Below are 144,179 nucleotides of genomic sequence, written 5' to 3'. Positions count from 1 at the left end.
TCCTGCATTGTGTTCAAATGTGCTCCATGCACCCCATTGTGGCATTGACTATCAGGACATGAGAACATCATAGTGTGTGTTGCTGGCATGCATTACAAGCATGTGAAATGAGTCTCTGCCCATCCCTTCATCCTGACACATGTACCGAGTCAGTAGCAAGAATTGTGCTGTGTGTATAGTGACATACTCCTACATGTTCCCTTGCATGTCCAACTAATGTGTGGGTGGTGCATGTCGGGACATTGGGGTATTAGCATCCAACATGCAACAGACATATGGGTGCAAGTCATGGAAGGATATGTGTGCCAGGGTTGATGTTGAGAATGACAATTGGCTTATTCTAAACAGTGTTGGCACTTTGAGCAGTGTTCAGCTGATGATGCCAGGGCTTGCCCTGTGATGTGATGTACTCACTGTGGAGTGTGCAGTCAGTGCAGGTGACTGATGTTGTTCTCTCTCTTCCTATTCCTATCCAGATACATCCACGGCCACAGGAGGGGACAGCTCCACAGACCAGGAGGAGCCACAGAGCCTGACAAGGACACAAGGAGAGGAGTCGGGGGACCCAGTGGCATGGAGGGCGAGTGGAGCCACACTGAGGAGTCGTCAGCACCATCCACCCCAGCTTTGGGCCACAGCAGCTCTGAGGATGACTCCCTTGTGGAGGCGGATGTCAGCAGCCACCAAACCCCTGCTAGTGAGGCTTTCCCCGCCACCGCTCCCACCACCACCACCATCACCAGCCTCCCATTGGCTCCCAACCCAGAGGTCAGCGAAGGCTCCCGTGTTTGGGAGCATGTCTCCTTTGTGCCAGGCACCGCACCCCATGCACCTGTATCCCCTGCTGCCCTGAGTGAGGAGTCTGTGGACTTACTTAGACAGATCCATGTAGGGCAGACATCGATGCTGAGTGTCCTCCATGCACACACCAGTCTGGTGACGCAACTGGTGTCGTTCATGGAGGGCATTTCATCAGGCATGTCTGCCCTACAGAGGACCAATCAGTCCGTGGCCTCCTACCTGACGGCAGCAGTGTCCCTCCTCCAACAGTCCCGCACCCCTCCTACCCCTGCACCACCCACGATTCCTAGCAGCCTACCTGTCCCAAGCACACACACACCTGCACATTCTCACAAAGCCAAAGACACGGGCAGCACACAAACACCCAAACCAAGGGCTAGACATACACACAAGCAAGCGCATGGGACTGATACCACACTCACAGGGGCTGGTTTGCAGACAAACACACATTCATCCACAACCACTCCACAGTCCTCTGAAACCTCTCCCTCCCAGCCCCCTTCCCTTGCCTCACCTGCAACCCCATCTCCACAGAAGCTCTTCCTCTGTGACCTTGGCCTCTTCCCCACCGACCCAGCAGATCCAGATTACATGGGGAAGAGGAAGTCCCCACACACAGAGGGGAGTGCCCCTCACACCCGGACACCCTCCCCCAGGCACAGTCAGACTGAGGCCCCCACCCGCAAGTCCCCCCGGAGCCGGAAGAGCAAGACCCCACCGCTGCCACGCAGCTCCAATGCAAAGTCTCTGTCCTCCACCCCCCAGGCCACCACTCCAGTGGTTCCCACGCCACACCCTGCCCCGGGTTCCCCCACCCACAGATACACCATCCCCAAAATGCTGAGGCCCTCCCCCCCACCACTTGCTCCTCCACACCCGGTCAGACTGTTAGTGCCACTGATGTGGGGACCGTGTCCCCCCCACCCTCTGTCCTGCCGACCTCACCTGCACCCCATTCTGCTCACATGGATTCAGGCACTGCAGTGGAGTCCACTACCACCCCGTCTGACTTGGGCACTGCAGTGGGGACCCAATCCACTCCATCTGACCTGCTCACTGAAGTTGTACCGGCACCCACCCCATCTGACTTGTGCCCCACAGTTGTGTGACTGCACCCACTACTTCAGTCAGCTCCACTGCAGTTGCCAGTGACTCTCCTGCATCCACCACCCATTCACTGCCTCCTTCTGCTGCACCCTGATCCTGTCCCTGCGGTGCCTGGCCTGCCCCCATGTATGCCCCTCTGAGGAGATGTCCCCTGTCCTTCCCAGTGCAGGCAAGGAACGTGTGACAGTTGTCACTCAAGTTCACTCCTTGTCATTTGATAATGAACTGGCCATTGGCCTTTTGTTTGAACGGACGTTTATATTTTCATGTGCTGAATAAAGCATTTTTCTTTATCCTTGTGAACTTGATTTAGCTGTACATTATGTTGATGATGTTTAGCATGCCCTTGCACCTGTAATGCTGGATTTCCAATGTTGAATACTGAGGTGTTGATGTGAGGTACTCCATGTGGTCCATGAGATATGTATCCTATTCTGGTCGGTATCCATGTCATCCTTTGCAGCTAACTGGGTGTGTCATGATCAACAATTTGTGGATATCTCTGTGAACATTTAATTTGCATGGTCACATCTGTGGCTTGCACCCATGCACATATGATGTGCTTTCCATTGTCCAATTTGTCTATTTCCCTGACTTTGGGCGCATCTCCACTGGACCTACAGGTGTGGGCATCATTGGTATAGGAGCAACTGGGTCCTCTGTGCAACTTGCTGTACATATGTGTTGAGTATGTGCAGATGACTTAGGGGAGACTCACGTACCCAGGCTGTTGTGACCGGAGCCTTCATTGTGTGGTAACTGATGGCTGACTGACCAAGTGTTCTGTTGACATGAGTGAGACTTGCTGTGACTATGTTTGGCACACCTGGGCTTCCACAGGAGTTGGGTCCCCTCAGGCTATGTCACGGATGTGTTGTTCCGTGACATAGCCTGGGCCCATGGTGTGAGTTGTGTGAGCATGTGTGTGTATCCGCATCCCTTTTCATACACAGTGTTCCCTTGATATGTTCCTGTTGTTTATGCTTGCTGAGTGGTACTGTGTTCATCCCACAACTTTGCCATGGGCTACCAGATGTGTGGGTGCATGACACACTACTGTTAATTGGTGTTTCATCATTGGGATTTTTCAGTTCTGAGTTGTGGTGATGTTGTTAGACGCAGATGGAACACAGTCAGGGGTCCCCAAGGCACTTGTTAGTTCGCAATATCTTATAGTTGTCCCTAGGTGTTACCTTTCAGTGATTGAGACATGTGTATGTGTGTGTGACTGCTCCCACTTGTCCGGTTCAGGGCTGCAATGTTTGCAGGTGTCAGCATGTGTGCCTTGGGGTTCTCCTTGCCCTCTGCATTGTCCTGGGACTGTGGGTGGTATTCTGAAGGTTACGTGAGCTTTGACATCATGGCCAGGTACCGCATACTGTGCAGTATGTCTGGCATTCACCAGCGTTGTGAACTGTCCTTGAGTGATGAGTCTGTGCACCTTAGTTCCTCCCAACATTCCTGTGTTTGTCATGGGTGCATGTGCAATGTCACCTGTCCATGTGGGCTTCACAGATGTACATTGTTGCAGTTCAGGGTGTGTGGTGTTGAGGGTGGACTGATGTAAATGTTTGCATGGATGGGCCCCTAGCTCCTGTTTGTGCATGGATGACGGGCAATGCTGAGTGATTTGTGTTTGTGTAGATGTGATGTACTTTTGTGGCACAGGACACATGTCTGGTTTTCACAGTTTGCAAGACATCTACCTTTGTCATCACAGTGGAGGTGTCATGCATGCTTGTGTCACCCCGATGTCTGGTCCCTGTGCGTAGTGCTGTTGTGTGTCAGTCTCTTGCTGTGTTGGTTTTTTGTTCATTCCAGCTTGTGTCACATGTGTCTGTTGTGCTCCCTCTCATCTCACAATGCCTGATTGCCCACTAAGGGTGTCCCAATGATGGTTTACTTTTGTATGGCACTGTGTCCACATCTGTGTCACTGTGGTTCAACCCCCCTCATGTGTTGTGTAGTTGCCTGGGGATACTGTGACACACACACACACACATGTTGTGTCAGATGTGAACTATGAGGTTGCCTGTTTGTGTTTGTGCATCTGCATCAGTGCATTGGTATTGCTGTTGTGGGCCATTGTCTGGATGCTGTTTTTGAGATTTTCCCTGCTGTCCCTGTGAGTCATATCACATCATTCTGCGCATTCATCCTGGTTGTTAGGTGCCATTGCTGGCATGGAATGTGAGTTTGTGACCTGACACCTACAGTCTACACAGGTTGTTTTAATTAGTGTGTCTATTTTCGAGATGTGTGTATGCTTTGTGATGGTCACTTTGCTCTTGTGTCATTGTACACTGTATGCATTGTCAGCCCCCATGTGTGGTGCTTGTCTGCACATGGCCGAGAGTATGTTTAGGTTTTCACAGCACTGTTAGACTCACCACATCTCTGTGGGTATGGGACACAACCACTAGTTTGCCCCGAAAGTGTTTCATGTGTTGGGACCAGGAATCATACATGCTGTTTGGCATTTGCAGCTTTGACCATGATGACACTTACCTTTTGGTCACTGTGATGAGGGGGGGTTTAGACCCCATCACCACAATGCTCGACATTTGCTGCAGTTTGGAACCCCACACTTAACTTTTGTTCTGCACAGTGAGGGGGTGTTATTTTTACATTGACACAGTGCTATAGTGATGCTTGGATTGTGTAGGCCACTCTCAGTTTTTGGTCACACATGTGCTGTTAGTTACATTGTATGTTCGAAGTCATAATCACTGTTGTGGGCATTTGTCACAGACTACACACTGTTGTCATGATGTTAGGGGGGATGTATTTTGCTGACACACCTAATGTTGGAGTATGATGGATGTGTGTGCATCACTCATCCTATAGGTGGGGGTGGCAGGGGTGATAGGCAACAGGTCCCCTGTGAGTGAGGGTGGCAGAGGTGATGGGCCACATAAGCCCTATGAGTGGGGGGTGGCAGGGGTGATGGGCAACAGGTCCCCTATGAGTGGGGGTGGCAGGGGTGATGGGCAACATAAGCCCTATGAGTGGGGGTGGCAGTAGTGATGGGCAACAGGTCCCCTATGGGTGGGGGTGGCAGTAGTGATGGGCAACAGGTCCCCTATGAGTGGGGGTGGCAGGGGTGATGGGCAACAGGTCCCCTGTGAGTGGGTGTGGCAGGGGTGATGGGCAACATAAACCCTATGAGTGGGGGGTGGCAGGGGTGATGGGCAACAGGTCCCCTATGAGTGGGGGTGGCAGGGGTGATGGGCAACAGGTCCCCTATGAGTGGGAGTGGCAGGGGTGATGGGCAACATAAGCCCTATGAGTGGGGGTGGCAGTAGTGCTGGGCAACATAAGCCCAGGTGGTGGTGGCAGGGGTGATGGGCAACAGGTCCCCTGTTAGAAATGGGATTTCTGGTTGGCTAGGGCTTGCGCCAAAGCCAGGCAGAAACGACCACTCTAGTCAGGGCAAGGAAGTTACACGCCAAAGATAAGCCCTGCTCACCCCCTTGGTAGCTTGGCACGAGCAGTCAGGCTTATCCCGGAGGCAATGTGTAAAGCGTTTGCGCGCGCACCCAGCAACAACACCAAAGGCCCACCACAAAAGAAACTCCACACAAGGTTATATATAAAAATAGCCTTTGTATTATACCAAAACACATTAGATAATATTCACACAATTTACACTGGGCCAACTGGCACGGGCAGAATTTACAGGGGGATTATCTACATGGGACAGGGCCTCATGGACCACTGTCAGGAATAAGCACTTTTAGAACTAACACTTGGTAGGAATACACATTAGAACATAGCACATACAATCACTGTAGCACCAATTGGAAAATGTAGCGCACAACCAGTAACCACTGGTAACAGGTAAGTACCACCTACGCAACCCTAACCACCTTAGGAGAATATTACGCAGGGAACCATGGACTTACTAGTTGTAACCTATACTAGGAAAAACCCTCTCCTACGCATAGGCACAGTTAGCAATAAACATAGCACAAAGGAAAGGCACATTGTGCAAAAGTACATATATAAAAATCACCAGGTACCATAGGGGAGGGCACAACACAGGGAAACTGTCCCCAGGCCAACTTGGCCTCTCAGGGGCTCAAACGCCCTTTCTCCAGCAGAGTCAGGGCAAGACTGCGCAGGCTGCGCAAGCCAAAGCGTAAAGGCCACAACCTAAACGTTGCAGCTGCCCACTAAGTGCTGGGCAGCAGGGAAAATGCTGGGGCACCACTGTGCCTTCTCAAAACAATATACAGCACTGGAGCCACCTAGGCTCTAAAAGAAGAATGCCCCCAAAATGGCGTGGGAGCCTTCTAGGCTCTTGAACACAAATATGTCCCAGTCATGTTGGAGCGCACTAGCGCTCTAAACCAAACAATGCGGGGGACGTTGGAGCCCTCTAGGCTCTTAAAGCAATGTGCCCTGTTAGAGCCTCTCTGGCTCTTTAACACTCTGCCCCCGTCGTTGGAGCGTACTCGCGCTCTTAACAAACACTGCCCCTTCGTTGGAGTCCCACTCGGGGGACTCGTTAATAATACTTATGGCCCCTTCGTTGGAGTCCCACTCGGGGGACTCTTTAGAAAGAATGCCCTCCTCGTTGGAGTCCCGCTCGGGGGACTCGTTGACAACCAATCCGCCCCCGTAACGTTGGAGCCTTCTCGGGGCTCTTTAACAAATATGCCCCGTTGGAGCGCACTCGCGCTCTACAACCAACAAGGCGGCTCCGTTCACCCTGCAGGTAAGAGCCCCCACTCACCGGACTGACGCGGGGCCTCCTCGTTGCGGCGGACGCCTCCTCCGGTGGGTGCGCGGGGCTCTCTTCGTTGCCTGGCTTCACCCGGTCCCTCGTAGCGGGACCGGGACTTCGTCCTGGATCCGGCGGGGCTGCCGGGCTGCTTCCTGCTACTCTCTTCGTTGCAGGAGCGCGGGGTAGGCTCCCGTCCGCTTCCTGTGCTGGGCCACGCCCCTGTCCCTTCCGCGGCTGCCTGATTTCCGGTTACGGACCGGGACCTAGCGGTGATTTACCTTCTCGGGAAGGCAGTGATGCGGGGTAGGCTCCCGCCTTTGGTACGATAAAGTTAGTAACGGGGTAGGCTCTCGCTTAAAAGCACATAAACGCGGGTTGGGCACCCGCTCATAGTTATCACAAACCGACAAGCGGCGGGGTAGGCTCCCGTAGTTTAAATCCAGAAATAAGCGGGGTGGGCACCCGCCGACGAGCGCCACAATGCGGGGTGGGCACCCGCTTTACCACACGGCAGAGAGCGGGGGAATCCCTACGTCGGGGTTCCCTTGCTAATTATTGCAGCTCAGCGCTGCTGGCCACAACCAAGGCGCTCCTCAGCAAGTAAAGGTGCAGCGCTTCCCAGGCGCTTGCAGGCAAGGTCCAGGAAAAGTCTTCAGATTCAGGGGGGCAAAGACTGGGCCCAGGGGCCAGCTCGCAGGGCCCTCCAGCAGGGAGGCAGTCCCCAGTGGCGGTCTCTCCTGGCGCCCAGCAGCAGCAGGCCCCCCTCAAGTTAGGATCAGAAAGAGAACATTTTGTAAGGGGTCACAGCCCCTTTTTATACACATGTTACCTTTGTCTCAAGGTGCAGGGGAGGGGCGAACCAGATGCAACTGGTTCTTGAGCACTTTGTTTTGCTCAGCCCCTTTCCCTATTCACAGAACAGGCCAGGGTCATCAGTCGCACCACAGGGGGCGGAGCCAGCATTGTGTGGGGAAAGCCTAGCCCTATTCAGGTCCTAGGTGTACTCCTCCCACCCATCTGGCTGCTGATCTCCCCATTCACCACTGAGTGACTCCTCCTGAGACTGGGGATTCCCTAGCCCATCACATGACCTCAGCCAGCCAATCACGCGACAGGCAGTCACTGCACATTTATGCCAGCGTCTAGAAGTGGCACTTCGACACTAGCTACAGTAACGCCGCACACATCATCGCGCAGCATTTAATCACACGAGTCTGCACATACCAAACTCGCACCTGCACTCCCCACGCATCAGGAACTACCAGGGACACATACATTCCCCCATGCATTCCTATGGGAGGGCAGGCCAACCTCACTACACGCACGCACTTTATCCTGGGACACAGCAATAAAGTGCGCAGAAGTCAAAAAATACTAACACCAGGTCATAATTAACAGCAAAACGTTTCAGGGGTGAACCTGCCAGAAGGGCCAAGTCCAACACAACCCCTTTCCAGCCAAAACGCAGGGTAGACCAATCACCACCGTGATGGTCTTCCCTGCTTGGGGCGATAAAACACGGACGCAGGCCGGCAACGGCAGGGACACTCTCCGGTTTTACGCCACTCTGAACCCACGTGGTTCCCTCTGAAAAAACTCGGCGGACCAACTGGGCTACCCCACTGGTACTCCTAAGCTGTCCGCAGCCAGAACCAGGCCCTAGGCCATCCAGGTGCCACTGGTCCTTGCCTACCCACAGAGTGGGGGGTAGTAACCCCTGGAACATAGCAACCATTCTCCACTCTACCCTTCATCAGGGCAGTTCTAAACTGCCACTGATCCTCCAGCCTAGGGTCTGTACCCTGAAGCTGATCAAAAGTCACGGGCGAGGCTCTCCTCCCCCTACCTCTTCTTCTAGGGTTCCGTCCTCTCTTCCTCTGAGAGGCACCCTCATAACTCAACTTTCCCACCAGCTCAGGACCTCTCCCTGAGAACTGGTCTCCCAACCTAGGGTTTAACCCCTCAGGTTGCACCGGGGCCAGAGGCGAGGACTCCCTCCTTCTGCATCCCCTTCCAGAGTCTGGCACCCTCCCAACTGGAGTGGTGCCCCTAACAGCTACATCGGTCAGGACACTGCTTACAGTCGACCTTCCCTCCAGGTCAGGCTAATCCTGAACCTGGCTTCCCAACCAGGGGTCTAAACCCTTTGGCTGAGTACTTGCCTGGCACTCCAGGACTTCTGGGGACTTACACACCATCCCCCCGAGAGTAACATATGCCTCATATGTTGCGTGACAGTCTGCCTGGGGCAGATCTCCCGTCCCCTGTCCCCCTGATAGTGTGCGAAGATCCCCAAGGACAGACGCGTGGTCACCATGGTCACCTCTAGGAGACTCAGCCCTCCCGGCTGGTCCCTGACCCACTGGCTCCTCCACCGGGGAACACAGCCCCATGCCACTCCTCTCGCTGGACTTCTGTACCCTCCCTACTGGAGCGGCACTGCCAGACATCAGAACCACTGGATCTCTACTTACAGATGCTCCAGGTTCTCCATACGCTAGGTGATCTTCCTCAAATGGACTAACAGGACAGCCTAGGCCCCCAACCTGGTGATCCCTGAAGAAACCATCCAGGTTCTGAGACTGGGTTTCGGGCCTCTGGGGACTCGAAGTCACCCACTCACTCCTACTCCACTGAGACAGGACGTGAGCCCCTACACCCCTCTCACTACTCTGGGACCTAGCTGGGCTACTCTGAGTCTCTTCCCCAATACTGGACGGGAAGATACTTGAGCCACTACTGTTGGAAGTACTGTCCCATACCTCATCAGAACCTTGGGCCCTTTCCCATCGGTCTGCTTCCTCTGCCAGGGTCCAAGGACAAAAGGAGTTATACCTCAACAGGTGTTGGTGCAACCCGGGATAACAACTACTGAGCAGCTGCTCTTTCATAACCAGATCAAACAGGGTGGGATAACCATGTTCCGGGTTAACCAACACCCAATTGGTCAGTGCAGCATCACACTCATCCGCAAACTCATCCCAAGACTGGTGAGACAGTTTCCTACTGTCCCTGAACTTCAACCTATACTCCTCCTCTTGGGAACCAGGTACCATACTCTGGGAACTGGGGATGGGACATCCTGCACTGGACTCCATATCGCTGCCACCACTGAACTCTACCCTCACTGGTGAATCCAGAAAACCACAACTGCGCTCAGGGGACAACTTACCCTCCAGAGCTAATTTCTCCCTGGCGAAGGCCCTCTCAGCCTCCGCCATCTGTTTCTGAGCTAAGACCCTCTCGGTCTCAAACTTTTTCTCCTCCACACCCAGCTGCGCCATCTCCTTGGCATGCTCTAACCTGAGCTTCTCCATGGCCAGCTGATGCTCCCTTTCTTCCCTCCTATCTACCCACTCCTCTGGGGACAGGGAAAGGGATGGGGTGCTGCTCCTGACACTGGACCCAGCAAGGGACTCCCTATCTATGGGGTCTTCACTATCTACTGGCGTCCCTGTCAGGTCACTTTCTTCCTCCTCTTCAGATTCCTCAGGGCTTCCCTCAGACCCACCACCCTCTTGGCGTGTGACCCGGGCCCTATCTTCCTCACTGCGCTCACGTTCCCATTCATCCTTTTGCCATAGGATCAGGTTGTCCCTCAGTTTGGACTGGGTGTCTGACTCACCCACCTCTATGTCTCTCTCTTCACAGAACCTGACCAACTCCAACATACTGTATCTAAACAGACCACAGAAATTAAAAGCTGGCTCCATTTTGGCAGACGTTCTGGTGAAAAGATTACACAGGGAACCTAGGGGTCTGAGCTTAACACAGGAGTACACAATTCACAAAGGATTCAGCAAGCTCTCTATCCCAGAGAACTCACACTCACTTGTCTAGTGCCACACACCATTCATCCACGCACAACCCTCCCCTCGGACTGGTAAGGCAGTTTCTACCACCCCTGATTCCTCAACCTGACCACAAGTGACACAGGTACCAACTCTGGGCGCAGGGCGGGGAACAAATGTACTGGACACTATTATGCTGCCACCACTGGATCCCACCCTCTGGTGAATCCAGAAAACACAATGCACTTAAGAACAAACTTAGCACAATAATCCCTATACCATGTGATTATCTAAATGCAGAGTTTTGTGGTGCAGCCAGCTACTGCTGCGGTACAGAGCAAACGCAAGTCCAAATCCCACCGCTGCCACCAATGTTAGAAATGGGATTTCTGGTTGGCTAGGGCTTGCGCCAAAGCCAGGCAGAAACCACCACTCTAGTCAGGGCAAGGAAGTTACACGCCAAAGATAACCCCTGCTCACCCCCTTGGTAGCTTGGCACGAGCAGTCAGGCTTATCCCGGAGGCAATGTGTAAAGCGTTTGCGCGCGCACCCAGCAACAACACCCAAGGCCCACCACAAAAGAAACTCTACACAAGGTTATATATAAAAATAGCCTTTGTATTATACCAAAACACATTAGATAATATTCACACAATTTACACTGGGCCAACTGGCACGGGCAGAATTTACAGGGGGATTATCTACATGGGACAGGGCCTCATGGACCACTGTCAGGAATAAGCACATTTAGAACTAACACTTGGTAGGAATACACTTTAGAACATAGCACATACAATCACTGTAGCACCAATTGGAAAATCTAGCGCACAACCAGTAACCACTGGTAACAGGTAAGTACCCCCTACGCAACCCTAACCACCTTAGGAGAATATTACGCAGGGAACCATGGACTTACTAGTTGTAACCTATACTAGGAAAACCCTCTCCTACGCATAGGCACAGTTAGCAATAAACATAGCACAAAGGAAAGGCACATTGTGCAAAAGTACATATATAAAAATCACCAGGTACCCTAGGGGAGGGCACAACACAGGGAAACTGTCCCCAGGCCAACTTGGCCTCTCAGGGGCTCAAACGCCCTTTGTCCAGCAGAGTCAGGGCAAGACTGCGCAGGCTACGCAAGCCAAAGCGTAAAGGCCACAACCTAAACATTGGAGCTGCCCACTAAGTGCTGGGCAGCTGGGAAATACTGGGGCGCCACTGTGCCTTCTCAAAACAATATACAGCACTGGAGCCACCTAGGCTCTAAAAGAAGAATGCCCCCAAAACGGCATGGGAGCCTTCTAGGCTCTTGAACACAAATATGTCCCAGTCATGTTGGAGCGCACTAGCGCTCTAAACCAAACAATGTGGGGGACGTTGGAGCCCTCTAGGCTCTTAAAGCAATGTGCCCTGTTGGAGCCTCTCTGGCTCTTTAACACTCTGCCCCCGTCATTGGAGCGTACTCATGCTCTTAACAAACACTGCCCCTTCGTTGGAGTCCCACTCGGGGGACTCGTTAATAATACTTATGGCCCCTTCGTTGGAGTCCCACTCGGGGGACTCTTTAGAAAGAATGCCCGCCTCGTTGGAGTCCCGCTCGGGGGACTCGTTGACAACCAATCTGCCCCCGTAATGTTGGAGCCTTCTCGGGGCTCTTTAACAAATATGCCCCGTTGGAGCGCACTCGCGCTCTACAACCAACAAGGCGGCTCCGTTCACCCTGCAGGTAAGAGCCCCCACTCACCGGACTGACGCGGGGCCTCCTCGCTGCGGGGGACGCCTCCTCCGGTGGGTGTGCGGGGCTCTCTTCGTTGCCTGGCTTCACCCGGTCCCTCGTAGTGGGACCGGGACTTCGTCCTGGATCCGGCGGGGCTGCCGGGCTGCTTCCTGCTACTCTCTTCATTGCAGGAGCGTGGGGTAGGCCAAGTCCAACATCCCCTATGAGTGGGGGTCGCAGGGGTGATGGGCAACATAAGCCCTATGAGTGGGGGTGGCAGGGGTGATGGGCAACAGGTCCCCTATGAGTGGGGGTGGCAGGGGTGATGGGCAACAGGTCCCCTATGAGTGTGGGTGGCAGGGATGATGGGCACCAAGTCCCCTATGAGTGGGGGTGGCAGGGGTGATGGGCAACTGGTCCCCTATGAGGGGGGGTGGCAGGGGTGATGGGCAACAGGTCCCCTATGAGTGGAGGTGGCAGGGGTGCTGGGCAACATAAGCCCTATGTGTGGGGTGGCAGGGGTGATGGGCAACAGGTCCCCTATGAGTGTGGGTGGCATTAGTGATGGTCAACATGAGCCCTAGGGGTGGGGGTGGTAGTGGTGCTGGCCATACAACCCCTATGGTGGCCTGTTGTTAGTGGCCAGGATGTGGATCCCCTGTGTGTGTGTGCCATTTTGCGGGTACGTGTCTTTTGTTTGTGTGGTAGGTGTCTGACTTACCGTCTGCGCCGTCCACGTCTGTTCCTGATCCGGTCATAGATGTAGAGTACTGGTATGACCGCGGGATGGGATTCATGATGTGTTCGTCTCGTACACACTGCTTGTTGCTCCATCTCGTACCAGTTGCAAGCTGGTCCGTCTCGTAGCCGTGGATTGAGTTGTGGCGCGAATTGTAGCTGATATGCTTCTTTTCCGGATGCTTGACGTGCCATACGTGGCAACCCGTCCGGCGCGTAGGAAGTACGCATCGTACTTGTCAGGGTGGAAACTGCTATGGATACTGCTTCCGGGCAACTCGGTTCGGCGTTCTGAGGTACGGCTCGGACGGAGAATGAAGCTTGAATTACAGCCTACATGTCAGTCGAGTTTTTGGCAGTTATGCGCATCGTACCTCATCTACAGGACGGACCGGCTACGGGTACGTGTTGGTCGCACAGTAGGGCTACGAACAGCTCTCCGAGAGCTGTCCGACCCGGATCGGAATCGACCCCTAAATATTTTAACTCGATATTTTTGTGTCCCTTATTTTTGTACTTACCTTTAAAGGTATGGGAGTCAATAGTTTTGCAGTCAATTTTTTTTCTCGATATTTAGAACATCGATGTTTGTGACAGCGATATTCTATCAGTGAACCACCTGACACCATCCCTCTGTGAAGGAGAACTTGTCCCAGAACCAGGTTGATGGGTTGAGAAAGAAGGGACTGTTAATTTCCCTAGACACACCCTTGGATGGTTCACCAGCCACCTCCAAGGGCAAAAATGTTCTGTCGTATTGAATTGTGCTTAGAATAGTGCACTGTGGAATAGTTTACCGTAATGCATCTAAGGTGTGCCACAAAACAGAGAGGTGTTGGCCTTGGGAACTTTGCCCCAATTGGTTACAAAGTATCCAGGAGTGACCCCCACCTACTGGTTAGTGAATCCGACAAAAGTGGCACCTTACCCCCAGCTCAGAGGAACACATCTGGACCTGTGTATGAACAGAAGAGGACTGGATCTGCTAAAAATTGGATGGCAAGGGCCAGTTGGCTGACCTGCTGTGTGTGTGCAGGAATGCAACAAATTGCAAAATACTTTTTTCCTGGAGTGATCAGCCGACCAGTAGCAACTGGACCCGGTTGGTGGCCTTTGCTGGAGTGATTCCTGGCCCTTAAATGCTGTCCCTATAGTCCTGGGAACCTTAGCAGAGACCAAGAGAAACTACTCTGGAAAATATGAAACTGGACATAAATTAATGTTGGACTACCAAGACCTGTGGAGCATCAGTTGTTTCTTGTGGCAAAGGGCTCCAATTCCAAGAGGACTTTGTCAGATATAACTTCAAGCTTGCCCGCATTGGAGGACTTCGAACTCCATACTAATTATGAGTTTGGCAGTCCAATGGACCGCCAAACCCACGATGGTGGTGCGGCTACTGCAACAGCGGCAGTCCGGCTGCTGTATTCCAATTTGGGCAGTCGGATCGCCATTGGACCGCCGCAATGGCTGGGGATCCGCAATCCCTTGGCGGAGGCACGGCGGTCTGGGAAAGCCATATGTTGGCCGACATGAAAAGTGTGGTGGACAGGAAACTAAGGGGGCCCCTGTGCATAGGGGTGTATGCAGGGGGGCCCATGTTTTTCCCCCTGTCTGTATGGCCCATGTTTCTGCATAGCATGGACTGCACCAGTCCATGCCATGCAGGAACTTGCTTTGGCAGTCCCACGGCGATGCTGTACTAAGACTCACATATCTGCCTTAGCATAACACGCCATGGGACCGCCAAAGCACTGCCCACCAGACCAGGAGAAAACTCCTAATCTGGCCGGTGGTTGAATTTGGAGGTGTGGGAGTGGGACACTGGTATTGTGGCCCGCTCCCACAATGCCAAACTCGTAATCATGCCCTAAGTCTGAAGGCCGAAATCATGATGATGTCAAGGTGCAAAAAACATCCGACCAGTGAGAGACCTTTGGTGGACATGAAAGTATGAATTTTGCCACTCAGAGCTCTACCTACCTAAACCAATGGCTTCAGCAGGACCCCGTCAAACTGCTTTCCAACTTACAAAGGACTTCATGGGATGCAGCCTGTGACCCTGCCCTGCTAGAGAATTTGAACTTCATAAAAAAGGACTAAGTCGGAAGGTAAAACCGTGAACTGTGACTTATGGTTGGTGCTTTAATTTTTCTTTTTGCTTTTTGCCCTAAAACTTGAAAAACAAATATTTCCAGTTCCCTTGACTAGATTTTAATTATTTTCTGATTAAAATGTTCTCTCTCTCTAGAAATTTGTTGTTGGATTTTTATTGTGTTTTCCCATTTTAATTGCTTTGGGATCGTGAAATACTTTACACACTTTTCCTCAAGTTAAACTGGTCTGCTCTGTGTCACAGCTGCCAAGAGTTGTGTGCATTTTTTGTTTACTGAACTTGTATGTTGACCTGACAATATTTTGAACTTATTAGTTGGGAACAACTCAAATCTCCTCAACAAATAACCCATTTTCTTGCACTCTTTTTGTTGTCTTACTCTGAGCAGATATTGGCTGTTTGTGACTTTTCAAAATGTCCCTGTCCATAGTAGGCTAAAATCGATATTGTTCATTCATTGTGGCTTCTTCAGAAAAAAGGTTAGTCCCAAACACCAATCTCACTAGATCAGTCACTTAGATTTATAAAGGGTTCCATCACCTTCTGGGATCATCCCAAACAGGACACCCAGAGAACTGGAGGGTCTGGAATGGACGCAGTGTTGAATAGCCCACAGTGATATCAGACAATTTCCACCTAGCTCACAAGAGAATAATGTACAGGTCAGATCGTCCTACTGTTATCGGAGCTGGTGTGTGATCTAAGGTTGTATAGCATTTCAAACATCACATTTATGCTTGATCGTTTATGCAGTTTATGGGATTTCCCAACTTTGTCCAACTTTGTTAGCAGGAAGAGTTTTCCCAAAAGAAAAGCTTTTGCAAGAAAATTCTCTCGGAAACATCCTGATTAGTGGTTTTGCTAAGGTTTAGGCTTTCTATATTGAATATGTTGTACAGTTGATAGAAATTACAAAGCGAAAAAAACTTCATGAAGCTGCAGATGAAAAACCTTTATACCTTCACATAGGCGTAGTACAACCCAATAGCAAAAGTACTATATAGGGGCCATTTCCATTCTCGGTCGGAAGGGCACCGAATCGGGTTCGGTTCGGCCGTAGCGGATCCGATTCCGATGCTTTGATCTGTACACAGGTCCGGACGACGAAGTACGATGCGAAGATGATTGAATTCTCCGACCGACTCGTTCCCGGCTCCGACCCGTACCCACTGTAGGGGGCGCACTTGTTCGCGACGTACCCATTCAGTCAATGGGAGCGCATGTACTTGTCGTACAACTGGCTCCCATTGACTTCTATGGGAGTCCGACCGAACCGAGTCCAACAGCATACATGCGCATCGTACTCGCTCGGTCGGACTGTAGGGGTCCGGCTCGGTCGGAAAACACTACGAAACCGACTCGTTTCTGACCCGGATCAGAATCGACCCCACAATGGCAAAATTCCATTTTCAGATATGACCTTTTCAGCCCAAAAAACATAAACACAATCAAATTCGAGTCATTAGTCAACCAGATCCAAGGTAATGTTACATTTAAAATGATGCGTTTGCAGCAAGACTGTCAGCTAGTAAAAAACTTCTATTTGACACTTATCTTTATGAGGCTGCCTGCAGCAGCCCCTCCCGGAACTCGCACACTTGCTGGGGAGTTACTGAGGTAAGGTTAGCAATGTCGACGTAATTGGGCCAGAGGGAGTGATGCACGCAAACCAAATGATTGATCTGAGCTAATTTTCACAGAGGTGCTATTTAATGCTACAATAATTGTACTCTCCGTATGACAAATTGATATTTTTACGTGGATGCATGGACAACATAAAATACATTGTTTTTGTTACTAACTTAATTGTAAGCAGTTTACTGTTTTGCTCATGTATTTGTCCAGCAGTCTGCAAAACTATTTTGATGCGCATGGGAGAAGGGAAGTTACCTATGATTTCACACACCAGGGAGTAGATATGTAGTCTAGATGTAGACCTTCTGAAATATTCCTATATTTCTTGTAATGCAGATTTTAATTTGTAATATTTGTACTCAATGTGCTATTGTGCTTTCTTTGCCATTTGCGACCCTCTACGCTACTTTGAAACAGCAAAAATCAGCGAGGTATTTGTAAATGAAACACAAACATACAGGGAGAGTTTCTGGACTTTTTCACTATTCGTAGATTACCCAAAGCACTCCAATGTGTAAAATGTGTGTAAGCAGAATTTACATGAGGTTAAAGACATCCATACATCTGGCACACATGCGCATATGAAATCTTTCCTTTTTTAGGTCTCGCCTGGCGTAGTCTGCGCACATGCGCAGTCTCGCTGGCAAGATTTAATGAGATGTGGGTATTTTCTGTAAGGGGCATTAAGCCCGCCCCTCTTTTCCATTGGCTGGCGTCACCGTTTATGCTAAACGGTAGCCAGCCATTGGAAAAGAGGTGTAGGTGACGTATTTGCTTGGCTTTCTGAGCCGTCCCATTTGGACGGCCTGGCCTGCTTTGCGTTCATCGCAAAAGGTTTCTTATCTTTATGGGGCTAAACACATGGCCCCATAAAGACAAGAAACCTTTTAGCAGGCGAGGCCGCCCAAGTGGAACGGCAGAAAAAGCCCAGCGAAAACGTCATGGCCAGCGCTGGCTTGAAATACTGACGGGGGACTGAGCGAGACGAGTCTCCTATGGGAAAAATTGGATATCATTAAAGTTTTTCACACACTTTGAGTACCGTGAAATTGAGGAACTACATACGGTTAAAGCAGCATAACACAAATTATGGAGCGGCCTCCTCTCGTTAAGGAGTGCCTCAGTTTCCGCATTAAACAATGTTTGAGAACAATTGTGTGCACACACCGGACACGATCATTGTTGTTCGCTTGGTGATGAAACATGTTACAAAACCCGCTTATCCTCAAGTTACAATCACAGGCACGTTTTTGACTGGATGATGTTTCAAGTTGTCATTTGTGTAAATCAGCCGCAGTTTTGTGCTAGCACTGAAAACTATAAGTGGTAGTGAGGGGAAAAAGTTGGCTGTGCACATGGTTTGTGTGTGTGTATGTGTGTGTGTGTGTTTGTATATGTATTTGTGTGTGTATATATGTGTGAGTGTGTGTATATGTGTGTGTTAATGCATGTTTTATCTGAGGCATGCTATGTGTGTCTTTACACCAGTGGGTGTCTTGCAGTTACAACACTGCGACCCCTTGTTCTGTACCGAGCTAAGCGCATGAATCAAACGCGAATCACAAAAGGAAGACACAGAAACTCGGTGGGGCGGGGGGGGGGGAGGAGGTGGGGAGCTTTTCGCTTTACTTAATAGCATATTTAAACCTTTCCCTGTAATGGAAGGTAGATTGTTTAATATCAGCTGTCACACAGCTTTAGTGCTGCTTTAAAACAAACAAACCTCACATCGAACCGTCACTTCTAATTAAATCAGTCCCAGGGGGGCTCGAGGCTGGGGGAGCGGGTGCGGGGCGGGTTGTTCTTTCCATGTCTCTAGAAAGGAAACCACCTGTTCTGTCGCTATAATCAATACATGTTTTCAAACCCCGAGATGCTAGGAAGACTCGCTCACTACTTACTGCTGTGATCTATTTTATATTGTCACACCCTGCTGTGTGTATATATGGTGCCAACGCCTGCGGAGAGCTGCTCGTAAATATGGCTTCTGGAATGAAGAGACTCGCCTTTCTTTAGGGGCTCTGGTGCCTGGGGTGGATGGCTAAGAGACGGAGACCCTCCCCCTTTTAAAATTAAAATAAAATAGCAGAAAGTGACCTTTGACACACCTCCTTGCTCCCCCAAGCACACGCCACCTGACACCTTAAGACCACCGGTGCTTATACAGGCCTCTAAATACCTGGAAATAGACTTGAAACATGTTAAACATGTGTAATGTGCATTGTATGGCCTTTTCAAAGCCACGAACCACTGCGTCACTTCCCAACCACCTGCGTCATTGCCCGCTGCATTGTCTGATTTGTTAAAAAGTGGAAATTGGGATCTGAGGGTTGATGCCTGGATCGGCAGGTGTCAGTAGATATATGAAATGAACCTTTGAAGCAAGGATTGGTTACTTAATAAGTGCTTTCTAGAAATACTGACGTGATTTGCCCCAATCTACAAATAGGCATTGACAAAGCCAATAATTTTGATGTTTGTATTCACACTGACCATATCAATAAAAGAATTACCACACCAGTTAAAAACAAGCATTTGCAATGCAATAGTTCTCGCCTTTGCATAAGTTTGAGCTATTGGCATTGTAAATAAAATGCCTTTTATTTATGTGTTTTGAAAACCTGCAAGCGGTGCATAAACACGCACTTTGTACTTATAGTCGTTGCTTACGAGAAGCAAGGCTGGCAGTAACTGCGCCTCTTTTACTGCCAGCCTTGCTTCTCGTAAGCAAAGACTTAAAGTGCAAAGTGTGTGTTTACGCACCGCTTACAGGTTTTCAAAACACATAAATGAAAGGCACTGTCATTTACAATGCCAATAGCTCAAACTTATGCAAAGGCGAGACCTATTGCATTGCTAATGCTTGTTTTCCAGTTTTCCAGAGGGACGATATTTGTTTTTGGAGACAGGGGAACTGTCTCCTCCCCTCCCATTAAACACAAATGGGTACCCTCGGGCGAACAACGCCCATTGGACTCAAAGGGCTTCAGCCCCCTCACCCCCCTTGTGTGTGTCAGCCCTGCTGAGACAACTTCCCGGGCACACACACAGCCGCACCTGAGTACTTCACAGGTCTTTAAAAGACCATTTACTTGCTAACAAGGCTTTTTTGAGTTTTCACCTCTTCTTAGAGCCCCTACATCTCCACTCTGCATATTGCTGGAAGAATCAGCCCCCCCGTAATTTTTAGTAGCCCCCCCCCCCCCGAAATTTGGCTCTAGCTGTGCCTCTGGGTTCCATCGTCAATCCCTCAGTCAAAACACACACGACCTTGGTTTAATTCAAGTGTATTTTAAACGTGCGTGCAAAAAATGCTATGTTATTCGGGCCATGACGTTGCCAAATTTGATGAGGTCTTTTTGGTAAGACAAAAACAATTTTGATATAATTTCTTGTCCCCCCGTACAATGTCCATCATGGCTGGAAGCAGACCGAGATCTGGTTATGTGCACTTGCATAAACATAGACTACTGATGCAGGTAGACACCTGAACGGCATTGATGCAATGGATTCCCTTAAAAGAGCACATCGCAAATGTGGAGAATTGAGGTAATATAAAAAGTGAGATTTGAATAACTCTGAAATGAATCTTACAGATAAGTTAACAAATTGGTTGTAATTAGGAAAATTAATTATGATGGTGGGCCAAATGCCAATTCATACTTTTAGAGAGTTTGAGGCTATCATAAAATAGATAGTGTTACAAGAGACATGCATAATGTATTTATATAAATTATGAGAGCCGTAGCTAAACTAACTGTGGGAAACCGTATTGCTAAACTAGGGAAGGGTGGGGAAGGTCTGGAGTAGGCGAGAGGTCATAGTCTTGGTGTGAAGTCTTACTGATTTTCTTTCTTCTACTTTTATCTTTTTGGATATTTCGTCTTTGTTTTGGCATATTTGTTGTTCGTTTCTCTCAAACCCCTATTCTTAATTTATTTATTTTAATGTATTCCTATTATCGTTTTGATGCTGTTGGTTTTCTTCCTTTACATTTTTCTTCGTCCATTTACTTCTTTTTCTTTTCTTTTATTTTATGCCCACTCACCTTTTTATTCCTGTTTTCCCTTATTTTGGTCTGTATTATTTCTTTAGATTATATCTTTACTTGTTTTCTTCTTACGTTCCTGCCTCTTTAATTTTGGTACCGTTTTCTGTTTAGTTATGTGTAGCTTCTTATAGATTCCAGTATCTGTCCCATTTTAAAAAACTCATTCGTGCCATTTTTCATTTTCTCCATATAGGTGTTTTGTGATCCCCCTTGTCTAATTGTACTGTCCTGTTTCTTTTGTTTGTCTCCTGGTAGTTTCCTTCTGCACCAAATCCTCACGGAAGTAGGTTGGTAGCTTTAAAAAGTAGTGGGACACTACTCCGATAGACCCACAGTGGCTTCTCCAAAATTAAGGCATCTATAGGAGGACCCCCTGAAAAGCGGTCACATTTGCTGTGCATTCAATCAAAGACAGAAGTCATTTGTCAGACTTTCCTCAGACAAATTTCTGCTTACTCTTTTATCATAGAGATTGGTGTTTTCTTTTGTTTCTCTGAACGCAAAGTGAGAGGATGTTCTAAAGTGAGCTATGTTACAATCTTGCAGGGAGTGTCAAAGGAAAGTAAAGGGAGTAACTTTTTTTTTTAAGCACAACAAAATTGAAACACTTGTAAATGACTTGTACAAATATTTTAAAATCTATCAGCAGTTAGGAAAGCACAAATGAAGAACTTTTTTTATAAAACTGATATGTAATGGAAATAGATTTTAATAGGACCAAACAATTTTAGACACTGCTGAACCTAGGACCACCACAGTTAAAACTGTACAAGTGACTGCAGCAGAATGGGCGATCTAGCTAGACATGCCAGGTGGTTATACCAAGTGTGAGCTGGGAATGCCAGTGCATGAAAGAAATCAGCACACAGGTTCAAAAACAACACACACTCACCAGGCAATACATGTTAGAAACCAGACCTCTGCAATGCCTCATTCAATTGATTGAATCTGGGGAAACTAGCCCCCTGCAGTACATGACGGTAAAAACGTGCAATGCTTTCACTAGTTCAACGATAGCAGAGGACATTGCTCTGGTGCCTCCATTTCTCACTGGTACACTTCAACAAAAGACCTATTTAGATTTAAAATAATAAAGCCAAAACCTTGTTGCACACTGTGCCTGCTTGAATTGCCATGTGGAACTCACCAGTAGTGACATCAGCAGACCGATTGGACTCCAAGGAGCAACAATGATTCAATGCTCAGGACTGACTGCTTCGATGCACCCCTGCACAGTGCTCGAGTGTGGAGTTGCAGACCATATATTCAGTCCTCCAGAGCTCACCAGCAGCCCGTTGCCAGATGTAAACAGCAGTGCCGCATTTGAGCCTACAGTTGCAGGTGTGGCCCACTGGCACTCATTTTTGGTGACCAGCCCTTGGAACAACACAAAAAGGGTAAAGAAAGAGGAAGAAAAAGGCAGGAAAACAGTGACAGAGGGAGGAAGCAGGGATGAAAAAGAACCTGTGAGAGAAAGGGCCAAAAGTATCTGGGGTGGATTAAGGGGGCATGAGGTGGAATCATGACTATAAGCCTGATATTACTTAGAAGCCGATGGGCGGTACTATCGGTATCACAAATACCTGGAATACATAGGGCCTGATTTAAAGTTCGGCGAATGGGTTACTCTGTCACAACGGTGACAGATTTCCCTTCCGCCGAAATATAGATCCCAAAATATCCTTCGGGATTTATATATCGCGTAATATCCTATGGGATTTATAAATGCCGTAATATCCTTCAGGATTTATATATCGCGTAATAACCTATGGGATTTATAAATCCCGTAATATCCTTTGGGATTTATAAATCCTGTAATATCCTATGGGATTCATATTTCGGTGGATGGCATATCCATCACCATTGTTACGGAGTAACCCGTCCCCCAAAATCTAAATCAGGCCTTATGTTTTCTTGATATTTGTCATGCTGACATTCAATAGTACCGCCCACGGGCTTCTAAGTAAAATATTGGACTCCAGCACTTATGGCCCTGTAAGAAAGTGGCTCTGTATATACTGTTCCCAAATAGGTACAGTGTACACAGAGTCCACAGTCCCCAGAGGTTTGGCAGAGGCTAAAGTTAGATATAACCTTACTCTCTAAAGTGGTAGCTTGGTCGAGCAGTAAGGCAGTATCAGAGGACAGTGTAAAACATTTGTTGTACACACTCAGTCAGCAAATGGTCTCACACACTCAAGAACTGAACTCTATGCCAATGGTTTTGTATAAAAATATATAGTTGTTTTATTTTAGAACCAACAATAGGTATCAAAATATACTTTCTCAGAATGAGATGCTTTAGATAAATACTTTCAATAGGCAATAGACTTTTGAATGCAATAGATACAGTTGTTGCAATAGGCAACACAATTTCAAACACAATTATACATTGAGCTCAATGGGAATTTCTAGTTAAATGCAATTGATTACTTTTTGGATTACTTTTCTTACCACAGGACTGGATCCTAGATTCAGTCCTGGGACATCTCCTGTAAACAGTTGCGTAAAAACGTTTTGGTTACAGTTGTGATTTTTAAGGAATATTATTGTATTTTAAACGTTGACACTTAAAAACTTTTTCATACAGAATCACCAATGTTATCCTATGGGAGGAAATTCACTTAGCAGGTAAGTGGAGTTATGGTTACTCTTTCTAACTCAGTGTTAGATCCTGGATCCAGCACTGGGGCATCTCCCGTAAACAGTTGAAAGAATGTGTTTTTGTTATACAGGCGATTTTTAACGAATATTTGTAAGTTTGCAAAATCGACACAGAAGAATTTCTGGCAAAAACCAGACAATGTTATAGGTAAGTATGGTTGTAATTACTTTTCAGGGTCAGTGCTGAGCACCAAGATCCAGCACTGGGATCTCTCCTGATAGCAGGTGAGTACATTCGTTTTCGTAATTTGGCTGATTTAGATGAATATTTTAAAGTTTCAAAAGTCTACACTTCCAAGTGAAACCAGTCAATGTTACCCTATGGAAGAAAAGTGAGTTATCGGCTTTTGGGTAAGTACTCGACTGGCAGAGTTAAGGTTCTGGGCATAGACTCCGGGGTCTCCCAGGGTCAGGTAAGTACAGTTGTTACACCCTCAGCGGCACAGGGGAAGCCGGGTGCAGAGTGAGTTAGGCCCAATGTTATCCTATGGGAGGCAGGGGGCCTTTGGTTGGTGGCTGCTGGCTAGCAGGCCACGCGGCTGTGGGAGCTGGGCTCCAGGTCACTTGCTCAGGGCAAATGGGGAAGTAGATTAGGACAGAGGTTGCACTCCCAGGGGCACTCGGGCGGCTGGGTGCAGGGTGTTTTTGAGCCGGTGGGCGCTCAATGGATTCCAATGGAGAAGCTCAAGGACGAACAAAGGCTGCAAGCTCGGGGACGAAGATTCTTCAGGTGCGACCACCACTTCGAGAGGTAAGTTGGGTAATTGGAGGATAGGTAGGCACCCAGGAGTTGGGCACAAGGGGCCGCAGGGCACCGGTGCATGCGTGCCTTTTGGCATCGGGAAATCTTACCCCCTGCTGGTCGCGGTTGGAGGGGTCCCTGGTTCTGAGGCTGCAGGCGTCATCAGGAGCGCCAAGGTGGGTCCTTGGGTGCTGGATTCGGGGTCACAGTCACCGGGGGGGCGTCCTTGTGGTCTTTGTCCACTCCCGCACAGGCCAGGCTTGGCGGGTGCAGAGTGTGCAGGGCTCGCGGTTCCTGGCTGATGCCAGGGATCAGTTACTTGCTTTGAGCAGTACCACTGCTTGTGGGAGTCCCAGTTAGTTAGAGTCACAAGGCAGTCAGGTCCTCCGGGGTTTTTGTGGTTGCTGACCACTGGAGATGCCGGGGGTTAGCAGGAGCAGGTTTGAGGGTCGACAGGCCTGTAGGGCTGGGGCCAAATCAGTTGGTGTCTTCCTCTTGTTAGAAGCTGCACGGCAGGTCTTCTTGTTTCTTGATCTTCTTTCTTGTTTCAGAATCTGAATCTGAGAAAGGAAGTTTCAGGGTGCCCCTAAATACTAAATTCTGGGGCGTTACAGGTAGGTAAAGGGCAGGGTCCAATAGGTCCCTTCCCTGGGGTGGGTAACCCCCTATCCTGCCACTCTCCTGTGGGAGGGGGGCAGTAGCCTAATCCTGATTGGGCAGGGCTCCCCATCTTCAAGATGGCGAGAGCCCGGGGATGTGCTTCACCTCACCTCCCCCACCTGAGGGGTGGGGTTGGCAGAGGCTGGCACACCCCCTTTCCTAACTTAGCTTTTCCCGCCGATCTTCCTGCCAGAGAGGGGGTCAGAACCGCTGGGGGCCAGTTGCTGAGTACAGCAAGTGGCCTGAAGAAGCACACAAAGGTGGCATGCCTTTGAAGCTTACCCTGCCCATCCCGGGGGAGGAGACCTAGCACCTCGCCCAGGATGTGCATTGTTGCAGGCCCAGGAGAGCGGATGGCTCTCTACCCAGGGGTCCAGCAACATGTCTGCTGTGTGGCAGCCTAGGCAGCCCCTCAGACACCACGTGGATTGTAGGTTAGGTTCAGGGGGCAACTCTAAATTGCCCTCTTTCGTGCATCTGACAGTAAATCCCACACTGGCATCAGTGTGGGTTTACTGTGCTGAGAAGTTTGATACCAAACTTCTCAGTCTTCAGTGTAGCCATCATGATGCTGTGGAGTCCGTGTTGATGACCTCTCAGCACCATATATTCTTAATGGCAGCACTGCACTTACAGTGCCCAGGAATGGACCTGGGTACTGTAGGGGCACAGGGCTCATGCACCTGTGCCCACACCACTGGCATAGGGCACCCAGCTAGAGGGGTGACTGAGGTATGCCAGGGCAGTGTGTGTTGTGGGCCATGTCGACTCTCTGTTTTGTTCTATACCCAGACACTCAGCCTGCAAGGGCAGTGTGTTTGTGTCAGGGTACAGGGCCTCTAAAGGTGGCACAATAAGTGCTGCTGCCCTTATGGGCCTTCTCTGGTCACAAGGCCCTGGGTACCTAGGGTACCATTTACCAGGGGCTGACATGTGACCAGAGATGCCAATTGGGTTTTGGCTGTTAGGCAGTTTTTAGGGAAGAAACACAGGCCCTGGGCACCTGATTGGCAGGAGCCCGGGGCACACCAAGGAAAAGTGCATGTTATCAGGCAAAAAGTTGGGGGGTTACTGCAACAGGAACCCACTTCCTTACAGGCCCCGATAAAACTTGTGGAGCCATCCATACCGGGCAACAGTCAAGGGTGTGTATGTGCACATCGATGTGTGCTTATATATAAATATATTCATATAAATACATGTCTGTTTAGCTAGAGATATGTACACGCATTGATGGAAAGTCATTTTTAACTCTTTTAAGCAAGTATGCAGGTTCATGCATTGCCTAAAACAATCACTGTTTTAGAGTAAAGAGTAAAAGGTACTTAGACCTAACTAATTCCATGTCTGTGCAGGTTGACCCTATTGTTTCTTTTATACACTTGGATTGAGGTTAGGTGCACAAATCCTTTTAAGTTTTTGGTCCGAAGTTAGGTAGTATAGACAGGAAGTAAGGAAGAAGTTTTGCTAGCTCCGAGAAGAGATGCGTGGTTTAACAAGAGGAGTGATGCCAATTGGCTCTCCGTGTAAATTGAAACTGATGAAGTCCGATCACTGGCGTCACTAGGGGGGGCCAGGTGTGTCCCGTGCCCCAGTTCAATTTCTCCCCGTCCCGCTTGGCCCTCACCAACACAGCTGTTGAGTAGTGCGCCTGTAGAGCAGCAAGACAAAAACCATCACTGACATACCCGTATAGTATTCAGGTTTAAAAGCATTTCTATGCGTTGTATGCCAGAATATTGTTGAAGGAATATTTTCTGACATAAATCATTTACAAAAATATTGCCCCGGTGGGTGCGGATTTTCTGTTATGGACTCCAATTGGGAAAGTTTCTGGTACTCTGCATACTCCTACACATTATGGATACAGTCATGTACCTCCACGCCTGTTGTTGGGTCTCTCTGAAGACACACTTCAGCCTCACCAGGCAGACACTGCCAGAGCCGGGCCTCCATCAAAATCAGGGATTATAATCCGCATTTTAGAATCTTTTTCATCATGTACGGTGGGGACGAGCATCTCACTTGGATTTAGGCCTGCGGTGCTGCTTACTGGTCGGTCGATCTGAGTTGTTCTCTCAGCACCTCCAGTTCCTGCCACTACTGTTTCAACAGAAGGACTCATTTCTATTGTGCTCAAGACAATCACCCACATTTGCTATGTATATCACAAAGGGCCAGATGAACAAACATTCAGAATACCGATTTCATAATTGTGATCCTCTCTGAATCGCAATTAGAAAATCAGTATACAGGATACAGAAAAGAATGGCTCCGATGTCCAAATTTCCCTCCATTGGGGGTTCGTAAGTGAAAAGCATTAGTCTATCCCTGCACTACCGCTAACGTGACATCCCAACTTAGCATTTTCCCAGGCAAATTCCATAAAGGTGTCAGCACGTGAATGCTTCCTAAGAAGTCCATCCATGTTGAATGGGTCAAGTAGCATAAAGCTACAGAGCGCATTCTAAGATGCTCTCTCTCTCAAGGCAAGGCAGTAGTCCCCAACTTCAATACAAAAGCTTCAGGTAGCGTCCCAGAATACATTGTGGCATCACCCCATCCCAGCAAGGCACCTCCTTGTAGGTAACTTTCCATGCGGCAGCGATGCTCCCAGGCCTTGGATCGATGACCTTGATTCCCAGCTCTCTCCGATGAGGAAGAACACTGTACCTCATTATCAGCATCACCGTTCAATGTATCTTCTCCTCCCTAAGCCTAACTCCTAAAACAAAGACATTATTCTAAGTAACAAGGATGAATTTCTCCACCTGAAACAGAAACCTGAGAAAGAGCAAATTCCCCATGCACATGATATTCTTTAGCGAGTCTAATAGGAGAGCTATCAAGGAGAAATACAATTCAGGCCTGCAGAAATCATCCAACATAAGAAATGGTACATAGTTTTATAAGGCACACATATAAATGAACGTTATTACTGAGCACGTTTAAATCAATGCATTACATAAGTACACTAATTATGAAAATATTCATTAGCCACATGTACAATTCTACACATAAAGGTTTTCATCTAGTCACATGTATTTGCAATGCTGATTTCTTCACGTTTACACTGAAATAACCTGACACTTCACTTTTTCTGTTATTACAGTACACAATCTACTGACCCAACGTTAACACAATAAAAGATTATATGCGGGCTTGAACTACCTATGATTATAGTGCACCCCTACAATTTAAAGAACAAAATTGCGCTCTAACAGAATAAATCACATTACATCTACTTAACATACTAAACCAACATTCATTGTGTAAAAAAGGGTCAGAGATGTTTCAAACCTGGCTGAAGTATGGGGTTCTCTTCAGGTCAACATAATTTATGGAACACGTCGAGGTAGAGAAGTCACAGGATACAAGAAATCTAAGATGTGGGTAGTCACAACCACATGTAAAATAAATCCATTGAACGCTGGTACAAATCACCGCAACAATACCCTCCATGCCACCACTAGAGTGTAAGGATAGAGCACCAAGTGTGAAAATGAATAATGGTAAACTGTACTCACCCGGTAAGTCAATGGCTAACTGAGTTTTAGTTAACAGATGCAAGAACAAGCTCAATGCGGCTGGGAGGTCTGTAGGGAGGAGCAGTGCGATGTCACTGTCTACTGGGTGAATACCCTGACAGAGCCCGGGAATGCAGGTCTGCACCCCCCAAAGGTTCCAAAGGTGCATTATCAGTCGCAGACTCTGTGTCATCTGGCGTCACTTTCACTGTCAGGCTGTGACATCATGTGTTACAGCCATCGCTCACCATCATGCCAAGGCATGGTTTCAGTGTGGGGATGTTGTCATGGCAGAGGATTTGGTACTTTGCTCTGTCTATAATTTCACCTGCAGGCAGCTATTTCATCTCATACTTTGATGAAGATTTACCAATAACTCAATTTGTACCTATCTGCTATGGAGCACTTTTGTTGCATAGTTGGAATGAAGGATTGAGGGATTTTCCGAAATTCTTCATGGTGTTCATTCCACAATCATGCAGCAACAATAGCCAAAGCTCCATCTCCAAAGGGTTTGTCTGGGTTCTTGGGATGACAGTTGCCCACATGACTCTTGATCTCAGGGTTGTGAACAACCTGTAAAAGGTAAATTTTTTTTTTTTTTTAGACACAGTAGAGCTGCACCATGCAAGATACAATGTATTTTTACTATGGCCTTAAATAAAGCTTGTTTTCTTAAGAGCAACCTATGTAGCTGGATCAAGACAGATGAAATGTGCTGGAACCTAGGGCTCCGCAATATTAATCGGGCAGCCATATTCTGTACTATCCACAGCCGCTTCAGTGCCTTGTCTGTAATCCCCAAATAACAGAAATTACCGGAAGTTGAGATGTGATGAGGCAAATGCTTGGATTAACTATATATTAAAGATGTGATCCACAAAAAGAACAATTTGCTTAGCCAGCATTAGCTTCCAGAATCAAGTTATAGCCAATTGTGTCATCCGAGGCTCTAGCGATAGCCCTATGTGCAGATGAAAGCCCAGGTTGCATACTGTTCAAGTGGGGAAGGGCCTGTCTAGGCCAAGAAATCTTGTTTGGTGATGTTTTTAGTGGTCAATAACTCTGTTTTGACTGGGTTCTACTTTAGGAAGTTGTCTGACAGTGCAGAATACCTGCAAGAATGATAATATGGACTGTGGAGGAGAGTTGTCAGGGCCGAGTTCTTTCTGTTGGAGTAGATTACATATAGGCTCCGTCTCATTTGCATAAATGTAAAACCGCACTTGCTGTTTATCCAGCACCTCTGCTATGTGTGCCATATAGATATTAAATAAGAGCGGTGGCAAAATAGACCCCTTGGATACACTGCACATTGAGAATATATTTCATGCTGTATAAAGGTGGCATGAATGTTGTTGCAAAGTCATCCTGTGCCCTGGGCACCCTACAACTTTTTGCTGAATGGTACTGGTGGTGACTGACCAGGCCCAGGGCCAGTGCTATGCTGAAAGAGACACGTTTAGAATACAGTGAAAACAGCTACATACACAAGGGTATGCTATGGTATGGGGTACCCCTGTGATTGTCATGACATACCTATCAGACCCCATGAAATAATATGGCAGGGGGATTAAAACTACCTAGAAGTCCCTAGTCCACAATAGGGAACGGCAGTTTAGAGACCAGCAGCATTTTCTGCACTTGCATGTGTGCACTGCTGAAGCCTGAGGTCAGTTTAAAAGTAGCCCTGAGTGGCAGGACTGCTTTTAAAAACTAATGTGTGCCCAAACTCGACTTTGGTGTTTGGGGCACTTAAAAACCTACAATGCTGTGACATATTAGAAACCCCAGGGTCTCCCCTAGGAGTTTTATGTGCCCTGGGTTAAGTGAAATTTCAAATTTCACTCCCCACATTGTGATAAAGTGCTGCTCAAGTTCGAATTTGAGGCTAGGAGCACTGTGGAGGGAGGATCTGCAATATTTCTACAGATTCAGAACCCCCAAAGACTTCCCTAGTTGTTCCCTGGGGTAGGGGTCCTGTAGATATAAGCGAAGTACTTATAAAATATGTTTTTATAAGCTCTAGTGCTGGAAAACTAGCCCAAGTTATTTTTCCCCTTTGCAAATCCGATGCCACATAGGTTTACATGGCAATAGGTTATTAACTAATAACTCCTGATATGAGAATGATAGACCTTCCATTCAAAGACTTCCCAGAATGGTAGTGATAAATCCAACAATATGATATTGTTGAATTTCTCCCAAAAGGTACAGACAAGAAGTTATAAGACTTTCTTGTTTGTAAGTCCTGATTCAGTCTTCCAGTGGTCTGGCCTGATTGGTCAGAGTTAAGTGGATTAGCCAGGCTGCCTTGAAGAGGTGATAAAGATCCCCTGGGGTTAACCAGCTCTCCTGGGAGGGCAGTTTGCTGCTACACAGGAATGCCAGAGCAGGGGGAGGAGTCGTAAACCATGGTCTTCAAAGAGAAGAGGAGGCCTCAGTGTCATTTACAACTTCACTCTTTTGACCCTAAAAGCAGAGGTAGGCTTATGGAAGGAATGCACAGATGCAAGGTGCAAGGGGGAGAGTCTATGGAAAGTAGCCATCCTAGGGGTGTGTTTAGCCAGCTCTTACCGCCCTGCTGGAAAATCAGCCATTATGAATTTGGAGGATTTGGTGCACTCGGGTGTGGAAATGTGCCTTCTCAGGGGCACACCGGTGCAGGGTTCACACTTTTGTTTGTCCACGGGTCCTTAGACTAACAAAGAAGAGATTGGCACTGAAGCTGGAATTCAAAATAACAAGTTTATTAATCACTCATGAGTGGGACTACATCAATACACACCCTCAGGTGCTGTAGGAGGTAGTACATGGAATACAGAATCCATGGGCCTTTTATACACAGTTTGTTGCAGAGTAAACATGTAGTTACAAATAGAAGGTACAGGCCTACACAGGAATAGCTATCGACTAACATGGGCAGATGGATATCACTTAGTCAGCAAAGTTGGAGGGGAAACAGAACTGCTTACATCAGTAGGATTTGATAGACAGTTACATTCTCAAACAGGTGAATTCTAGCAGCTACAGGCCTTTGTGAGCTCATACATTGCTCTGGCTCAGTACAGAAGGAGTTAACTAAGGTTGATGACTCAAACAGATTATTAAAGCAGGCAGCAGTGAAGACGGCAGAATCGCAAGGCTAACAAAATGGATGCTGCAAACAAGATGGCTTCAGCTCATGCTAACAGCAATTATTTTCGATTTCCACACTGGGACAAAATAATGCCACACTCTACAGGATGTGGTCATATCCTTGGGGAGTTGCCCTGCTCCCATTGGCTCCTGCTTGACCCAGAGAACTTGGAATAAGTATCTGAGAAGGGCAGAGTCTCTCAGATCTGTTGCTTGAAACTTAAGAGAGCAAGACGTTGCTAGGCGGAGAAGTTGGGATACAAAATCTAAGGCCTGCCCTCTGAAGACTGCACCAGCTTAAACTACAGCCCTGTGGATTACCTTGCTGCAAAAGAACTAAAGAGTGGACTCCCTGCAAGCTACAGGTTAACAGAGCTCACCTGGAACATCACCACCAAGGATCCTCAACCTGGAGAAATACAAGTGGATTTGTAAGGGTTTTGTCCAAGTGGATTGTAGGAACTGAAGTCTGCAAATTTCAAGGACCATCTTGGAGCTTCCAGACCCTTGGAGTGAGTTTGAGACACTTTGGGACCCCTTGGGGAACTTCAGGAAGAAGTTCCAGGAGTTTGGAGAACTTTGGAGCAACTTTGGAAAAACGCTCCATAGGGGTCCGACTCATCCTGGCCAGCCAAGCCGCCTGCCTTCAACCGCGAACCAGCCAAGCCTCCCAGGTTCGTCCTGCTAAAAGCTCCTTAGGTCTGACTTCCAGAGTTTGACCGGGAGTAGAAGAAATCCGACGCCGGCGAACCCTCACTAAATCTAGCCGGGTGAAGAGCATCGAGGGGCCCCACGAGAAAAAGCTTAATAACAGTTTCTAAGTCCGGAGGTAAAAACTGTGACCGGGACCTACCGCAAATGGTAGCCTCTCACGGCTCCATTGGGGTCGGCCTGAAACTTTGACTTTGAGCTGGTCTACCGCGAGCAGATATCCCAATATGGTGCTATATGTTTCTAAGTGCTATAAAGTGATAAATCTTAAAAAATTCATATCTCCGGTTCCCTACATTGGATTTTTGTCGTTTTGGTGTCATTTTACAGATACAAATATTCCCTATTTTTATAAATTGGTGTTGGATTTTTATTATGTGTTGTGTCTTAATTATTTACTAAATTGGTGTTTTTAAATGCTTTACATACTTGTCTTTGAAGTTAAGCCTGCCTGCCCGCAGCCACGTTACCAAGGGTTGAGCATGGGAATAATTTTCTAAGACCTATTCTGAGCCCTATACTGTGTTAGTGGCCTTATTGCCAGTGGCAGACCTACATTTGCCCCTACCAATAATCCACTTTCCAACAAATGTGGATTGCGCTCCACCTGCAAGAAATTAACAAAACCATTGTAAAGTCAAAAAATAGCATCTTAGGTTCTTTAAGCTCTGTAGCAGTATAGAGTGGTCAGTTGTGTTGAATGCCTCACCATGTCCAAAAGGGTCAGGATGACAGTGTCCCTTTGTCCACTGCAAGAAATTGTGTTATTGATTGGTTAAAGAGGGCGGCAGTCCCACTCAGGAAATAACCACATTCCCTGTTAGGATAAACCACAAAAGTTACTAAATTAACCTTTGCTTAACCCCGGTCAGGCTTAACTTGGAGGGAAAGTGTACAGTATTTATGCAGAACACAAACAGTAATAAAGTGATAACACAATGCAGGAAAACTCCCTACCAATTTTGAAAAATAGAGTACGCTTTAATAAATTCACTTTCATCTGGTTGTGCTAGACTAGAGGAAATTTGAAGTGCCAAGTCAGGATAGTAGATAGTAAGGGCACCCAAGCCAATGTCAGGAGAAATGGGTTATGGTCAGTGAGCCACTAATCTGTGTACTGATAGTGTGCACAGAAATGTATTTAAACGCAGATGTAATCCATGTGTCCACCAATCCCCAGTGTGTTTTCCACATCCGGAACCTATCTGCTCAGCGCAGCACAAAGGAGTCCCTCAGTGGGGGTTGTGAACGATCCAGTAGAGGGTCAGCTATGCAATTGAAGTCTCCACCAAGGAGAATAGGGTGGGGTGTGAGCGGCTCCAGTACCAGGGACAACCTGTCAAAAAATCGAGCCTGGTCAGTATTGGGTGCATACAAGTTAATGAGCATGATATCTGTGCCCCTAGTCTCCCTCTAAGTATCACATGTCTACGTTGTCCTTCAATTTTCACATCCAATATCTGGAAAGGTACACCTAGTCTCACCAATATAAGTACCACTCTGGCAAATGCAGAAGATGTAGTGTGATAAAGTTGTCCCCGCCATAGGTTATGGAGGGTAGTACCTTCCAGTGCAGTCAGGTGAGTTTCCTGAAGCAGAGCAATGTGGACTCCCTTTCGCTTCAGTTAGACCTGAACCCTGTACCACTTTGCCATAGTGTTGAGCCTCCAGACATTCCATGTTATCAATTTATAGCCCATACTATGTCCAGCCATTGAGACCAAAAGAACAGCATGGGGACAGGCAGATGCAGCAGCTTATGCCCCCAATGATCCCCTGCAGCACATAGTATGCAATACAGATGGGCACTATGTCACTGGATCGTGGTAGGTTCTTCCCACCCCCTACCCCAGAACAGAGAAGCAACACCCCCCTCATCCAAACTGAGTAAGACCACAAACAGTTTGTGAGTAGACTACACGAAGAACTCTGATTTGGTATATCTCACAAGAGAACATCAACAATGTACCTTTTCGCAGATGTTCTACCCCAACAACAATGTTCAGCAGTTATGCTGCTCCCCCCTCTCGTTTCAAGGGCTGAATGCTACAGTAGAATAATTGCACAAGGGCCCGACTTAGCCTAGGTCGCTCACTGATCTCAGTGTGATTCGTGGTAGTTCAGTTCCTGAGGATGAGTGTAATGTGGAGTATGACCTGGCTCCCTATCTGGGGAGAGGGCGCTCTGGATGATCCGATGTGGGCTGCAGCTTCAACTGCCCTCCGACGATCCAGCTGGGTCTGTTCTTTTGTGGGCAAGTTGCTCCATGCAGTCCTGCACCTGGTGACAGGACCCAGGCATCATGGCTCCCGCAGAGAGGTCTGTAGGCTCACCAACCACCCGGGAATGTGGCCACGCAGTCCCACAAGGCCTGCAAGTTGGTGAAAAACCTGGTGTCGGCATCGGACATGCCTTGCAGTCTCGCAGGAAACAGCAAGGCTTATTTGATCCCCAACTGGTGGAGGTGCTTCTTGGCCTCCATAAAAGAGGCCCTTTGTTTCAGGACCACCATAGTAAAGTCTGGAAATAACATCACTTTACGCTTTTCAAACATAAGCTCTTCTTGGAATAGGCTTCCTTCAAGATGTGATCCCTGACTCTGAAGTGGAACAATCTCACTACTACTGGACAAGACGAAGCCCCAGGTGTGGGAGGGATGGGCAGTCTTGCTGGCATTTAGTGGGCTCGCTTTAACACAGAAATAAAAAAACAGTCCCTCAGGTGCCACAGCCTCTTTCAACCAAGTCTCCATGAAGGTGACCATATCCTCCCCCTCACATCGCACCGGTAGGCCCACTACTTGTATGTTATTCCTACGAACCCTGCCCTCTGTGTCCTCTAACCTGTGTTCAAGGATTCAAAATCTCTCCATCACATCAGTCAGGCTGGCTTTAAGAGATTTAACCTCCGCCTGCATCTCTCCAACACTGCTCACCGCGGTGGCCACCCTCTCCTATAATTTGTGCTGGTCATCACAAAGAATACCCGAGTCTGCCACAATGGTATCCATTTTATGTTCTAATATCTCTGTGGATTCATTAATGGCAAGAACGATGGAGTCCAAAGTGGTTCCAGAAGTCACGGGGGGGGGTCATGAGATGTCCCCCCTCCTTGTAATGGACAAGAGTGGGATGTCTGTACTGTGCCTTCATCTTCCCCGGAAGCTTTGTGTGTCTTTCCATGGTTAATGAGGGACAAGCATCGCAACGCAAATGGACGTATAAGTGCCCTAGTGATCCACGGGGCACTGCAGATCACTGGCTATTCCACTCAATGGGGGCCTTCCAGGGCACTACCACAAGGGCAAATGGGGGGAGGCAGCACGCTATTTCTTATTCTGCAACCATGTTCCCTGCAGTACAGATCCCAGCATGTAGACTGGGGAGGAGGGTTTCTCAGGAGGGCTACCCCCCACAACTGTTCAGCAGGACAGCCCCCAGGAGGGGAAGTCCATGGATCCAAAAAGGCTCAGCCCTTCAATTAAAACCAAATCAGGGGTGCCCCCCTCCACGGCAACACCTTATCAGGGTCCGCGATGGGCTCCACTACCAGTGCCACGCACATCGAGTCCCTCAAGAGTGCGTTCCCTGGGCCCTCAGGATTCAGGGAGGAGAGACAAAGTGGTTCAGGCAGGGTGCACAGGGTGCGTCTCCAAGTTTTTCTAGCCCATCCCACACCTGACGACAGAGCAGGCGGCTTTCACCAGGGTTAGCCTCCAGGTACCCCAATCGTTCTGCAGTTGGTCAGGGGAGGTTTGGTGGTCCTCTCATGCCCCCCCTCCTCTACTCGTTCACGCGGGCCAGTTTCTTTACTCTCGGCTCTGCACTGGCCAACACTTGTCAAGGGCCCAGCCGCCCCAGTACTCCCTCTGTGAGCAATAAGGTGGACCCACCGGCACAAGTAAACAGAGGCAAAGGTTGTCTTGTGAAAAGTGGGTCCTTGGGGGTGCAAAATTCAGCAGGATGGTGTTGGATGGCCGCGGGTCCCCAGAGAGCTTGCAGAGTGTGCTGCTCACTCCATTAGCACCAGGCCATGCCACAAGTACTGATGCTTGACTGACTAGATCTCCCCCTATTGGCCAGCAGTGCTTGGGAGTACACTCGTCTTGCTTCATGGTCATAGGCGGAGCACCAATGGCGTTGTGCCTGCCTGGTCCATAGTCAAAGTCCTCCACCAAGAAGGATTTCCATTGTATCATATCTGACTCTGTTCGTTTGTGCATTATGACAAAGTTTGTGTGATTGACCAGAGAAGGTAATTCCCCGGTGGCCAGTCCAGGGAAAAGATATATATGGGCCTGTATGGCGGCACCTATCAAGCGACACAAAGATGGCATCTAACAGATGTGCCTTCCTTCATATGTGTTGGAGAATGATTCAGCAAAAAAAGGTTGAAGGCTCACAAGTCATAAAAGAAGCTTGGATATTATATCTTCCATACCTCACCATAAATTGAAATCACCCAAGAGGATGGTATAATTAAGCGTTTGTGGAAAATTACAAATGTCATCCACTAGGCTGGTGCTCATATCTTCTTGTGTTTGTAGAGGCTGTATGCAAATAATAGGTTTGTTTGGGTTGGCCTTTGGCAGAATGTTCATGCTAGAATGTGTCACTTGAATCAAGAATCAAACTCCAGTTTTCTAAGTGAAAGGGATGACTTGAAAATTACTGCCACCTGTCCCCTTATTTTATCCACATGATATTGGTGAAGAGTTAAGTAGTTAGGTGGTACCAATTTATCTAGAAGTAGTCCTCAGAATTTCTTTGGCCAAGTCAACAAAGGTCTAAGACAAAGGCCTCACATACATCTAAAATTGCATGCCAATTGTGTAGGAAAGTGCCCCATTCTTGCATCCCCCCCCCCCCGTTTTTTTTCATGATATCTGATGCACTTTGACTGAGTGTGTACTGGGTCCCTGCTAATCAGGTTCCTAGTACCTGTGTTCTTTTCCAAAACAATACCTTTGTTTCAACAATTGGCACACCTGTGGCACAAATATGTCTCGTGTAAATGGTACCACTGGTACTAAGGGCATTGTGACCAGAGAGGCCTGCAGCATGCATTGTGCCACCCTTATAGACCCCTTACCAAACACATACACACTGCCATTGCAGACTGTGTGTTCTGGTGCAGACAAAACTTAAAAGTTGACATGGCACACATCCCTGTATACCATGCCCACAAACACTGGTATCAAACTTCTCAGCATAATAAACCCACACTGATGCCAGTGCTGGATTTATTACAAGATGCACTCAGAGGGCATCATAGAGATGCTCCGGGAAAAATGACTCAACTCCCTCATGTCCAGATGACTGGTCTGCACCAGCCTGCCCCACACAGACATGTTTCTGACCCCCTGAGGTGGGAGCCCTTGTGCTCTCGTAGGTCGAGAACAAAGCCAGCTTGGGATGGAGATGCTTCTCACCTACCACGAAGCAGGAACAGCATTCAGGACGGCGAGCCTCAAAGGCTTCCTGCCCTTTGTTGTGCTAGCCAGGGCCTCTCCAGCTAATGGAGATGCCTGCCCCCTTCATTGAAAGGTACCATACCGCGATTGAGGGCCTAAACGAGAGGGACGAACTATGGGCATTGATTTAAGTAAGGCGTACGATGAGGCAGTACCGATTATGAACTAGTGGGTTTATACACATGGTGCAGACGGTTAGGTGGCCTGAAATATTTGTGTGCATTGAGTAGTATAGACAGAAAAGCTGGTGATTAGTTCCATCAAACCAGATAAGAATGTACGCCCGGCGGTTTGAGCATGCAGTGCTTTGGAATTACCTGAGGGTGTGCGTATTGTTGTGGATTTATTTGAAGCCCTATTATCAATACGAAACCCCGCTTGCTGATTGTTAACTTGACCTTCTTTTCAATTATAAATATGCTTACGGTAAGCTAAGTTCCCTCACCCCTTGTGTATAAGAAATATTGACACATGTAAGTCGCACCTCCATTCCTTTTAATAGAGATGGTACCCAGTGTTTGAGGAGAAGTGTGTTTGGATTTTACTCAGGGAGGGCATAATTTTGCATGCCTTTGATACTAAATATATAGATCTTGAGCCAAGGTCTCACACTTAATTTAAACTAGAACTACAGATGCATTGGAAGCTTTTCTTGCATGTTGGAGCTCTTTATAAGTTGTTACTAGTAATTGAGGATTAGCACGTTTTTTAGCTCGTTCAGGTAATGGGTCTCCTTATACATCGTTGTACTCGAATTAACGGAGGAGGATTAGAGCATTACTAACTAGCGCCATGATACTCAGATACCCTATATAGATTGATTAGGCGCTATGGCCGCGCTAAAGTGACTTGAGTGTACATAAGTAGTGCCCGGAGGTGGGCCCCGTAAAAGCATTTCAGAGAACAGTCCGCTTTCTTCGTCGTCTGGATTTATGCAAATTACCTACGCATTGACCCACACGAACGCGTATACGGCGGAAGAGTATTTGACTGCCCTTGCGGTCTTCTAACGTGAGGCAGCAGCAACGGAGCGTAAAGTGGGATATATCCGTGGAAATCATGTAAGTGTTGAGCGTGTGAGGCGAAGAAGATTGGATGTTTGTAGTAACCAGGCAACGTTAGCGATATAACGAAGTCAGGCGGTTCTTTATAGACTTGTAGTTTGGAAGTCTGTTGGGGGGTGATGCCTCTAGCTTAGAGCAATGAAAGCGAGGTTGTTTGAATTATTTTTAGCTGAGACGATCGGCCTTCCTCATTGAGATCTGTGTTTGTCTTTTAGTGGACGACACTGATGGGACAAACTGGATGAGGAGTAAGAGAAGTCAGTTTGCATTATAAATAAGGCTATCAGCGATTTCAACACTCGGAGGTAATGGAACAGCATCGCATTTGTTTGGTTCATAACGAGTGATTATATGTAATTGTAACACTCATACATTCTGTTTATACGTTTCTCCTTTTATATCTATATGCACCATTATAGGCGCTGAATCGAAAATCTGACCTGGAATTCCCTGTACAAGGGACTCGGGAGAAGTAAATACAGGTATAGGGTAGGCACATACTACTTGGGGTGAGTGGGTTCGCTCCTTTTTCTACCCTCAGCAAGTATCCACACCTACATAGGGGTGAAGGCTGTCTAAGACCACGTTCCCCGTGTTGAAACACCATGTGTGGTTCTTTCTTGATTTGGTTGCTGGGCTTGTTGTCCTATCCACTTACTGTCTTGAGTCCTTCCGAGCACTGCATGGGCAAATTAGGGATAGTTTTATCAGAATAGGTTTGATGGTAATTATTATTATTTATTTTTTTTGTAGATAGTTTGTAATCCCCGTCCTGAGGAAGCCAAATAATTGCGATACATTGATTCATGAGGAGTCCACAGATTGGGTTGATTCAGAAATCAATTAGTTTGGCGTATATACAAAAGATCAAGAGAGGAGCATTACCTCTGACGCCAAGAGGACGACCTCTGAATGTATTACTGCAAAAAAGAAGTATACATTGTTTGAAGCAAGAGTTAGGGGAATGTATATGTTGTGTATATAGGATATGTATATATGTTGGATGAAGTTGTATATAGAGGTTTTTTGTGACGATTTTGTCTTTTGTGTGTTAAATGTATATACTTTGTGCACTAAACACGGATGTCTATTGAGAGATTCGCTTCTGGAAAAATAAGCTTTAAAAATTTTGATATAAGAAAATATTAATTGCCGAGAAAATTTATTGTTTCTTGTGTATAAATAAATAAGAGATTGATCCCTCTAAGCCCTCTTTTTTTGCTATATATTAGATGCCCCCTTCGACCAAGCACCACTTTTGGCAGTAAGGTTCGCGGGAAAATTAGTAGTTAGGAGAGGTTTGTCCCCTCTCTGCCAGGACCACCCTAAGGTGCCCTGGAACGAGGTGACCCCCCTCCTTAGGAAATCCCCCATCTTGAATGGAAGGATTTTAGCCAATAGCAAAAGGGAATGCCTCCTACCCATAGGGAGCGGACATAGTAAGGGTGTAGTCACCCTAAAAGGTAAGTAGCCCATTGGCTACTAGCTGCCTGTACCAGTAATGTTCTTAAGTTTAGGATTTAGGGGCTTCCGTGGAACATCGATCCTCAGATTCCTGCAACCTACGAAGGACAAAGAAAACGCTGTACAACAAAGCCTGATGATGACAATTAACTTGACTCTAGCCCTACCTGCCCGTCTCCAGCTTAAATAACCTGCAAAGAAGATAACACCTCTCCTGTGGCCAGCGACTTCGAGAAACCCGAGGAAGACTGCCCACTCTTCAACAAAGACCAGATCTTCCAAGGACAGTGGCCCTGTCCAGAAGAATCTAACTACAAGGAGTCCGGATCCAGCTGGAACCACTATTCCTGTCCACTCTACACCCGACACCTTCGGCCTAAGTCTGAGTGGCTCACCTGTCCAATGAAGTCTCCCCATCGATCCTGACCTCATCTCCACTGGTGGTTGACCTCTCCTGGAGTCCAAGAAAATGCCTGCAGCCTCTTCACGAAGGGTCCGCTTGACCATGACTGGCTCCGGTAAAGAAAATCAGACTCCAAAGGGCACCCCTGCATTCTCAGCCTCAGACTCCGGGAAGCCATGCTGATGGTGCCCAGGTGTCCAGCGACTCTACATCTTACCTGCCCTGCTGTTGGTCACCTTTGTCATGCCTCCTGGTCTGAGCCTGCAGCCTCTTTGTGCAACCGAAATCCCCCACTTGCAATCTTTAAATTTACTTGCAATGTGCCCCCAATGCTGATTTGCACCCTGCACTTGGCCACCACTGTGCCACTGGTGCTGCTTTGTGAAACCTCCTGTACTTTCTTTTACTCCGGGGACTGTGCCCTGAAACCGTGAGTACTTAACTGCAAACTGCACCTCTGGCGGGTGCCCCTAGTTTCCATTGACAAACATTTGGCCCAGTGACCTCTGCCCCAGCCGCCCCAATGCTACTGGTGGTGCAGTACCTACCTTGATCTGACCCTTACACAGTGTTGGTCCAAAACCTCTGAAGACTTGCATAGGATTGCATTGCATTTCTGCCTATTACACTAAATGCCTATCTCTTATATTTACTAAGTTTTCTACTGTTTGCTTGACATTACTAAAGTATTTTTAATACTCCTGTAAAGTACTTTTAGGCCTCTACAACACAATACCTACTGTATTTGAAATGTATTGCTATTCTTGAAACTGTTACTTACCTGCAACTGAGTTCCTCTTGGTTCTAAAAATAAAATAAATAAAAAAAATGTACACAATAATTGGTCTTTGATTCAGTCTTGGCGTGTGTGTAATCATTTCGCGCCTAAGTGTGTATGAAAAATGCTTAACACAGCCATCTGATAAGCCTAACTGCTTGACCACACTACCACAAATAGAACTTTTTTTGTATTATCTACTAAAGCCTCTGTAAGCCTCTGGGGATTCACTGAACTCTGTGCACACTATACCTTACTTTGCTATAGAATATCCAGAGCCAGCTTCCTGCAATGGTTTAATGGGCTATCGCACATCCGATAACAGTGCTTTTAGCATGATCTGTTAATTGCTGAGGTTATTCCCAAATACACCAGGCTTCTTCATAGAGCTACTTGGTGGAGTTCTAATGATAGATTGATTTTTAGGTCTTGGCTAGAAAGCAGATACGCTGTCTCAAAGAGATATGTATATATTTTGTGAGCTCCAGCCTGCCCATAGACTTCCCATTTGCTGTCTCCTTCATCGCTCTCCTATTCTTTCTCTCTATTTGTCCAGGGCATGCATTTGTCATGCCTCTTCCTGTGTTTAGGACTCCTTAAAAGCATGGTCCAATTACACTATCCCTCCACTGCTTCCATTTTAGAATCTGTTTCAGGAACTACCTTTTTCTTTCTTAAAGAGCACTTACCACGAGCTCATGTGTTTTTATTCATTACTCTAAGCTCCTCTGTAAATAGGCCTGTAAATGTGTGCATTCAAAGACCACGGTCAAATGCTAGACGCTGTTTTCCGAGGAAAGCTGTTTAGCTATTTTACACATGAATGGCGTCCGGCATTAATATGATATACTTGTAATTCTGCATGTCCGTGATTGACTTTCAAAACACATGGCTAAATCACACTTCTATCATTTTAGTTTAACCCCTTCTGTGCCCATGACGAGATAGTCTCGTCATGGAGCGCGGTTGCGCTGTGCCCATGACGAGACTATCTCGTCATGGACCCCGCCCGCTAATGAAAGGGCCGGCACAGGAGGGGGAAAGGGCGTGGCACTCAAGGGGTTAAAGACTTTTTTTGGGTGCGTGTTTACAAACAAAATCAAGCAATGCAAAGCCTTTGTTTCGGCGCATGTTGTAAAAGTAAGTCACTCGCATTTATACTTAAATGTAATGTTGCATTGGCAAATCAAAGTTAAATACTTTCAACATACTACGTTTATTTTTTATTTTGTTTTGCTGGTGAAACATTACTTTTAATTTTGAGTGCATGTGATTTGATTGCAAAACATACACTTGAAGGCTTTTAATCGTTTCTGTAAACAGACCTGTAAATCTTGTTCTTATCTTGTCACATTTGCTCTGATCGAGGTTAAAATACCTGAAGCTGTTTTCTGAGGGCACCAGCTTAGATACTTTACACATGATTAGAAAATTAAAATATTGAGGGCTCCATTGAAGACAATGGAGTAGCTCTGGGCTTCTAATGGTCGGTAAAGGTCCGGCGCTCCAACATTCCAATGTTTGTGGTTCACAGGTGTTGCTGTGAACAAAGGCCTCGGTGAGCCGAAAAGGATTTAAATCCCTTCGGGCTCACTGAGGCCTTTGTTAAAGCATTCTGCCCTCTAGTGGCGAAATGCGCTAATAGCCTTTGAGCCTTCCGCAGCTGGGCTATACAGGCCATTAAAGGCAGCTAGCTCCCTTGTTAAAGGCCCTCAACTTCGACCTGGGCCTTTAACATTGGAGCAGGCTTTTAGTGGCCATTATAGCCCGTTACAGCGGCCTATAAGGCTATATTGGTGTACGTCAACACTCAGGTCCAGCATTGGTATGATATACTTGTAATTATAAGCGTCCATGATTGACTTTTAAAACACTTGCCTAAATCACACTTCTATCACTTCATTTGGGTGCGTGTTTACAAAAAAAATCAAGTGATGCAAAGCCTTTGTTTAAACACATGTTGTAATAGTAATTCACACAATACATTCATAATTAAATGTCATTTTGCATTGACAAACCTAAGTTAAATACTTTCAACAGACTGCGTTTATTTTTTATTAAGATTGGCTGGTGCAACATTACTTTTAATTCTGAGTGGGTCTAATTTAATTGCAAAATATATGCTCAAAAGAAGGTTTTTAATCACACAATTTTCTTTTTAATTACATACCTAAATAAATTCTTTCCATTGCAGTGATTCATAATACATACGGTTTAGTCTATAACTCGTAGTATTTATGCTTTGGCAATACTATGCCTCATGGTCTGCCGGGGTAGAGGGGCTTGTAGTCATACCTTCGTCAAAGCACACCTCTGTCTAATAACACCTACTGGCACCCGGGAGGACAAGCCCCTCTACCCCGGCAGACCATGAGGCATAGTATTGCCAAAGCAGAAACACTACGAGTCAAAGACTAAACCGTATTTTTTTTGAATTGGGTGCTCACACATTAGGTGTGCATCCTCACTTTATTATAGGTTTTCACAAGGAGTGGCATGCATGGGGCTGGTTCCCGTGTGGTCCTAAAGAAGAGGTTTAGGGGATACCTCAAAACATGTCGACCAAATATTAGGGACTGTATGCACATAACAGTTATATATTTTCCCTACTATTTAACCCCTTTTTATCCTTACCAACTAGGAGCGAGAATAAAATATTAGCTCACTAGCTAGGTATTTTTAACATCATTTTCACCACTCCACAAACACTGCACTACACATTTCTTCACAAAAATGTGCTCCTACGTAGTTCCGCAAGTCACAGCATGCCCCAAGAAGCCATTGTTTGGGATGGCCCTAATGATGAAGCATGTCACCTAGGGGCAACCGTGGGTGAGTGAGGGGACTCAAGAAAAGAATTTTCTTTTCTTTGGGCAGGAGTCTTGTTTTTTCGCGCATTCAGCGGAATCCCCATTCCCTGGATTAGGTTTTTTGAATCTGACATTTACAGATTTTTTGTGAACTACATTGATCCAGCGGTGCACCAATAACAGATACTCCAATACCATATATTCACCTGGGCCCATCAATTACTCCTACACTCAAATTCCCTTGGTTAACCGCTAGGGTTTTTTGTTTATCACTGATCAATAAGTTCTTTCCATTTGGTCGATGAACCAAATTAGTTGGAACTAGTTGATGGTGATGATGCACATAACCTTTCTTGCAAATAATTCATTAATAAACACAGACTCTGGAGTTTTCAAAACCTTTATCTAAAGGTAAATGTGAGTGAACCATTCAAATACACCACGGACACCATCAATCATTAGGAAGGAAGAATCAATCAATTCAAATATTCTCACAAACTCAAAGATCGACGTTGCTCAGAAAGGATAGGATGGAGACAGCAGTACATCAGAATATATACACATTTTATAGTTACCACAGATGGTGTGAAGACCAACCCCCTGGCCAAAGGGCTGGTAAGGGTCCCCTGGGAAAGATCAGGTGACAAAGGCTTCAGGACAAGAATTAGGACAGGATAGTGAACCTCTCTAGAACCGATGACTCGCCGCACCCCTCTCTGACGCACTCTTCCTCCTCGAGATTCTTCCACGATCTTCTTCTAATTATTTTCTTAAGATAAGTAATTCTTTATTCGAATCTTCCTCAGCATCTCACAGCTTCAGCGTAATCAATAACTCCGACAGCATCTCCCCTCTCAGCATTCTCTCAGGATCACGCACACCCCAACTAATCAAACTACCTTAGTTATACCTTTTGGGATTCATGCACCACCCCCTAAAGTTGCAATATCGCAAAATCACGATTTCTGATTGGACAGGCAAGGGGCGTTTGGTCATCACACCATGATGGCATAGCACTTTCTTTGTTCCCAAACCCACCCCTTTATTAATATTCATTTTATTCCCACCCAAGTTTATTCACAATCGAAACATTTCTATCAATAATGTTCATATGACTTCAGCCACTGCACTCTCGACATCCATGTTCCCAGGGTTTAGCGATCGATGGCCTTGAATGTGGTCCAATCATGGGATCATTCTTCCAGGAGAAGTATAGGTCACACATGCGCAGACGGCTTTTACTCATATACTCAGGTTGTGGCAAGAAGGCCCAAGATACGAACTAATAAAAAGTCAAAAGAGATAATATTAATTCAAGAAATAAATGATTTGACTGTATACCACCTACATCTACTCTATTCCCCTTTATTCCTTAATATTTTCCCTGAATTAGCTCTTAGTAAATAAAGTGTTTTCTAAATAGCAAAGTAGGTGCAAGGCATGTGGGTCTTGAAGACGCCATGTTAGTGCATTCTGCTCATGCGCGAAAATTTCCCTCCACAGCTGTTAGGCGTCACATTATGTAGATGCAATTGACGCATGTGCAATAAAGTTTTCCCTGTTAGAGCCCAGCTTTTAGTCCGCTATCCGTATTAATGGTTAGTAAACACATAGGCAAGCTTCACTGTCTTAAATATGTAACTGTATTGTGCAAGGATTAATCACAAGACACAATGAATAATTTCATGGTAATAAATTAATAAATTAAACGAGTGAATTGAATTCGAGCAAGTCAAACAAAAACGAGTATTTACCATATTTATCATATTTACCAACATACATTTCCTTTAAATGCCTTTTATTAAACTCTTTCACCTGATGAAACAAGAAATATATAGTGGAAACAAACATACTCAGTAGAAACATATACGTTGTTCCATGCATGGAGGGAGAACACAATAATATATATTTTTTTTTTACAGTATGCAAACTAATGTAAATAACACTGTTATTACCTTGTCATTACAAGATGCCATTTGTAAGCAAAGAACTGCTGTGGAGATGTCACTTCTCTATGCCGATGCGTGTCTGCTGCGCTGCTTTAAGTGTTCCGGCCCCCGGAGGGACAAGGGGACATTACACACTACGCTAGTGATGCTGCGAGAAGGGCAGGCCTCACCTTGCACCGAGTGCTCATGGCTGCGCTGCTGTGCTATTAGCATTGACAACGCCTATAGACATTACCATTGACAACGCCTATAGCTGTCAGATTGCTCAGACCTATTGGCTTTTCCAATTCTTGTTTAGGCGGTCAAGGGATGGATTGATTAGCAAGTCAGTGGAGTAGAGGTCGAGTAACTCACACTGACTATAGGTCACCAAAGTATGAGGAATCTTCGAGGGCAAAGTAGTCCCAAGCACTTTAGAGAAGCATGGGTAGAGAAAGCCATAGTTGCTGGTGGCCCCCAGGGTGTGGGTGGGTGCCAACGGGCTTGTCTGTGATGCGACTTCACCTAGCTGCCCACATGCCTACTGTGTGAATGCACAGCATCCACCTCTGCATAAGCCCGGGATGAGCGATACATGAGCTTAGCGCCCACCCCTTGAGACCAAGACTACCACCAAGATGGCCACCATGCTTTGACCGATTTGAGAACAATAATCCAACTGTTGGCAAAGCTGAATCCAGTGTACTGCACATCTGAGAGAATGTGGTAAGCCCCTTGGTTCTGTCTTGCAATAGTCACTTCAGCAGAAATGCCACCGGACCCCATGACTCCTGGCTAAATTAGAGAAGGACCAGCAGTACTTACTGAGTGGAAAAAATAACTACAAAAGTCGAGCGGTGGTCATTGTGACACCCTTTTTCCAGTTGTGCAATATACTGAAGTTTGTTTTACTATTAGTATGTTGGTTGCGGATTAAAGTTTGAATTCTGATTCGTATGTCTAAGGCAGTGCTTCTGAATGAGAGAATGTTGGCACCTTCAACCCAGAGACAAATAATCTACTCACCCTCCACTATCTTTCTGGAATTTTGAAAAAACAAACTGCTCATTTCACTAATGTTTTCCTTCTTTTGTTTCCAGAAGGCCAGTGCTGATGAACAAAGAAGTGCTGTGCGGCCATGTTTAAAAACTCCCAAAGTTGGATTAACCAGCTCAACCAGCATCTCTGCACCTATCAGCAGCACTGCTGAGCCAACCTCGCCAGTCAAATCTACCAGCCCAATCAAATCCACCAACTCCTCCAATATCTGCTCATCAGACATTGCTGATGGACACAGCATCCTTGATGCCTCTAATGATGGATTGAGTGGGAAAATTGGTTCTAACACACATGATGGTCCCAGCAACAATGAAGGATCCACCAGTAACGAACACCTCAGCAAGCATGAAACCTCCAGCAGTCAAGACCAAAATAAAGTATTGTCTCACTCCCCTAACCATAAAGGAACTACATTCCTCAGAAAAAACACAACTGTTCCTAGTACTGTGATCTCTTCTGCGCCAACCAGGCTAGAAAGGACAGCTGGGGCTAAAAGTCCTTTTGGCCCCACCAGTAACATCAAGGCCAGGGAAGGACCAACCAATGGCCTTAGCACAGTCATCCTCCAGACTGTAACTGCAGCCCACACTCAAGCAAGAACCACCAGACCTGCAGACCTCAAAAGCCCCACTGCCATTTCACTTAAACCATCGCAGGCACAGACGTCTCAGGTGTTTGTCAGGTAAAAGAAAATGTGTAGTTATTTCAGGCACACGTTTTAAATAAGCATTCATTGAGAATCAGGCTGTCAAATGTATAAAGACAATATTATGGTAATTGTGTTGTAGAATGCTTGAAACGTTGTCAGAGACTAAAGACCAGAAGACAACAGATAGTCAGGGAAGGCGACTGGAGAATCCTTTATTTCGTGATCATATTTTAGTGCCCCCATACTGAGCAGTTTTGAGTATATTACTCATTTTCAGCTAATACAAGCCCTCCAGATTACAAGCATTATTGAATACCATGGTAAAGTTTCAGACAAAAGAGCATAACAACATAACCAAAAGTTCGAGCTGCCAGTGTCCGCCAGCCAAGTAGTTCCCAAAAGAACTTAAAATAGCTATTTATAAAGCCATTTCTTTTTTAACGTGCATGTACATTTTCTTTTGTATTTCAACTATATTTTATGTGAAATTTAGCTTCTTGCCTTCCAGTTCTTCCCTTCCAGGAAGCAGCCGCGGTGCGTCCATTGGGGCGTAGGGGCGTAGCCCCACCAGCCCTGCTTGGATCCGCGGCTGCCGTACGGTAAAATAATTAAAATAAATGTTTTTACATAACATTTACTTAGTTTTAGCACGATATTTATCCGGCGCCCCCGGGCAGCACCCGACTGAATCGGGAGTGCGCAGGGGGGGCGGGCTGCCGGGGCTGGTGATTTGATTGACACTGTGTGAGTCACACAGTAGTGTGAGGTCTTAGTTGTTTTCCCGCATGTATGCTTCGGGCAGCAACTTGCCCGAGCATGCGCATTAAAGTCCCCAGGGCCAGGGCCCCATTAGCTAGTGGGGGGGGGGGGGTGCAGGTTTATGCTGGCGGCAGCCCCTGGCAGCAAAAGGGCGACAGGGCGAGCAGTTAGTGTGCCCTCCAAGCCAATCCTGGCGCTGCATGCAGGATTGGCCGGTCACCGTGCAGCACAGCAGGGGCAATCCATATTGGATGCCGAGCGTGGGTGGCTCAGCCGCCCTGCACAATGGCCAGTCACTGTCTCTGACTTAATGTAGTCATGCAGTGATTGGCCATTTGCGGCGCGCGGCGCTGCAGTGTCGTTGGATCCGGTTCACTCGCCTCGTGGACCTCGTGGTGTGTGGACTAGAAGTTCAATCAGGCGTGGTAAGTATCCGTGTGAGGAGTGTTGTCCATGCCGTAGCTGTAATTTGTAAAAGCCAAGGCACGCATAATAAACAGAAGTCGGACTCGTTTCAGGAATGTAATATCAGAGGGGTATTGCGCGAGATTCTTGTCTGTGAATCCTGCTTCCTCTGGAGTGGGTGCATTCATTGGATTTACACAGGGATTTAAGGGGATGAAAAAAACTGTGTAGGTCTCTGAGGCCTGGCCGATGTAATTAAGGGCGTTGCTTAAAAACACGCAAGTTGACAAAGCTCCCCATTCCCCTTTCGGAGTTTGTTTGTCTTATCTCTGATGTGCGTGTGCTTAGTGAATGCCTCAAGGAGCATAATTTACAGCGCTCATGCATCACTATACTAACATTAGAGCTGACAAATAGGCCTCCAGTGTGGACGAGCAGCGCCCGGCAGACCTCCTCGCCTTCTTGGGAAGTGTCCAAGTGAACAACCGCGGAACTCGGAAATTACACCGCGCCCAAGCCAGAGCAGGCCCGAGATGCGGCCTTCTGTGTTCTAATACTACTCTTATGTTTCCCTGCTGAAGAGCAGAAAAAAAAAATGGGGGCACAAAATGTTCGCCATTATCTTTTGAAAAAGCGAAGATATTTTGTTTCTACAGGAAGAAGCTAAATCATTGAGTAACTCTCTTCAAGATGAAGGGGTTGGTGACACTGAGGAGTTTTCCTTAAATTGGAACGCTTTATCTTAATTTATGACAGAGCTGTGGGTTTTGCGTGTCTTTTCAAAGGCCAATTAAAGCAGTGAAGGAAGCAGACTTCTCTCTCATGTGTGATTTAGCAATGATGACAGATGGAGTGGTCTTTGTAGCCATTTACAGGGGTTAGTCCAAGAAAAATATGTTCGGAAACAGAAAGAAATAAATAAAAACATTACTTCAAATGTGCTTCAAGGGGACAGCTAAAAGGCAGAGGAGGCTAGAGTCACTGCATAGGAGCTTGAGTTTAGTTTGGGATTGCCTTGGCATTTGACTGTCATGCCGCCTACGTCTTTAACCCTGTGGGTTCAATTTGGTTACTTCTGAGACATCACTGTCGGACTCGTTTCAGGAATGTAATATCAGAGGGGTATTGCGCGAGATTCTTGTCTGTGAATCCTTATCCTGCTTTCTCTGGAGTGGGTGCATTCATTGGATTTACACAGGGATTTAAGGGGATGAAAAAAACTGTGTAGGTCTCTGAGGCCTGGCCGATGTAATTAAGGGCGTTGCTTAAAAACACGCAAGTTAAAGTCTGCGTCCATACGTCCCGGTTTATGGAGAAGTGTCCCGACACTTTTCTCCTTATTGAATAAATGTCCAGGTTCGGGTACTGTCTAGGTTGAGCATGCACGCAGGTGTTAAAAAGAGGTGCGCATGCTCAGTACTGGAGAAGTTGAACAACACAGCATTCTAAAACCTTTTTTTCGCGGACTGTTCCGAGGTCCCAACACTATTTTCTCATTTAAATACATGGCCCCCATTGGCCCGGTTTTTTTAGATACATAAGCAACTCTGGCTTCGTTGTACATCAAATTGAGAATACTGCAAGTTGTGATATAGTTAGACTGAAGGCAAGATAACTAGTATTTTTGAAGTTACAGCAGTGGCAGTGAAGGGTGTTAGTGCGGCAGAATTAAGATTTTGACGGTGAGGGCAAACATGGAGAGCTGGATAGTGACCTGTCTCGGCACCAGCTTTTTTTTTTTTTGTAAACTTCCGGTGCTGAGCACTGGCAGGACCCGGTCCACTTAAAGCCCTGGATATACATTTGCACAAATTAATGTTTGTGAGGTGCTCGTTTGATTGAGACTGCAGGATCAAACAATTGAGATGGAGACAGCTAAGCAGTACCGAGGCTGCACTGTCACTGTGGAAAAGAAAAATGCCAGAAAAAGACTACAAAAGTGTTTTTATATTTTGGATCCATTTCACAGGGGAACAAAAAATAAACGAAAGGAGGAAAGAGAGGCTGAGAACTAATCCTTGAAGTCACAGTTTTCAGTAAGTGAGGAGGAGCTAGTCCTAAAGAGAGGGAATAAGCTGAAAAAATAGAGGGGGCAGAGCAGAAGTGGACACTGCCCTTGCCTTCTCTGGGCTTGTCCTTCTCTGCCCGCCACGCCCGTCCCGAACAGCCAGGAACGCCGAGCCTTCTCTGCAGAGTTCAAGTCTGGCGGGAGTCTCAAACATCCTGTGATTCTGGGAAAATCACTCAATATCCCAGTGCCTAAAAATGAATATGTCCGTTTGTAATACAACTGGTGCTCAAGGCACTGCTTTTGTCAGAGAGATCCTTTTGTTACTTGCAGTTTCTAAGTTAAAATCCTAACATACAACAGAGAGCTATTAACTGTCATCTAAGAGCTGGATGCAAACTGCAAGGAAAAAATTGGAGCGTTATGTTTTTTCCCCACAGTCTTTGTTTCATTACCCTACTGTTTCAAAAATAAATTGTTATCTTTTCATTTTCAGCACCTGACAACCTGAAACATTACCGCATTTTGGGGCAATTTTCCAGCAAACAACAAGAGGACCCCAACCTCCTTTGCTGCTATCTCACCCGACCCCGGCTACAACCCAGCAAACACCAGTGTTAAAGGTAAGGAAACTGATGCTATATATTTTTTTACATGGGAGTTAGGGCTATGTATGTATGTAGTCACTCTCAAGGCCCTCAAGCAGTGTCTTTCAGTGCCTCCAGCAACCACTATGGCACAGAGAGGCAGGAGGCAGTACGGCTCTATTTTTAGCAGTCATTTGAGATGTATTAGGATAATGCACAAGATATATGTATAATGTATTTATACTGAAATTTGATATTATTGCACTGCACCTTATACGTTGTACTTTGATTATTGACAGGTTTCTTTAATATAAATATATTGGTAAGGCCAGCAACACACCATCATGAATACAGTACAAGAGCTGATTACAAAGTCATTCCAGTCACGGCCACTTGAACAAAAACTACAGATAAAACAATTAGGACCTCATCAGCCTGAAATAAACCTACAGCAAACTACCCAGGACAGAGGAAAAATGTCAAAACGTACATTCTCAAATGCCTGGTACACAAAAGCTGATTGGCTTACAGGGTGCCCTATAAGAAATTCTCTGTTCTGCTTCCCCTGCTTGCTGTTTGGCGGTGACTTTTCTTGGACACGGCAAGGAATGGTCGACCTGAAGCACATCGCTGAAAAAATAAAGAAGCATGCGCTCACAAGAAATCATCTGGAAAACCTGACAAGACTGGGAATGTTGGGGGAAGACGCACCAATTGAGCAGCAGATAAATGATGCGTATCGCAAATCCATTCAAAAACACAATGAAGCTGTTGATAAGAACAGACAAAATCTATCCAAGATCATTGATTGCATTCGTTTCTGTGGTGCTTTCGAACTGGCATTGCGAGGCCATGACGAATCAGAAACTTCCTCAAAACCTGGGATCTTCCGAGGCCTAGTGGATTTAATGTCAACCATAGACCAGGATTTGGAAAGACATTTAGCACATGCTACAGTCTTTAAGGGCACCTCTAATACAATACAAAATGAACTCCTTGACTGTATGCTCGAAATTATAAGAAGCCATATTGTGCAAGAGTTGCGAAACACAGACTTTGTGGCTATTCAGGCTGATGACACCACTGATGTGTCCACTCAAACACAGTCCATGTTAGTGTTTCGGTACCTTGACAGTGACAGAAACGTTGTGGAAAGATTTTATGGCTTCACGCATTTAAGTGACTCTAGTGCAGCAACCATCACTGAAGCAATACTGTGTCAACTGGACTTAATTTTCCCGGACAAAAACTTATCGCACAAAGCTATGATGGTGCGTCCGTAATGAGTGGAAGCCTTAGTGGAGTACAGAAACGAATTCGAGATGTGTACCCTAATGCTCATTTTGTGCACTGTTACGCCCACCAACTCAATCTTATTATGCAACAGGCGGTATCAAAGATCAGAGAGACACGAGTTTTCTTTCAGGATATCGGAGGCATAGCAGCATTCTTCACACGTTCCCCAAAAGAACAGAAGCCCTTCATGAGATTGTGGACAAAAGCGTACCAAGGGGATCCTCAGCTCGTTGGAACTTTCACATTCGTACAGTCAACTTAATCTTTGACCAGAGGGAGGGCCTTGAGAAATGTTTTGTCGCCATAGCATCCAGAGCAGACTTTGATCACACAAGTCAGAGTGAAGCCCATGGCTTTATTAGAACACTACAAGACAAAGAGTTTCAGTTCTTACTGTTTTTATTTCATGACATAATGATTCCTGTTGATGTGTTATACGATCAGTTGCAAAGAAAAGACCTAGATACTGTCTCTGTGAAAGCCAATACATCTGCATTTGTACAACAGATTATGAAAGTGAGAGATGGGGTTGAAGATTTAGAGAGCAAACTGCCGGAGCATTCTATTTTTGCAAACCGCAGACAAAACATCACCTCTCTGGTTCGAATTGGAAAGGAGATATGTGACATTGTAATTGTGCAGGCAAAAGAACGTTTTTCATTCACAAAACATTTGGTGAGTGCAACTTTATTGCAAAGTAAAGAGTTTGCACAATATGATGAATCCTTCCCTGAGCGTGCTCTGAATCAGGCTGTGGAAGCATATCCTATGCTCAAAAAAGAGCAGCTGAGAACTGAGTTAACTGTACTCTACGGAATGCCTGTGTACCAGAAGGCCAAAAGCGCCTTGACTTTGCTGAGTTTAATTCATAAAGTGCATATGGAAAACTCACTTACAGAGACAGTGACTTTACTAAAAATTGTGATTACGACTCCAATGACAACAGTAGAAGCTGAACGATGTTTTTCAGCCTTAAAGCGCATAAAGACATTCCTCAGGAACACCATGCTAGAGGAAAGACTAAATGCTTTGGTGATGCTATCTGTAGAGAGCAAGCTAGTCCAAAAGATACCGGACTTCAACATGAAAGTAATTGACAAGTTTGCTACACTGAAAGACAGACGTGCGGATTTCATTTACAAAAAGTGAATGCTGCTACTTGTTTGTTGAATACAAAAAATTCTGATTGAGGTAAGAAATGCATTGTTATCTCTGTTTTTAAAAGTTTTGTAGTGTTTGTTCTATTTGGAGACTACACAGATTTGCTCACCTTTGTTCACTGGCCGGACCTGTCTCCCGCAGGGTGAACGATTCGTTGCTTGTGTTGCCTATCAAACCTTTCCCCTTGGCAAATTGTGAAAACCTTTATACCATTTATATTTGGGGTACTTGCGTGGACCTATGTGAAGTGTGTGTACAAAGCTCAGCTCAACCAGAATCACGGTAACAGCGCATTGCGCTGTCTCTTTTATATTCAGTATATTGTAAGACTGTTTTTCTTCCCCCGCCTTTCCTTGTTTTGTTTCCCTGTTTTCCCCTTGCTTGCCATTCGTTACTCTAGAGTCTAATATTCAGTATGTTGTAAGACTTTTTTTCTTCCCCCGCCTTTCCTTGTTTTGTTTCCCTGTTTTCCCCTTGCGTGCCATTCGTTACTCTAGAGTCTAATAGAGTCGGAAGGCCGTAGGGGAAGACTGTGGACTTTTCTTCAAGTTCCTGACGCTCCTGCGGAACGAGCCTGGCAACCATTACACTGCTGTGCAACTTCTTCTACTCTTAGAGCTGAGATTTCCATGAGTCTTATAGTCTGAATTCAGCACCTGAGCATAATAGTACAGAATGTATGAAGCTCTGTGGTAATACAGAATAAGCAGCTACCTATGTTATGCCATCTATTAATGTAATAACTGCACTTTCACAATTGCTTTATTAACCTTCCTGCTTTCTCAAATTTGCTTGAAAATGCACGATTTTTCTTCTTTTTTTTCAAAATTTTCTTGGGGGGAGTAACCACCCCAAACCCCCCTTTTGGGGTTCGGGCACGCTCGCTGCGCTCGCTCCCTATGGTGCTGTATGCTAATTCGTTTGCGCCCCACCACTTTAAAATCTCACCCACCGCCCCTGCCAGGAAGGACACAGTAAGGGCCACTTAGAGGCTTTTTAGTGAACTTAGAAATAATACTAAAATGAAACATATGCATCATAGAGCTTCTACTCATAGATTTAGTTGTCAGATAGTCGTAATCACAAATAAGTAACTCTTTACAACTGACATTCTTGCTGTAAATGTGAAAAACAAACCCTGGCTCTGGGGTCATTCACCAATCTATTGGATGAAATCAGATACGTTTTCGCTAAATTCTCTTCCTGTGTTTGTCCCTCCCCTCCTCCGTTTAGGTTTACACTACTCTGGATAAAAAGTGTCTTCCAACCCTGCTGAGTTAGAGAAATGGGTGGGTAAGAGACTGCAGAAGAACAGAGATCAAGAGAATGGTATAGTGAGAGAGGTAAAGTAGCGGGAGGAAAAGTTAGAGGCGGAGATGAGAAAGAGAGCTAGATAAGTTAGAGAGACGTGAGGTAAAGAGAGAAAGTCGAGGTAGCCAAAAAAGAATTGTATAGATACAGATGGAGAATGCGGTAGCTAGAGAAAGAGATACAGAGACATAGATATGCTTTTTAGAGTGACATAGGGAGAGTCTGAGATTGGGAAAAGGTAATGTGAAGAGGTGGTTGGAACATTGAGGGGTGAGGTAGGAGGAGTGGAAGGGTGGAAACAGGGATGAGTTAAAGAGTGCCTTGTCATTCCTTCTCCTTTTTGATATGTACACTACTCTGACTCGACAGTGGCCTCCAACTCTGATGAGTTCGAAGAATAGGAGGGCAGACAATGGAGAAGAACAGAGAGGTATAATATAATTAATGGTATAGTGTGCGAGGTAAAGTAGTGGGAAAAGGAAGTTAGAGACAGAGATGAGGAAGAAAACTAGGTGAGGTAGAGCGAGACATAAGGTAAAGAGAGAAAAGTCAAAGAAAAATCATAGAGAGATAGAAAGAGAACAAAATAGCTAGAGAAAGAGATACAGAGACATTGGTATGTTGTTTTTATTTTTTTTTAATCGGCATAGAGAGTGCTTGAATGTTGTTTTTATTTTTTTTAATCGCCATAGAGAGTGCTTGAGATTGGGAGAAGGAACTATGAGTAGAGTGCTAGGAACGCCGAGGGGTGAGTTAGGAGAAACAGTAAAGTAGAAATTCACGACTTTCACTCACATATACACACATACATACATTCATTCATACATATACACACGCACGTATGCAGCAAATATAAAAAAACATAACACTTCCCTTCACTGCAGCTCCCTGGGAGGATAGCCTGAGATCCCAGGAGGGTTGGGACCACTGCGTTCTCCTATTGGCTGACCCTAGGTCAGCCAGTGAGCAAAGGCTGCAGTCCCTCACTATAAACCGAGTGAGATAGGTTCAGAGAAACAGACCCCACCCACTCTGTGACGAGTTGGCATAGAATGACACTCGGCCCTGGACTCTTCAGGGTTTTTAAACTGAAGAGCCCAGGTACGAGGAAATAAGTGGCATTCCCCCTCATCATAAGGTGAAAGTCCTCGAGGCACTTTTGCCAGGCTGAGGAGGTCATACCCACAGGACTGTTTCTCAGCCTGGCAAAGTTCAGCTCAGGCAGCCAGGCGTCTGTACATTTAGCAGCTGTACAGCTCCTGGCTGCTTGACCTGAACTAGAAGAGTGTTGTCCGGCTGATCTTTACTCAGCTTGGCAGACACTATTCTTGTGGGGGGGGGGGAAGGTGGGGGGCATGGCCCCTCAGCCCTTATGAACGGGCCGCTGCTGCTTATCAGTGAAAAATGAGGAAAGTGATTAACAGAGCAAAAGTGATGGAGAAAGGACTTGTGGCAAGCTGACCAGGTTGGCTAATTCTTTTACAAGTCTGAAAACTTCATGACCCATATCTCTGCTTCATAAAAAGATGAGAACTTTAGAACTGGGAGTGGGCCAGGTGAACCTCCCTTTTATATTCTTTCAGGGCAGCAGCAGATCTCCCATTGGCTTTGACCTGGTATTCACAGCACCTTGCCTTTTCTAGAACCTTACCAGTATAATTAGCATATGTATATATGTGTATTTGAGAATCCCGTTATGTATTCATTTATATATGAATATATGTATACACACCTAGCACTTTGCTCAACTATAACTACAGACTGAATGTTATAACTAATTATGAGTATCCAATCCAATCACATCATTTGTATAGCGCACTACTCACCCGGTAGGGTCTCAAGGCGCTGGGGGGAGGGGTCCGCTACTGCTCGAATAGCCAGGTCTTGAGTTGCTTCCTGAAGGAGAGATGGTCCTGGGTCAGCCGAAGGCGGATGGGGAGGGAGTTCCATGTCTTGGCTGCCAGGTAGGAGAAGGATCTTCCTCCGGCGGTGGCTCTGCGAATGCGTGGTACGGCGGCGAGGCTGGTCGATCGTAGCTGGCAGGTGGGCGTGTAGAAAGTCAGGCGGTTGTTGAGGTACTTGGGCCCCAGGTCGTGGAGAACCTTGTGTGCGTTGGTGAGGAGTCTGAACGTGATCCTCTTGCTGACGGGGAGCTAGTGCAGGTCTCTCAGGTGGCCGGAGATGTGGTTGTGTCGGGGGATGTCCAGGACGAGTCGTGCGGAGGCGTTCTGCATGCGCTGGAGTCTTTTCTGTAGTTTGGCTGTGGTTCCGGCGTAGAGGGTGTTTCCGTAGTCCAGTTGGCTGGTGACGAGTGCCTGGGTGACCGTCTTCCTGGTTTCTGTGGGGATCCATCGGAAGATCTTACGGAGCATGCGCAGGGTGTTGAAGCACGATGAAGAGACGGCGTTGACTTGTCTGGTCATCGAGAGGGAGGAGTCCAGGATGAAGCCCAGGTTGCGTGCGTGGTCCGTTGGCTTGGGAGTGGTGCCCAGGGCAGGGGGCCAGCAGGAGTCGTCCCAGGCGGAGGGGGCTGATCCCAGGATGAGGACTTCCGTCTTGTCTGAGTTCAGTTTCAGGGCGGTCTCGGTGCTGTGGTTGGCTCGGAAACCGGACTGCGAGGGGTCGAGGGATCCGTTCGTCTCGAGGAATGTATGAGTGCAGTAAGATTTCCTTACGTGCATATATCCAGTTGAATAGATTCTTCACCCTCCACTTTGTCTCTATGCGCACTATCATTGTAGTACATAGAGACCTAGATATATATCGACGGTACATGAGAGCCACCAGACTGTCCATCTCCCTGTCTCCTTTATTGCTGTAGACTATACTTAGTCTGCCAGTTTCTCTTTGTACTTGTATCAAGATGATATAGTTAAGGGTCCTTGCATATGTATTAGTTGGTGAGAGGGAACTTTAAGCCCACCCAGTTTGCTATTTTCCTATTTGCTGTAGCCTGATAAATTCTTACGGCCTGATTTAGAGTTTAGCAGGCAAGGTACTGTCATAAACATCTGTCTGCCAAAATCTCAGTATGCCTGACCAATTATGAATTGGGCAGACCGTCAGCTTTCGGTTGGTCTGCTTGCATCATCGTCACAAAACGTACTCTGACAGACCAACACAGAAAGGGACATCTGAGTAAAGTTATCAGACTGCCTGTCCTATTTAGAGGGAACAATCTGATGTGCTTTGTTTTCAGTCTGTGACTGCAAGGTAAAACTTAGCGGTACCAAAGAGAAAAAACAAACAAAAAGACCCCCACACCCTGGGTGAATTATCTCATGGTGTGGGAGGCCATTTTTTTGTTTTTCAGAAACAAGCTTCTGCTTAGGTAGTTAGTTTGATGGGCTGCCATCAAAAACATGGCGGAAGTGCACCAAATAATTTGTGCCATCACAGGAGCAGCTGTGTCGGCGACTTGTGGAGGCACAGAGACCAGTGCAGGATCGGCAGTGACGTCTTAATTTGATGGGTAGAAGTCCGGCCATTACCTCCACTACCCGGTTGGATGGGTGTAATGTTGTGAGGCAGGGCTCTGGGACATCGGTGTCTGTGTGCAGTGCAGTTCTTGTGGTGGGTTGAGGCCTACAAAAACAAGACTCGGAGGCAGAGATAATATACTCTTGGTTGTCAGTGCATGTGTGCTTTTTCTGACCGACCCCTGCCGCTCACCATATTTATTATCAATAACCCACGTGACTACGAGGTCTTACCATGACGGTGCACAGTAAAGGGCGCACTAATAAGAGGCCACTCTTTGCAGCTTCTTTCTCACAAGTCCAGCGCTCCAGTTACGTCACTGGAGGTGACACTACATTCCTCCCCAAAAATAAACAAATCTGGCAGACAGAACACCTTCATCAACTTGTCTGCGGATTGCCACGATTAACAGGAGGCTGCACACAACAGTATTGGTGGTGTTACAGTCATAGGTAAGAACATAGTTGACACATGAAAATGCAAATACAATACACGGCCCACCATACTTGGTAATCACAGTTTACCTGGGGATGATAGAGGTTTTTCACACTAGGTGATCTTTCAGTCTAATGGACGGTACTGGGTTTCCACAGAGTTCATACCTGGTGCGGGTGGCGTGGCTGCCCAGTTTTTTGGGCGGGCTGGCCTCACTGCTGGTGTTATTTTCTGCCACATGGGAAAGAGGGACAGGCCCATAACCAGTCCACCTCGGAAAGACAGGAGCAGTAACTCCAGACTCTGATCGTGTGTCTTGTTCATCCATCTGAGGGTCATTATCAGTCATGTCCATGGAAGAAGTGGCACTGGGGTAAAACATTTTGAACACTGATATGTTTCGGTGATTTACTTTGTTCCTCGACGAGCAGTCACCTTGGTTTCTTGCAGGTAGGCAATGGTCCATGGACGACGTTTGAAAGGTAGCCTGAATTTGCTTCCAGGGGATCGATCCTCAATAAGTATTAAATCTCCAATCTTAAAAGTGGGCACTCTTGCACTCCAGCGTCAGCTAGCTCTATTGTTGATTTTGGTTCTCTTTTCAAACCCCTGCCTGTCATCCATGGGGCCAGGGACCCAGAGACGGTGATGGGTTACAGCATCCATGACTACACGACCCACAGAGAGATGATTGATAGTGGAGTGTGGAGTTTGGCAGTAGTCACACAGGAAAGAGTAGATGGCCAACTCTAGAGCTTGCTGACTGGCAGAAGCAGTTCGAATAACTTTGTTTAGGGTTCTCATGAGTCTCTCCACCTTCCCATTGGCTTAGGGCCACCGGGGGGTGATCCTTTTGTGAGAGATGCTAAGCAATTTGAGGTATGAGGCTACTTCTTGGCCCTCGAAAGGTGGTCCTTTGTCTGTCCTTAGCTCTTTTATCAGGCCGTGGGTAGCCATGACCTTCTCGAGTTTGGGTATCACTTAATTGGCACTGAGGGATGAGAGAATCTCCACTTCGGGCAGTCGCCTATCATGACCATGGTGTGTCTTCTGTCAGGGAGACTCCTGAAATCAAGTCTGGTTGTTGTGTTCTTCTTTCAGTCGCCACCGGGGCTGGCTGATTTGTGTCATCTGAGGCTTGGCACAAGGTGCATGATCTTACCAGCATTTCGACCTGTTCATCCATTAAGGGAAATCACCCTTTGGTTTGGAGCTGGCTGTTGGTCTTGACCATGCCCTGTTATCCTGCATGGGCGAGCTGAACAAAACACTCCGTGAGACTAGTAGGGATGGCTAGCTGATGCCCTCTCAGGAGGCAGCCATCAGGGTCAATGGTCAGTTCTTGACGAACATGATACAGGCTCTCCATAACATGTCGTGCTTGTATCACCAATGATCTCATGTATGCATCAGAACAAGGGCCATTTTGTTTCAAATGTCAACAATGCGATGCCCCGTTTAAATATTTCTACCTTTCAAAACCAATCTTAGCGTACTATTTAGACTATATGGAACTATGTATAGGTATCACCTATGACACCCACGGTCTCACGTCCATATGCCATCTATGTAACGTGTATCTTCAAATATGTGAATACATGACATCAAGTGACTATTTGACCCATGTATGTTATGCACTAACAATGGTTTCATGTATGCAGGAAATTAAGGGCATAATTGTTGTTTACTATGTTTTGTTATCATTCACACATTGCCCCATTTTTTCAACAACAGAGTAATCAAACCGTATCTAACTATCTGCAAATAGACACACCAAGGATACCCACGAGCTAGTGGGCCAGACATTTCTCACATGTAACCTCCACGACGCCCCGTTATGGCATTTGTTTTTTCGCTAATAGAAGATTTATGTAATACATTAATCGCAGCGCATCCATGCGTGCATTTACAAATTGATGAAAACGGAGTCAGGTCTATTAGACAAATACAAGCCACTGTATTAGTTTTTTAATATACCCACGTTAAGACCACGTGCGGTCTGTTTTCCCCTTTCTTCATTGAAACCGAACCGCTCTTAACTGGCGGTCCCTCGCTCTCCGTATAGCACTGACGCAGGTGACAGCAGTTAGCGGCTGCACTCGCAGTGTAGTGCGTGCACGCCCCGGCCTGTCAGACCAGTATATAAGTCACCAATCCATCATTGTTCCGTTTACGAGCTGGCGAACAGACGTGTTATTCCCAAAGGAGGTATGTTGTTTCTATTGCAGCTTTTTTCCTCCTTTTTTTTAAAAAATGCTGAATTATCAGAACTTTTTATGGCGGTGGAGAGTCAATTCACTCTTCATTTATACAAACAATTTCTTTGTTATAGAATTACGAAGCACCTGGATTAATCCTTGCCTTACCACAGAAGAAATTTTAAGACATTCAAAGAAATCTGTGAAATAAGTTTTTACTGATTAACAGAGTAAATAACAGAGAGACAAGTAGTGTAAAGCACACACCTGCTTTGTCATTTAATACTGATGGCATGTTAAAATCTTGTTACAGATTGCCATCTTGATCCCCTCTCTGCCTTGGGAGTCCACGGGCCCTTCTAGACCGATTGTTCACTGCAGACATGGTGGACATCGGTAATTTATTAACCCTTGTTTGTCTTGTAATCTTTTAGCAAATTGCATTGCAATCAGTCCACTTTATTTCATTTTAATACACTAAAGGTTACTTTAAATAATTCTCAGGTGCCCTCACAGTACTGATGAAGACCCTACTGTAAGGGTTTAGGTTACCCTACACTATCACTAGGTCGAAACGTTGACAGCTCTATTCTTTACGCAAATGTGGACATCAATGCTTTTTTCACTGTGCCAAATGTAACATAATGGCTCTGTAAAATTATTTGTAGCCCTGTGTAATGCAGGACAGCCTTTGTATGTAAGTTTTGATTTATATATTGTCACTGCCCTCCTCTTATTCCACTAAACCCTCACTTCTGCACTCTGCTGCACCAACCCCCCCCCTTTTTTCCCTTCTTTGGGGCACCACTGCATAATTGATTCAGACATATGCTTTGTTTTGAACGTGTGAACATGTGTTCAATATGATTAAACAATGTTGAACAGGAGTTGTCTATGAGTAATTTAACAGGCGCAGTCACATATCATTGTTTTTAATTATGTTCCACTGGGGCCTTTCTCTCCTATACCCTTCTTTGGGAACATAAATTTGCATGTCCACCAACTTAGATCCATATGTTATAGTCATTTGGAACTTCCCTCACATGACGAGTGGCTTGTCTTGGCCGTAGACAAACACTTTGATTACAGACTGGTATAGACGTGGGGGTGGATGCATTGTGATGTGACCTTTTGGAGGACATTATTTTGATTGAGCCCGCTGTGTCTATGACTTCCAGTATTTGGCATTGAGGTAGGCGGTGCATTGCTTGGGATGGTGTACCTGTTGTAAAAGGAGTGCTTACATGAGTGTGTCCCTCTAGATAGAAAGGACTCTATCATGCATCAAGCCATACACCCCATGATCAGGGGGTGATAGTCCACACCACCCAAAAAGTATTACCCATGGACTAAAATTGAATGATTATTACAAAAATTCCTTTATCTATTTTTTGAAATCGTTGCTGAGCCCAACGGTCTGCACCCATCATAAGATGTCGTATGAAGATATTGCCAACATTACTGGTAATAAAGCGGATACATTTGGTTTTTCATCAGAAGACACAAATCTAATTTATTCATTGATCCAAGAACCAGAATGCGTCGCATCACACACCGGATCTATACAGTCAAACATTAAGCAACTACTATTCGCAGCAAAAAGAGAAATCAAACAGCGACTTCACGCCAGTACATTGATACCCTATCATAAAGTGCAAAGGATTCCCAGAGGATTACTGATACCCCTCAAGTCTAACTTGTGCAAAAACCACGCACGGTTTACTGAAAGATGGTATGGCATTTTGAACAAATGTTCACTAGATTTAATATTAGTAATTGTGGAAGAACTGTCTAGAGCGCTTGAAGAACTTGAAAAAGAAGTCATCCAACTGAAACAGGAAATCAGTGACAAACAGTCACCTGAAGACTGGAGAAAAACTCTTGAAGATATCAATTCTCAATTAGATAAATACACGGCTGAAATAAATGAAAGGAAATTACGAAAGTTTAAACTGGATACCGTTGATTATAAATTAGGAGAGGTCTATAGCTGGGCGGAAGCATATGGATCTCAGAGACAACAAAGACCGTTTGGCAACTGATCAACGGAAGAAACATCCTCATCCGATGATTCTCAACCCAGAACATATCATAGAGGACCACCAATCAGAAACACCGAACATGATCAAGACAATAGACCTTCCACTTCAAGTTCAAAAACAACCAAGACCCCTTTTTTATGGAGAGGCCGAGACGTACTCGCCGAACAAGGAGGGCAAAATTTAACAGAACCAGATCAACCAATAGCCAAGTCCACCAGAAGCCAGAGAGTCTAGTAATCAGTATTTCTAAAACTGAATGATCCACTTTTCAAACCCAAACACTACAAAAATGCTTATCTTATGTTACCATATATGAATCTAATGAATTAGAAACTCAGATTTGTTTCTTCAAATTCATGAGGAACCTCCGGCTCAAACACTTTTTCAAGAACATAATAACATCAAAACCTGATGAGACACAAGGGACATTACTGGATTTGAAACCAACAAGCACTTTTCAAGTGCCCATGAGCCATAAAGTTCTTGACTCATTCGAGACAGTGGTACAGAAGGAGTTACACAACATATTTAAGAATAATCAAACGCGAAGACCCAACTCAACTCTCAAAGAACAGCAAGCCATAGCAAGTTTGGCTAACAACGAAAACATCAAGTGCTGTAAAGCAGACAAAGGTAGAGCACTCGTAATCCTTGGCATGCAATTTTACTTGGAGAGCGTACAAACACATGTTTCTGACAATACCACCTACATGAAGCTGAATTCCAACCCTACCCGGGATTTACTAGAGCATTGACAATCATTGTTAATAAAGCTCTTTCATGGGTACCATCAATGACCGGGACAAAAGATTCTTAATTAAAAATAATCCAAGTACACCATACCTATACATGATCCCTAAAATACATAAATGTTTGAACAATCCTCCATTCAGACCCATTGTGAGCACCAGAAATTCGATACATGAGCCGATAGGAAAGTACATAGATCGACACCATCAGCCTAGTGTGCGAAAAATGACAACATACTTGCAAGACACCACAGATTTTTTTGTGAAAATTCAAAACATTTCACTGAGTGAAGACACGGAATTCATACTGTATACCATCGACGTACAATCTTTATACACTTCCATTCCAAACGATTTAGGTTTACAAGCTATGGAATCTTTTCTTCTTGAAAGTGAGAAAAATGATCTGAAATTTCTTTTATTAGAACGTATGCATTTCACCCTATACCACAGCTACTTCGTCTGGCAAGACCAGTATTACACTTAACTATCCTGCACATCTATGGGCAATTGTGCAGCTCCTGCCTACGCAAATCTCTTTATGCACAGGTTTGAACTCGACCACTTCCTATCAAAAATCATCTGGATTGAGAACCTTGTTACGTATTACAGATACATAGACGATATATTTTTAATTTGGAAAGGATCTGAAGTCAAGTTACTTGAGGCCATTAGAGGGATTAACGCTGTTGATGAACATATCCAGTTTACACACACTTTGGACAAGAAAATAATTTCTTTCCTCGATGTAGACATCATGATACAGATCATGATACAGGGTCACAAATTGGTAACAACAGTATATACCAAAGCCACAGACAGTAATAATCTTGTACATTTCTAAAGTTTTCATCAAATGAGCTTAAAACAACACCTTCCATACTCTCAACTACTCAGGGTAAGACGTATATCATCAACTGAGCAGTTATATCAAGAGAACAAAGAACAGATAATGACGAGAGCATACCCGGAAGCAATCCTAAAACAAGCAGAGATTAGAGCGGAACAAAAAGAAAGGATTGAATTGTTGAAACCCAAAATTAACACACAGACAAAAAAGGAGAGATCTGTATTTGTATCTAAATTCTCCACTAAAAGTCATAAGATCAAACAAACCATTTGAAAATATTGGCCGTTATTACAGGCAGAAATGGATTTTAAGTGCATATTTGAGGATTTTCCACTATTCGCCCATCAGCGCACATAGAATTGACAACTATTACAACAAAAGAAAAACCCAATAAATCGAAACTACACAGGCACTACTCCATGCCATAATTGTGGCAGCTGTAATAAGATAATAAAAGGTACCCCATTACTGCACCCTACGCATGGAACTCCAATAAAACTTCAAGTGTCAGCCACCTGTGACACTAGCAACATAGTATACTTACAAAAGTGGCTATGTGGGTTACCCTATGTAGGGAAAACAGAATGCAGAATGAAAACACGCTTAGTTGAACATAAAAGCAACATAAGATTAAAAAATCTAAAGTCCACAGTTGCTGTACACTACTCAGAAAACAACCGCAAAATCAGTAAACTGAGATATCTGATATTGGAGCAAGTAGAAATAAAAGAAGGAAGAGACAATAAATCCTTTTTGCTACAACGTGAATTATATTGGATTCATAAACTTAATTCACTGAGCCCTAAGGGTCTCGATGAACGTTTGGAATTTAGTTGTCATCTTTAAATAATATTACAGTTTTTTGCATCATTCTTTCGTAATGTACTGACATAAGGTCTATAGAGCTTACCATTGATTCTAACGATGTACACCAGTTTTATGCTGACATGACTATGTATACGCTTTTGTAATTTAGTTATTATTAAGGATTGTTATTATTTGGGATTTATTTTTTAATTTTTTTATTTACATTTTTGTTAAACTCTCGGGCTTCACATTCACCACATTTTGGTGTCTTGAACGTGTGTTTTCAGTTTCTATCAGAGACACGTACGTTCTATTTCCGGGTTGTTTGGTTTTATATCCGGGTTACTAGATCACAACACTTCGTTACCGACATACACCATAACGCAAGGACACTGGATTACGCTCTGTTTTTGAGCTTTGTCACAGGTACGACGCTGCTGTCATTACGGTTTCAAAACAGGCATGCTCTATCTGAGTGCATGTATTTTCGACCGCATTTATTCATCTTTTCACAACGCCAGGTATTACTCTTCACTTTGCACAGAATTGCACCGGCATCATTTTTTGTTTCTTTTAAGCATGTTCACGAGTACTTAACACGCGCCTTTCCCAAATTACGGAGCACGCGAATTACCGTTCGTTTGTCACTTATCGGCATGATTTTGTTTTCACGAAACACTCAACTAATCGGGTCGAGGTAATCCTTGTCAGTTTATCTCTTTAAAGTACTTTCTTCTTTTCACTTTCACGAAACACTTTCTGTTAACAGACAGGCACTCCTGTTTCAATGTTCACATTGATAACCAAGCGGTACAAAAGGGGGTGGTGATGGACAGAGCATCAGAACCAATCAAACACTCACACCCAGTCAACAGATCTGGGTTTGATCCATCACCGTTCTTTAGCCCACTCTGCCACCCCAGTTCAGACATGGCCATATGCAAATCAGTCTGACCCTGTGCCTCATGGGAACAGTCCAGCCCGAACTGCCAAGCCATGTCTTCCCTGGTCCGGAAACAAGCTTCCTAGGACCGGTTTCTGGCATTTCAACCGTCTTCAGCCAGGCTTGCTTGAATCCAGTGGCAAAGTGAGCAAGGGACTCACGTCTGAGCATACCCTGCCAACTTATGGCGAACAAAGCAAAAACCAAAGGAAATGATGGACGGAGTGTTGAACATTGCAAGCACTCAACCCCAGTCAACTGATCTGGGTTTAATCCATCACTTTAAAGTACTTTCTTCTTTTCACTTTCACGAAACACTTTCTGTTAACAGATAGGCACTCATGTTTCAATGTTCACATTGATAACCACGTCATCACAACTTTAGGGTGATAACTCACACATACGGAAACTTAAATTACCGCGTTCGCATTCTGATCAAGGATCAAGTAGTTCCATTTAATTTTGACAGGGAGAACCCCCTGAAGAAGGACTAGACCCGAAATGCATCAGGGATTATTCTTTGTTAACCCTGTGAATCCGAAGAATAAGTATTCAATATACTTTGAATTGTATTGCACTAAGATTTTTCACAAATGAACAAAAAGTACACTATTGGAATGTGAAAAGGAATAAACCAATGTGACACATGACAATTGGAATATTGAATTTTTAAGGCGAACACAATCGCAAAGGAGTGCTTACATGAGTGTGTCCTTCTAGATAGTAAGGACTCTATCCTGCGTAAAGGTGGATGGAACAGTGTGTTCTTTGCTGTCATCGTCATCCAGGTAACTAACCCTTTTGGAAACTTCAGGGACAGCATTCACATTGGTGCGCTGACTTGCCCTTTTTCAGATCGACAGACTTACAGGACATGTTTGAGCTTTCCACACCCACCATACTTCTTCCCTCTTGCTGGGCACTCTGTTGGATGATGATTTGGCCCTCTACAGTAGCCGCATGTTCTGGGGGCCGGACTGCCTCTTGCTGGTGCTAGGTGTCATTGCTACGGTGTTGACTGGTTGTACTTTTATAGGCTTGTTCAGAACGGCTTCCATGTGGGAAGTGTAATGTTGGGGCCCTAGGCCCTCATGCTGGGAATCACGGACACAGGACACATGCTTAGATAGTGGGTAACTGGCCTCGAGCACGTGCGCTCGGCCCTTTTTATTAACAGCGTCACCTGACCCAGTGACGTCTGTGGTGGGTGGGTGTACAGTGTAGGACACACTGCTGAACACTAGAACGTGTCCATGCTAGGACACTACATTCCTCCCAATTTTTAATAACAAAAACCCAGAGTCAATGTTCAACCTAGGGGAGAAAGAAATATATATACAGATGTAATACAGTGACCAAACTTCTGCAGAATCGCTCACGCTTCAGCTGCTTGGAGTCACAGACGATGTTCTTCCTGTCGCTGACGATGTTCTTCCTGTCGCGGACGATGCTCTTCCTGTCGCGGACGATTACCAGTTCACTGTGGCACCAGCCTGGGTGCTCGATGGATCCAGTCTGTTGACGACTCTGCTTTGAAGTTGTACTCGCAGTCTTTTCTTCGCTTTACTTTCTTGGCGACAAACACAGTTGAGTTCTTGTGGTTCACCGCTAGATGTTGCCGTTTATCTTTTAGTCCAGTCCTTTTCTTTATCTGTGGCGTGTGTTCTGGTTTGCAGAAAGACGGGTCATTCGCAAGACACCCCTCTCACCAGGGTGCCCCTCTCACAGGTGTTCCCCTGCCACGGGATATCCTTGAGGCCCTCTTCATCAGATCTGGCCTGGGTTAAGTGTCCTGTATCGTGTTACTCCCATGCCGATAAGTGCGGGTGCGGAGGAGACGACAGGTCTCACCTCAGATGCCGCAGTCAGACCTGGAGGGTGGCTGTTGGCTCCTGTCTTTAGCACGCGAAGTCTTCATCCTCCTGGGACCTTTGCTGAAGGGCGGCTGATGACCATCTCTCGTCGCGGGGACACTCTCTCTCACTGGCATCCCTGAGGCCTTTGCCCCTGAGTCACCACGGCTGGCATCGACCAGTGTCCGTGTAACCCCAAAGGTGGATGTTTCGAATGGTACGGCCTGCTCACCTCTGCAGATCCCAGGTGTGCTGAAAGCATCGTCAAACAGATGGTCTTTTCTCCGTGCCACGGGGGTTCTTCAGGACTTGCGCACTGTGTTCTGACGCTTGTCACCTTCCTTGTCTTTGAGGTGTGAGTAGTCTTGCCACACTCTTCTCTCCTTCCTCTATTTCTTTCTCCGTGAGGATGTCATGTTACTCTGACTTCTTCTCCTTCTTCTTGCAGTGGCAACCGTGCCACTCAGATCTTTCTTTCCCCTTTTTCTTTTAAGTGGCAGACGTGCCACTCTGATGTCATCTTCCTTCTTTTCTTGTAGTGGCAAACGTGCCACTGCGATATCTTCTTTCTTCGTAGTGGCGGACGTGCCACTCTGGTCTCTTCATCTCTTCACTTCACGACCTACTCTGGACCGTTTCTGTTCTCCTCTTATCTGGCCAGGCTTCTCCATGCAGCGCGCGCACTCTGCACGTGTTCCCCCTGGTCTTGTCCTCGTCCGAGAACACTCTCTTCATCTTCCTCAGCATTCCGAGTTAGGGTCGTGACCTTCTCCTCATCTTTTCCTTTTCACCAGTTACTTTGGTTGAAGTTCGTGGGGCCATACTCTTGGTCCGCTTCGTTCTTCTCCTTTTCACCAGTTACTTTGGTTCTTCTTGAGCTTCTTGGACCACTTGACGGTCCACTCTGCCGATCACTGGCAGGATATCTTCGGTCTTGCGTCAGACCTTTGTTTCGTAGCTTCACTGACCCGTGCGTTGGTCACCTCCTTGTGCAACTCCTGGCGAGTCGGCTTCTGCGGTGCGACCATTTGGCTGGTCGGCTTGACCGTTGTGGTGCGACCATTTGGCTGGTCGGCTTGACCTTTGTGGTGCGACCGTTTGGCAGGTCGGCTTGGCCTTTGTGGTGCGACCATTTGGCTGGTCGGCTTGACCTTTGTGGTGCGACCATTTGGCTGGTCGGCTTCACGAGGTGCATCACGTCGTGTGACTACCTGTGTCCGCTGCCTTGTCAGGCGCTGGTGCGTGCTACTCTTCGTACCGTCGTGGTACATCTTCAGTGTAGCGTTGCTCCTTGTACCATGATCTCTTGACGTGGTGGCTTCTTGGCGCCACTGGGTGTGGCTCGACATCCTTGCCCACCAGTGTTGGATACTTGCTGCGCCCATCCTCTTCAGTGGGTTCTTCTCCTGTAGGCGCTGCAGTGTACCTTCCGCGTCCGGGGTGCATCTGCGCTGAGTCCGTTTGTTCTCTCGAGGGTTCGCTCCAATTGATGCGGCGACAGCGCAGTCCTCGCTGGGGTGGATGTGGCTTGACACCATTTCCTTTTCTTCCTCCTTGTCTCTGCGGGATGGCGCCGCATCCCTGTGGCACACCGTCTCTTCTTCCTGTGCTTCTGTCGCGTTCCTGCGCTTCTGGCACCTTCCTGTGCGCCTCCGTCGCATTCCAGTGCGCTCACCATCGCGCATCCGTCAGACCTTGCGGTACGTGCCATGCTGCCTCCTCTTCCTTGCGTTGCGCTCCGTCGGTCTCCTGTGGCTGGATTCCCTTGGCTTGCTGCAGGCTTGTTTGATTCTTTGTTGCTGCAGTACCACCAGTGGCCACTGGGTGGCAGTGCAGGGTATGCTCTTCACTTGCTTCATTCAGCAGCAGCCTTCTTGGCTGCCAGCACTTTCTGCTGTGTTGTCTTCCTTGTTGCAGGCTCCGGTCGAGGTCGAGCACAGAAGGGCTGGAGCTACCAGCAGATCAGTGGAGTGCAGGCCAGCAGGTAAGTCTTTTCATTTATTTTGTTCTCAGGCAGGTGAGGGGGCCACAGGCATTTCAGTGGGCTGCTCTAGATGAGGCATCACTCGTGACCTAGTTAATTCCTCTTTTCTTCCGACACGTTTTGTGGGGGGGAAACACTCGCTCATGTGCCTGGCAGCTCCTCATGCATACTTGGCTGCTGCAGGGGCATCTCGCGCACACACCTGGAGGGACGACGGAGGGGGGCGCTTCACCTTACATGCCCCAGCATTGTCTCGACCATTGTCATTGTGCGCCAGCCGCTCCCGCTGGCCGGGAGTGTCCGTTGGGGTGTCGGCTCCGGTCACTGGGCGGCAAGCTTTCAGTTTTCTGCTTCTCCCCCGCCTATATTAAATGTTCAAACGGCCTCGGGCCGCGCGCTGACTTTTCCTTTGTCTCTCCCGCTCCCGCAGCCTCACTCGGCCTGCCTGCCGCGCGGGGAGCGGGCGGGGAGACGGGGGTCACTCTGTGATGCGGCGTCTGAGGGTGGGCTCCTCTTTCACGCCGGTGCCGCTTCTTTCTTCGGCCACGGGCCGGGCACTTCCTTCTCTTTTCCCCGACACCCCGCTGCAGCAGCCTCTTTCCCATGCACTGCGCGGCGGGGGGGGCTGACAGTCCTTTCCTAACTGCGGGTGGGCTCCGCTTTTACGTTCTGTTCGTCCCGCCCCCGCAGCAGGTCACATAGCTTCACGGACCGCGCGGGGGGGGCTGGTGCCGCTTCGTTATCGCGGCGGGGTAGGCTCCCGCTGACCGTGCCACTTCCTGGGCAGGCCGCGCTTAGCTGGTGGGACCGGAGGCGCGGGGTGAGCTCCCGCGGGCTTCCTTGTACTTGGGGTTCTTCGTCGACCCCACAGCTCCTCCCTCACTCACCGGGCTCGTGGCGGCCGATGCGGGTGGGCTCCGCTCGGTCCGCTGGTCACCACCGGACACGCTCCTCACCACCAGGCACTGTGGCTGGTTCGACGGGGTCGGGATGGGCACCCGACTTCCGCTACTTCACTTTGGGGGCACAGCGCCCGCCCGCAGGTCGTTGCGGCGGTGCGGGGTGGCCTCCCGGTCACCGCGGGGCATGCTGCGGGCTCCGCCTCGCCTGGCTGGCTTCTCGGCGCATCGCGCCTTCTCCAAGGGGGGGGTGTCCTCAGTGGGAGCACTCCTCTCCCCCTCACGAACAGCAGGGCTGCTGCGGCACGCTGGGGCTCACAACTCTCGTCGCCAATGTAATGTTTGGGCCCTAGGCCCTCATGCTGGGAATCACGGACACAGGACACATGCTTAGATAGTGGGTAACTGGCCTCGAGCACGTGCGCTCGGCCCTTTTTATTAACAGCGTCACCTGACCCAGTGACGTCTGTGGTGGGTGGGTGTACAGTGTAGGACACACTGCTGAACACTAGAACGTGTCCATGCTAGGACACTACAGGAAGCACAGGTCTTGGAGAGTTCTTTTGTGCAGCCCATCGTTAGGATGTCAGTGACCTTCCGGATACTTCTAACGTGTGTTAGCAGAGTTTAAATGATGCACACCCTTGAAATATTTTGCCACCTATTTCTTCGTTTTCATCAGCGAAGCTAAACGTGCTGGCAAGCTCCTTTAGCCACATGTGGAAAGTTTCGATGGATTCTTCCGCCTGCTGCCTGGCTTGGTGAAATACAAACCTTTCATAGTCTTTATTTGCCATTGCTCAAAATAGACATTAAGAGCTGCAATAAGGGTGAGGTGTTTTCTGTAGGTAGCTTCGGCGATTGTCTTAGAGACTCTGTGAATGTCCTTGCCTCCATAATGCAGTATCAGTGCCCTTTTTTGTGCATTTTCGACCTTGGTAGCTTCAAACAACAACAGCACTCACTCGACCCAGTCCTTCCACCGGGGCACTTGTGTTGAGTCGGCCCCTTCAATAGTGAACGGTTCAACAGATGGTATGTTAGCCATAGCACTTCTGCTCTGAGAGTGGCAAAAACAATCGTTTTGTCATTTGGCTGTGTTATCTTTTAGATGCTACAGCTATTGGCCAGTCATACCGTCCTGGGACGTGAGGAGGGCAAAGAGGCCTCTATGTGTCAGTAGCACAAGTGCAAGTGACAAACATGTGATAGAGGCCGTTTTCTACGTGGCCCTTTCCTCCCCAATATGGAAAATGGCTCACGGCCCCTCACCACGTGACTTGCTGTAATGGCCAGCAGGGGGCGCTCTTGCTCCGATTCTCCTCCGTCTCCCATCGGGATAAGCAGAGCACACGCAATGGAGCCGGCTGCAGGGGAGAGGTGCACTGCACACACGTGAAGTAGTAGCGAGGTTTGGTACGCTCACGTACCTCGGCACAAGCAGATCGGATGGGCTCCGATTGCGGCGGTCGTGCACTATAAGGTGAGGTCACTGGCCAGCTGTGTGCGGCATGTAGCTCGAGCACCGCATACCTAACAAGCATTTACAATGCAATGGTCTCGGCATTGGTAAAGTTAGAGCTATTGGCATTGCTCATGACAATGCCGTTTCTTTAAATGTTTTAAAAACAAAAACCTAAACAAAAATAATGTCCTGAGCAATGCCAATAGCTCTAACTTTACCAATGCCGAGACCATTGCATTGTAAATGCTTGTTCCATTTAGAGAGCTATGGCACACAGCTTGTGCTGGATTGTTCTTACTGGAGCAAAACCACCACGTATATAGTTGAGTCCATCTGGAGTGGACAAGAAACGATGGACTTGAATGCGAGTCTGACAGACTTCAGTACAGAAGAAATCACAATTGATCCAGCCGTCACCATTTGTTGTATTTTCAGCAGCAGGTGCATCAATTCTATTCAGGATGGCATTCCTGCACGTCCACTGATACGGCAGATTGTATGGTGCGCGTTCATGGCATGATCTACAACTGCATTGCATTTGTTTGCTCCCACTGGCTAATCCGATATGTGGTCTGGATGATAATGCTTATTATGGTATATTTAAACACCAGCAACATCAAGGGCCTGAACAACTGGCATAGCGCAGGTAACATGAAATTGAAGCCCACGAGACACTGCATCAATATCATGTTACTGCAAGGCACAAGTTCAAGCAGCTCTGGCATAGAAATGGCTAGGAGGGGGGCTCCCAGAGGATTTTCTTTGTTCACTACCAACTCTACAATCAGCACCATAATGACACATAAGATGAAGGCTTCTTTAACGAGGATCAGATGATAAATGTCGATCGATTCATGCTGGGAGTTGGAAAAGGCAGAATTCTCTCTATTGATATTTACGTGTACATACTGAAGTGGGATTCTACTATTTTTGAAACAGCACCCAGTACACAAATCAGTCTCGTGGACACGGAGTTATTTCGGGAGGTGTCTTCAACATGTCTCTAGACAAATCTGGCTGCACTTCCCGCTCTCTTTACCTACAGTGAGAATGGCGATCTAGATTGTGGAACTCTATAGCTGGGACAGTGATAGTTAAGAAGTATTCTCAGGAGACGCTGTGGGTATTATTTGCGCATTCGACCTCACTTAAGACAAAAAGTGTGAAGAAAAGGCCTGCCGTCTACTACCCTACACGAAGCAATTGAATGATAAGTCACAAAGTATCCAAAATGGGGTAAGATAAAATAAATGTGGCAGACCCAGTGAACTTTCGTGTGACTGCATCAGGCAAGTAAAACGCGCTGACACTGGCTGACGTGAAAGCATCCTACGCATGACTCCGAAATGTAATAAATCCCTTACATCAATTTAAAGGTAAGCATTTCATATGTATCGTTCTGAATGGATCTTTAAAAATAGCTATCCTTCAAATCCTGGGGATGGGGGTACAGCAAAGCAAATAGTGTACGTAAGGAATACGAATTGGGCTTACTACCTTTGAGCTATAAGGCTAAGATACGTGTCAGTCCGCTGACTTAAAGGCCAGTGTGGCCTTTAGAGAGTGAGGTTTTCGGCAACGGTGGCGTTCACTGCCTCAATTTACGTTGGGGTTTAATCGTACGTCGTATGAGGCTATAACTGTAATTAAAAACGGACGTTTCTTTGCTCCCGGGGAATAGCGATGCGCACCAGGGCCTCTAGTCTTGACTGTGAGAGGTGGGGGTGGCAGAGAATACTCACAGGGTCTTGGGCAGCTCGTCGTCCATCATGGCGGGGTGGCTGAAGGGAACTGCCCGGGCGTGAGGTGAGGAGTCGGTAGCGTGTCCCCGAAGCTCCCACAGGCCTTGAGTTCGGCCCCAGCGGCGTTGAGGTGAAGCAGCGGCGGCGGCAGATTCTGTAGGCCGCGGCGCTTCTCCAAGACAATGAGCGGCGCTCGCGCTCTCCTCACACACACACAGGCGAGACACAGAGAGAAGGGGGGGGTGGGGGGCAACCGTCACAAGATGGCGGGCAGGGAAGGAAGGAGACCACGCATGCGTGGGTCGGAAACAAGCATCCAAGAGCGTCACGTTATGGGCTGCGCAGAACACCGTATAATTGCGTCTTTGCTAGCGCCATCATGGAGTTAGGCAAAATGTAATTTCTTAATGTAGAACGCTCGTTCGCTCTTGGAAAGTGACAAAATAAGAATCCCTTCGCATGTGACACGTTCGATGTTGCAGCTATACTTTTGCCAATCTTCTATCCAGCGAAGAATGAACTCCAGTTCTGACCGTGCGAGCTAAAAAGTTAGTTGTGGCTACTAGATAGAGGTCCCTTATTGGATACACTGTTACTAGCTGTCTGGATATCACTGGAGCAAAGTTGTTGTAGCCGCGGGGGTTTCCCTTTCAATTTCAGCTCCATTGGTTGGATTTCGCGGTTGTCATTGAATTTTGCCCCACACTCAAACCAGCAAACTAGATCGAACAGGTACACACCATCGAAAGATGAGGGGAAAAAACAGTTTGTTTAGGCAAGGCAGCACTCGTAGAGTGAAAAACAAGTAAAGAGGGCACCGGAAGACACCACCGCCTTTCTCCGAGGCAGAGCAGAAATGCCTCGGAGAAAGGCAGCGTCCTTTTCGGATTCGGGGGCGTGTTTTGCTGTTGTCTCCTCCTTGAGACTTCTTGCAAAAAACACGCCCCCGATCCGAAAAGGACGGGGCCTGTTTGGAATGACTGACCTCTTCTCCAATGGCTGGCCAGCATTCAAGAGGCCAGCCAATGGAGAACAGGGGAGAAGAGGGGCGGGTTCAAGCCCCTCTTCTCCAAGTCATTAAATCTCGGAGCGAGACTGCGCAAGCGCAGCCTTCGCAGCCGAGACCTAAAAAGGGTACGCAACCACCACAACACACCAGGAACCAGAACGCAACATCCTCATTGCCAGTGTAGTGTCGTGAGCCCCTTGCTGATATGAGGCCCGGCTGTGGGACATCGGTGTCAGCAGTGTGATTCTTGTGGTGCGGTGAGGCCCTCGAAAACAAGACTCGAAGGCAGAGATAATATTTGATTGGTAGTCAGTGCTGGCTTTTTCTGACCACTCCCTGCCGCTCCCAATACTCATTGTCAATGACCCACATGGCTATGGGATCTACCATTACGGTGCGCAGTAAAGGAGGGACAAATAAGAGACCCCTGCTCGCAACTTCTTTCGCGCAAGCCCAGCGCTCCAGTTAAGTCACTGGAGACAACACTACAGAAGGGCGGGCAAGCAGGATATAAATCAGCCCGTAGTGAGGGGGTCTCTACCTCAGTCCCTGTTCTGACACTGGGATTACACTGGAGGTATTCTGTTTTAGCACTGTGGGCCTTCTCCTAATCTCTTTCTGATAAGACTAGTGTGACATAAATAATTGAGCATTTGGTTAAGAAACATGTTAAAAATAGAATAAAGGGGGGGCGTGGCCAAGATGGCGGGCTGGTGAGACGCATTTCTCTGCTGCTCCCGGCTGCCTAACCCGGTCACATGAGCGCCTTAGACACCACAGGTGCTCACATATCTGCAGGAAAAGCAGGCGTCCTACTTAGGGCAGCCCCAGAGGCATGAAATACGGGGCTGGGTGCCCGATCGACGGATACAGAGGGCCCTGATACGCAGAGCAGCCAGACGAGAAAATAGCGCCCAGACCCGTACACACCGACAACATACTGCGAGGTGAGGGGATCGGCGCGAGGCTGGCGCAGCGCGTCAGAGGACGGTGCGAGATTGGGAGCCCGGCGGTGCAGACACCATAATAGCAGGCAGAGGCCCTAGCCACTATTGAAGCCGGTGGGGCCGGTTGGGCCGTGCTCCGCAGCAGCGTGCTCCTAGGTGAGGCAGAGGAGGGGCAGAGACGCCGCGCTGCGGCTCGTGGCAGTGGGAATTCGGCCACTGGTACCGACTGGTCGAGGCAGAGGAGCGCTTCTGAGTGGTAGACAGAGGGGTCTGGATTCGGAGGGAGCAACAGTCAGGAGAAGCGGCGCCGCCCCAGAGTTTCCCTGAGAGGTGTGGGGAGCCCCGGTGTTCAGTGCCGACTCAGGAAGGAGGAGGACATATCCCCTGGCCTGGGCGCGCGACCTTCGCGGGAGGACTGAGGGGCGGCTTCTATGACCCCAGGACCTGGGAGCAGCAGAGAAGACCACCGGAAGGTGCAGGACTGGTGATACAGGCCGGCCTGGGGCCCTGTGGCAATCCTCCGGGGGCGGCTGCTCTCTCAGGGCGGTGGGGCCCTCCGGCCCATTTTCGCTCAGGGACGGGAGGGCACCCTTTGCACCTGGAGTGGCCACAGTTTGGAGAGGGGCCTGATGTGGCCTAGCAGTACCCAGACATAGTGCACCACTGGGGCCCAACGTAATCATCCAGTCCCACGAGACACCAACTGGCCCACCTGCCAGGAGGGGGACATTGAGGTGACGGCCTTGCTGAGGCGGAGTGCTGGGCTGGACCGGCGGGACACGGATTGTCGCCGAGTAGAGGAAGCGCGACAGGGGACCGGGCCCCCATAGTGAACGTTCGTGGAGGGGCGGGTTGAGGCCTCCGACACTGGGTTCTGAGTCCAGTGCGAGCACCGGCAGGAGAGGGGTTTGGCAATGCCCAGCAGCACAAGACGACAGTGGGGAACCGACGTTCAACGGGGCGACCTACATTGCTGGGGGCCCCAAATCACAGCATTCAGCCAGGGTAATCCACTGGCGCATGGGGGCTAGAAGAGTGAGGAGAGCAGCCACATAGCTGGGGTTGACCCCACTTCATTGGTCGACGGAGCGCCGCACTGAGGAGACGGCTCTGACATCCCGAGGCTCAAGACCCAGGTTGAGAACCAGACGGATCTGGTAGGGGAAGCGGGAGGTCTCAGGCCCTGACATGGGATGAGCGGGCCCGGAGGGCAATGGGCGACACAACTGGAGACACGATCATCTGGCCAGGCACATCGGCTGGCGAGCGCAGGGTGGGTTAGAGGCCCAGGACGATTAGTGGAGCAGAGGGCCTGTGGTAGTCCAGGAAGCGAGGAGGAGCAGCGCTCCCCTGGATTCCGGCCCCAGAACGCAGTTATGTCCTCGGTGAGAGGGAAAAAGGACCGGACACTGAAAGATATGCTATCTAAAGGCTCCCTGTCTGGGGAGAAGGAGGGCCGGTCGTCCCCGACACCGAAATTGCATCTGGAACTGGAGGGTGCAGACATCCGATTACTCGCTCCTTCCTGGAGACACCCTTTAATATTTTGAGGGAGGACTTCCAGATGCTCAAAAGTGAGGTGGCTGAGGAGGTGAAGGAGATACGCCGCGATGTGGATGCGATTGGCGAAAGAGTAGCCACCATAGAGAAACAAGAACAGACCAGAGATGAGGAAGTGGTGCAGCTCCAACAAGAGGTGATCCGCTTACGTGAACAACAGATTGACCAGCAGGCGCACACAGAGGACCTTGAAAACCGCTCAAGGCGGAATAACATCCGAGTGCGGGGAGTTCCTTCAGATAAAGAGGGATCCGACATGGTTCAATACCTGCAGGGGATGTTCCGGGACATCCTGGGAGTTTGGCCGGACTTTGAGATCCGTATCTACCGTGCGCACAGAGTGGGCTTGAGAAGACGGGCCCCTGTGCCCCCGCCGGACATCTTAGCCTTCCTTCTAGATTTCCCCCTCAAGGAGAGCAACTTAAGGGTGGCCAGGGTGAAGGAACCGGTCAAGTACCAGGGGCATCCAATCGCTCTCTACCAAGATTTGGCCTCCATAACTTTGGAGAAAAGGAGAGAGTTTAAAGGGGTGACCGCACACCTAAGGGAACTAGGGGTGGCTTACTCTTGGGGCCATCCTTTTTGCTTGATTTTCAAATGGCTTGGCACCAAGAGGAATCACACTTGAACTTGGGACCTACACTGCTGGTGGGAATACCTATCTCCCCCCAGTCTCTGGCATCACGTCCAACTTAGTGCAGTCCTAAACCTCTTCGATTTCAAGTAAAACCTGCAGCAAAGCCCTCCGATGCCTGACAGTAACTTTCCACAAAAAGTAAATCACCAAAACTCAGAAAAATAATCAGAGAAATAAATGTGAAGAGTGTGAAGGCACCTCACGTACGCAACATCAGGGAGGCTACCAGCTGGTTCTCGCCAGTATGCCCACATTTTATCACCATTGGTTGCCAACTCACAAAAGTCAGGAAACTAGTGTCCAGTGAGGAAAAGAAAGACAGACAAAGAAAGGAAATTTTTTAAAGAAATTTTTCTGTCCCCATGAAAAGAAAAAGAGAACCCTGTGTATTGCAAAGAACAGATGTTCCGAGCAATAGTAAAATTGAGTTAGAAACTCACTTTAGGTCACCCTCTTTATTCAAACCAGTGAGTTCACTCAAAATAAAAGCACTATATGTTGCTAACCTTTATAAAGAAGGCCAACATGTTTCATTGCCATTTATCCTTATTGTGTTAAATTCATCAGGGCATAGGGTTTCAATCAATCGCCTCACTGGACATCTACTTTTGTGTTGCGGAAGGGCTATTAAAAGCAGGAAAAAAGAAAAAGAATAGCAATTTTCTATTCTATTCTCAGTAAAAAATGGACCAACCACTTGTAATAATAATCAAATCTATTCCACACCAATTACCCGTTTCAATTGAGTGTATTTACCATGTCAAGGCCGAGGGCATTCATACCAGCCTCCACCATACCAAACGGGGTTGTATTGAACACTCTTTCCCCAAGTTTAGCAACGGCACCGTCGCTAAATCGTGTTCCACCTGTGGACAAAAGTTTAAAACTCCTCATCAAGTTCCATAACATGCTCTATTTTGTATTTTTTATTTTTAGATATCCCTGTTCTGTCCACAAGAATGTATTCACTAAATGTTTTGAATCTTCATTCTGCACATTTCGGAAACCACCCACTATACTCAAGTGCCGGCAATGTTTTAATCATGTATCCGTTTCAGTTACCAGCCATCAAAGAGCTAATGACCAGCACCCGACTGATACTGTTCCAGTGACGTTTTCTTTAATCGTCCTGCCACAATCATATCTAATTAAGACAGCGCATATATTCACCACAGTCAAACGCTGCAATGCCAAGAGCAACACTCTGCCCCCATAACACTGGCAGCATTTGGACCGTCGCTATCAATTCTCACCGCAACCAGTATCGAAACGGTCCGTATCTCGTCACCGCCTCACTTCGCGTCTGAATTGCAGCCTCTAGTACTGTCTTCCTAGTACACGCCCCCCTGCTTCCGTCTCACGTGTTCCGGGGCTGGTGCTAGAACTAATCAGATCTTCTCCGCCAGCGGCGGCCATCTTAGACTGTCTACCATCACACACAAAAAGCACTCAATCAGATGCTGAATTACTTGATAATTCAAATCAGCATAACAAAGTGGAAAAACTGCTTTTAATAGCCCTTCCGCAACACAAAAGTAGATGTCCAGTGAGGCGAGTGATTGAAACCCTATGCCCTGATGAATTTGCCACAATAAGGATAAATAGCAATGAAACATGTTGGCCTTCTTTATAAAGGTTAGCAACTTATAGTGCTTTTATTTTGAGTGAACTCACTGGTTTGAATAAAGAGGGTGACCTAAAGTGAGTCTCTAACTCAATTTTACTATTGCTCGGAACATCTGTTCTTTGCAATACACAGGGTTCTCTTTTTCTTTTCATGGGGACAGAAACATATCTTTAAAAATTTACTTTCTTTGTCTGTCTGTCTTTTCCTCACTGGACACTAGTTTCCTGACTTTTGTGAGTTGACAACCAATGATGATAAAACGTGGGCATACTGGCGAGAACCAGCTGGTAGCCTCCATGGTGTTGCGTACGTGAGGTGCCTTCTTACTCTTCACATTTATTTCTCTGATTATTTTTCTGAGTTTTGGTGATTTACTTTTTGTGGAAACTTTCTGTCAGGCATCGGAGGGCTTTGCTGCAGGTTTTACTTGAAATCTAAGAGGTTTAGGACTGCACTAAGTTGGACGTGATGCCAGAGACTGGGGGGAGATAGGTATTCCTTTAGCTCCAATTTGTGAAGAGGGATTTTCAAATGGAACAGTAAGCTTCATCAGATCAGATCTCTACAAGACGCTTGCAAGATCCTAGGACTGGAGTACCACAGCCCGGAAGAAACAGCCAGCCAGGAGCAGCGACCATCTGGGGAGCGGTGGCGGAGAGTTGGGTGGAGACGTTTGCCTACTCACGGGCTGGGGCTGGATCCCAACACCATAGAGCAGGAGTGGCAGGCGGCTTTGGAAACGGTCCTCAAGAACACAGCATCCCAAGACGGCTTGTGACTTAAGAAGGGGAATAACATATGCATTGTAGTTATGAAGGGCCGGGAAGGGGCTGCTTGTGGGGGGGGGGGGGAGGGGGACGGGGAAACTTGGACCACAACATGCTCCCTATTTCTTCTTTTTCCAAGTGCTGACAACTTCGGTTAGCGAGCAATGGACAATTTTGGGGGGTTGGGGACTCTAGTTTGGGGTTAGGGTGGGGGGGGAACTGGTGTGCTACAGAAATGGGCGTGGTGGAAGGGGTTAGAGACAGGGTCACTTAGAGCAGCGGCAGTAGAAGACACACATGCACATGGTGAGATCAGGGTCACACGGACGATGCAGATAGGTAACACTATGGTCTCATGCCACACTCCACACTTCACGTAGTCACCCTCAATGTGAAGGAGCTTAAAAATCCTATTAAACGGAAATCCATACTGTCCTATCTGGAGAACCTTGGGCAGATGTGTGTCTCATTCAAGAGACCCATCTCCTCCCCCAGGGCTTTCCCCCAACAATTATTTTCTTCCACGGCGGACAAAAGAGCGGGGGTGGCCATACTAGTTGCCAAGCTATTTGCGGAAAAAGTAGGGGATAAAGTGGCGGATGTTAAAGTTCGCCTCTTAGCTTATAGGTTCTGGATAGGGGAATGCCCCTCGTGGTGGGATCTATTTATGCGCCCAACTCGGGACAGAGCAAGAGCGGCGGTTATTGGTAGGTGGGGATCTAAACTTTGTCATGGACACCACATTCGATAGATCCAGCCATCGTTACGCCCTAACGGGAGCATTGTCCAATGCAGGGAAGGAATGGCTACAATCTAGGGGACTGGTGGACATCTGGCGGGTAGCTCACCCACGCTCTTCTCAATTTTCTTTCTATTCACATGCACACCGCACTTATGCCCGACTTGAGTACCTGCTAGGCACAACCAAACTGAATGACTTAGTGGATGAGGTAGAAATCATCCTGGCATCATGACGTGGTGATGGTGACTATTAGGGTACCCCGATACATAGACAGAAAGGGGGTTGGCGACTTCGGGAAAGCATGTTGCACAGAGAGAGAGTGACAAAACAGATTCATAAATGTATTACAGAATACTTGGCACTGAACGACTCCCCCGACACTTCCCTACCTACCTTATGGGGGGCCCTCAAAGCGGTGGTGCATGGGGAACTGAAGCCATCTTTGCAGTTGAGAATAGAGAACGTAAGGACAAGCGGGAACTTCTCATGGCTCAAGTGCTGGAGCTGGGAAGGGTGCATGGCAGGACAGGCGCACCTAGGGTTTGGCACCAATTGAAGGCGGCAAGGGCCCAGCTGGCAGGGCGCGATTTGGATAGGGCCGAATACGCGGCCCTCCGACTGACACACTCCTACTATATCGGGGTGGACAAGATGGGGCGTATGTTGGCGATTAACCTTAGGACCCGCACCCAGCAGACGAAGGTCCAGTCTCTCCAGAATGCTAAAGGGGAGGTGGTAGAAGGGGATGCCGAGATTGCGGGGGCCTTTCAGGAATTCTACTCTGCCCAGAGGGATACGCACCCAGGCCTCAATATAGACTCATACCTGCAAGGAGCAAACACGACAGCACTAACTAAGGAAGGGACGGAAGCCTTAGAGGCACCGATTCAGATAGAGGAAGTGATAGAGGCGATTTACCGTCTCAAGCTCTTGAAATCCCCGGTGCCGGATGGTTTTTCAGCGGGTTTTTATAAATCCTTTTGCCAGCTTTTAGCATCGGTCCTGACATAGCTTTTTAACTCTTTCACCGGACCTGGGACAATCCCTCCCAATATGCTGGCAGCCTCTATTGGGGTGCTTCCCAAGCCTGGGAAAGATAAAACATTTTGCGGCTGCTATCGCCAGTATCCCTCCTTAATATTGACCTGAAGTTGTTTACTGGGGTTTTGGCGACCCGGCTGGGTCCACTAATGCTGGGCATCATCGAACCATATCAATCTGGATTCATTCACAACCGGCAGAGTAGTGACAACTCCAAACGCATTCTTCATCTCGTTGACACAGCCCACCCCACGAATATGGATGCCCTTTTGCTGTCGGTCGATGCTGAAAAGGCATTTGACAGGGTGGACTGGGATTTTCTGGATAACACTATAGCTCATTTTGGCCTCGGAGACCGGTACAGGAGCTGGGTGGCGAGTTGTTACAGTGCGCCCACAGCAACAATTAGGGTCAATGGGATAGCGTCTAGTCCTCTTGAGATTCAGTGGGGCATGAGACAAGAATGCCCGCTATCGCCCCTTCTCTTTGCACTTTATATTGACCACTGGCACAGAAGATACGGGATAACCCTGATATTCTGGGCATCTCCTTTGGCGGGGAAAGATATTCTGTGACCCTCTATGCAGATGATATCATTGCGACCCTGGAGAAGCCGGAGCAATTGGTGCCGGCATTTTTACGGGAACTGGAGTCCTTTGGTCAGGTCTCTGGTTTCAGGGTAAATGTAGGGAAGTCCATGATTCTCCGACTGGGCCAGCGGGGAGACGTCTGGTGTAGGAAGGGAACTCTATGTAGGGATACAGGCAAGGGATCGATCCCATACCTGGGGCTGGAACTGGCTCCGTCCATAATACAGACAGTCACGCTAAACTACTCCAAATTACTCGCTCAGGTCACGAGGGCTCTCCAGCACTGGAAACATCACCAGCTGTCGCTGCTGGGACGGGTCACAGCGATCAAGATGTCCATCCTCCCCAAGGCACCGTATTTATTCCAGACGCTACCGGTTTGGCCCCCATCTGGGACTATCCACAAACTACAGCAGGCGATAGATACAGCAGTTCGTATGGGCTGGGGTGCTCCCTCGCCTGCGAAGGGACCTCAGCTATAGGCAACCGGAGGAGGGAGGGCTGGGGATTCCGAATATGCTGGAATATTTTAGAGCGGCGCAACTAAGATACTTAGTGGAGTGGAGTCGACCGAAATCCGAAAAGAGGTGGCTGTTTCAGGAGAGGGAGCTTGCGAAGCTCTTTCTCTGGAAAGTCCGCTTCTTGAAGAGGACAGATAGACCATTGAACCTACGGGGATCGCACATAACGAACACCCTACTGCGAGTGTGGAATGGGGTGACCACCAGACGAGGCTTGACATCCTCGTCTCCCTTATTTGATAATCAAGAGTTCACCCCAGGGATGGACAAAAGGGCGTTTGCGGCATGGCGTGAGAAGGACTGCAAAGCGGCAGGGCACCTATTTGACCTGGTGGGGATTCTTCCGTTTCCGGACGTACGACAAGTTTATGCCATTCCGGAATCAGAACGGTTCCAGTACTTCCAAATCCGCCACTGGCTTCTCCAGCCGGAGGTACGGCCAAAAGTGAGCAGGACATTGACAAAATACGAAAAGTGTCTGGTGACGAAACATACTGACAAGAAAATGATCTCTGAATTGTATGACATGTTGCGCCCACCAGCCCCTCCGCAACCCACTGCCGACCAGAAAAGATGGGCTAGAGAATTGGGGCAGGATCTTACAGAGAAGGAGTGGAGGGACATATATTATAGGGCCAACCATACAGCAGGCAACACCGCCAGCAGGGAATCTGTGGTCAAGATAGCCACCTACTGGTACTTGATCCCGTCCCGATTGAACAAAGGAAATCCAGACCGCAGCCTGACTTGTTGGCGAGGATGCGGGGAGGAAGACACACTAGTGCACTTGCTATTGGACTGTAAGGACTTGACAGGTTACTGGACCAAGATACTAGATTATGTTGACCGACAATTTGAGACTGAAATACCGTGGTTCCAGGCCTATGTGGGGCTGGGGCTGCCTAACCCATTTACTTATCCGTTGAAATCTAGAAGGGGGAAACAGATAGGGCTGGCCTTGGGGGCAGCAACTCAGCACATTTTATCACATTGGGGGACACAGACACGACCAACATACACGGGATGGTTGCATAGGTTGTGGTATATCTTAGGGATGAAACGGATCCACGCTTCCCTCACTAACTCTGCGGAGGGATTTCGAGAAACTTGGCAACCGCTAGTGTCCCTATTGGCTACCGAAATAAACGAAGTAACCTGCCTGAAGTATCTTCGCCTTCTCCGACTCACAGAGTCAGGCGGGACACGTGGGACTACCTGATTGGATTTCAGGTCGTCCATCCCCATATTGGCCAAAACTGAGATAGGCCCTAAGCACACCAGTTCAGGGGAGGGAGGGGTGGGGGTGGTCGACTCATTACTGTTTTGTTAATTCAGACATGGCTGTGTGGGGGAAAACCTCGTGACACGCTGCAGCAAGAAACAACCTCGTAGAAGTACCCTATGGACACTGGAAGGCCTTCACACAGATAAATCTGATTGCATGTGTATGCCCTGGAGGGGAGGAAACAACGAGTTTTGGGTACGGAGCTATCAGATGTGTATGTGGTTTCCTTATTGCAGAATGTCAATAAAACAAAGTTAAACAAAAAATAAATTGAAATAAAAAGGCATCAGGCCTTGAAAAGTGAAAACTATTTAGACCTCTTGACTGCAATTAAAACAGTTTGTTTTCTACAATTGAGATGCGAAAGTGATGTGAAGAAAAAATATAATTTAAAAAGGAGAACTACGAGATATATACCTTTAATCCAATCAACTGTACCTTCATATAGGATTGTGTACATTGACCTAGCAGGAATAAATGTATATACCTCATAAACTGTTTTTTATTGTTATGTCTTATTTTCTGATCTTAATGCTGAGAAACTGTGTAGCTACATTAACAAAGCTCAGTGATTTCTGCTATTAATTCTTGGAACTCTGTGCGACTGCCAGATCACAATTCAAAATTCCAGCATGGTCAGTTCAGCATTTCTTTTTCTGAGGTCGATGAAATGAGTATCAGATATGACCGATTGAAAATAACCGCATAAAAATGCTACATTTAAAGAAATTTGGATAAAAGTGCAATATAAAGAAAACAATCACATTATAAAACTGTGATTCCTTCTATCTATTTTACATTTGTGACACATTTTCATTTACAGAAATCTCTATTCTCATAACCTACCATAAATTAACTCATCATAATAATTGCAAGGGTTAGGATAACTTTACAAAAAACTAGGTTTCATTGCTGGTGATATCACAGAAAGGGTCATCATATGACCACTCACGCCCACTATGTCACAGCTAACATTAATGTAACATTAGCAGTACTTAATTTGTAATAAAATATGTGCCAGGGCCCTCGTCAGTAGGCCACTGCAGCTTTAACCACCCATTGACCCTGTCAGTGCTGCCAACAACAATACCTATGCAACTACTAACCCTAACACTCCTGCAAGTGTAATAAAGTAGACTATTCTAGACCCCCAAAGCTATAAGAATGGCTTGGGCAGCAGGAATTATTAGTTTTGAATGTATATTGAATTAATAAACAGCTGTTCTTCTCAACTCTAAATTGCAGATAGCCCACCATGTGGCAACAGTCATAAGTGCGGGTGTTCACAATTACATGACGGTGCTGAGCAATGAAACCCACCAGATTAAATTAAGCACTGTGTGATGCACAATAAATACTACGAAAATATTTTATATGGACAATATGTTAATCTCAGTTGTGCCCTAATTACATCCACTTTTTTAAAGATCAAGAAATGTATTATGCTGTTAGTCAATGGCTCACCTGAGCCCTCATTTTGTAGTTGCTGCCAGTCACAGTGGTAATGTGGAACATTACATCAAGGCATTACCAAAACATTTAGAGGTTGGCCAATAAGAAGGGAGAATTACCTATGGTAACATTGTTACCGGTGTTTACCTCAGCATCTTTTTCCCGTCTTTAAATACAGTGTAGCAGTGAAAACATCAGGGGCCGTATTGCACAAAGTGCCCCGGGCGCAACGGGCATGTGTACCCACTTTGTCCCTCGGGGTACTTTGGTATGGCTAAAGAGTACACAGATGCTTGAGTGACTCCTTTTGTAATACTCATAGCTCTGGTGCACAAGTAGCACCAGTACTATTGAGAGGTTGTTCCCTCATTTTTACAAGGGCATAGCCCCATGCAAATGACGGAATCACTTTGTCACTGCACCTGTGCTACATTATGGACAAGGGCGCAGAGGCAAACATGCCCTTAGAAAGTGCACTTCCAGTGCACCGCAAAAAGGTGGTACACTGGTACTGCACCTCCTGAGGGCAGCCCTCCGGAGGGTTGAAAGGGGTCTCCCATGGACCCTCCAGACATCCCTCTGCTGGTGGATACAGTGACTCACTGCACCCAGGGGGGATCTCTCTCCCCTCGTTAAAGTGCAGGTGGGCTGCTGCCGGCAAAGAGAAATACAGAGCGGCTTGTAAGCAACCGCTCCATATTTCACTGAATGTACTGCCCCTTGGGCAGCGTGAGTTCGTACCTGTTCTTACGGCCGAGCATTCATAATAATAGTGAGGAACATCCCGGTCTGTGCCAGGCTCACCTATTGAAATGTGCACCATGGTGTAAACAAGGACAGTCCGCCCAATGTATAATATGGGCCCAGGTGACACCTACACCATTTGCACTGCTTCACTGCATTTCCGCTCACCTTCACATGAGGGAAGACAATTTTATCCATGAGTACAGCTCCATCTTTCTCTATTTCTAACGTTAATCTGTCATTGGTGCAATGAGCAAATATACATTGTTGATTGCATAGGAGTTAACCATTCACTGCTGAGACCTCTTGGGACCTACAGGGCGAGTTTGTATGCTGGCTACTAATACTAAGCCTTTCAGCCTGCTAAGATGGATACCTGGTGTACTATTAAATTGGGTAACAGTAACACTTCAAAAACATCACACAAGCACATACAGACCAATTTATATGGTGGCCTTTTAATAAAAATGCACTCATATAACAGAATTCTTTTTTAATGTGTTCCAGATGCTGCAAATGTAAATTACGTATTTTCCAGTTCAAGAATACTAGTTCACAGAGCGCCGTTTACCTCTACCTCCAATCAGCCTCTCCTTCCTTCTCCCTCATCCTCCACAGGAAAGTTGATCTTCCCTCCCCCACTGTTCACTCACCTCCATTCAGAACCTCAGCTTTCTTCCTCTTACTTGCCGCTCCTTGACCTCTCTTCCTTATCCCGCTTCAATAAACTTCTGTTATTTCAATAACAAGATACTTTTTAGGGTACACTGTACAAATACACGCCATGTTATGGCACACCAATATTCTTACCCTCATACGCCCCTTTTCTCTCTCATCATAGCCCACTGCGTAAGCCTTCTTTCGCTCCACTTGCTTTGATCAGTCATTCATCTCCCAATTCTCCTCTTCACAATTCTTTCTTCTTACCATAGCCTTCTCTTCTGTGCCCCTAATTACATGGCCCTACAAAGACCGCATTCTCACTTTTCTCCCTACAAACCTTCCTCGCCTCTCTCTTATTATCCCAAAGCCCTTCTTCCTCATTCTCTTTCCCTCATATGTTTCTCTCCTAGTCTTCCTCCTCCTCTTCCCTCACCTCTTTTCTCTCCTTCACTTTCCCTCAGTCAGCAAGTTTCAAAGTGATTTAAGCGCTTCATTTTGCCAGCTGGGTTCCTCAGGCCCTCGTCTGTCTTGGTCCCTCATCCTTCCAGTATTGAGAGGGTGTGGCTTAACGGCTAGAGCAGCCGACCTTGCAGCTGGAAAACCAGGTTCAGACATGGTGGGAGGCTCAAGCATCCTGTGATTCTGAGCAAATCTCTTAATTTCCCTGTGCCTAAAAAACAAACATGAATGTGTCCTGTAATGCAACTGGCACTGTATTACAATAAGTGCCCCGGGGGCGCAACGGGCATTTGCGCCTGCTTTGCGCGCCCCCGGGGCACTTTGGTATTACAGAAGGGGGCGCAGACGCTTGTGCGTCCCCATTCAGTAATTCCGATAGAGCTGGCCCACCTATAGGGGGCGTTCCCCTACAATAAGTGTCCCGGGGGCGCAACGGGCATTTGCGCCTGCTTTGCGCGCCCCCGGGGCACTTTGGTATTACAGAAGGGGGCGCAGACGCTTGTGCGTCCCCGTTCAGTAATACCGATAGCGCTGGCCCACCTACAGGGGGCGTTCCCTTATTTGCATAGGGGCATGTAGTATGCAAATGAGGGAATTCCTTTAGCTCTGCTCCATAACCAGAAGCGGGCGCAGAGGCAAAAAAGCTCTACGGAGCCCACTGGAGGGGAGAAACCAGACCTCCCCTTGCAGGGGGGGTGCAGTCACCTACTGCACCCGCCTGCAAGGGTATCTCTAATCCCCTTTAAAAGTGCAGGAGGGTTGCCGCCTGCAATGTGAAAACACAGAGTGGCTGCTAAATTTTCACATGAATGTGCTGGCCCTAGGGCATAACGAGTTTGCAGCTGCCCTGGGGGCAGTGCATTCACCATAGTGGGGCACATTGTCATTGTTTGCATCCGGCGCACCTTTTAAACAGACACTCTAGGAGCACTGACAATCTACTCCTGAAACCCTCTCGTTTCAGCAAGAAAAAAACTTCGGACAGAGCATTCTCCGGAGCAGCACCAAGAATCTGGAATGCCCTACCTCCTTGCAGCAGAAAAATCTCTTCCACGCCACTATTCAAAAGGGAAGCAAAAGCATTCTTGATGAGCAAATTCCTCCCTTAATTCCGCATATGCCTCACTGCTTGGGGCCCTATCAACACACCGGCTATTTCACGGTCATGCAAGACACTGATCCAGCCTACTACCTCAAACTGTTCTACATTCCTTAATGACACCTTCGCAACTATGACTTACTTGTACCCAAACTTGTCCCCACTGCTCCGAACAAATCATCCCTTTTATCGCCTCTGCTACCTGCCAAAACTTGTGAACAATGCTCTTGCAAAATGTTGTATACTTACTCTCCTCTGTTTTGTAAAGTGCTCTGATACCCTACCCTGGGTCTTGTCCTGCTATAGAAAACTCTAAAAATAAAATAAAATTAAAAAAAGTTGCGCCAGGTGCAAACAATGATAATGCATAATACAGCCCCTGGTGCTCATATACAGACTCTAATCGCTTCGAGTTCGCGCTGCACAAAACTGCAAAACAGCACACAGAACAGAAAGACGGAGCAAGGCAAAGACAAAACAACCACCAGTGGCAGCTGGTGACATTTGAAAGTGGTGAGCCGTAAAGTTATCATGGTACTGCACTGAGGCGAGCGAGCGAGCCCTAACAACTCCTCCGAGAAAAGTTTGAAAAAGGAGTGGATAAATGGAGCATTTTCAAGCAAATTTGAGGAAGCAGGAAGGTTGATAAAGCACTTGCGAAAGTATTATGACAGGATCTGTAATAACATCCTTATATCCATCAACTTTACCCCAACACAAGCACAAACACACACTCAAACTCTTTCGTACACACATAAAGCACGAGTCACAAACATTTGTTTAGGCTTAAAGACCTATAAACAAAAAAGTATACAGAGACCGCTGCAGCTGCAAGCAGACGTGAAATACTCGATTTACTCACAAAGTGACAAACACAAAACCCGCAGCCAGACATACTGGGCCCGGTGCCACCTCATAAGCACCCCTGGTCACACCTTCCCCTTTCTGGGAGCTTCCAGGAGACGTGCTGGGCAGGATGAGGAAATACTGAGTGCTTGTCCCAGCAAGTCGAGTTTCTTTCTGTGTTAAAAAATTACCACCTTCCTTTTTCTGCCTCCCACTCATTTCTGTGTTTCGGTGTCTTTGTGTCTGACACCCTTCACCATCTCTGCCACCCTCTCCTCAGCTGCCCTCTGCACTTCACCCTCAGCTTTAGGTCTCCCCATCACTCTTTCTACCTCCTGTTTCCCCCATACAGCTCTGCCTGAATTGCACCCTCTTTCATGTTCATCCGTTAACTCTCTCCTAGCTGTCACTCTTACCACTCCCCTTTGCCCTCCCCCTCCTCTCTGTGAAACTCTCTCTCTGTCACTCTCCTCTCATTGCCACTCTTTCCACTCTCATTTGGCCCTAATGAATCTCATCTCACGCTCTTCCTCTCCATCCGTGTCACTCTCACCTTGCTGTCACTCTTTCCACTCCCTTTTGCCCTTCTCTCCTTTCTGTGAACCTCTCTCTCTGACCTCCATCTCTGTCACTCTCCTCTCATTGCCATTGTTTCCACTCTCATTTGGCCCTTATGAACCTTATCACAACACACGCTCTTTATCTCCATCTGTGTGACTCTCCTTGCTGTACCTCTTTCCACTTCCCTTTGTCCTGTCCCTCCCTGCAAAAAATCTCCCTCATCTGCATCTCTGTCACCCCCTCTCATTGACACTCGTTCCTCTCCCCTCTGTCCCTTTCTCCTCTCTGTGAACTTCTCTCTCATCTCCATCCCTGTCACTCTCCTCTTATTGTCACTCGTTGCACTCCCCTCTGTCCATCCCTCCTCTCTGTGAACCTCTCTCTTCTGCACTCCCTGTCCCCATCCTTTCATTGTCACTCTTTGCACTCCCCTTTGCTCCTGCCCTTTCCATTTCTTGATCCGTGGCTACTTCTTCCCACTCTTCCTTTCCCTCTCTCTCCTCTTACGCTTTTATTTTAACTCCCTGTCCATATTACCAACTTTAGAGAGTTTCACAGAGAGGAGGGGGAGGGCAAAGGGGAGTGGTAAGAGTGACAGCTAGGAGAGAGTTAACGGATGAACATGAAAGAGGGTGCAATTCAGGCAGAGCTGTATGGGGGGAAACAGGAGGTAGAAAGAGTGATGGGGAGACCTAAAGCTGAGGGTGAAGTGCAGAGGGCAGCTGAGGAGAGGGTGGCAGAGATGGTGAAGGGTGTCAGACACAAAGACACCGAAACACAGAAATGAGTGGGAGGCAGAAAAAGGAAGGTGGTAATTTTTTAACACAGAAACAAACTCGACTTGCTGGGACAAGCACTCAGTATTTCCTCATCCTGCCCAGCACGTCTCCTGGAAGCTCCCAGAAAGGGGAAGGTGTGACCAGGGGTGCTTATGAGGTGGCACCGGGCCCAGTATGTCTGGCTGCGGGTTTTGTGTTTGTCACTTTGTGAGTAAATCGAGTATTTCACGTCTGCTTGCAGCTGCAGCGGTCTCTGTATACTTTTTTGTTTATAGGTCTTTAAGCCTAAACAAATGTTTGAGTGTGTGTTTGTACTTGTGTTGGGGTAAAGTTGATGGAAATAAGGATGTTATTACAGATCCTGTCATAATACTTTCGCAAGTGCTTTATCAACCTTTCTGCTTCCTCAAATTTGCTTGAAAATGCTCCATTTATCCACTCTTTTTTCAAACTTTTCTCGGAGGAGTTGTTAGGGCTCGCTCGCTCGCCTCAGTGCAGTACCATGATAACTTTACGGCTCACCACTTTCAAATGTCACCAGCCGCCACTAGATTTGAAGAAGCATGAGGTGGATTCAAGACTATACAGCCTTGCTATTCATCATGCCAACATGTGATTGCGCCGCACGCATGATTCTGAATAGAGCCTGTGGCATGAGCACTCATTCTATTACAAATTAAGTACTGGCGAGTAAATACAGTTTCTGAAGACCATGGATCAAGCTCTGTTACTCAGAATTGAGACATATTATGATGATTCTAATAAGCTTAAGGGGATCTTAATCGTTACCTCTTCTTCCTGATGTATTTCAAATATATAATCCCATAAAAGTCATTTCGAAAACTATCGACAAATGACCCACTCTAACCTATTGTAATTTATTCTTGACTTGTTTAATAATGTTTAATCTGAATATATTTTTTTATTTTTCTAGCTCCCTTAAACTCTCGAGGAACAAAAGTGCTGATAATCCAGATGTGAAGCAAGTTAGGAAACTAGTGACACAGCGGTCTGTGGAAAGGATTACTGAGTGCAAAACAGAAGCGAGGGGTGCGAAACCATCCACTGAAGGGACTGCTGTGGAGGACGAGAAGAAGCCTATACCTCATATCGAAGCAAGACAAACCCTTCATCTGCAGCTGAGCACAGCAGGGGATGAGAAAAAGGTAACACATTCAAGAAGCAAAAAAGGGAGAATTCTGAAGATAACGCACGAGGCTTGCAACTCGTTGTTCTGTTCTGTTCTCCTCTTCCTTACTTGCAGTGTGCCCCTTTACTATAGGTAGACTGGGAAATTGCTAACCTCCCATCAAGATGACCATAGACTTTTTGCCCCATTTGGTTTCTCTCGTGTTTCACTCAGCAACCCTACTTGCACTTGTCATACAAAGAGAGATGCTTCTATTCTGCTCCTCTCCAAATCTGGCATTCTTTTTGAACGCTTGGCATTGTTCGGAGCACTAGTAATCTTTTGTTTTTGGGAATTAGTAATTATGGAAAGAACGATAACATTTTTAAATGAGTCTTTAAAATCATGTTATACATTCTAGAAATTAGAATAAAATGGTTTGCAACCGCAGTTGCATGAGAAAAAGGCTCTGGCGCATGGGGGTCACCATTTGCGGCCTGGCCAATCAATTAAATATTATCCATAACTAATTTAGGACCTAGTTTAAACCATAGCAGCGTTTACTCTCTCCGTTGGGGTAGCATAGGCCATTATGTCCTTCCCCCAATTCACAGAAGACTGCTACATTTAGAGATCAATGCCAGGCCCGCCTTGATCTCTGCGCCTTCAGAAATACTGCCTTCCCGACAGTTCACCTTAAAGAAGGCAATAGAGGTTTGGTGCTTGCCTGTCATCTGTTAGGCGGCTGTTTACCAAGCTTTTTATTTTTTTGAAACAAACTCCTAAAGCGGGAGTTTATTTTTTAGAAACTCCTCTGTGACTTCAAGGTTTTTCCTGGTGGTGACAGAAAGGAGAAAATGCATTAGCTCTTCTGCTCTAAATAGGGCGGGAAGTCTGAAGCCCTTACTCTAATGACCCCTACATTGTCACACCCTTGGAGTAAGTTTTCAAAGAGCGGACCCAATTGGGGCACTGTCGTCGGATGACTGACATATTTCTTTGAGCCTATTTAAGTTCTTTTGCCCTTCCCCAATTGGTTTCCACATAAATGGTATCTGACTTGTTTAGATGCAGCCAATCCCTGGCCTCTGCAGGTTCAAGTCTACTTTTAATTGGGCATATATGCTATGGGAATCTCTGTATCCACCATGCATTTCATATGACTCACCCAGTCCCACCATCTATGCAACAGAACTTTTGGATTAACATTCTTATGGAGAATAGCATGTCTCCTCAAAATAATCTTTCAAAAACATAAGGGACGCTGCAGAGAAATTTACCCTGAAGTGTGTGACTGTCATCAGAGAAGTCTTCTAGGGACGCTAACGAACATTTGTGGCAAATAGATTGGATTTGATGTGAGCATAGTGACAACATAGTACACGTTTTGGGACATATAATAGAAGAAGTACTCTTTTTGATTTCACACAAGGGGAGAAGATGTTTTGTTGGTCATTTGCACTCATGGCCATGCATATTGACCCTTTGGCTCAGTTGTTGAGCAACCATTACATTCTAGTGGTCATCAGTGAGATAGCAATCTGACATGCTGGGGCTGGTGGAATGCTGGGGGTTGTGGGTTCAGTTGGAGGCTTTGCTGCTGTTGGACTGGTGGTCCTATTTATGTTTATTGAATAAACTTTTGGAAATGAATTTGCTGCACGTGTGATACTGCTACCTTAAAATTGGTGATGACCACCTGCTGGGGCAGGTACTTGCGGACCACCAGTTTCCCTATGAACCCACGGATTTTCAAGAATTGTTTTGTGATGAAGATTGCCTCCTAACTTCAATGCGGAACTGTATAGCTGCCGTGTACCGTGAGTAACACTTCTCACTGAAGTGTCAGATTTAAGAACTTTCTTACATTTTTTTAACAATTACTTTGCCGGTTGAACCGTCACCGACTTTGTTGTCGTTTAAATTTCGTCAACGCGTGACCACAGAATTCCATTCATGTGCACCTACCTTCCAGCCGTGGCTCGGGTGATGCAACAGTGCCTGCAGGAGCCTCGTGTCTGAAGAGGTGTAGGCAGACACTTCAAGTCGTCGTTGCTGCCACGTCAGACCATCGCTGCCGCACCGGACCGTGGTGTCCTTCTTGATTTGGCAGAATAAAGAGTTGCGGTTCACATCTGATGTGGAGACATCATCAACACTTCCGAGGCATGGTCTGGTCTTCCAGTTGAAGTACTCATTTTCTGGGCATGCGCGGCGACACACATACCCTTTTCAACTGGAAGTCCATGTTTATACGTGCGCGGTGATGAGCACACCTTACTTTATGTTATTAGACTTTTGTAAAAGCGCAAGTCTACACAACGTTGTGCACATTACAGTGATTCTTCAATTTCAAGCATTTTGAGCTGCCCGGTGATGCCCATACCTATCTGTTTAAATCAATTTTTACCAAGAAGCAACGTGAGTAGCACGGTGATGCGCACACCCCATTGGTTTATGGTTCAAGAATTAGCACATCTGATCAAATGTCATCTCTAAGGGTTTCACGCTTGTTATAGTGTTGGCATCCTGGTATTATACATTTGTTATTATTAACTTTGTTTTGATCACAGTCTGTAGAAGTTTTTCATTCACATGTCATTATTACTAAGTAATTTTCTTTTTCTTCTCTTCTTTTCTCCTTTCTTATTTATAAGCATTACTTGTTTCTTACATTATGGCATCATCTAGCATGTCCCAGCCACCACAGTTTCTCTCTGATAAGGGGGATCCCATTTTGCCTTGGAACAGATGGAATCTTTTATTTCATTCATATTTACTTGCCATTGGTGGTGAGAAGTTTTCTGCTCTCAGTAAACAGGCAGTTGTGTTACATAATTTAGGGATTGAAGGTATACATGTGTATGAGAGTCTGGATGAAATTATTTTGGGGAGTGGTGAAGGCGAACCGGACAGTGTGTTTGATACGTCGGTCATGATGTTGGAAAGGCATTTTGGAGCTAAAGTAAATGTTGTACTAGAACGACACAAGTTTTTCCCAAGGGTTCAAGGTAAACAAGAAAGAATTGTAAGTTATGTGGCAACTCTAAAAACGCTAGCGCGCACTTGTGATTTCGAACAACTCACTGATTCTCTAGTAAGGGTCAGATAGTAAGATGCACCAATGATGTCAGGGTTCAACAAAAACTTATTGCTAAGAATCCAGATCTTAAAGAAACAATAGATATTGTTGAAGGTCTAGAGAACACAAATATGTGGGTACGTGAGATGAGGAATGACAAAAACAATGTTATGGCCACTGAGGAAATAAAGAAAGATGGTGATAAAGGAGCTGGTGATAAGGGAGATGAAATAAAAAAACAGAGCAATAGTGAAATGCGCAAGAAAATGTTTGGAAATGAGCACCTGAATGTTGGACGTACTACCGGTGGTTTGCAGTGTTTCAGGTGTGGTTGTGATGGACATTTGTCTAACAGCCAAAGTTGTTTTGCAAGATTTGCAGTGTGCAAACAACTGCGGGGAAAAAGGGACACTATGCTTGCGTGTGTCGCAGTGCGAAGAGTCAGGTTGCGCATTGTATGGAAGAAAAAGGAAGATTATGTTGAGTATAAAAGAAGACGGAGTAATTGATGGTAACAAATTAGAATGTGATATTATGGTTGGAGATAAACAAGTGTCAGTTTTGGCTGATTCTGGATTTCCTTACACAATTGTGGGTGATAAGAATTGGGAAACCTTATTTGGCACAGAAGAGATAGAGTTGTCTCCACCTGATATTAATCCGGTAGGGTATGGTGGAATGAAAATTGATGTAGTGGGGTACGCTGTAATGAAGATACAATTTAACGACAGGGAACAGTAGGGAAAGTCTATGTTGCTAAAAGAGGGTATAACTTGCTTGGGTGGAGACACCAAAGGGACGAGCATTACATTGAATCCCAATACTCATGAGAAAGTGTTGCTGTTGTCTACTTACTAATCACCTGATGATATATGTTCCCAATTTCCCATGGTATTCAGCGAAAAACTGGGTTTTTTGAAAAATTTTGAGCACATAATTGTTTTAAAGCACGGAGCCCAGCCTTTTGTGTGTAAAGTAAGTAAGGTGCCGAATTTAATGATGGAGTCCTTGGAGCGAGAAATCAAGAGACTACTTGAAGCTAGTGTCATTGAGGAGATCGGGTGTTCGGAATGGTTGGCTCCAATTGTTTTGGCACCCAAGGATGGTGGGAAAAATGTTAGGATGTGTGTGGACTTGAGGGAACTTAATATGCACAACTGGGTAGACAGACAACCTTTACCTAACATTTCGGAGACTTAAGCTCTAATAAAAGGTGCAAAGTTTATCACTGTAATGGACCTGTCCTCCGCTTACCACCAGGTTTTGCTCCATCTGGATTCTAGGCACCCTACATCATTTGTGACACCAGTGGGTGCATTCAGGTTCATTTGCATGCCGTTTGGATTGGCTTCCGCAGCTGCTTGCTTCAAAGAGTCATGCACAAGGTATTAGAAGGATTACACAAAGGGCTTATTTTTCAGGATGACATTTTGGTTTAGAGGTAAGGATGAACAAGAGCATGACAAGCAGTTGTGGGAAGTTCTTACTCGCTTGCAAAACACTGGACTTGTGATCAAGAAAGAGAAGTGCAAGTTTCAAGAAACGTCGGTGAGTTATCTTGGACATACAATTTCAGGGGAGGTAATTAGTCCCAAATTGGATTTGGCTGAGAGCGTTGTGAAGGCACTTGTACCAGTGGATAAATATCTAGTATGATCTTTACTGGGACCAGCAGAGTTTTGTTCAAAAGTTTGTCCCCAATTTTGCTAGTTAGTCTTTACCCTGAGATCATTATTGAAGAAGAATGAAAAGTTTGTGTGGTCGCAGGAGTGTGCTATTTCTTTTGACAGCATCAAGAATATTATAGGAAAAATGCCTACTCTTGGGCACTTCGATGCATGAAAGAAAATGTTGTTGACGACAGATGCTAGTAAAAGTGGTTTTGGGACAGTTTTATCTCAAATTGTTGTTGGTGAGATGAAGATTGTGGCGTTTGCTTCTCGTTTACTCCGTGGTGCTGAAGATCGGTATTCTCTTGTGGATCGCGAAGCATTGGCTGTGTATTGGGCAATCCATCATTTCAAGTTCTTCCTGTGGGGTATACCTATTCTTGCTGGTTCAGACCATCGGCCGTTGTGCCAAATTTTCACATGTAGGGATGCTGAGAACTTATGTCCATGGATCAAGAGGTGGATGGAAGGGTTGACTGAATTCAATGTCAAAGTGGAATATGTGCAAGGTTGGAAACATCTACCAGCTGTTTGTTTGTCAAAGATGCCTTTAAATAAGTATGGTGGAGAAGTGGACAAGTTGCATGGGTGTGCGAATCGGCGTTTGATGCTGACGAGTGGTCCCAGGCATGCTAGGAGGAAAAGGATTGGGAAGAACTGAAGGATTGGATTGTTAAGCTGACAGAGATGTGCCATACTCTTTGAAGTGTTTCATGAATTTGAAAGATGAATTGTGTTTAATTGAAGAAAAGCTGTTGCGAGGACAAAAAGTAATACCGCCTTGCGGGTTGTGGAACAAGTTGATTAATTTAGAGCATGAAGGATATCTAGACAGAAATTTAACCAAGGCTAGGGTCAGTGAATGGTATTGGTGGACAGGTATGGATCGGTAAATTGAGGAAGTAGTGAAAGATTGCTGGGAGTGTGCGAACAGTCACAAAAGCAAGAAAACACATACGATTCCTTTGTCATCAGTGGAGGTCCCTGCCGAACTTTGGTCCAAGTTGGGGTTGGACATTGCTGGACCATTTGAACTTCTGGGTAATGAGAAACGTTATGTGTTATTACTTTTTTTTAACATACAAACAAAGAAACCGTGGATACACGATACATACTGGATGTCAGACATTATCAATTGGTGTAGGGTAGAAAGTACAGCATTGATTTCCTCGAAAAAAAGCATAAAGTTAGAGTCAATTTTCATACATTTACAGTTAATGAGGGTCATACATGAATTATCTACACCTATCAACAGTAAGTCAGGAACAATAATTTTCAAGACAATCTCCCCGATCTCTCTGTTATCAAATCTGGTCCCTGTTCCTCATCTCCCATTTCCAAGCCATAGTATTCTATCCATGGAGTCCAAATCTTTCGGAATTTTCGCGGGCATACCCTTGCTTTATATGGTATTTTTTCCATATATAGATCCAAGCAAGCTCTCCATTCCTTAAGTGTAGGGAGTTAGTGGATACCCCAAGCTATATCCCTCTTAGCTACCACTAGACCCAGATTGACCAACGTGAGCTTGTTACGCTGTAAGTCTACCTCTGTTGGGATTCCCAATAGGACATACCTGGCTTCTAACTCAATTTGAGCTTTCAGTATGTTGTTAAATTCCCTCAGTATCTTGGACCGAAATATATTTTAATCAGGCTGCACTCCCACAGGGAGTGTATAAATGTGCCGCGTTCTGTGTGGCATCTAAGACATTCCGGGGTGTCCGCTCTTCCCATGTTGTGTAGTCTGGCTCTGTCAAAGTAAGTCCTGTGTCGGATTTTGTATTGGATAAGGCACAGTCTTTGTTTTATTGCCACTTCGCTTGGATGCATAAGGGCAGCTTCCCAGTCAATGTCTTCCATTGGGCCTGTGATGAGCTCCCATTTAGCTCTAAGTGGACCAAGTTTGTCGGGCATGTTGTTAATCAGTGTTCTGTATGTCAGCGAGATAGCCTTGGCAGGAATCTCCTCCTGCAAAAGTCTGCCGTCTAAGGGGGAATATTCCAGCAGCGTCGCGGCATCCAGTCCCTCTGCCTGCCAGGCATGTCGCAATCTAAGATAGGCATAGGTTTGGGTGTCATGTAACTGATATGTAGCTTGAAGTTTGCTGAAGGGTGCCAGAGTGCCTTTCTCTATGATGTCTCCCAGTTTGGAGATCCCTATCACATCCCGCTGTCTAAAGCCTCTCAGCTTTCCAATCTCAGATAATCTCATTCCTTCCTATAATGGGATCTCTCTCGTAGGTTTCATGTCCCACTTCATTTGCTTTTCAACACTTTTCCATGCTTCCAGCACCCTCTGGGTGGCCGGTAAGAGTCGACTACTACCCTTGCCTCCAAAGATATAGTGTAGTTGTTTGTGGTCTCGGAACTGGAGTCTTTCCAGTACATATGTGGGATGGTCTCTTGCGACGTGGTTCCATTCGTTAACTATAATGAGATGGGCTGCTCTATAGTAGGCCAAGCCCCCATTGTATGGGTTCCGCAGCAGCGTTTGCAGCGCTATTCTTGGATGCGCTCCATCCCACAGAAGTATACGTAGCTCGTTGTTGAGGGTTGCAAAAATGGTCTTTGGTATTGTACAATAGGTGTTTTTTAACACATAAAGTAACTGGGGGAGTGTGACCATCTTGTACATAGCGGCTCTACCCATTATCGTCAGAGGGAGTTTCCTCCATCTCTTGACATCTTTCTGAAAATTTAAGAGGACTTGTTTGATATTATGCGCTAAGCTGGTTGCTACGTCAGTGGTGATATAGAGTCCAAGTTAATTGAACCCCTCTGGAGACATCCGAAGCATCTCGGGTAATCCCGGGGTTCTATGATGCCTCCCACCGGGTATAAAGCGGACTTGCTCCAGTTAATCCTATATCCTGCATTACGGCCATATTCTTCAAATATTTGTAAGATTTTTGGGAGTGTCTCGGCCAGGTCTGTAACATATAATAAAATATCATCGGCATACAGGGATATGCGTTCCTCCTCTAAAAGTTGTGACCCATCTATAAAACCGCCCAGCCCCTGATGGGATCTAACGACTCACGCCAGAGGTTCCAGTATCAGGGGGAAACAGTAACCGGTACAAGGGACATCCTTGTCTAGTGCCCCTCTGAACAGGCGAGCTTGCCAAGGTCGCCCCATTAACTCAGACTTTAGCCTTAGGTGCAGTATAAAGGAGTGTCCGCCATTCCAGAAATACTGGACCAAATCCAAATTTTGCCAGCGTGTCTCATGAATGGCCAATGTACTGTATCGAATGTCTTTTCGGCGTCAAGTGAGAGGAGCAAGTGCGGGCTATCACTGTTCTTAACCGTATCCATCCAGTTGGCGAGCCTTCGTAAATTGAAACGTGTGGCTTGCTTAGGCATAAAGCCAGATTGGTCTCTGTGTAACAGAGGTGGTAATGACCGCCAGAAGGCGCATCGCCAGAATAGTGGCCAGTATCTTTGTTTCTGAATTGAGCAGTGATATGAGTTGATAGGACCCGCACTCCCCTGAAGGTTTCACTGCTTTGTGTATCACCACCACCGTTGCTGTTCAAAGATCATTTGGAAGTACCCCTTCCTCTTTCGACACTCAGAACATATTTAGTAAGTACGGGGCTAGCAGACTGCTGTTCAGTTTAAAGAATTGCCCCGGCAGCCTGTTAGAACCCGGGGTTTCCCCTGACTTTTGCCGGCCTATAGCCTCCATCACTTCCTCGAGGGTTAAATCTTCGTTTAACTTGCCCCTCTCTTTCAGGGAGAGTGAGGGAAACTCAATTGCTTCTAGATAATTGCCTATTTGTGCCTCGCTCGGTTATGTGTTATTACTGGTTGACTACACCTCGAAATGGGTAGTGACTAGGGTGCCGATCACGATCCGGTAAAAAAATTGCCCGTCCGACTCGTATCCGGTCTTTTTACCGTACGAATCGTACAAGTGCCGTACAAACTGGCAATCACGATTCGCATGGTAAAAAGCCCATTTGAGTCGCATTGGGAATAATTCCCCATACGTCCTCGGGTCGGAAAATGTGTCTGACACCTCCCCGGACGATTTACCGTACAAACGTGAAAAGTGAAGTCCGACCGCGCAAGTACGATCCATCCCGTGCGTCCGATGTCACAACCGTATGGAAAAAACACCGTCCGCACCGAACTCCCATTGCAACCATGGAGACATGTGCCCGCATACGCGCCGTACCCCCCCAGCCCCTGTGAGTACGCACCGAACCCCCCGTGTATGTACACCCCTGTACGTGTCGAACCCCCCGTGTATGTACACCCCTGTACGTGTCGAACCCCCCGTGTATGTACACCCCTGTACGTGTCGAACCCCCCGTGTATACACGGTACACGGGTGTACATACACGGGGGTACGACACGTACAGGGGTGTACATACACGGGTGGGGTACGACTCGAACGTACAGGGGTGTACATACACGGGGGGTTCGGTGCGTACTCACAGGGGCTGGGGGGGGTTCAGCGTGTACTCACGGGGGCTGGGGGGGGTACGGCGCGTACCGGGCCCCCTATTCTGGTCGTTTTGCGGCGTACTTCGCTTGTCCGGCACTTTTTGGGTGCCGTAAAAATATTGCCGTCCGGACTGCTGTCGGTTCGAATCGTACTTCCTGGGTCGTGAAACGCTGCCTGACAGCGTCCCGACGTCACGTCGGGGCATTCCCGGATCACATTCGTATGTATATTTTCGTCGGACGGTGTTTTTTACGATTCGTACGGAAATGGTGTTTCCGTGCGAATCGTACTTCCATGTTTGTATAGTTTTACGACCAGGTACGAGTCGGACGGAGAAAACGCTCCGACCGACGGTTCGTACCCGGTTTTTCCAGGATCGTAATCGGCACCTAAGTGTGTACCTTTTGTTAACACGAGGACAGTGATAGAAGTTCTCTCTGAGGAATTCTCCAGAGAAGGTACCCAAGTGCCTTATCACCGACAATGGGTTGCATTTGGCATCCCATGAGATGTGTTCCTTTCTTAAGGAATTATCTATCAAACATTACAAGCGTTATATTCACCGTAGGCCAATGGCCTGGCAGAGATTATGAACAAAATAATGAAGAGTTGTGCTCAGAAAGCTTCACAGACTAGGACTTCTCTCAAGTGTATGCTTAGGGAGACTTGGTGGGCTCACCGCAATACGCCTAATTGTGTGACCTTGCTCTCACCCTTTTCTGTCCTGAGAGGCAGGAAGCCACATGATAAGTTGAACCCTGCACTGTTAAGGTTGAGTCTTGGTGAGATGAAAGAGAGGTATGTTGTGAAACCCTTACTTAAAGAAAGTCTCAAAGCTAAGAGGGTAGCTCATCAAGAGAATTACAAGGCCAGGTTTGATGTCAGGAATGAGGTTTGGGACAAGAGTTGGAGTGTGGGAGAAAAGGTGCTGGTCCGGAAGCCGGGGTTCTTAAGAAAGGGACATTTGTGATTGTGGAAGGGAAGAAAAATGTGGTGCACTTTAATTCTGGAGATATGTGGAGGATGTCCAGGTTAGTTAAGTGGAATGATTGTAGTCAGAGAGCCAACAGAACTTTGCATGGGTTGGGTCTTCTTGATCAATCAGGTTGTGTGGATGAGCAAGGTCAAAATCCAGATGGTGGTCATTTCACCAAGAAATTGAGGCTCCGTCCAGTCTTGCATAGTGATTATGCTATGTCGTAAAGTGTTCAGGACATGCAATATTTCCTTGCAATTGTGTTATGCCATGTTATGTATTTGAACTTCATTCATTCATTTTTTCCCCCAGTCATTATTAACTATGAATTTTGTTTTATGCATTATATGGGGGAAGATGTGTTGTGGTTTGTACTCATGGCTATTCATATTGACCCTTTGGCTCAGTTGCTGAGCAACCATTACATTCTAGTGGTCATCAGTGAGATAGCAATCTGACATGCTGGGGCTGGTGGAATGCTGGGGGGTGTGGCTTCAGTTGGAGGCTGAGCTGCTGTTGGACTGGTGATCCTATTTATGGAAATGGATTTGTTGCACATGTTATACTTCTACCTTAACAGGTTTCTCAAGCCAGGTGAATTTTGAATTTTATCTATCTCAAGAGACGGGCTCTTGCCCTTTTATTCTCTGCTGGATCTATAGGAATACCAAATTCTTTCATCTGTGCTGAGTCACATTGGCTGTTTGTATGATGGTTGCACGATGGCAAATAAAAGCGCCTCTTCCTGTTTCTCATCTATAAACACACACTCCAGAGAAGCCATCATCAAGCGATTGCATGTCTTTATCTGTGCCATAATCCTCTACCCCAAATGTGGGTAATCAAACAGTAATAGGTGTTTGTGTTCATACTTCTTTACACTATTTAGTGGGATATCAACTATTTACTCTTCTTTCACACGTCTTTGGTACACTGTAACACACTGGCTTGGAGGTCTATCCCATCTCTACCCACTTGCAATATCAGATTTTAGTCACCTCTTTTGTCGGGAGTATCTTCAACAAAACTCAGCCATCTTGCCAAAAGCACAAGCACTGCTCATAGCATTTGTTCCTCATGAACCTTGGGCATTTCCCTTGGAACTTTATTAACTGTTCTGTAAAATGTTGCACTCCGCCAAAGGACTAAAAAACCTGTAACACTATCTCCACTGAGCCACTCTGTAGTTACGTTGGTATCTATTATCCTTCTAAATATGTATTTGTGTGTATTTTCCAAGTCGTGTCTATGCGTCCTTCACTATATCAGCCAAAGTAGTGATTCAAATTATAATATACAGTTTGTTTGTTCGTTTTTGTTTTGTGAGAAATATAGAATATTCTATTTTTTATGATTCACATTTTTGTAAAATCATTTAATTTTTAAGATTTTCACCTAATTACTACAATTATATTGTTTTCCAGGAAAAACTGTATTTGGGGAAATTTATCGTGGAAAGGAATATATTGCTGCTTGCATTTTTCAAAAATAGAAACTGGAGGTTTGATTTGACAAATAATCGTCCTGGATGAAAAGAAAACAAGGCAAACGTCTGCTTAGAACTAATTCACAAGCAACATTTATGTTGGCTAAAACTCAGGCAGCGATATTGCTCAGAATTTCTTACCAAAAAAATCTACACTGGGAAAACTCTGTAAATGCTTATGTTTGGTAATATGTTCTGTATTTAATTGGGAAAGGAAATAGCGAGTACTCATTTTTGGTTACAACTGTAAGTGCTGTAAGAACTATCTGAACATTCATTTTGTCAATTACATTTCGGGATATCTCTGTATTTCAATTGTCGCCTAGCAAAATGTTGGAAAGTCTCACATTGTTCTATTTTTTCAGGTCACTACGATGAGAGAAGTGCAACGCTCGAGTTCCAGTCCTGGAGGATCAGATTGCTCTGGGGCCACTTCTCCTAGTGTCACCGGAAGTGGCAGTGCCCGGAGACGCTTCAGCCCTAGAACATCTTCCTTCAGGGTAAGATAATGGTGTAGGGGTGGAAAACAGGCAGACTTAAAGTGTTGGGATATAATTTAACCAAACCGACCATCTACTGAAGGCTAAATTCCACTACAAGCTTATGTAGCTCATATCTGCTGGGCTCCTAGCCTTTGATGCTCAGAAACATAAGATAAACAATTTAATTATTAATCAATGAAATGTTCACTCTTACCAAGATTCTGAGAAATAGGATTTGGGTCATTTGTACACAGAGCGTATACATTCAGGGGATAGAAGCTACAGATATGATTTTGTGTATATAGTACAATTTTAATCAAGATGACAGTGATATCACAAAATTGGTTCTTTAGAAGAGACCTAGAGAAATAATGGAACTTCAAGAGGTACCAAAATGGTGGCCCAAGATGTTAAGTGGTAGTGGTAAAATGCAATGATCATTCATAAACTATATTAACTGGAGCGCAAAAGGATTAACAGATATAACATTCTTACCATGTCTCGTAGTTAGCTTTATTGCAACTTAACTGTCATTCTCACAAGGCATCAGATGCCTCCGTAAAGCTAGCTCAGCCGATTCAAATCGCATTTCGTGCATACTAACCTCCCATTTCACTTTCTGCAAGGTTTGCAGCCCTGTCTTTCCTCATTCCTTTATCGGCGCCCACCTCGCTTGTCTTCTGCCACACATTATTCATGATGGTGTTGTGGTGGGAGACCATTTGAATGTTAGGGCAATGGTGTTTTACACCCTCTGCAATTTTTTATTTCCAGATAATGATCTCCTCTTCAGTTTCTGATTTGATGCATTACAGTGTTGAAGATGGTGATAGAAAGGGTGGGAAAAAGTCTTACAGATTCACACTCTTGTCGATCACTCGCTGAAAAACCATCTCAATATCTGACAGCCAGTGGCAGCTGGCACGGATCTGGGGTGGCAGGGCTGGGGGCGAGGGTGTAAGGGGGGTGTAAAAAAAAAGAAAAAGACACTTACCTCCTCGCCGCTGTCTCCCACATCGTCTCTGCTCCTCATCGGCCGAACAGGAAGCAGCCAGGCTCCCATGAGACAAACACAACGCTGCAATGCAGCATTGTAATTGGTCTGAGTGTCGTAGTTCACTGCTCAGATGGAGCCTGTGGGCCTGGACATGTTCTCCACCCAGGCTGTAATGCAGCCTGGGTGGAGAGCATTCTAAGTGCACATGACTGTTTGGCCGGCCCGACACAGCCGGTGTGAGAAGTTGGCCTGGCATATGCTGGTCACTAGTTATAGTGGCCACCTTGCACCAGTCCAATTCGACTCTTCTGGTAGATAGGTTTAAGACAACCTTTTAAAGAAAGGTATCCTATTGGTAGCTGTGAAGAGCAGCCTTCAGGCTAAGTCTCAGAGGAATGTAAAGCAGCTTGTTTTACCTCATAATCTCTTGAATTACCAAATGAAAGGACACCACACAGGTATATATATCAAATATATATGTATTTATTACTAGACACACTCTACTAATCTCTTTATGAGATTAGAAGTCAGGAACATATGCAAATATCAACGTTTCACAATAAGTTAAGCACAAATATGGCTGGGGCCCTAGCGGCGTACCAGACCATATACTAACAAAGAGGTTTAGGAAAGTCGACTTGCAAGGGGACAAGGGCTACGGCCTGTAGAATCGCTGGGGCTCACTAATCCACCCAAGGCAGGTAAGTAAAGGACCCACGGGAGACGCGTGCAGTGTGAGAATACAGCTGCGGGTTCCCTATTGATTTCAACGGAGCAAGTCGCAGTTGGATTTTTAATGTTTAAGGGTACTTCTAGAGAGTCTACAAGCAAGCCAATTAGGAGGTAAGTAGTTCGAGGGCCAACACCCAGAGGAGCACCGGAGTGCACGAGTTACCTCACCCAGGGAAGCCGGGTGCATAGGTGTCTTTTGGTGACGGCTCGCGTCGTCGTTTTCAATGGAAGCCGAAGAAGTTTTGCTGCTTGTGAAGACTGGAGAAATGTCCGGTGGAATCCAAGGCTGGATTCAAGATGAAGAAGACCTGAAAGCAGAAGGGACAGTGTTCACAGTCACTTGCCAGTGACCCGGGGGCAGGAAGATGGATGCCCACGGAAGATGGGTGATTTCAGGTGATCAAGGCTGTTTTGACTCTTCAGCCACGAGGTCCAGGAGGTGTCGACGACAACCAGGAGCTGGATTGAGAGTCTTCCACAAAGTCTGCAGCTTACTGAGGTGTCAACAACCGGATTGGAGCCAACAAGCCTTGGCAACAGCAAGTCATGTGGAAATTGAAGAAAGTCAGCGGTGCAGGCCAGCAAGGTCTGAGGGACTCACCCAGCAAGGGTAAGTCAGGGCAGGCCTGGAGCAACCAGGGGAGTCCTTTGGTTTGATGAGAAAGTCTTCAGGGGACCCACAAGCCAGCCGGCAAGGGATTGCGAAGATGCCTCATGAGGATTTGCTTCACAGGAGCCCACGGTCACTCAGGACAAGGTAGGCCTCTGATTTTTTATGGAAATCCTGCTGGAGGCTTGGACCACACATGGTCCAATGCACAAGTTCGTAGAATGTTGTGAAGGGGTTGCACTCGACAATAGTGCACGGTACCCGGGTATTGCTGTTCCTCATCACTCGTGGGGTCCACTCACCTCAGCTCTGCTGGAGACTCATAATGGCTGTCGAGAAGTCAGAAAATCTACTTTCAGGGCTGCAGGGACTTCGGACTCTGGCGGGAGTGGGAACATTTGCGACTGTTGATTCAAGTTTTTGGTGCCTGCCAAGCAGGGGAGTCACCCCTTGACTCCAAGAGAGATTCTTCAGTCTTCCAAAGGTAGTGGAACATCAAAGGGCCAGGATTCTTCTTGTAGAGCGTCGTTGTTAGACGGCGACCTCAGAGGAGCCCGGAAAGGGGGTCCTGACTACCCTGAGACCCACCCTCAAAGTATCGTAGCCGGGCACTGGCGGGAGATTCCCCAGGGGGAGGATTCTCGCAACTAGGATCGTACTTCTGGCACCACACGACACAGAAGGACCACACTGGGTATTCTCAGAACAAGCTTTATCAAACAGGTATCACTGCAAATATGTACAAGGTGAGCATGGGCTCAAGAGTCTCGGAAAGGTAGGGGGTAGCGGGACTGTCTCTGGTAACGGTTCAAAGCAGGGACGTACCCGGCGCACAGCTCACAATCCTCGAGCTGGGGGATACGTGGTCGGAGGTGGGGTCCGGCGGGACCGTGAGAGTCTGGGGGAGCCGCGAGTCACTCAGCAGGGCTCAGGTACAAGTTCGGAGGTCTTACGATCTTCAGGGAGCCGCGAGTCACTCAGCAGGGCTCAGGTACACGTTCGGAGGTCTTACGATCTTCAGGGAGCCGCGAGTCACTCAGCAGGGCTCAGGTGAGTTCCAGTTCCAGGAGCCGCGACCACGTCAGCAGGCTCTCGTTGTTCCAGCGTCGAATCTGCCGGACAGCCCCAGAGCACCCCTTGTTATAGTTCGACCCCTCTTTGATGTCCGGAGTCTGTGCAGGCAGGGGTCTTGTCACCTGGGGGTCGCTTGTCGGGATTTCCTGCTATAGTCTTTTGATCCTTTCAGGGCCGGGTCGGGAGGAGTCCCAGACACCCAGCAGGCGTGGAGCCAGCCCTCAGGGAGGCCGGAGGGCCGATCGAAACCCATCGTCCCGGGGGAGTTCAGAGGTGCGATAGAAACTGCTCCTCCCTCTCTCATCCCCTGGGAGCGTGATGTCCTCCAGCCGGAGTGGCGCCTCTATGCCCGGGTCGCGCTGGGGCCGGGCGGCCATCTTGGTGCATGAAGTGGGCACGCGGGCCCGGGGTGGCCGAAAGGGGAGAGACCAGGGACGGAGATGTCCGGGTCGGTGCGGGTGTCCTGGTGGGGAGGTTCGGCCGGGCCGGGGGCTTGGGCTGTAGGTGCCAGGTTTCTGTGGTGCGGGGGCACGGAGGGCATTCTACGAGGCCGGGTCCAACACGCGTCCCCCCCAGCTGAAAGCCGGAGAGAACTGCCCATCAGCTTGGGGGGTTCTCTTCGCTGAGGCGGAAGAACCGGGAGAGGCCGTCAGCATTGGCGTGGTCCGTACCAGGGCGGTGTTCCACGGTGAAATCCATCCCCTGGAGGGAGATTGACCACCGCAGTAGCTTGGGGTTTTCTCCTCGCATCTGCATGAGCCAACGTAAGGGCCGATGGTCAGTTTGGACTCTGAAATGGGTGCCAAACAGGTAGGGTCGTAGCTTTTTGAGTGCCCAGACCACGGCAAAGGCTTCGCGCTCTATGGTGCTCCATCTTTGTTCTCGGGGCAACAGCCGCCGACTGAGGAAGGCGACGGGCTGGTCTAGGCCTTGGTCATTTACTTGGGACAGGACGGCCCCAATGCCATGCTCGGAGGCATCGGTTTGGACTATGAACTCCTTGGCGTAGTCGGGAGCCCGGAGGACGGGGGCAGTACACATGGCCCTTTTTAGGGCATCGAAAGCTTCCTGGCAGGCAGCCGTCCACTGCACTTTCTTTGGCTGTTTTTTAGACGTGAGTTCTGTGAGAGGGCCGACAAGGCTGCCATACCCCCGAATGAATCTTCGGTAGTAGCCCGTGAGTCCCAGGAAGGCTCGGACCTCCGTCTGGGTGATGGGTGGTTCCCAGGCCAGGATGGCGTCGATCTTTGGCTGTAGCGGGGCGACCTGGCCACTCCCGACCTGGTGCCCCAAGTAGAACACGGATCCTTGCCCGATCTGGCACTTGCTGGCTTTTACTGTGAGGCCTGCCTGGCGCAGGGCGATTAGCACCCTTCGGAGGTGCTGGAGGTGCTCACTCCACTCTGAACTGAAGACAGCGATGTCGTCCAGGTATGCTGCGCTGAACTGTTCTAGCCCGGCCAGGACTCTATTCACCAGTCGCTGGAAAGTGGCCGGGGCATTTTTCATCCCGAAGGGCATTACGCGGAAGCGGTAGTGCCCATCGGGGGTGGAGAAAGCGGACCGCTCTTTGGCCCCTTCGGTGAGCGCAATCTGCCAGTATCCGCAGGTGAGGTCGAATGTGCTGAGGAACCGGGCTGCCCCTAGTCGGTCAATGAGTTCGTCGGCTCGTGGAATGGGGTGGGCATCGGCTCGGGTAACGTCATTGAGCCCCCGGTAGTCCACGCAGAATCGGAGCTCGGGGGCGACACCGGGGGCCGCTGCCTTCGGGACCAGGACCACGGGGCTGGCCCAGGGACTGTCAGAGGGCTCGATCACCCCCAGGGTCAACATCTTCGAGACTTCCGCTTGAATGCAGGACCGGACCCGGTCAGGAACCCGGTAGGCTCGGTGTCTCACCGGCGGGCTGTCCCCGGTGTCCACATCATGAACACACCAGTCGGTGACCCGGGGGGTCAGGGAGAAGAGGTCAGAAAATTGTCTTAGGAGCTGGCGGCAGTCCGCTTGTTGCTGGGCAGTGAGGGCTGGGGAGAGGTTCACTCCTTCCACGGAGCCATCCTGCTCCTTGATACACAGGAGGTCCGGGAGGGGATCCGACTCATCTTCGGCCCCGTCATCGGTGGCCAGCAGGAGGCTCAGTTCTGTCCGCTGGAAGTGAGGCTTGAGGCGGTTCACGTGCAGGACCCGGAGGGGATCCCGAGGCGACTGGACGTCCACCAAGTAGGTGACTTGGCTCTTCTTCTCGACCACTTTGTAGGGCCCAGTCCATCGGTCCTGGAGAGCGCCCGGCTTCACCGGGGCCATGACCCACACCTGCTGGCCCGGCTGGAACTCGACCAGAGTAGCATTCTGGTCGTACCAGCGCTTCATTTCTTCTTGACTCGCCTCCAGGTTGGCCTCGGCCAGTTCTCGGAACCTCCTGGTCTGGTTCCGGAGGGCCAGGACATATTGGAACACATCTCGGGGGGTGGCCTGGGGTGCTGCCTCCCACCCTTCCTTAACTAAACTGAGGGGACCTCGGACGGGGTGCCCATAGAGTAATTCAAACGGGCTGAACCCTAAGGACTTCTGGGGGACCTCCCGGTAAGCGAACAAGAGGCAGGGGAGCAGGACGTCCCACTTACGCCGGAGGGGCTCTTCTAGGCCAGCGATCATCCCTTTCAAAGTCCTATTAAACCTCTCTACTAGGCCGTTCCCTTGGGGATGGTACGGGGTGGTGAACTTATAGGACACCCCACATTGTTGCCACAGGGACGTCATATACCTGGATATAAAATTAGTGCCGCGATCGCTCACGACCTCGCGGGGGAAACCCACCCTGGAGAAGATCCCCATCAGGGCCCGGCCCACCACGGGGGCCGTAATGGTGCGTAGGGGAATAGCCTCTGGGTAGCGGGTGGCGTGGTCCACTAGGACCAAGATGAAACGGTGACCTTGGGATGTGGGGGGGTCCAGTGGCCCCACGATGTCGATCCCGACTCGTTCGAAGGGGGTACTGACGACCGGGAAGGGTTGGAGGGGAGCCTTGCGCTTCCCCCCACTCTTCCCACTGGCTTGGCACGTGGGGCAGGACTTGCAGTGGGCTTCTACCGCTGCTTTCATCTTAGGCCAATAAAAATGGGTCACGAGACGGCTGTAGGTCTTGTCCTGACCCAGGTGACCGGCGAGGGGGACATCGTGGGCTAAGCCCAGGAGGAAATCCCGGAAGCGGAGAGGTACCACCAGTACCCGTCCGGATCCCAGCTCCACTGATTTCTGCTCACTATACAGGACGTTATTCTCCCAATAGATTCGGTGCGTTCCGGTCTGGTCACCTGCGGCTTGGCCCTCGGCCTGGCGCCGCAGCCCGACCAGGGAAGGACAGGTGGCTTGCTCCCGGCAAAATTCTTCTCGGGTGGGCCCGCCCTCGTGGCGCCAATGGGCCAACTCGGGTAGATCCCCCAACTCGGGGACCGGGGCGGGGTCGGATGGTGCGGGTTCGTCGCTGACGACGGACCCTTCCGATGGGGGAACGGGAGGACCCTCGGCGGGGACGGTGCTGGCTACTTTGACCGGGGTGCTCTCGATTTCTCTCCGGGGAGTGAGTCGGGCTGTCATAGATCGGGTGGTGGCACACACCCACTCGGGGAGTCCCATCATTCCTAGGTGGGCCTTGCGCTCTACGTGCTTCCAGGGGGAACTCTCCAGGTCGTTCCCTAAGAGGCAGTCGACCGGCTGGGAGGTTCTTACGGCCACCTTGAGTTTGCCTATCACCCCTCCCCACTCAAATGGCACCAGGGCCACCTGACACATACTTTCCCTATTGTCTGCAGATATTACGGGGCAAAAGACATTGGGGAGGATCTGCTCCTCGGGAACTAGGTGCCTGAGGACACCGGTGATACTGGCCCCGGTGTCCCGCAGGGCCTCTACCTGGTGGCCATTGATCTTGACGAGCTGCCCATATTTCTGTGTGTTGGACGGTAGGAGGCTACCAGGGATCATTTCCCTATCTCCCAGGGATACTAGGGCCATCGCGGCTGGTTCCCACTCCTCGGCTTCCTCAACCTCCTCCCCTAGGGCTACGTTGGCTATCTGTCTCGCAGGGGTGACTTGGGTGGCCATGGGGCACTCTGGGTCATTGGCGTAGTGCCCGGGTTTCTGGCAGCGGAAACAGGTGACGGTCACCCGGTGTCCCCGTCTCCCAGGGGGCCCTGTTACTGGTGGGGGGGGCGCCGGGAAAGGTGGAGGTGGTGTCTTTGGGGGGCTAGGCTGGGATTCCCTCGGCCCTCCCTGGTTCCCTCCCCCTCTCTGGCGGGGTGGTCCCTGACTGGTTCGGGGGTACTCTCCTACCATGCCCCGGGAGACCCGGGTGTTGGTCCAGCGGTCGGCCTCCACGGCCAGCTTCCGGGGATCTGTGAGCTTGCTATCCAGCAGATGTTGACGTAGCTCTACGAAGCAGTTCGCAGCCAGATGTTCCCATAACATGAGGTCAGTGAGTTCGGCAAGGGTGGTGACTTTGCTGCCCTTGACCCACCCATCGAAGGCCCGACTAAAAAAGTTTACATACTCCACCCAGGTGGTGCCCGGGATCTTCCTGCAGTCCCGGAACCGTTGGCGGTACATTTCTGGGGTGAGGCCGTATCTTGTGAGGAGAGCCTCTTTCATGTGGCTGTAGGAGGTCTGCAGGGATAGGGGTAGGTCGAGCAGGGTGTCCCTTCCTTCGCTCAGAAACCGTCCCCACAACCCCGCCCCCCAGTCCTTCTGTGGAATCCGATGGGAGGTCATGGCGACCTCGTAGGCCCGAAACCATTGCTGAATGTCATCGTTTTTATAATATTCTTTGACCACATCCTTGGGGATGTGGACCTTCTGTTCCGCTGGGGGGGCCGTCTCTCGGTTCCCCGAGGGCCTCCCGTCCTCATTTCGGGCCTTGAGCTCGAGTTCCTTTAAGCTCCGTTCGTGCTCCAGTTGGAGCTTTCTTCCTTCGTGCTCCCGTTGGAGCTTCTTTTCTTCCAGTTCGCCTTGTACACGCATTTGCTCTACTGCTAGCTTCTTCTCCGCTAACTTCAATTCGCCCTCGATTTTGAGTTTGGCTAACTCGAGTTCATGACTGCGGCTTCTCTCTCTGTCCGCGAGCTCTTCCGGGGATAGGCCCCCGTCTGGTACGATGCCTCGCACCTGATTGCTACTGCTTTCATTTTGGGGGGGTTCGGCTTCGTCGGGGCGCTCCCCCGTGCCTTCCGGGCGGGAGGCCCCGGTCTCCACCCAAGTTTTCAGTGCTTTCTGCAAGTCTTCTTTAGTGTTGAGGCCAGTGGTAGCGATTTTAAGTTCTTTGCAAAATTGTTTTAGCTCTTTGTGTGTGTATTCTTCCAGATGCTCCACCTGGAACACTCTGTTGGCGTTAGTTTCTGCGGAGCTCGTGGCGCTTCCTTCTGCCATCTTTGTTGGTCGTGCGTCCGTCGTTTACTGTACGATCTCTAGGTGATGGGCCCGAATCCCGTCGCTTGCCACCAATGTTAGACGGCGACCTCAGAGGAGCCCGGAAAGGGGGTCCTGACTACCCTGAGACCCACCCTCAAAGTATCGTAGCCGGGCACTGGCGGGAGATTCCCCAGGGGGAGGATTCTCGCAACTAGGATCGTACTTCTGGCACCACACGACACAGAAGGACCACACTGGGTATTCTCAGAACAAGCTTTATCAAACAGGTATCACTGCAAATATGTACAAGGTGAGCACGGGCTCAAGAGTCTCGGAAAGGTAGGGGGTAGCGGGACTGTCTCTGGTAACGGTTCAAAGCAGGGACGTACCCGGCGCACAGCTCACAATCCTCGAGCTGGGGGATACGTGGTCGGAGGTGGGGTCCGGCGGGACCGTGAGAGTCTGGGGGAGCCGCGAGTCACTCAGCAGGGCTCAGGTACAAGTTCGGAGGTCTTACGATCTTCAGGGAGCCGCGAGTCACTCAGCAGGGCTCAGGTACACGTTCGGAGGTCTTACGATCTTCAGGGAGCCGCGAGTCACTCAGCAGGGCTCAGGTACAAGTTCGGAGGTCTTACGATCTTCAGGGAGCCGCGAGTCACTCAGCAGGGCTCAGGTGAGTTCCAGTTCCAGGAGCCGCGACCACGTCAGCAGGCTCTCGTTGTTCCAGCGTCGAATCTGCCGGACAGCCCCAGAGCACCCCTTGTTATAATTCGACCCCTCTTTGATGTCCGGAGTCTGTGCAGGCAGGGGTCTTGTCACCTGGGGGTCGCTTGTCGGGATTTCCTGCTATAGTCTTTTGATCCTTTCAGGGCCGGGTCGGGAGGAGTCCCAGACACCCAGCAGGCGTGGAGCCAGCCCTCAGGGAGGCCGGAGGGCCGATCGAAACCCATCGTCCCGGGGGAGTTCAGAGGTACGATAGAAACTGCTCCTCCCTCTCTCATCCCCTGGGAGCGTGATGTCCTCCAGCCGGAGTGGCGCCTCTATGCCCGGGTCGCGCTGGGGCCGGGCGGCCATCTTGGTGCATGAAGTGGGCACGCGGGCCCGGGGTGGCCGAAAGGGGAGAGGCCAGGGACGGAGATGTCCGGGTCGGTGCGGGTGTCCTGGTGGGGAGGTTCGGCCGGGCCGGGGGCTTGGGCTGTAGGTGCCAGGTTTCGGTGGTGCGGGGGCACGGAGGGCCATTCTACGAGGCCGGGTCCAACAGTCGTCCAGGGATATCTAATTTGCAATGGCAAGGTTTCCCTATCTTATACTAAAGGAAAGGGAGGGACTAGCTCTATCACCACTCCTCTGGGAGGGTCAGGGGAGTGTGTGGTTACACCCACTTCCCTTTGTCCAGTTTCGTGAAAGAGCAGGGGCAGGTAGCCCCTGAACCGGTTTGAGCTGGCATATGCACAGAGGAGCCTACTGCTTCCCCAGTGCAGGACTTCAAAGCACTCTAAGAGTGCACCCACCCAGCCCCAATACACTAAATCCTGTCTGGAAGGTGGTGACACCTCCCTGTGACAGGATGCCTATTGTTGGGCCTTCTCCACTGCAAGTTTCAGTCAGCAGCAGAAGGGCAGCCCAGTGTCTGTGCTGGTGGCATCCATTTTGTGAGGCCAGGGCTCTTTCAGATTTTGACCGTGTTTCCACAGTAGGTACATGTCGTCTCCTCTAGAAGGGTGGGATCATACTCCCACACCAGTTACTGGTGTGGGGGTATGATTCGAAGTTGTTTGACACCAAACACGACATGTTTTGATGCAGTCATTCCAAAGTTTACATTTACCGCTAGGTTATAATGCACTTAAGAGTATATGGTTTAACCGCATCCACAACCAGCCACAGATAATAGACTCTGCCAGCTGCAGAGGGGCCCTGCTCAGGCAGAGGCTCCCCCTCACATTGTAAACCAAGCACCCTGCCCTCAGGATTGATAGGGCCTGCCTTAGGGGTGACTGATAGGTTTATATGTGTGTGCATGGTGAGATATAGGGAACTTATACCTCAGTGAGGAGTGCTAACACTACCTCACCCAGGCTGCAGTAGCAGGCCCGTGGTGTCAGATTTAGTCTGCTTCCCAGGGGTGGCATAATACTTGCTTCAGCCCCTGGTAGGCCTGTGAAGTACCTATGCCCTTGGTATCTAAGGTACCATATACTAGAGGCTCTTAAGGTACCACAGTATCCAGTCACTAGTGCATCTAATATGCACTCCAAGTTATTTAGAGAGAAAAGAGAGACTGGGGCCCTGATTAGCAGGGACCCAGCCAGACTATAGCCAGAAACCAGTGTTCGCATCAGAAAAAAAGTGGGGGCAACATAAGTGCAGATCCTACTCTCCTACAGCCGGCAAAAGCATCATGCGCACTTCAGTGTGCCCACCACTGCTCCCCTGCTCGGTGAGCAGAGCAGCCCCGCCCTGCCCCATGCTGTCGCAGCAGGAACAAATAAAATGATAATAACGTCCAGTTATTATCATTTTATTTTTCCTTTCTTTCACTGCTGCAAAGCAGTGGGGTGACGCTCCTCCGCCTTAGCGGAGGAACCGCTACTGCTGACAGCTTAAACTGACATGGTCTTCCAAACACAGCAGAACACTTTAAAGCACTAATACAGTTGCCAATGAATAGATAACATTTGGCAGTCCAGATAGCGATAGGGAGCTATGCGACTGTAAAAGTAGATGGTTCTCAGAAGTGTTCAGGGCACAGATTGGGTCAAATTATTTTATGTATGATGTGGTATTTATATAGAGTTAACGAAGCCGAAAGACTCTGGAAAGCTTTACACTTTACAGAGCAAGGATAATGTCAATAAGTGAATGCAGGGTTAGTTGGGTTCTAAATGAGGAAGCGGACTGTAAAGAGGTAAATCTTCAGCTTTTTTCTAAATTGAAACAGTGTTGTGGAGGTCCTAATACATATAAGAATTTCATAAAAGATCCTAGGAGCATGGACGGAGAAGGGCTGTTGTCTGGTTTCTTTTCTTTACGCTACTTCATCTGCACTACCATAGTGTCCAGGCAGCAGATGTGCTGAGAGCCAATGGAGATGGTGAGAATGTGAGCCTGATAGGCTGTGGTGCTAGTCGTGATGGATTTGTAAATAATGCAGCTGGTTTTGAGGATGGTGCGTAACAGCAAGGGGAGCCAGTGAAGCTCCATCAGGGTAGGAGTGGTGTTGCCATTTCTTGAGTTGCTTCATGAGGTGTGATTCAGTGTTTAGGAATCCCTAAAGGTGGGTTAGTAATGAATCTGAGAATCCATGGAGTAGGGCATTGCCTCCATCTCGATAAAAGAGGACAAAGGCTTGAGCAGTAATTTTGAAGTCACATTCTAGAAGGTATGGTTTCACTTTCTTTATCTGACAAATAGCTATTACCAAGCAGACTTGGTTTTATTGGCGATGTGTTGCTTGATAAAGAGGGTGGTGTTCAGGATGAATCTGATTGACACAGCTTTGGGTGAAAGTTGGAGTTCAAATCATTCAGCTTTTTTTGGTTTGGACTATTTGCTGCTTTTTTCCTCCAAATATTAGAAATTCTCTATTGGTGGATTCAGCACCAAGAAGGTGCTAGACATCCAGGACATTCAGATCGAGATGATGTGCAGGCAGTGTTTGACAGACTAGATATCTGGAGAGGAGGAGACATTCAAATAATGTTATATGTCACAAAGGGGTTGTTCATTTGTAATCCAGTTGTTAGTCTGTAGATTTCCAAGGGTCTCCATATAGAGAATGAAGATGATGAGGACAAAGTGGAGCCCTAGTCAACCCTGCAGATGACAGGATGTGTCTGTTACTTAAAGTTATGCTTCTGATTGACCTAGTATCAGTTGGATATATAGGAGAACCATTCAACGATGTTCCTAGTGTAATCCCCCTCAAGACTTCAGGGCTTGGATAAGGGTGAGATGATTGACCATGTCCAGCAATATATAAGGGGGTAGGAGTAATCTCTTTATCTGTGTTCAGGAGGGTGTGATCCATAATTTGATAAGCAGCTACCTTTAAGCTGCAGCAGGTTATTTTGCTGGGCATGGATTATTTCAATTTTCTGAGCCCCTGGGGAAAAAGGATTCTCTGTCATCCCTTTTGAAAATATATGTAGAAAAAAATCCCAGCACTAGCACTTTGTGCAGTTGAATGCCAGAATTGTAATTTCTTAGAGGGGAAAAAGAACAGCCATGTCTCTGAAAACTATTTCTGGCTTTAAAATAAAAGTTTGTTGATGGAGACTATGGGCTTGGAATGTGGTGTTCTTGCCCTTCATTTTAAAGGTCTTGCTGTACTGGTATGTTATTTTTATTACCTGAGCAAGCTACATGGGGGTATATTAAAAAACGTAATATGGAAGGAGTTGAGTGAAGATATGCTGATATTCTCTTTCTCTACTATACATTTGACTCTTTCATTGGATTCTCTTCACATAACAAGGTTTAGCAGGTAATGGGTCTTGGCTGAAGCCCATAAACATAATGAGAAGTTATGAATTTTGTTTGCATTATGCCTTGCATATCAGGAAAGTAGTTTATAGATATTGCTTTATTTTGCAAGAATATTCTCGATTTTGCATTTGTTCAATAATTGCCTCAGTCGTAGGAAAATTCTTTATTAATTTTAATTTGGGATGCAGGTCTACTGATTGGTGACAATATCTGGTTAAAACCATCCACAAATAATTTTCTGAAAAAACTCCAAAAGCAGGAGTTTATTTTTTAGAAACTCTATGTGACTGCCAGGTTTTTCATGGTGGTGACAGACAGGAAAAAGACACCAGCTCATCTGCTCCAAATAGGGCGAGCAGTCTGATGTCCTTACTCCAATAGCCTCTATACTGTCAGACCCTCAGAGTAAGTTGCTTGTTTGTTTTGTAATTGACCCAGACAAGAATGGAATCATGGGTTTTTTATTGTCCTTGATAATTAACTTTCCAAACCAGTCATGTTCTACGTGTAGAATTCTAGATGGCTAACAGTGATTTACAGGGATGTCTGTCACTGAGGGGTTCTGAGTGATATTCAAATAGACAGCAAGAGAGAAGCTTGAGTTGTCTATGATGTTACTCAGAACCGTAAGGTGCAAAACATTCCAGTTATTCACTTTTTACCTGTCTATAATTTTATGTTATGTATAGCCCCCAAAATCATCTGCTCCTGCTTTCAACTGCTATGTAGGAGCAGAGGGGAAATAGGGGAAAGGACATTTTAACTTTCAGTGCAACCCTTGTACATGTAAGCCTGCCCAGGCAGGAGCTTAAAACAGTAGGATGGTACAGAAAGGTGTGCGCAGTGCAATAATTGCCATATTTAAAGTTAACTGTCAAAGGTGCATACATTCTGTACAGTTACACATATGCACTGTTAATGGTACTAGGATGTAAAACACGTTATTCCCCTGGATATAAAGTCTGTCTGAGTGTCACTTAGTAGAACACAATACAATAAACTCAGTTTACCAAAAAGGGGCCTCAAATCTTACAGAATTGTTTATAACCCTAAGCTTCTAACATTGTGCTGGTGACAGTGATTTCATAGCCAACCCCTAAGTGCAGTTTTTTTCTAAAACATGATTTTTCAAGTACCGTAATAATGACTGCTTTTGTTTGTGGGAAATGACGTACTTTCTAATTCCTGTAGTTTTTATCAAGGTCATAATTCAATTGAATACCTTACCTGGAAAGGCCAATTGACTTATGCTAGTATTGCTGAAGCACCAATTCCTACAGTAATTCCCTATTTACTAAAAAAGCACGGTATTCCTGTACCTTGGCGTTTCTGATTACCATTGTTTTGGTAATTCCGAGTACAGGAATGTCGTATTGGGCTACCCTAGTTCCTGTTATGATAGCAAAAGTTCCCCTGATGAAGGTCGTGGGTTCTAATCAAGCAATGTAGCTCCACCCCTTCATGCCGTGACCGTCATTGAAACGCCTGTACAGATTCGAACATGCTCTGAAATACTAACAGAGCATGCTGTGGTCATGCCACGTTTACTTATGTATGTTTGTTTTATGTAGTTTTCTGCATGATCTCCATATATATAATCCTATACTTATCTTTGTTTAGTTCTTCTTGCTATCAAGAACAGCACAGATGATCATCTTCACCCCAAGATGTAATAATCAAGGTATTTTTTTTGGTTATGGGGATGGATCATTTTACTTTCATTTTCTAATGCTTATGCTCAATTTGACATAAGAATTTTGCCAAGCCAAGCCCCACTCCTGGGTAACCACCCCTGCATGTGTTCTTTTTTACAGGTCATGTCACAGACGGAGCAAGAGCAGAGTCCTTTCACCCGAAGGGCAGTTTGATGGGGGTCCAAATTAGTGAAATGTAAATTTACGATTGGGTGGGACGGAGGAAAAGTGTACGCACATTTTTAGTAGACTCTGCATATATGGATACCATTAAATAGCTGCTAGAACGTTAATTATGACGCAAACAACATTTGGGAGTTGTCTGACTGGGATCAGGCTAGTGAAAATTCTCTTCGTTTTACATGTCTGACCCTTTGAGCATGAAACTAAATAGATTTATGGTCTACAGGCTGAGATATTCACAGTACATTTTACTGCACTAGCAATCCTTCTCTCGTTTTCTTTGGATTCTTGTTGAAAGCTTTTAACCACCTTATTTTGGCACCTGGTCTTACAGGCAATTTGCTTACTACGTACACTATGTACCTATCCCTCACGCTAACTTGTGATGCATAAACTAACCAACTGGAAATCATCACTCAAGTTATCCTTGTTAAAGTTGGCATTGACAGCAGGAGTAGAAGAGCACACATAATGAGATATTCTTCTGTGTTTTGGATTAAAAGCTGTTGGGAATAATTTTTTGAAAATGCAGGCGCATAAAATGCCACCTTCTTCCACTGACTAAAAGCAGTGCATTAATTTATGGAATAGGATGCAGGCATACAAACATGTAGACTCAGATAGGACTTTGGCAGCGACATTGCAAATCAGTCTTGACCCTGTGCTTCATGGGAACAGTCCAGCCTGAATTGCCAAGCCAGGTCTTCACTGAACCGGAAACAACCATCCTGGGACCGGTTTCTGGGTAACACCCTTCATCAGCCTGGCTAGCTTGAATCCAGTGGCAAGGTGAGCAAGGGACCCACGTCCGAGCATACCCTGCCAACTTAGGGCAGGGTATGCCCAGACGTGGGTCCCTTGCTCACTTTGTCACTGGATTCACGCTAGCCTTGCTGATGAGGGCTGTTAGCCCAAAAATGGTCCCAGAATGCTTGTTTCCGGTCCAGGGAAGACATGGTTTGGTAGTTTGGGCTGGACTGTTCTCGTGAGGCATAGGATCAAGACTGATGTGCATATAGCTGTGTCTGAACTGGGGTGGGGAAGTGAGCTAAAGAACGATGATGGATTCAACCTAGATCTGTGACTGGGGGTGAGTGTCTTAAAAGTTTCAGCGCTCCGTCCATAATCTCCTTGAGTTTCAACAGAAATATCTTCAAAATTAAAGCACGCTCAGTTGCAAATGTGGCAGTTTCAAAATTGTAATTTAAAATCTGTCTTTACCATAAGCTAGGATTTTTCATTACAATTCCAAAGACACAAAACATGAGCTGGTTACCTGTTCCAATTTGAAAATAACTATTTGGCAACTTTATACACTGCCAATTCTACTCACTGCCCCTGAAATATTTTTGATGAAGATGGATGGGATAATGGCATACATGCCAATACTTAAGAACAGCAAAGTGGGAGATTTAGAAAACAAAAAATCAGGGGAATGTATTTTCCCCTTCGATTTCTATTGAAGAAGGGATCATTTCAAGTGGGAGATACTTAAATTAAAGCCATCTCTGGCTTCGAAAATCGGGAGTCTCCCACCTGAATGGGATCTGTTGGCATGCATGTAATGGGTGTCATGTTGTAATGTGTCCATTTTCCGTCCTGTGTTATAGATATGCTGTCAGCTTCAAGTGTTGTTAGCGTCTTCTCCACTAATTATAAAAAGATGCATGTACTTAAAAAAAGATATGCTGTAACGAAAATATTTGAAAATGAACAGCACCATACTGGCTAAGGGAAGCAAAATTGATAGTTATGCTAACATTAGCATTCTGTGTGTGAACAGAATTGAATTTAAATTAAAAAACAAGCATTGCTTAAAGGCCAATTATATTTATATGTATATTTTTATGTAAAAACACACATTGCACAGATTGTCTCTGACACTAAAGGGGAGTTCTTATTGTGCAGAAGTGCACACTGTGTAAGAGCAGAATGTCGTCACTAATAGTCGGTAGGCCAACAGCTCAAGTCGCCTGAACCTGTGTTCCATGTTGTATGCTGTGGCAGGTGGAAGCAAAATGTAAATGATAAACCAATAGGTGAAGAAGGATAACTGAAAGACCCTGTAAGTATGTATAGTATATATGTATTTTTAATCAAAACAAAATATCTTGGCTAAGGCCAGACGTCAAACTCCAAAAATGTATTGCACACAGCCAAAGTAGGCCATAACAATTACCAACACGGTGAAAACGCAACCTTTACATTTACAATACACAGCATTAGGATTGTGAAAAATAAAAAATATGAATAATCATTAAAAATCTACAATTTGATGAGTTACAAATGTTAATAGAACCAAAGTGTCCTCTATATGGTTACAGCGTGAACATGAACAACTATAACAGATTTGATAAATCCAGACCGATAAGTGCCCCAATTAATAAAATAAAAGACAACAAAGAATACTGTGGATACTACTGTTTTTGTGAGCAAGGCAATGATAGTGCATTGGAACTGTCCTAAAAGTTAACACTTTCAAAGACTCAGCATATTACTGTGCGATGCGATTTTAACATCAAGGAAGGAAAAGAAACAAAAAAGAGAAACCCTTTCTCTATTAGAATATTTCATTAAAACCACATAAGAAAGTTTGTAAAGTTCAAAGCAGTTATATGCTAAAACCATAATGTAAGCTTCAGGAGTATCTGGTTTTAATCAGATAAGATAAGCAAAGGCCTCTTATACATCTACGCCTTCAGATTCAAATATTATTTTAAAAATATAAGCAATATTTTCCGGACTCGTGCTCTTGTCTTCCAAGCAGTGTAGATGTAGGCTGATACATCCGGAAATATTTACATGTTATCTGCTCTCATGCAAAATGCTAAAATTATGTTTAAGAAAAAGCGGGCATGGATAAAATGTCCGAATACTCGACATATGCTGGCACACCAACAAAAACAAGCATTTGCAATGCAATAGGTCTCGCATTTGCAAGAGATTGAGCGATTGGCATTGTAATGACAATGCTTTTATTTGTGTTTTGAAAATGTGCAAGTGGTGCGTAAACAACCACTTTGTACTTATAGTCCTTGCTTACAAGAAGGTAGACTGCCATTAAAAAAGGTGCTGTTATCTCCAGCCCTGCTTCTCGTAAGCAAGGACTATAAGTACAAAGTGTGTGTTTACGCACCAATTGCAGGTTTTGGAAACACATAATTAAAAGGCATTGTCATTTATAATGCCAATAGTTCAAACTCTCACAAGTAGCCTCTTGTTCTGCCAGTTTGTATTTGGTGCTGCATCGAGTACTGCTCTTTGGGAAAAAGCATGGACACCACTACTAGCCAGGCTGTGTTGGGGGTCTAAGCGGCTCCTGCTGTGTCTGTGGAGGGGTGGGTTTCTCTGTCTGTAGGTAAGCTATTGTCAGTTTTGTAAGAAGTGGATTGTATCTGAGAGCTGGAGTAGAACTGGCTTGTCTGTGTGTTCAGACGTTGCCAGTCATGCTCTGTCTGTAGGACAGGATCTATACCGGGATGTGCAGCCTGAGCTCTGGTCTGTGTGGCACGACATGTCAGCCCGGCTCTGTGTACAGAGCAGCAGTTACCGCAATGCCAGTCTGTGTGTGTCTCTGAGGGGTGCGTATGCATGCTTGTAGCCCTGCATGGTCACTCTCCGCAGATACACACAGTCATTCTCTGCAGATACACTACTGCTGTATGTTCTCTCTATGTAAGCATGGGTGGACCGTCTGAGGTGCGCAAGTGAGCAGAAGTCTGCACTGCCAGCCTGTGAGTGTCTCTGTGGTGTATGCTTGTAGCCCTGCAGTGTATGTATGTGTTACAGGAGCATTGCTGCTCTACTTGTGTAAGCATGTGTGGGCAGCCTGCTGAGTGTAAGAAAGCAGCAGTTCTACACTACCTGTGTGTGTGCCACAGCTGCAATGCTGCTCTCTGTGTGTAAGCACGGGTGGGCAGCCCTGATGTGTGTAAGAGAGTAGTATCTCTGGGGGTTGGGGTGTGAGCGCAGGAGGTGAAATTCTCTAATATGCTCTGTGTGTGTTTGAATGGTCTAGGTAGGAAAGCATTGTGGCAACAGTGTAGTTTAACTGTCTCTCTCCAGGTCCTCCTGCCCTCCACTCATCCCAGGTACTCATGCAGTCTGGGTACAGAAAAGCAGACAGGATCATCTGTAGGTTCACGCTGATGGTGATGGGGATGTGAGAGAAGGAGTAGAGGCAAGAGCCTGATAATAAAACAAGCCCAACCTCCCCTAAACACACACCGAAAAGAAGCCCAACCCAGGGTCTGATAACGACTGGTTAAAGCACACAGAGCATCGACTGCCTGCAAGAGCCTGATTGTAAAACGAGCCCAACTTCCCCTAAACACCCACTGAAAAGAAGCCCAACCCAGGGAATGATGACCACTGGTTAAAGCACACACAGCACATTCTGCAGCACACATAGAAAGAGGAAAATGCCTCAGGGGATTATTTTTGTGCAGGAAGGCGTCCCTTCCTGTACACAAAGAATCCTGCTCACAACATAGGCCCTCTACACCATGGTGCAAGGCTGCCTGCATTGGCTCTAGGCAGCACATTGTGCATCAGAGCAGGGAAAAGACATGAATGCACCATATGATGTTAAATATGGGGCATTCTTGCTCTTTCCCTATCACGCAGAAAGGCAACTTGCTGCGCTGTATGATTTTTTAATAAATATGCTTCTTGACCTTTTACCTGGTAATATCGTTTATAATACTCGAGCAATATTGGAATGGTAGAAAACAGACCACACCCGAGGCGGGGAACGTGGGCCTAAGACTGTGACAAGCAACAGTAGGACTCAATATGATGAGCGTTACAGGAAAGTAAAGAGAGCATTACCACTTTGTTCCTCTTCCTCATTATAGGTGTCACATTATGAACATTTACAAAGCTGGGCTAAGTTAATCTTTAACAGACAACATGTAGGTGCCTACAAGTCATAGACAACTACTGACCCTTGTGGAGAGTAATGGCTCAAACCCTACACTTACGAAAGTAAGCGACTGACCAATGAAGCATCAGACCATTGGCAACTGAAAGCTATAAATGTTAGCTTATATCTTTTGAAAATGAAACAGCCCCCCTATAGGTGGTCAGTAATACACATACCCATAGCAGCAGCAAACCAGCAGAAGGGCCAGATCAGAGCCTGCAGAGTTATAAAAGGTGCACAGTCTTCCAACCTAAAGGAGTGACACTGCCTAACATATATCCATGTTCCTATGCCCAGGAACGGAGACTACTCAATTAAGGGTACACCCACACGCACCACATGTAGTTGGTGCCAACCACTGAAGCACAAATCAATCAAACTGATAGCAAGTGACACCTATATGAAGGGAGCATGGAATTCCAGGAAACAAAAGGCAGACGTTACCAAAGCATAACAAATAGCATGCCATAGAATAAGTGCAAAATAATAAATCTCTAATGGATACCACATACTAATCAAACTTGCAATCAAGGCAGAGGGGCATCCCCAGCTCAGCCACTCAAAGAAGTTAAGACTGAAATATCTCAATCATATGCATCTAGGCAGTAACCTGTATCCTTCTCATAAGTAACCTCCATAAACGTGGGTGGAAGGTACAATCAGAGAGGTACAATGAACAGCCAAAAAACTAAACATTGTAACAGAAAGAACACATAGCCTTTGGTAAGTCAAATACAATAAAAACCAACACAATGGAGAAGTAGCTATGAGACATGAGGCCTTGAGACCAAAGAGAAGGCACTTGTACCTGAACCAACACCATTATATTTCCTCAGAAAAATATCCAGTTTCCACCAACATGCAGCCTCAAAGGAAGGACAGTGAGGCCAGGGTTGAGGAAGCAAGAACTTTGCAGCTGGTCCAAAATAAGCTGTAGCGTGGAGCAGTCCATGTGTACATCCCCAAAGGGTGCAAAACACTGGTACATGGGCATGAATAAAAAGGTTCAAAGGTATAACATTGTGGCTAACCAAGCCACTTGGGATGCTAGGCCTCACTAACATCAATATAGCATGCCTAGAACACAGATTACCTGCCTTAATACAGAAGACTTTGGAAAGAGATGTTGGACCCACTGTAGGGAGGAAGCCATCCTAACACCAAAATGTGCATGAAATAAACCTTTGAGTTTCCAAATATTGATCCGGAAGTGATACAGGGCTCTGAAAGAGGATGAGCAGAGAGGATCCAAGCAGACTATCTCACGCTATGCCTCTAACACCAAGGAACCAGGAGATATACTTATCTCATAAACAAGAGCAGCAACAATTATTTGTCAGCTGCCTTCAAACATCATGTGCACGAAAGGCTCTTCTACCAAATCAGGGGATATTCTTGGACAAGTGTTTTCTAACGCATTAGTAGTGCCTAACACCCGAAGGGTAAGTAGTACACGAAGCACTAGTAGAACCAGGCCCAAAAGCCTCAGAATTCAAGAATAGAATAGATAACAGCTGCAGAAAAAGATCCTCCTACTTCCTTTTTAGGTCTCGCTAGCGTGGCAGCGCGAATGCGCTGCCATCGCTTTGCGAGGCATGCAGTATACACTGTAGAGTGGAAGCTTCGTGGAAGCTCCGCCCACTCTCTGCTCATTGGCTTTTGTCTTAAATGCTGCCTTCCGATTGGGTTAAGGCTTGTTAGTCCCTCCTCATTCGTCATTTGTATCCTTCCACGGCTACCAGCCCCTTTACCTCCAACAGTATTTTTCATCCCCTGCATTTTCCCCTCCCCTCCCGCAGTCCAATACTTCTCAGACCACACCAGCCCCCCCACCCCTCCCGTTCGTGCCTTCTTCCCATTCACACTTTCGATTTTAAAGCAATAGGTCTTGTTGTAACTGTGAGTCCTCTTGCATTTTCAATGCTTGCTTATAAAGTCCTTTCTGTCACGTAGGAGGCGGATTGGATATCCCGGCGTGCCTCTGTTCCTTGTTTGTTTATGGCCTGCAGTGATCTGTTTGTTGTTTTCGGCGCCCCTTTTCTTGTCTTTAGGGCGGCTGCTACGAATCTGGTGGAATCCCCAGCTTAGAAAACCGATACCCATGTTTATGAAACCCGGGAAAGCGCTGGGACAGAATCTATTTGCCTTCAGGCGGCGTTCCGTGGTATTCCTCTACTTGGGAATGATCGGTGGTAATGGCGTGACAAGAGAAAGGTGATCTTTAATCTCGAACCAGTGTTTCTGGAATGAATACCTGTTGTCATGTGATTGAAAATAAACTACATCTTCGAGGACCAAATATGCTCGCTTTGCGAGGCAATGCACGAGCTTCAGAGACCCCGCGCCACTCTATTTCATCGCTGCCGCGTTCTGTTAATACTATTGCATGTCCACTATGCAGAACCTCCGCTCTTTCGGTAAGGTCAGGCTTTTTACTCGAGACGGCTCTGCTGTAATGTTTTCTTTTTATTTGCTGCTAATAATTTTCTTATTTGGCTTGATGTTCCTGCCGCAACTGAAGAAGCCTAGAAGCAAAGCGGCATTACTCTTCTTTTTGTTTTCCACCCTGAAAAAACCCTTCTTGCTGTATACTAAGCGAGTATGTTTTCATTTAACAACAGTTGCATGTTTCAGAAATGTTTTAAAAATTGTAAAAAGCGTTTTAATGCTCCCCCCGCTCTGTCACCCCCGGACAAATACATCCTTCACAGGATGTTGAGCCACGCCGAGATTCAAACTTCACGCCCCCGCTCCAAAAGCTCTGAGCCTCGGCTCCTACGTACCCCAATAGCAGTCAAATTATATTGTATTGCGTAACAACCTTTTGCTCTCGCGCCCCAATACAAAATGCCCAACTCCTAAATTGGGCCTCCTCCCTCCCCCATCGCTGCTCTCATTCGTGCCTGCTCGGTCTGCCCCTAATTCCGCCTGCGAAAATCTCCATAGAAGCCTTCTTTCTGATACTCAATGCGTCACCCCCATGCCCCAGACCTCATTTGTAGAAGTCTGAGGACATTAAATTATCTGCCCAGGATCACCGTATATTGAGCCGCACTCAAGTCGGCCACTCTGCGCATAGGGCCACATCGCTCACCCCTTGGTCACTGTTCTTGCCTACTGTTGTTGTCATGCGGGCCCCATTGACTAACTCGCAAAACCTACACTAAGCATCCAGCAACCCGAGACACCATCCTCCCTCACGAGCATTACCCCTACCCCCAAGCCTTTACCACCCCCCCCGCAACCCCCTATCCAAATTAGTTTCCAGGCGTTCTTACCCCCTCCTCCTTGCTACCCCTGGCATTTAACCGCTCTTTAATTTCCTCTTCCTCTGCCCGCACCTTATATCTTACGCGTGGCAGCATGTTAGTAGCCTAAGCCCCCCGTACTCATCCCTCGCCTATGATGTCACTTGAATGCCCGCTGCGCCATTCCCACTACTCTGCCAATTTGTAAACGCCATCAAGCCAGGCAGCCCCAGAACAGTTCCGCCCTACCATCCTCACCCATCATTACCTCCTGTCCCGTGAGTTTCGAGCTGAGAGCCATGCAATACTCAATGCGCGCTGCTGCTTTGCCCGCAGGATGGTACCTGGGCAAAGCCACTTTTGTCTACATACAACCAATGATGTGGGGTTGGGTGGGCACCTGAAATATGCCATATTGAAATGTATTATAGAGGCTTCCAAAAGTCGGTCAAAGAACAGATTTGTCTCAAAATAGTGCCAGATACAAGATCAGGAACACATACCAAGCATTCCATCATATGAACACAACAAGAGGTTTCAGAGGGCGCACATTACACCTGCTGAACCGCATCCTTAATGGAGCTTTGACATTTCTCAGCCGCACTTGCCAGCACCTAACATACAGAACAAAGGCACATGAATTCCCTGGTGAAGTTGTTTAGTGCAGAAAGAATTTCAGGCGACAGTACATTACCATATACCAGAGAAGGGTCAGTGGCTGCAAAGGCTTTCACGTTAGCCAGCCAGGGTGATCACTTTAAGAGAGCTGGTTTGATTTGTTCTCTCATAGCTTCAACATGTTTCCATATCTGTTGCCCCGTTTACAGATTTGAGTGTATTTTGTGTAAAATATTTTATTGATAAATGCCCACTTTATGGTTCCTTGTTTCATAGTCTCTTTGTTATGGTGCATGTCTTTGTGTTGGAAAACCAGGGCTCTACTATAAGTTACACTGCCAGTAATCTTGCTACAGTCCGTTGTGGTGCCAGTGATCACACTGTACCAACTCGGTGATCATGCCTGCACTGGTGACTAGCCCGTTGACCTACAGATATGGGTCCATTAATTAATCATCCGCAGGAGTGGTGCTGTTACTTAAAGTCTTTTGGGTGTTTGCCAGTAGTTTCCCCTCCCCCCTCTCTTTGGGTGCCTCGGGGATGCATCTTCCATTATAGTTCGATGTAGTTATGTCTCTTATAGTTTTCAATGGAATTTACTAGTCCTTTGGAACATGCAGTGTTTGCGCTACTTAGACCTGATAGCACTTATTGTCTTTGTTGCAGGGCAGGGCCTATCATGAAAAATGCACACATACTTTGCCTAACATCCGCTGCCTTCCAATTTTACATTCAGATTTCTGTTTGTTAGGAAGACCACAGTGTTAAGCTTTACAGCTTCCCTTTTTTTTATCTGTAATACTAGAGTGCCAGCTCTTTTTTTCAATGTAACAGTAATTTATGCAGATTTTTTTGTTTTTGGGCGTTAACTTCACATTAAAGTGTGTGTTTTTTTTGTGGGCCTGAAACTGCAGACAATGTGTTGCTCCTTTGTTCGAATCGTTTTATGAACAGTCCTACAGAAAACACAAGATGAAAACTCCAAGATATATAAAAACAAAGTAATTTAAAAAGGCCTCAGGTGACATGCCTGTTCATTGCCTCATTTCGCTATTTAATCACCCCACATGAAACCAGAGAACGTCAGAATACACCATATGTTGTAGTCCTACGATCTGTACTTTCTAATTTAGTTATTGATGCCCAAATGTGGGCTCGAGGAAAGGAATAGAATGAGAGATTGAAGAGAAAATAATAAATGCTCTCATTTTAACTACACACTGCCCTCCCACAGGGTGGATATTCAACTGATCTGAACCGTACACAATTCATTTTTGGATTACAGTATTCCTTAGAGTACCAAACTGCATTCGTTCTAATTTTGTCCAAGAGTGATGCAGTAGCATCTGCTTTCAAATAAAACAAAAAATGTCATTCATAATGCCCCTCCCTTTATTTAGGTCGCACATTCTAGACCTCTTGTATATACTTTAGTATATACTTATATGTGTATGTACTTTGTGGGCTCTGGATATCAGCCCTAGGACTTGTCGGCTTCCGCTTCGGGACTTTTTTTTTCTGTTCATCTGCCTCTATTTAACTGTCTTGATAGAAAACAACCAGCAGAGGTCAGTAAAATACCAGAATCACTTTAGCATTCTCTAGATTCCACTCCACAGAAATTGTCTCCCACGAGCACCTGTAGACAATAATATTTTTTTCCAAATCTTGTATTTTCAGTGATATGACCACCGAAGGCCCTGATTTTATATTAAAAACAGAGCTTTGGCCTATACCATTACATCATTTCTCTCCTTGGGTTCACATCCCTGGCATGTCACGCAGTTATGGTGCTTACTTTCCCTCCATGTTAAAGAACAGTATATGTTTCAGCACCCAGGCTAATGTGCTGCATAGCTAAATACATACAAGGTCCCAAAGGCGAGACCGATTGCATTGCAAATGCTTGTTCTATTTATTGTTTATAAACAAGTAAAATTATCAAAGCAAATGTGTGCATATCTTAGAATCCATAGCAATTGAGCACAGCTAAACAAAGTGATTTAGTAACAGCCACAACTGTACCACAAACCGCATGTTGATGTGCACAAAACATAGGAATGCTGATCAAATTGCCCACAATAAGAGTTATGCACACGGTATATATTAATTCGATTTCCCTTCAAACATCCGCTTTATGAAATGCATTTCACTACTATGTTGTAAGGCATACTGTAAGTTGTATCAGGACTGCTGTCTGTAAAACATGGAACCACACATTTGGCTTAGCAATAATTGTCCATAGTCCTTGCCAGTGAAACCGTGACATTGACATCTTGCAAGAGGCTTCATATACCTAACTCAGGGGACACAAAACATCACTTTTAACATAAATATAAGGAAAGAAATTAGCTTAAAAGCAACTATCTAGAGTGGAATTCCCTCCCCACCATAAAAGGCCTAAATAAGCCTTCATATGACGTCCATGGTCGCTGACATTCAAAGAGACTCCTGTCTCATTTCATAGAGAATACCATCATTCTATTACAGGTGATCATGGCCAAGTACATCTACTGAAACCTTGAAAGAGTATTAATTGACTTGTTCTACATTCATGAAAAGCCTCAGTCCATAAGCACCAACAGCTGAAAAAAGAAAAAGCAACAGAGAGAGAAAGGTATTACACCTAAAAGAGAGGACGCTATTTGATAGCGAAAAAAAGACCAATAAACTGGTTTGATATATTCAATAGAGAGATAGGTTTAAAATAAAAAGAGGAATATGATTATAGAATATCTTCCACCTACACTAAATGAGAAAAAACACTAAAATACAAGTACTGTAAGTTGATATACTTGCCAGGTGTTTACATCAATGTCCTCTGGTACACCAAGCAAAGATTATTCCCCTAAAACGAGTCTGCACCTCGTGCATCTCTGCTGCATCTGCCCAGCGTTGATGTGTGGAGCTCTCTGTAAGTCTCAAAGGAATTACATTAAATAGCTCCCAGCAAAAAAACAAATGTCATCATCCTACATCAATATGATATACAGATATAGATGAACAGACACATAAATAGATGCTCATCTGTATAGTACATTTTAAAACACTCTCTTAAAGAGCAAGAGGTAGCAGTTCTTTAATTGCCAGCCCAGTGCTTTGGACTCATGCAATCCACCACAAAAGAATGACATTTACTGCAACCTACCTATCATTTTTTGTAAGACAAGATATGATACAGATAACCTAATAAATCACACAGAGAAAAGTAACAATGCTGTACAAAAATGATATACCTGCCCCACAACGAACTCAAGGACCAAGGGTAACTTATCACGGGCATTAGCACCTCAAGGTCTCACAATAGAAAACTGCTTTGATGAGAGGACTGGTCTTAAATACACTCGTGCTCCGCAGTCAAACTAGTGCAGCAAAGTACAGTATGTTCAACTTCCTCTCTGAAACATCTTACCAAACATTATTCAGAGTACTGAACAATGGAACACGTTATTTAATCAAATAGAACATAAAAACTTTTGTGAGGAACAGAGCCTCAAGAACCCCACCCATTAAAGGATGTGAAAGTCCTAAGCCCCTATGCAAGGCTTGTTGTATTACTGAAGTGTTGAAATTCCCAATCCTGAGAACTCATCCCAGTCAGAGAATGTGAAATTACCTTTCCATCTAAAGAAGATTTATGTTCCAGCAAGGCTGAAACCTGTAAAGGTACCAGTTCCCTAAGGGATGATAAGCAACGGTAGCTTTGTTTCAACTCTTGAGAGATGCATTTGGCACAGAGAAAACCCCAAAGAGGTAAAACAGATATAGCCCCCATAAAATTGAAAATACCACGAAGGTAGTAAGACTGATGAACAAAGACTGTAGGTCATGGCTCCTATTTGGTCTGGAACAAGGCTCTAACACCTGGACTTGCACACTGAAGAATGTGATTGGCCTACTTCGATGAGCAACCTGAACACCGTGGCCTTTTTCACTCTTGACACAGATATAAACAGCTTGCACATCATAGGTAGAGGCGCGTCTGGCTATATATATGCTGCAGTAAGTGTAAGAACACAAAGACAATGCCAAGGGCATATTAGCCCCAATGTCATGGTCCTTCTTGATGAAAAAATAACAAAGACGCCAATTTCTTTTCTGAATATGACCTGAGGCAGAGGCACACATTCTCCACAGCGCATCCAAAGCAAAATGCAAATCGTTGAAAACATGAAACGTGAGGAAAATAGCTATAGTATTCAGCATCCAGCATGTGGCACAGTCTGGGTCATGGAAACAAATAAGCTGGTCACCCAGGGGAAGGGTTAGGCATCTATGTGTTCATGGCAAAGGAGGGAGTTAAAATATTATTGTTAAATTTAAAGGGCTAAAATGATTGGCTAATTCTAGGACATGGCTCACTCTTCTTGAAGATAAAGGTACAAGTGATAATGAATGTTTCAGCTGCACCACATCACTAGCCATGTTGCAGGGATTCTGCTTATGCACATAACTATGCACAGGAAACCAGGACCTCAGTGAATTGTGGTGTACCAAAAACTCACCTCAGAGCCCAGAACCCCTTATCCGACCAGCATCAGTGTCCCATTCGTTATCCGAGGTTTATCTCGGCGGTCCCAATGTATAGACAACCCAGAACAAGCGACTTAGGGTATTCTCAGGAATGGTGGGAATCAGAAATACCTGTTCGTAATTATTCTCATATCAGTCCACAACAGAATAAACAGAGACACGGTAAAGTTTAAAGAGTTTATTTTATAAACCTCGTGTCCTAAGATGCAGTACTTTGGCTAACATAAGCAGACAAATGATTAAAATCAAAAACATCAGCCACCTTCCTTTCGCTAGTAAACTAATATTATTATTATTACACTAATAAAAGATCTCTAGGCTTGAATGGGGAACCCCATACCGTAAAGATCAGCTCAGTGAGATCACATCACAGGATCAGCTAGACTCTGCTCCTGGGAAAGCTCTACGGCTGGGTTGGCAAACCGGGAACGAACAATCTGATTGTATCTCTCTATTGTGGGGAACACATTGGGGAGGAGCGGTGATACGGGGCTCTCTGGTCCACCACGGTCTTTTCACGACCGATTGAGTGGAGAGAGTAACCCCAGCTCGAACAGGACACTAACGGGCGCCATCTTGCAAGAGTCAGCGCTCTAGTGGTCCACCGCCGAGTCACTTAAAAACACACTAATCGCGGGCGTGCCGTGGGCACGCCGAAGGCGCGCACAAGGCAAGCCCATCTGCGCCCGTCCGCGCCTGGACGCTGCCAGCAGCCAGAAATCTTTGATAAATATCTCCTTATCTCAGCAATGTCACCGTTAATGTATTCCAGAGACAATCTGCTGGAACTAGGGACAATCAGCTGTGGTAAGGAATGCAATTGTAGGTCATGCTTAGATTCTAGAGTCTTTAAACATTGCCACCCCCGTTGTCAATGGCCAGTTAGTCAGCCCCAGAGAGCTGAGGCACCTGGAAATAAGATTGGGCCAGTAGGGCGGCAAGGGATTAGAAATACGATCCAGGGGGAGGGCACGATTAAAGGCTTAAGAGCAGACAATGTCTGTAAAGGACTATATATTAATGCCAGATGTATTTCTAAACATGCCTCTGAAATTTGGAATTTGTTGGAAGATTGTAAACCGGAGATATGTTTTTTTACAGAGACATGGTTACAAACATACTCGGAATAAATACAAACAAAGGGTATCTCTACCTATAGATTTCAAAACGTACAATGTATCGTCTTTTTAGAATGTCAACACTAGGACTAAGACAACAAAAGGAAAAAACATACAATTACATTCAAAAACATAATCAAAATACAAATTTATAAAAAAATATATATTTTTAAATTAGATTGATTTTGAAAAGATGAATTCAGTACATTTGCTGATTTCCGATTGATACAAAGAAACCTTTCAAATAAAATTGAACAAATTTATCAGGGTCCCAGATCTACTCAATCACACGCTGACTTACACATTCATACCGAGATCATTCCACACCATAGATATTAAATTCACACATTCACATACACAAAGAAATCAATATGGACACAAAATTATATAAATATTCAATATTGTGTCAAGTGACACGTGTTCAAGATTGAGGAATTAGGGCTTGGGTGGGCCACATGTAGACGCCGACTCGCGTTTCGGTGAATGCACCGAAATGTTGGTGCCACCTTCCTCAGGGCGAACGGAAACCATAAAGTCTTAGTATGGGTTAAGGCTGGGACCTATCAAAGATAATAACCATATATTAAGATAGCAAAACAACATAAGGTCTTGATGGCATCGTTCATCTAAATCAGAAAACATATCGTACAACAGTGTTTAGTCACAAGTGTTGGACAGAGCAACAAAACATGATTAGAATTTTTTTTCTCTAGACAGAAAATAAGTTAAAATGCGGGCACACTAGAGAAACCAGGGGGTCACCGTGGTTCAAGAGGGAAAAACATATGCAGAAATTAAAACAGAAAAAATTCAATTGGGAAATATGTACATAATGAGAACAAATTCTTTTTAGCTTTTTTCTTCTTTTTTTCTCTTTTTTTCTCCACACAAAGGGGACACATAATCAAAAGGAATAATTCTTATGCCAGGGAAGGGCGGGAAGGGAAAAAAAGGGGGGGGGGAGAAAAGGGATAGTAGGCGCTCACCTGTGGAGTCACATAGAAGGCATGAGCAGGATAGCTCAGATTAAAAACACTCAATCGATGCGTTTGCTTGAAATGAATCTGCCGGGAAAGACAAGCATACACAGAGTGAACTAATCAAAATGAAAAGGAAAAACGCCCTGCAAGGACGCACAGACCCTGAAATGTTAAGGCTGCCACAAAAGATCATTAATTTGGGCGAGAATTCAAACTATCGACAAGCTTTTAGGCCGATGCTGGGCCTCTAGATAGTTAAATAGGTGAAACAATGCGGTTTTAGAACGTATTAAAGGCAGAAACCCATGCTAACTCACTTCCTAATGAAATAAGAAGATAAAGCAGAGAAACACAACAAAAAGTACAATATACAGAGGATTGTTAGATGCATCCATACTTCATGGGGAGTGCCAAGGGTACAGGAGCACAAGTAAGCAGAAGGCTTAAGGAGCACTTAGTGAAATAAATATACATATGTATGCGCATTCAAAGTGACGATGGTAAGGGAAATTCACCTGAAGAGAGAGAAAATGCTCTCGGAATCCGGGACGAATCCCTTAACGATAAAATACCGGAAGAGAGATAATTTGGCTGCCGATCCTATAAAGGTAAATTAAGAGATTGAGTAAGTGTGACACGGGTAAGTTCAGACAAACAAAGTAAACGGATAAAGGAAGGATAATAACAAACTCTACCTGAATGAAACGGGGCTTTAAAGGGCCATGGAAAAATAATGCAGATGCATCTTCGTGAAAACCACGGAAATGCTCGTCGTGAACAAGGCTATAAGAATAGATAAAAAGTAATAAGTAAAGAAAATATAGCAATCAAAGCGTATCATGCGCTAAGATAAAGAGAGAGATAGAAAGAAAGGTCGCGTCTGATGGGAGTACCTGATAAGGCGCGAGTTTAAACAGTGTACTGTCAATCCAGAGGGCTCCACACGGATAGAAAAGCCTCAGGGGAAACGGATCGGTCCGGAGAGCACACGCAGTGTTCAAATGCCGTTTAAATAGGCAAATGGACTAGCGCGTCACTGATGGATGGGAGGGAGAAAAACGAAACGTCATCAGAAACAAGGGGGAGGGGAGCGAGTCTTTCTTGATGGAAGCGTAGGGCAGTGAAGTAACCAGAAACTTAAAAATATAGCATAATGGCAGTACTATGAGGAGAAATGCTGTGAACAGGCTGTGAGCAAGAGTCCAGGGTGTGTATAAACGAAGGTAGATAAAATTATACAAATGGATGAATTAATCTATAAAATGAAAAATATTGAAGAATATTAAAGCAGCAAACTACGCGTTCCAAAAAGGGACCTATAAAGAGAGTCTCATGGGATAAGACAAATTATACAGGTGGTAGCAATTGCAACACTGAAGAACAAAATAATAATAAGGCTACATTTAGCGTAGCACCTGTGTATAGTTTCCTACATTGAGGCCATGATGCATAGACATTGAGGCATTCTGAAAAAGGTTTAACAAATGGCATTTTCCCTAGGTAGGGATTCGTTCAGACCTTTGTCCTTAGATTTAAGTACAAATATCCAAAAGACTTCACGTTTCCTGCGTACATTGTTGCTGTCGGTTCCTCTTTGTGCGCGGATCTTTTCCAAAATCGTCCAGCGAAGGTCAGCTTCTGAGTGGCCCTTTTGAACCCAATGATCTTCCAAGGGGGCTCCATGTTTGGATCGTCTGATGTTAGATTTGTGTTCACCTATTCGTATCCTTACTTCTCTAGCAGTTTCGCCTACATAGGTGAGAGAGCAAGGGCATTGGATGACATAGATGCAGTTGGGAGTCCTGCAGTTGGTCATGTCTTTCATGTTGACCTTGTAGTCATTTATGCAGATATTATCACCAACTATGGCATGGGCACATGCATGGCAAGTACCACATTTGTGATTGCCTTTGATAGGCGCCGATCCCTCAATGGACTTTTGCGTCCAGCCTTTAGGTTCAGGCTGTTTTGCTTTGACTATCCAGTTTCGCAAGTTTTTATTTCTGCGAAATGCAAAAAGGGGTTTGGGGATGTGGGTGGTTTCCGAGTCTAGGTTGAGCAAATGCCATTGTGAATTTACAATTTGCCTGATTTTGTTATTCATCACAGAATGTTTAGTGACACAGACTAACTTATCTGGCTGGTTTTGCGATTTGGGTTGGAACATAGAGTCACGGTTGTAGTAGCGGGCTCTCTTGAGGGCGTTCTTTACCATTCTGCGGGGGTATCCTCTTTGGATGAATTTCTCTTTCATAATTTCAGCATAGGCGAGATAGTCATTGATAGTAGTGCAATTTCTACAGAAGCGTAGGAACTGACTGAAAGGTATTCCATCTTTCTGGCTTCTCGGATGGAAACTATCGAAATGGAGGAGTGTGTTCCTGGCAGTAGGTTTTGTGTATAGAGAGAAGCAAAGTTTGGATTCCCGATGTTCAACCCAGACGTCAAGGAATTCTAATTTGGTTGTGCTGGTATGCGCAGTAAATCTAAGGTTGACGTCTGCTGCGTTAATCCATTCGATGTACTCATCAAGGGACACTTGGTCACCGGTCCAAATGAAGAAAATATCGTCAATGAACCGGGACCAAAGACGCACGTTCTCGAAGAAGGGGGCAATTTCATTGTAGATGTTACATTGCTCGAAATGCCCCATGTATAGGCAGGCAACGCTCGGGGCACAGGTCGCCCCCATGCTAACTCCCTGGACCTGTTGGTAATAGTTTCCATCGTACTCAAAGAAATTTTCTTCCAGGACTATAGTCAGACACCGAGCTAGGAATCTACCATTATGTAAGGTAGGATCTTTTTGAATAATGTTGGTCACAACTCTGTAGGCCTCTGTCTGGGGGATGTTCGAATACAGAGATTCAACATTGAGTGTGACCAAAATTTCCTGTTGAGGGTTGTACTGCAGGCCTTCCAACTTTGAGATGAAATGTCCTATGTCCTTTACATACGAGCGCAAGGATTCCACCATAGGTTGTAGGAATTTGTCGATGTATTTTGATAGTGGTTCGGTAGCAGAGCCAATGGTGGAAACTATAGGTCTCAGGGGGGGATTGGTCTGATCTTTGTGTGTCTTGGGAATTCCATAGATAATAGGGATACGAGTGTGTGTTGGAGTAAGAAATTGTGCTTCTGGGGTGCAAATTTCTCCTCTCTCAACCGCTTGTTCAACTTCATGTAGAATTCTGCGTTTCACCCTAGTTTCTGGGTTGGAAATGATCTTAAGATAGTTTCTCGGGGATCCAAGAAGGTCCAACATTTTCTCCTTGTAGTTTTTACTGTCAAAAATCACAATGCCACCTCCCTTGTCGCAGGGCTTGACAGTAAGGTCCTTGTTGGTTCTGAGGGATTTAAGGCCAGTATTTTCTTCTTTGGTAATGTTATATGTAGGAGTAGGGACAAATTTGATTGCCTTCTGTACCTTATTCAGGACAGCTTTTTCGAAAAGACTGACCTCCATGCCAACCATGTCGAGTCCTGGCGTAAAGGAGGAAGGTGGTTTAAAGCCTGAATAATTATCAGAAGCGGTGGTCAGAGTTCTATCTGCAAAGTATTTTTTCAATCTAACTTTGCGAAAGAAAGTATGTAGGTCTCTAAGGAGTTCAAATTTATTGATGCCAACAGATGGTACAAAAGATAAGCCCTTAGAGAGCAGAGACACGGTGGAACAATCTATGGATAAAGATGAAAGATTGAAAACAGGGATTCTGTTTATGTCCTCCAATACTGTCGTTGGCGAGTCTGGATGTATCTTTGTGGGGGAGCTTGTTCCTGATATTGATTCCTGTATAGTGGATTCAAAGCTGAATCCTGGTATTGTCCTCTGTATGGAGAATTCAGAGGTTGGTTTTGGAAGCGATTCTGGAATCTGGGGCGGAAATTGCCCCGGCGGTTGCCTAAAAAACGATTTTCTGAAACCGGTCTGTCTGTTACCATACTCGGCCCCGTCCTTAGCGATTGCCTTTCCTCCGGATTATAGAGTATTAAGGCTGGATAGAATAGGAAAACGAGGGGGGGATTGGCGATCGCGTTTCGATTAGGGGTAATTGTAAAGGTGTTAGACACAATCTTATCCCCCACGCTGGAGCTGATGATTGTGTCTATTGAACTGGCACATGATCATAAAGTAACAGGAGCGATCATGTACCGCCCGCCGGGGGAAAACAAGAAGGATTTCTGTCCCGCGCTATTAGAAATTCTGGCTCCACATGCCCTGCAAGCGAAGGATTTTTTCCTCCTAGGAGATTTTAATTTTCACTTTGATAGGAACTCTAACACAGATACTATTGACCTGTTAACAGCTTTGGAATCACTAGAGTTATGACCTAGAGTAGTTGGCCCCACTCATTCGGCAGGCCACACGTTAGACAATATTTTTACTAATATACCTAGCTTGGTTACAGAACCTCCCTTAGTGGTGAGTTGGTCGGACCATAGGGCCTTGAGCTTTTCTTTTATGGCACCGAAGGGTCTGAAAAAAGTGCAAGGACGAAGGGTGTTGCGTAGACAATGGAGGAAGGTCTCTCCTAAGAGTTTTGATACATTATTTTCTCCCCCCCCAGCTCAGTGAATGCCAGGACATAAATTCAGCGCTAGAGAAATTAGAGATAGAGGTCAGTAGGACCTTTGATAAGATTGCCCCAATCAAATCAGCTATAATTTACGATAAAAAGTGCCCAGCTCCGTGGTATTCAGATACTCTAAAGACTGAAAAGGCTGCATGTAGGACAAAAGAAAGAAGGTGGAGGAAAACTAAAACTGACATAGATAGAATGGCATATAACATCATTCATAGGAGGTACCTAAACAATTGCAATTTGGCAAGAAGAACTTTTCTGGCCACCCGCATAGAGGGGGCGAAGGGCTCCTCTAAAGAATTGTTTAGGATTTTAAAGGAATTCACTGCGCCTAGTGCAATCAACTCTTCGTGTCCTTCCTCCCAGGAATTCTGCGACAAGCTAGCGAGTCATTTAAATAATAAAATAGATAATATTTATGACTCTTTTGAGCCATTACCAGAAAACTGGGAGGAAGGTCAGAACACTGTGAGTCCCGCGCATGTGAGATTGGAGGCGTTCGCAGCTATTACCAGGGAACAGGTATTACCACTATTGAAAGGCCTGAAGTCACGGTCGCCAACAGATATAGCCCCCGTATGTGCTGTCGGATTTAGCCACAGAGCTTGTTAATCCAATAACAGAAGTTTGTAATCGGTCATTAGCGACCTCCTCTTTCCCGGCTAGCTGGAAGAAGGCCTTTATCAAACCTCTGCCCAAACCATCGTTAGACTGTGCTGATCTGCAGAACTATAGACCCATCTCGCTCCTCCCAGGCTGCTCCAAAATTATGGAGGCGCTGATAAATCGCCAACTGTCGGATCATTTGGTTCAGCACAGCCTGTTAGATCCCTCGCAGTCGGGCTTCCGTGCTAGTTATAGCACGGAGGCCGCGCTGGTAGAGGTAACAGATACCATCAGGCTTTTACTGGACGGTTGGACCCCGGCTGTGCTGGTCCTACTTGATCTGTCAGCGGCCTTCGACACCATCTCCCACAGAATTATTTTGAATAGACTGCGGGAGATAGGTGTCACTGGAGGGGCCTGGCAGTGGATGCGGAGTTTTCTATCAGACAGATCCCAGTGTGTGCAGCTAGACTCTTTTGCCTCTCAGTCTACAGTGGTGGAGAAGGGGGTACCGCAGGGCTCTATTTTGAGCCCCACACTGTATAACATCTATGTGGCCTCATTGGCTGCCACTATAGAATCCTGTGGTTTCCAAACCATCTCCTATGCGGATGACTCTCAGGTGCTTATCCCCATAGAAAAGGACCACCTATTGACTAGAGAGAGATTTAAGAGCTGCATGATCAAAATCTCAAGTTGGATGAAAGACAACTATCTCCAACTTAATCCCAACAAGACAGAGATTTTATTGTTTGGGAAGGCAGAGGAACTATGGACAGACGAATGGTGGCCAGAGGCATTAGGCTCCCCACCGCTCCCAAAAAAATGGGTAAAAAATCTGGGCGTGATTATGGATACTAATCTATCCATGGAACAACATGTCAAAATTTTAACAGGGAAATGTTTTGGCCTGATGCGCACTCTAAAGAAGATTTTTCCGTGGGTTCCTCTCTCTGCTAGAAGGGTTCTGATCCAGTCACTGCTAGTCAGTAGACTTGACTATGGGAATGCTCTTCTGGTAGGAGTGAGGGAGGATCTATTGTCAAGACTACAAGTCGTACAAAATACGGCGGCCCGCTTGGCTTTGAATAAACCTCCACTCACGCCTTCTACTCCGCTTTTGAGAGACCTACATTGGCTTCCGATTAGAAAGAGGGCGCTCTTTAAACTTCTTTGCCTAGCTTTCAAGGCACGGGTCGGACAGGGGCCGGCCTATCTCACAAAGAAGCTGGCTTGGCACTCTCCGGTCCGTTGCCTGAGATCTAGTGGCCAAAAATGTCTTCAAATGCCAAGAATCAGGAAGATGAAAATGGGGGGGCGTGCTTTCTCCTATTTGGCGCCCAAGTATTGGAATCGGTTGCCTTGGGATTTGCGTTCCTGCACAGATTTAACCATTTTCAAGAAGCATTTAAAGACCTGGTTATTTAGCTGAGCTGCCGGGGCCGTCAAAGCCTGCCTCCACAGGCGCCGAGAGATCCCTCGGGGGATGATTCGCGCGCAATATAAATGGAATAATAATAATAATAATAATAATGATATAGGTTGCAGAGGACGGTCTATACTCCCGTCAGCATGATAGAGTAACATGCTCCGTTGCTCGGACTGACGAGCCATCCTCCAAATCTAAACATGTCCGCCAGCTCAGGAGACCTCTCTTTCATTTGCAGGAACCAACGTCGCCACGTTTCCTGTCAATGTAATAAAAGTTTGATGGATGGCTCAACGTATGTCACATTTGTAACCTGTTTTATTTATTTTCAAAAACAAAATCCTGCTTTGCGATTTAGTTTTTGAAAATAAGAAAAAATAATGACCCCCGCATCATTAGAGGTGTCTCCCATAGTGCGGAGGCCATTTTTTAATTTTCACTGCCCACTACCACCGGGATTTACCAGGCGGTGACAGACAATGAACACTGGCTATTTGACTACCCACTCTAAATCAGGCGTCCGGTCAATGGCCCAACTGCTCCTTACTTACTTTGTCGGGCAGGTCAGAGGTGTATGTCAGTGGGGGAGACAGTTTCAGAGGAAGGATATTTAATGGTTCTTGATTTGTGGATAAACTTGCCACAGTGTTCTATTTTCTTATCCAATCACGATGACAAAGAAGGTGGGTTGATAAATGGACTCAACACCTTCATTTACAATGTGGTAGAATGGGGTTCCTGCTGTAAATATTCAGATGACCAGTCCCGCTGCCTCATTGAAATAGGGGGGCTGCAGAGTTTTTTACAGCAAACTCTCAACTGCTGTGCCCTTAGATCCCCCTATCCCAATTCCTTTCTTCAGGGGCGCCCCCAGTTCCAGGGCACTGAATGACCTGCACCTCTTTAGTGTGCAATCCGGGTTTGGCTCATGTTTTCCATTACCTTCAAGTAGCTTTCATTTCAATTGTTGGGATTCTGCCAAGCCATGTTCTTTATATATTTATCAGTGACGCGCTAGCCTGATTAATCATCAGCAAGAATGTATTCTTTTTATATTTTCGTTTCAGTACCAGTGGCTTCATGCAGGAAAATAGCAAAAATGCCACAGACGCACAGGGAGAAAATTTCCTCCACTTCAGGGACATTAGTTTTTTTAAAAACAAAGTGGATTGCCTCAAACACCAAAGCAGTTTTTAAAAAGCAGTATGAAGTACACCTTGGCTTGAACAGAATATTGAATAAATCTGGTAGGTTAGTGGAGATTAGCACTTAAAAACTAATCGTTCAGCTACTTTTCCCTTTAAAGGTTATATTTTATGTTAGGGAGCCTTTAGAGTTTTCTACCTTTATTTCTGGATCTTGGAGGCTGTGGACGAGTATGATGGGCATGTCTCTTTTTAGGGTGGTGCCAACAGGTATTAACTGGACCATCTTCTCGTTCCAGAAATCTGAATCAATCAAGTCTCCAACACGTACAAAAGAATTCTTCCCAATTCCAGAGGGTGTGGCCAGCAAGTGAAGTGTTTTTGAGAAGGAGACTACTAGCTCAGATGGAAGTACACCAACATCCAGGAAGGTAAGAATGCTGGAGGATGTGTAGGGGAGATTTCACCCAAG

General features: G+C 46.6%; 1 long non-coding RNA gene across 1 annotated transcript; it reads left to right on the top strand.

Moving 5' to 3' along the window:
• The first annotated feature begins 51,341 nt into the window (after positions 1–51,341).
• LOC146870626 (uncharacterized) lies at positions 51,342–120,322 on the top strand. Its single transcript, XR_014978760.1, has 4 exons — positions 51,342–51,553; positions 92,996–93,227; positions 105,226–105,360; positions 120,267–120,322. It is a non-coding gene; the product is annotated as an uncharacterized LOC146870626 (long non-coding RNA).
• Positions 120,323–144,179: the final 23,857 nt, after the last annotated feature.

The sequence above is a fragment of the Triturus cristatus genome, chromosome 1_1 (genome assembly GCF_964204655.1).
Source record: "Triturus cristatus chromosome 1_1, aTriCri1.1, whole genome shotgun sequence".
NCBI lineage: Eukaryota > Metazoa > Chordata > Amphibia > Caudata > Salamandridae > Triturus > Triturus cristatus.
The sequence above is the reverse complement of the archived record's forward strand: the minus strand, read 5'-3'. Positions and strand labels throughout refer to the sequence as shown.